General features: G+C 34.1%; 3 protein-coding genes across 4 annotated transcripts; 1 reads left to right on the forward strand and 2 right to left on the reverse strand.

Moving 5' to 3' along the window:
• The first annotated feature begins 46499 nt into the window (after nucleotides 1-46499).
• LOC131851499 (uridine-cytidine kinase-like 1) lies at nucleotides 46500-90573 on the forward strand. 2 transcript variants are annotated; one of them, XM_059202005.1, is made up of 12 exons: nucleotides 46500-46631; nucleotides 56390-56514; nucleotides 71788-71967; nucleotides 73036-73142; nucleotides 74256-74426; nucleotides 76265-76401; nucleotides 81642-81828; nucleotides 83165-83254; nucleotides 85141-85300; nucleotides 87172-87317; nucleotides 89158-89355; nucleotides 89872-90573. In XM_059202005.1, the coding sequence occupies exons 1-12, from the start codon at nucleotides 46579-46581 to the stop codon at nucleotides 89986-89988; spliced, it is 1671 nt and encodes a 556-aa protein (XP_059057988.1). In that variant the 5' UTR covers nucleotides 46500-46578; the 3' UTR covers nucleotides 89989-90573. The 2 variants fall into 2 exon arrangements, with proteins under 2 accessions (XP_059057988.1, XP_059057989.1); XM_059202006.1 differs by having other exon boundaries at nucleotides 46545-47027.
• Nucleotides 90574-99206: 8633 nt separating this feature from the next.
• On the reverse strand, nucleotides 99207-108755 carry LOC131851555 (xylose isomerase-like). The gene is made up of 8 exons (XM_059202065.1): nucleotides 108680-108755; nucleotides 107821-107967; nucleotides 107023-107296; nucleotides 105348-105788; nucleotides 104601-104694; nucleotides 103874-104032; nucleotides 103288-103373; nucleotides 99207-99300 (listed from the first exon to the last, which is right to left on the reverse strand). The coding sequence occupies exons 1-8, from the start codon at nucleotides 108753-108755 to the stop codon at nucleotides 99207-99209; spliced, it is 1371 nt and encodes a 456-aa protein (XP_059058048.1).
• A 1115-nt stretch (nucleotides 108756-109870) lies between these two features.
• LOC131851516 (threonylcarbamoyladenosine tRNA methylthiotransferase) lies at nucleotides 109871-118332 on the reverse strand. The gene is made up of 9 exons (XM_059202024.1): nucleotides 118321-118332; nucleotides 117989-118226; nucleotides 116804-116978; nucleotides 115751-115908; nucleotides 114904-115170; nucleotides 113028-113193; nucleotides 112247-112354; nucleotides 111219-111384; nucleotides 109871-110295 (listed from the first exon to the last, which is right to left on the reverse strand). Exons 1-9 carry the CDS (start codon nucleotides 118330-118332, stop codon nucleotides 109888-109890), a joined length of 1698 nt encoding a protein of 565 aa, XP_059058007.1. The 3' UTR covers nucleotides 109871-109887.
• Nucleotides 118333-127612: the final 9280 nt, after the last annotated feature.

The raw sequence follows: 127612 nt of genomic DNA on the forward strand, positions 1-127612 counted from the left end.
ATCAGATATAAAGCAAATAAATAATTATAGAGTTATTGATAATTTATAAATATTAAACCTGCATGTGTGTTGGAGCCTCAGCAGCTCCAATAATACAAATGATGATATGAAAAATGCTTTAATTGCTGATTCTTTACAAGAATATAAATAATGTCTAACTTTGCCGCCATTCTTGCACAATCGGCTCCGTTCGGGTACTGTCGGTGTCCTCCGGACGGTCCACGCTTGTTCGCGCTGAGTCTTCATTAGAGTACCCTGTAATAAACAATGTGGAACATAAAATGTATGGAATGAAAAACATACATTATCACTAAAAATAGTAAAATGTAATCAACATATGCAATTTCTCACTCTGGCTAATGTTTCTTGTAAAGGCAACTAATGAAGTCGAAACTCCATTGGCTTACAGTCGTATAGTGTAAACATCCTTATGTAAAATGGTGTCCCAAATCCCAAAAAGATTCAATTTGCAAAGGCGAGTTTCGGTGGAGAATAAAACGTTTTACTACTACTCAACATTTCAGGTCGAAGCAATAAAGAAAGTAGACGGCTGGAATCATCCACGCCTGGCTTACGTTACTGAAACGAGTCCATTCGAACAATAGCATTATTTTATAAGTTTATATATACTGTATGTTTGCTTTTTAAGCTGCTTTATAATACATCGCAGTCTGTTATTTGTAACAAAAGTAAGTTACGTTTCTTCAGAAACACAAATAACAGAGACGCTAAGAGAAAATCTTTTAATTGTAACAATGAATATTGTTAATACTCATAATATTAATATCGCGCACACTGCCATGACGCGCGAGTCATCGTACTGCATCTGGGCACCGTGCAACGTTTGTGCATCTGTGGCACATTGCGTTTGCGCGGGAAAACTAACTATAAAATGGCTTCTTCTGCAGACATTATTATTATATTATATTACCTTGCCGTAACACAGTTTTTAATAAAAACTAGCACGGGGGGTAGTTTTCTTTCTTTGGTACTGGTACTGCCGTATGCTTAGTTTATTATGTACCCACTATAATTCTGCAAAAAAAAGGATTCTGTCCAATTTAACATATAAATTATTATCTAACTACTTAGAATTGATAATTGTTTCATCAGCACGCATTTAATAAGGACTTAAATTTATTTTGTTACCGCACTATGTCGTTTTTATTTGTTTGTTGTTTAATATTATTTGAATTGTTTAACTATAAACTAAATGTGTACAAAACGCTGCTGTATTTACTAAGCAATTTTATTTTTGCAAGAATATTGTCAAGGCTGTACAATATTCATAAACATAAACATTAACAACTTTGTGCCCATCCGGTAGTCCTTCATTGGTGCCCCGCTAAAGTACCGATACCATTAAACACGTGTAATCTACTATTAACTATAAAAATATACTATATATACATTCTTATAAAATTCATACTTCTGATTGCTAATTATTTTATACTGTTCTACATAACTATATATGTCAATTTACATTCCTTGAATATACTACTTTTATACAACAAAATCTGCATATAAATACAGCCCTATAATCATACGCTAACAAATATTGAGACAACGGTTTTGGGTTTTTATGTTTTTGTAATTGCAAACAAACTGACGGTCGACATGTTAATACGTGGTAATAGAAAGAAAAGTTATATTTATTAAATTAAAAATAATCTTCTTATATATGGATATGTATGGATATTTAAGGGTTGTCCACACCCTGCATTTTATTTTGAATTTTTTGGACAATTATTTTTTTTAATTCTTATAATGTGTCATTAAATAATACATACAACCCTACATTTTCACACTTCTATCACCAACCACTATTTTTCTATTTTAATTTTGGCATATGTATAATATTGGTATATATATGGCAATATATGGCATAATTTTGGTATATATATATATGGCAATACATCGTTTGCGGGGTCAGTTGATACATAATACTAATATTACAAATGTGAATATTATGTATGTGTGTTACGTTTTCACGCAAAAACTACTGAACTGATCATCATGATGTATTCGAATGAACATAGGATACTGTTTATTAAAAAAAACAAAATATTAACATTTTATTACTTCAGCGCCATCTAGCAGCCTGTAATGAAGTTATGCGAGCGAAGCCGCGGTCAAAAGCTAGTATATGTACAAATAAATAAATGTGCTTACGTGTACAGTCAGCCAAACTAAAAACGTGTGAAGTGCACAAGTAAGTTGTAATTAAATTTCGTAGATATTTACTAGTTCGCCGTCGGCACAGATGCGCCCTCTCACGTCTCGTAACTGAAGCTGTGTGCGGTGTTGGTCCGCTAATTAAGTAAATAGAGATAACGAATCCGCCGCGCACGTGACCGCTACCCGCATCTAACCAAATCAAGACGGTAACCCGCTTCTAATCAAATCAAGACGGTAATGTCTTGTGACGTCACGTAATGTCGAGCTTACCGTTGATGTCAGCTGTTTCATTATGTAACGCATTTGCTGACTACAATATTTTTTTTTTTTAATAATAATAATAATAATCTAATAACAATTCACACAGCACCATCTAAACCTGAGTTAAGCTATCTAAAGCTTGTGTTACGGGTACTAGATAACTGATACAAGTACATAGATATTTTTTTGTTTCGTAAATACATACATAATATACATAGAAAATACCCAGACCGATACAAACAATCATACTCACGAATACAAATGTTTGTGCCGTGCGAGGAATCGAACCCGCAACCATCAGACGTAAAGCGGTGTGCTAGACCGCTAGACCACCGAGGTCGTCATATGATACAATTGCCAGCAAATGATATATACTCGTAGATAAAAATTTTATTTTCGTTAAACGCATACACATACACACAAGGCACAGTAATATGAACAGCAAAAATAAAAAATCATTACATAGTATAAAACAAAATCGATATCGCTGTCTGTCCGTCACTATGTATGTTTATTTTTTTAAAACTACGCAACGGATTTTCAAGCGGTTTTTTATAATACATAGAGTGATTCAAGAGGAAGGTTTATATGTATAATATACGGAGGAAGCCAGTTACCGATAAATAAGTAGATACACATATAATTATTGTAAAAGTTCCGGTTATGGATTGATTCAAAAATTGTAATATCTATCATATATATCTATCTCTATATCTATATTCATGTAGGTCTATTACAGACTCTTTAGATATATACGTATAATTAGTAAAAATCACGGGATCTTACCACGTTTTATATTTATTTGCTGAGTTCCCGATATTTCTTTAGATATAGATATATAATATCAGCTGCTTTCTTGCGTATATTCGTATTTATAATATAAGTAACAAACTTTACTAATATTATAGTATTATTTGTATTTATTGACGAGAATTTTTAAGATTTGAATTACTGCTAATTTGAATACAATGTTTCCTATAATGTATGTACTTTAAAATTGAATTATATAATTAATTATTTATAGTATAATAAACAAGAAACATTTTACAAAAGTGGTGATATAAGGTATGGAAGAGAGGTGCCTCCTGGCACAGGCATCTTTATGCCTAAAAGGAGTCTTCAACAACTGTAGAATGTAATTGTAAAATGGTGTTATCTAAATAAAGAATTGAATTTTGAATTTTGAATTTTGAATTTTGTATTTTGAATTTTGTATTTTGAATTTTGAATTTTGAATTTTGAATTTTGAATTCTGAATTTATTATTTTTCCACAGACTACGTCCCCCTTTAAAAACGAACTTGATTCCCCCTCTTAATTATATATCACGAGTCTACCTATTTTACCTTTAATTATTTTAATCAATTAATTATAGTGTAAATAGAATATTCGCTGTAAATTTTATAATGTGTTGTTACCTTTATATGTAGTGACTAACTTTTGCCTGCGGCTTCGCTCGCGTTAATTTATCCCCTTAGGGGTGGAATTTATCAAAATCCTTTCTTAGGGGATGCCTACGTAATTGTAGCTTTATGCATGCAAAGTCTCAGCCCGATTGGTTTGAAACTGACAAAGTTTCATATAAACTTTCATCCCCTATTTTATCCCTTTGGGGGTAGAATTAATAAAAATCCTTTCTTAGCGGATACCTACGCCATAACATCTACCTGCATGCCAAATTTCAGCCCGATCCGTCCAGTGGTTTGGGCTGTACGTTGATAGATTACTATGTCAGTCACCTTTGAGTTACATATATTTAGATGTCAAATTTTTCAAAATTAGTCTGTTTTTATTTGTGAAAGCCAGTCAGTGGTTTAGTATGTCGTTTAGATTTTATTTATGTATAGTCAGCCTTGGTTTTCCTTTAATAAATAAATAAATAAAGAATAGAATAGAATAGAAATAGCATAGAAAATCATTTATTCAAATAAACTTAATTTAAGCACTTTTGAATAGTCATAACAATTTGTTTTTTATCTACCACTCGTTCGGAAAGCTGTCTCATCACAAGAAGAACGAGCAAGAAACTTGTGTGTTGCTCTTTTAAATAATCCTTGTAAGTTTACATTTACAAGTCGAAACGTGTGAATACAAACTACCAACAAGCACTAATTTTTTGGGTCAAATATAATCATGCAATAAGATTAAATCAGTCGTAGTGATAAGAGCAGACCAGTCCCTACAAGCAGCACTTGTTCACGAGTATGACGGATGAGTCAGCCATCACTGCGCTCGACCATATTTTAGGGAGCCCATTGACCCGGCCCACCAAGAATACAATTATATTAAAATAGTTAGTTGGTGATCCAGTGGATGGATTCAATGATAATAAAACAGTACATTGGTGATTTAGTGTAGTAGTTTTTTTTTTTTATGGATGTTAATGGAATGGTGCTGCGCTATCGGTTTACGCTGGTGGGGCACCAGTGGAGGATGACAAGATGAGCATGAGGTCAGGTCCGTTAGCCCAACGTGGTAAATTTGTCATGAACTTATCACGATGGTTTCCAGGGGGAACCGCGTGGAGGTCAACCTGACATAGTACATTGCTAGTATTGGGTCATGAGTCCACATTACTAACAATCCCCTTCCCCCCTTCTAGTGTAGTAGTTATGTCGATACGTCTTTAGTGGTTAGATAATGATGTTTTTGCGAATTACTTTTCTTCCGGAACGTATAGGGTTGGCACATTAACTGATTTTAATAAAAAAAGTTCTTTTTTGTTAATTTTAGATTTTCTATTCTTAACTTCTTATGAAATAACTTTTCAAAACTAATATTATAAACAGAGATTTATTTTGGGTTATTTAAATCTAATATTGATATTTTTTTAAGAAAAACTAAATAGAACTTTCGTCTATTGAAATATTGATATAAGTATGCAATTAAAATGTGTACGTATGTGTACGGTGTACTGTATGGGTGTCTAAATGATGAAAACACGTGGTTTATAATATAATATATTAATATACAGTTGCGAAACTCTCAAAAGACAATGAGAGAATAATACAATAAAGTGAAGTATATTAAATAACATGACATAAAAAAGAACTCTTCAAAAATATTAATTTAAAAATAATAAAAATTACAAAAGATTTTGGCGGTCGGTCGCCAACGCTGTGATATAAGTAAAGTAGCACAGATAAGATATATTATATAATACTAGCTACCCACCCCGGCTTCGTACAGGTATAATTGTATTATACATATAACCTTCCTCTTGAATCACTCTATCTATTAAAAAAACCACTTCAAAATCCGTTGATTAGTTTTAAAGATTTAAGCATACATAGGAACAGACAGCGACAGCGACTTTGTTTTATACTATGTAATGATAATGAAACCAATTTTAATATTTATATATTTTTCTTTTTATAAAGGATGAGACTTTTAAATTATAATTTAAAAGATTGACTTCAAAATTACAGGATATATGATATATGTCATATGTTACAGTCCTCTTGAATGGAAACACATGAACGGTTTCACGGATATCATGATACCTATAGTTCTATTCATGTGTATAGGCAAGGGAAACTTTTTTTTTTCTTATTACTTAAAAAGAAATTTGCAAACGTTAGCCAAACCAACAATACAAATTCTAACATGGAATCCTAGAAATAATGAAAAAAAAATACAAGTAACCTATAGCTTATTTGTTATTGTTATTATTAAAAAAATCGCAAACCATAGTCAAAGCAACAGGACAAGTTCGAACATGGTATGTTCCTAGAAAATATGAAAAAAAAAATACAAGTAACAACCCTAACTAAAACCCGCAGGACATTATCGTCTCACTAAGTCAAGCCGTGATTTATATCTTCGCAGCTCGGCCCCGGCTGCCAGCGGATTAGTAGCCGTGGAATTACCGAACGACGATTGGGTTCGAGTTCGACGCCTCGCCCGGAATAATGTTGGATTAAACGGGGACCGCTATAGCGTATGGTATTTGGAGGATTCCTGATCGACTGCTTAAGATAAGGTTTGGAGTAATTGGGTCATTGGATTACTCGTTATTTTCGTATTAAATATTGACGGCCTCGGTGGTTTAGCGGTAAAGGACAGGCTTTTCTTCCGATGGTCGCGGGTTCGATTCCTCGCCCGGCACAAACATTTGTATTCATGAAGATGGTTGTTTGTACCAGTCTCGGTATTTTTAATGTATAATATGTATGTTTTTACGAAAATAAATCTATGTATTTGTATAAGTTATCTAGTGCCCATATTACAAGCTTTAGCTAGCTTAACTTGGGTCTATATGGCGCTGTGTGAATTGTCCTGAGTTATTTATTTATTCATTCATAATTTAAGAGTTCTTGTCGGTGGAGCTCCCGCCTCCTTCCACGATCTTCTATCAGTCGTTTTAGCTGTTGATACGGCTTGACTCCAACTTTTTCCTTAACTTGTTAGATGTAGCTGTGTGTTGGTCTTCCTCTTTCTTTCCATCTATTTTTCCATATTTTTCAATAATATGATTACTTAGTTCGTCGTGTCGTATTAAGTGCCCCAACATTCTCCCACGCCTATTCTCAACAATATCTATGATCTGTCTCCTTTCTTTAACCCTTTCAAGCACTTGCTCATTATTTTATAATTTATTTATTATTCTTTAAAAATATGGTACTCTTATAGTACAAAGAAGATGGCAAACGTAGTCGATTCCTCTATATATATTTGAATGCTCCTGAGAACGTAATTATTATTTGCTCAGTGGGTTAGAAAGCTCCTTTGCACAAATCAAATAGGATTCATTTCGTATAAGCCGCACATGAAATTACACTAATGCGTTGCGCGTTTAAATTCATTAGATTGTATAAAAAATATACGTGATTTGTCTAAAGCGGTTTTAGGTCTTCTTCATGCTAGTATGCCCACCAATGGAAAATTAGCGAACGAGCCACTGGTGTAGAAACGTTTGGAGTGATTGTAAAATTTTAATACTAGAATTTATCCTAGAGACAAAAATCGCTTAATTGCTTTATTTGAAAAAAAATGGCTGAATTTTACATATATGTATATAGGACATATAAAACTATAGAAATAGAACTTTATTAATTTATATTTATGGCATATAACTCTGTAACAGTGAGTGGTCCACGCAGGGACTGAAAATTTGTGTATTTAACATTTCTGTAGTACGTAAAACCTACACGAAAGTAAACGTATATCATGTAGAACATCAAAACTTATGGTGTCTACATATATTATCCTTTAGTACCTCTATCACTGAAGGAATTTAGATGAAGAATCTTCGTCATGGTCATTTTGGTCCTTTATTGTACATCGCTGATCATAGGCCTGTCATAAAAATGTCACAAGAAATAATCCTGACTTACTCGCAACCGTCGAATTCCCTGCAACACATTTGAGGTCACCGCACTATCTAATATGATAATAAATTCGATAAATATCCAACGGATTCTATAAGAGCAGATCCCGTTCAAGTATCTACTTGGATGTTAAAATTCAGTTAATATAATAGAAGTAATGTAATATAACAGAGTGCTTAGCTTGCTCACCGGCCGTACGTTCTATTGTTCGCTTTCGACACGGTGATATCTTTAGATGCGACAACATTGAATTACTGATATGGAAACGACTATATTTTAGTCGATGATTATAGTATAGATAACCCGCCACCATCATCTCAATGTACACTAGTACTAATAGAAGATGATAGAAGAAAGGATAAGAATAAAATCTGTCTAAATGTGGAAACTCATCATGACAAATTCATGTCTAAATAAATGGTTTGCAAGGGAAACCGTGTAGAAGTTCTGGTTTTGCTAGGAAGTGGATTACTAATCTACTTCCCCCAGGCCTAAAATTGCATTCATATCACAATATACATCGTTGACTGTAGCATCATTTCTTCCACATGTATATTAAACAAATTGTTATCGACATTTAAATTTCTAAAGATTTAATAATTGAGTCCTGCCAGTTCTTCTTAATTGAAACTATTTCTTGAACTGGTCAAGAAATAAAAAAGTAGATCGATATACGTTAGTAAATACACAGATAACATAATATTACATACAGATACCCCATCCCATACAAGAAAATGGTTCCTTCCTAACTCGGGCTATTCTTCGGGCTATTTTATTTCGCCACCGTAGCCGCTAGATGTCGCTAGATCTGAAGCAGTTCGGATTACTAGTGGGTGCTTAGTAACAAAGCATGAAAATAGATGGCAGTCAATTCAGTCTACATGACATCTGTTTTGCAAAGATATGTATATAATAGATATGTAGGTAACTGTATCGTGTACCTCATTAGGGACGATTCAAGATTCAATGTAAATGTGTAGGTATAATATCGTTAGCCGACACTCTGCAGATATGGCTTATGTGCCAATGTATATACCTATTATGTTATGGTTTATTTTACATTCCATGCCTGTTTTTTTGATATGTTGTATACGTATAGCCTGATTTTGATACGTTTATACTCGTACGTATCAAAATCGGGCTATACGATTTTTTATTTCAATCGTTATATGTATGAGTCTGATTTTAGCTACAATTAATTTACTGGTATATACCTCATGTATTCTACGATGTACCCCTCTTTTACCTAATGAGAATTCCGCTATATCTTATATATAAATTTTGTATCACAGTGTTAGTTGCCATATTTCTCCCACATTTTGATGAAATTTGATATGTATACTTGCCAGGTCTGAGGTAGGGTTGTTATCTATTTTTTATACCCCTAAGTCATAGGGGTGGCCTACCCCGAAAAAATATTTTTTTGTATTATGGACAATTTTTTATTTATTTATAATGTTACATTGAAAATACATACACGCCTAAATTTTCACCCGTCTTTCACCAACCCCTATTTTTAATAGCGATATTCTTACAAATATTATAAATGCTAAAGTAACTCAGTCTGTCTGTTTGTCTCGCTTTCACGCCAAAACTACTGAACTGATTTAATTGAAATTTGGTAGACAGATAATGTAGACCCTGAGAAAGGCTACTTTTTAATGCGAAAAAGTATTGAAAGGGGAAATGAAAGGCTATATGAGGATATCGTAATTTTTAAAGTCAGATTTTGTAAGATTAAGTGAACAGGGTCGGTCTAGGTTTTTCATTATTAGAAATGTGTAACGGGGTAACACGTTATTTAGTGCGAAATTGTGTATTTTACAATAAAATTTAACGAGAAAATATTATAATGATGTCACTGGGACACTCATTGCCTTACTACTATATCGTCCGTTAGTCGCGAACTTTCTGGAAACACGAGAGGCGCGCTCCTATTGGTCGGTCGGCGCGGTTACCGCGCGTAGATGAGGTAGACGAGTCTCACGGCGCCGCAGCGTAAGTACTTACTATACATACGTAGTATACATATGGGTGTTACAAATGTTTTTATTACGAGTAATATTACTCTGTTATCTAAGCAAGTAATGTGTGCTTATTTTTAACTTGATAACATTCTGAATTACTCGTATATCTTTCAATATCTTTAGCGGTATAAACCAGGTTATGTACTACTACTAGTATTGTTAGTGAGGGATAAAGTTGATGAACAAAAATAAAACAATATTCGTATTAAAAATATATTCATCTAATATTTTTGGCATTATTTTTAAGTTTCTTCCAAATACAAGGGGTCTGACATGGGGTGTTATGTACCTACATTAAAAGATACTTTTTGAAATGTATGAAATGTATGTACCTACATTAAAAGATAATTTTTGAAATGTATGAAAGAAATGTATGTACCTACATTAAAAGATAATTTTTGAAATGTATGAAAGAAACGTATTGTATGAAATTTTTGAAATGTGTGAAATGTATGTACCTACATAAAAAGTTCATTTTTGAAATGTATGAAATGTATGAAAGAAATGTATGTACCTACATTAAAATATAATTTTTGAAATGTATGAGATGTATGAAAAAAATGTATGTACCTACATAAAAAGTTCATTTTTGAAATGTATGAAATGTATGAAAGAAATGTATGTACCTACATTAAAATATAATTTTTGAAATGTATGAGATGTATGAAAGAAATGTATGTACCTACATAAAAAGTTCATTTTTGAAATGTATGAAAGAAATGTATGTATGTACCTACATTAAAATATATTTTTTTAAATGTATGAGATGTATGAAAGAAATGTATGTACCTACATAAAAAGTTCATTTTTGAAATGTATGAAATGTATGAAAGAAATGTATGTATCTACATACATTAAAAGATAATTTTTGACATGTATGAAATGTATGAAAGAAATGTGTGTACCTACATTAAAATATAATTTTTGAAATGTATGCACCGTACAATAACAATACACGTTAAACATCATACCACAGAGTCATACGCAAGTTAAAAACAAACTGCTATGATACTAATGAGAAAGGAAAATCAACTTTATGGTATTCGAGTTAGGGTCGATTTCTCTCTTTTTTTAAATACTATTTTAATCTTACCAGTTGCCAGTATTCGAAGACAGCTACGATTCGTACTCGATATTTTAAATTATTATGTAATCGATTTTTCAGTACAAATGTAAATAACCAACGACACTAATAATGTACTACTATATTGTATGTACTACTGTTCTTTGAAACGGAACACTGCTATAATACAAAATAATGAAAATTTACTGTTCACAACGACTCATTAAAAGCATCATCGAATAATGCGCTGTAATAAAATCCTGTTATCGATTATTCAAAAAAATCGATAATACATGTATTTATTTTTAATATGACAACACTTCATACATAAGTATTATTGGAAATAGTATTACTTGCTTGTTCGGCTATTTTTAATTTACTTAAAAAATTTTTATATGTTTAATTTACAATAATAATATATTAAGTGCTTATTATTGGAAAATATAAAAAAGACATTTAATTAGGCCGATACAAATGACGACAATGCCATCTATGAAAGCATTTTGAAAACATTGAGCCCCATATTAGCACTGATTAAAGTGTAATTAAGTACTGGAAAATAACAAAATGAGTAAATATATGAAAATTACTTTTCTAAACGCATTATTTCATTTTAACATGTATATATAACTTTTTAAAAATTGATTAAACATTTTTGAAAACACAGTTTTGTTTTTTAAAACGTTTGCAAAACTATGAAGAATTCCATCGATACCAATCACGCCATCTATATGCAACTTTTAGCAATAATAATGGCTACTTCCTCATTGAGTGCCACTGGTAAATATATCTTTTATTTTTATTTTTAACACTAATTTACTATGGATCCGTAACATGTGCAGTTTCTTTGGCCTCACAGCCTAGATAAAAAGAACTGTCTTTAGCGACTCTTGCTTCTATTAGTACTAGACTAGATAGTAGTTATCCCCTAGTATTATTTCTCGTTTCTTTGCATACAAATATAACGGTTATTGTTACCTTTTTTTAGGATGTTTTATTTAAAATTTTAGAACTATTGACTTTACTGGTCAGTTGTCGAATGTGTTACCATTTTCGTTGTTTCTTTCATATAACATATCGATAAATATTTAAGCTAATCCTAAATATCTATAATTAGCAATAGATATACAATTGATCATTTGATCCTAAAAATTCATTTCTAGGATCTAATGTATATCTTTGCTCCAAACATCAGAACGCGTCGGCGCAGCGCCGCGGCATCGTAAATCTGCGCGAGCGCGCCATTGTCCATTGAAAACGTTTGCGCACAACTATCTGCTGTAGGTTGGCCTTAGAAGATGATATCTGGCCAACGTATCTGTCCATTTTACATCATTGCAATTGAGATATATTGTCTGCCGGTTGACATTTATAATCATTGACTCCATGATAACGATTTCTAATGTTCTAATGGAGGAGAGAAGGTTGTTAGAGAAAGGCGCTTGGCTTTTTTGTGTAATTAGAATGACTAACGAGCTAAAAAAATACCACTTACCACCAGGGCCGCTGATGGTAAGTGGTATGATATGATATGGTGCTTGGATCTGTAGCACTGCGACCTACATAGATCTATTGTGCTCGCCCTTTTATTCGAATTCGCTACCTGGACAAGGGACAAGAATTGAAGGACATTCTTAGGAGCGATGGGTTTTATCCCCTCAGGATAGTGTAAACTTTCTAAAGGAGATATTTCATTTATGCATGAGTGGGCTACAACCGCATAGGATGTGTAGTGGCCTATCCTCTTCAGCTTGGCAAAATCTGCAGATTTTTGTTGTGCATGGTAAGTGGTAACCGACACCTACATACATACATGAATAGCTATGGATATAACGCTATAATGTGATACCTGTGATAACCCATGAGGGTTCCTATTCCGTAGGACTAAGATGTCATCTTTCATCCTATAATATTACTGTCAAAACATAGCTTACAAAGTAAGTTGATTAGCAGTTGAAATAGGTAAGTATCCCAGTACTTACGCAGACAATTTTGTACGATCTACATCTGATTGGTCTGATGTTTAAATCCTATCATCCTCCTCTGGTGCCTGAGATTGACAACTGTAAATTTTCCATAATCATTGATTAAAAAAATACAGCATACAAATTTTAAAGTAGCAGACAAAGTTACGTATAGAGGAGTTCCAAGGTGACATAACTACCAGCCCCATTACACTAAAGACCTAATATTTTATTTTATTTATAATTCTTTATTGCACCAATATCAAAAGCAGATACAAAATATATATAACAATATAGAAAAGAAAGAAGAAGGTACAGAAGGCGGTTTTATCGCTAACGCAATATCTTACAGACAACCTTAGGAAAGAGTTATGTATACTAAAAATAAAGTAGGCGGCACATAAGTGGAAATAAGATAATAAAATAAAATAAAAAAATAGAAATAGAAATAATCTTTATTCAAATAAACTAAATATAAGTACTTTCGAATAGTAAAATTTTTTGATTCTACCGCTCATTCGGAATACAGACTTATCACAAGAAGAATAAGCAAGAAACTTGTGTTGCTCTTAAATAAAATTGCATACAATTATTTACACTTACGTAAATAACTTAAAATTAAGTGTATATTTATCATTTAAGTAAATTCATGGACTGTTTTTAATTGATGAAAATCGAATGCTGCTATTTCCTGCGCTAACTGTATACGCTGGGCAACTGTGGATGAAAATGAAGTCAAGTCAGGCCATCCTGGCGAATACACCAGGAATTAACTGAGTTCTAAAGTAGACTGCGGCATTCTACCAATTTCGTAGAGGCTGTTTCTTGAAGAATGTATTCATCAACAACTTCTCTTTCTCCAGGAAGTTGACGAACATTTGCCCTCATGATTTCTGCTACTAAATCATATAGTGCCATAGCTATCGATTCGCTTCCGGTTTGTATAGTCCTTATTACTAAAAGTCCTCTCCCCATACATGGGTGGTTGCACAAAACTCCTTATGTAGACCTGAAAATTCTATATTATTAGACGATATTTAACTGTACCTACACCACATTTCTCGCAAGATAACATCGCTTTACGTCCGATGGTCGCGGGTTCAATTCCTCGCACGGCACAAACATTTGTATTCATGAGTGATTGTTTGCATCGGTCTGGGTGTATTCTATGTATATTATGTATGTATTTACAAAAAAAATTATCTATTATTTGTATCAGTACTCTAGTACCCATAACACAAGCTTTAACTAGCTTAACTTGGGTCTAGATGGCACTGTTTGAATTGTCCTGAGATTATTATTGTTTCATTTAATTTCATTACCTATATAAAATGGCGAGCACAGTGTACTCAAAATATTTATCTACTATTTACTTGACTGAACTAATCTTACATAAAGGCTGCGTACAATTTATATACGTAATTAGAGTTATTAATGCGACTGCGGGTAATCCCATGGGGTATTAATTACTCGTAGTGGATCCTAGCACGCCCGGGGCGGACTCCTGTGATTAATTGGTACAATCATACAGTCTTATTATTATTAAGAATTATCCTTGTAAGACTACGTGTTGCTCGGGACATCGTCTGCACTTTCCATTTCGATATTATGTTTTAGGATAAAAGATGTGATCGTTCTCGTGAGTAGGTCTATCTTTATAAGAATTTATATAAAGAACCATTCAATCGTAACTGCCGTGAAAGGGGAGTAAAGTAATAGTATGTATTGTTGGTCGAAATTCGATCATAATTCATTTAAATTTAAAAATATTAATGTTAGAGTAATGAAGTAATAGTAAGGTGGTCGAAATTCGATCATAATTCATTTAAATTTAAAAATATTAATGTTAGAGTAATGAAGTAGTAGTAAGGTGTTAGAAAATCGATTATAATTCATTTAAATTTAAAAATTATTAATGTTAGAGTAATGAAGTAGTAGTAAGGTGGTAGAAAATCGATTATAATTCATTTAAATTTAAAATTATTAATGTTAGGGTAATGAAGTAATAGTGAGGTGGTCGAAATTCGATTATAATTTATTTAAATTTAAAAATATTAAAGTGGTTGAAATTCATTTATATTTTAAGTTTAAAAATTATTAATGTCATAGTCAAAGACTTACTTGACGTTTTGTCATCAGTCGCGTAATATAATGATAGTAGGTATGTGCAAACTAAATATATATAACTCAAAGGTGACTGATATAGTGATCTATCAACGTACAGCCCAAACCACTGGACGGATCGGGCTGAAATTTGGCATGCAGGTAGATATTATAACGTAGGCATCCGCTAAGAAAGGATTTTGATAAATTCCACCTCTAAGGGGATAAGAGCGAAGCCGCGGGAAAAAGCTAGTAATATATATATATGTAATAATATTTATTGACTTAATGGATTTTTATGCATAATTAAAAAATATATATTAGTATTCTGCAGTCCTTCTCTATATAAAGTACAAGTGTGAGAAACATACTCTTCCGTTCGCGCAACCTTCATAAAAAGCGGAGCCAAGTTCTTGCCTTACATATTAGGACAGATCGTTTTACATTTTTAATAAATTATTTGTAAACAATAGATAATTTTATTAATGATGCAATAAATTATCAGTGCAAATATGGACAAGTTGAAGTGAAATTAAAAAACTAGAGGTTCCATACAATTATTATTAAAACTTATGTTCATTTTGCACTAATATTTTATAAGGCAAGACAGTTGTACTCACGCTGAAAATGATATCCCGATATGGTCGAAAAAACTGACCCCAGCTAAATAGAGCTAGTATTGTGGGTACTAGACAACGATATAATTTTTTTTTCTTAATACTATGGATATTACGTACTAACTGTGCCCGCGACTCCGTTCGCGTGGTTATGAAAAACTCTATCGCTATTATCTTTGGAAGCCCTCAAATATGAATAATTTTCCCCGTTTTTGTAACACTATTCACTGATGCTTCGCTTCTATTGGTCGTAGCTTAATGTTATATAGCATAAAGTCTTCCTCTACAAATATACTATCCAACAGTAAAATAATTGTTCAATTCGAAACAATAGTACCTGAGATTAGCGCGTTCAAACAAACAAACTCTTCAGCTTTATAATATCAGTATAGATATATATAGAAAACACACGAACCGATGGAAACAATCATACTCGTGAATACAAACTTTTGCCGCGCGAGGTATCGAACCCGCTACCATCGGAAGTAAAGCGGTGGAAAAAACCGCCACACCACCGAGCTCAAACATAGAAAGTTTATTAAATTCCCTTACTAAATAAACGAAGTACTAAATATATTTTTGTACGTTTTCACCCAGTAAAGTACAGAATTCTAATAATTATGGTATATCTGCAAAAATACAGCATGTTTATTAAATTCCCGTGCTAAATAAATAGAGAAGTAATAAATTTTTCCATTTATTACTTCTCCATCTATTTAGCGCGGGTAATAAAAGGAGAACTAAATATATTTTACGTACGTTTTCACCCAGTAAAGTACAGAACTCCAATAATTATGGTACATCTGGAAAAATACAGCATGTTTATTAAATTCCCGTGCTAAATAAATGGATATGTAATAAATTTCTCCATTTATTTGGCACGGGTAATAAATGGAGAACTAAATATATTTTACGTACATCATAAAAGGAGAACTAAATATATTTTACGTACGTTTTCACCCACTAAAGTAGAGAACTCCAATAATTATGGTACATCTGGAAAAATACAGCATGTTTATTAAATTCCCGTGCTAAATAAACGGAAAAGTAATAAATTTCTCCTTTTATTTGGCACGGGTAATAAATGGAGAACTAAATATATTTTACGTACATTTTAACCCACTAAAGTACAGAACTCTAATAATTATGGCATATCTGCAAAAATATGGTATGCTTATTCAATTCCCGTGCTAAATAAATAAATGGAGAAGTAATAAATTTCTCCATTTATTACTTCTCCATCTATTTAGCGCGGGTAATAAAAGCAGAACTAAATATATTTTACGTACGTTTTTACCCACTAAAGTAGAGAACTCCAATAATTATGGTACATCTGCAAAAATACAGCATGTTTATTAAATTCCCGTGCTAAATAAATGGATATGTAATAAATTTCTCCATTTATTTGGCACGGGTAATAAATGGAGAACTAAATATATTTTACGTACGTTTTAACCCACTAAAGTAGAGAACTCCAATAATTATGGTACATCTGTGCATATATCAGCAACAGCTGAGGCAGCTCCTATTGCCAACTTCCATTTTATTATTTATTTCTTGTTTTGTCTTATTGTAAATTGTATTGTTTGTGTTATGTTGGCAATAAATCAATTATCTATCTATCTATCTATCTGCAAAGAAAGCAACAGAAAAAGTTCCCACGTCGCATCATTACGACCGAAACCAGTTTCGCAACCGGCAGACGCTTGCCTGCGACTAATTACGAATTATTAAATGCAATTAGAGTCATAATTACAATTTGTACGCTTCATTATACGTGTAAGTATAGAAAACGTTTACTCTCGTATAATATCGCAATTTGTCTTGTAAATAGATATTGCAGTAACTGGACACTCGAGATAGTGGACAATTAATATTTTTAATTATATTTTAGCCACTTATGCATAAGCAGAAATCTTCTTTGGCAAATATATGTAAAAAATAAAGTTATAGTCTGTCTCGAGGACATAAAAACCATCGCTCCTAAGAATGTCTTTGATAAATTTTAAATTTTTAAATTAAGAATACATACATAAATATTTTTTTTTTATAAATACTTATAGAATATACATAGAAAACACCAAAAGCAATACAAACAATCATAATCATGAATACAAATGCTTGAACCCGCGACCATCGAAAGTAAACATCTGTGCTAAACTGCTAGGCCACCGAGGCCGTCAATAATAATAATTAATACTCTAACTAACATAAATAATTCTAACTAATAAGGATACGTAGTCGCGGGTTCAAATCTAGTAAACAACATTATTATAAAAAAAAATTAGGAGTATTGATTACTTTTATTTCAATGGGAAATTTTATAATATAGTATAATATATAATATATTATACTATACTATATATAATATAGTTATTAATATATAGTTAATTACTTCTTCCATAGTGTTACATGAAAGAACAACAACATTAAACGTTTTAACTTTTAGATTATACGTTTAAATTACAACGTTTAAATTATATGTATCTGTATGTAGTAAAAAACCCGCATCTTAGTTTTTTTTTTTATGAGTAATGGGGGCTGCCTGAAAACCAGCGCTGTATAGCTGCACCTCACTAAGTTTGTGCTCATATCAGCAACAGCTGAGGCAGCTCCTATTGCCAACTTTGTATGTTATTATTTATTTCTTGTTTTGTGTCTTATTGTAAATTATTTTATTTGTGTTATGTTGGCAATCTATTATCTATCTATCTATTATTATAAAAAAAATTGGGAGTATTCATTACTTTTATTTCAATGGGAAATTGTATGCGAATCAAGACGATAGAGGTGATATGTTAATTACTTCTTCCATAGTGTTACATTCCATTCCAATCACATAAAAGAATCATCTGCATCTGGTAGACATCAATTTATTTATTCCTAAGCTTGTTATCCAATACGAGATTTATATGACAACTTTCGTGCCTGAATAAATAGTACTTTTAATTTATGTATATGCATAAATATTAATAGGTAACATCTGTTATATATTATTAAAGTAAAAAGAGCCATATAATGTTCATTAAATAAATTATTTCATTAAACTAACACCATTTATATGTTCTCAAGTCGATAAATATTTAAATTGTCTAATTGTTTACTCATATTGTTGGTTTAACCCAAAATATTTTATTTACGGTATGTTTATGTATTATTTTCACTGCGTATTGCCTAAAATCAATATAATAATAATAATAATAATCTCAGGACAATTCACACAGTGCCATCTAGACCCAAATTAAGCTAGCTAGAGCTTGTGTTATGGGTACTAGATAACTGATACATATTCATAGATATTTTTTGTAAATACATACATATTATACATAGAAAACACCCAGACCGATAAAAACAATCATACTGATGAATACAAATGTTTGTGCCGTGCGAGGAATCGAACCCGCGACCATCGAGGTCGTCAAATATATAAAATAATAATGAAAGTAATAGCTGTCTGTCTGTCGGACTAATCTAATGCTGCTGGCAATCATCACGCTGGAAACCATCGTGATAAGTTCTTGGTGAATTTGTCACGATGGGCTAACTGATCTGACTTCATGCTCATTTTATCATCCTCCACTGGTGCCCCGCCAGCGTAAACCGTTAGAGCAAACGGTGCACCATTCCATTATCATCTATAAAAAAAACCTGGAATTGGATAATAAATAAAAGCTGCTAGCATTCTGTAAACATAGACATCGTTACATAGAGTGGTTTCTGAGTCCGTGCAAAGAGCAGTGGGACAAACAAACAAACAATTTGTTCAGGGGACCAATATCGCCGCAATATTGGATGTGGACGACGGCAAGTCTGTCTGTATTTGTATATCTATACTTATACAAAGTTTATTTATTTATTTCCACTCTTACAGCTATTTTCACGTCTTATTATACAGTAGTATTAATATTAGTAACATATATATATTTTTTTACTAGCTGCACCCGCGACTTCGTCTGCGTGGAATTTAACTTCATTTTTCTAACATAAAAGTAGCCTAAGTTACTCCTTACTACCTGCCAAAAAAGTCCATCAAAATCAGTCCAGCCATTTCAGAGATTAGCCGGAACAAACAGACATACAGACAGACAAAAATAGTAAAAAAAATATTTTGGTATATGTACCGTATTATTATTAGCATGGAAAAACGGTTATTACAATATTACAAACAGACACTCCAATTTTATTTATATGTATAGATTTCGACATTACTTTCTATATATCCCATAACATGTTTATAGAAAGAAAAAACCTTTTTGTTTCTAATAACAATAATATTGGAAATAATAAACTGGGGCGTAATTTTTCCACAATCACTGGCGCACGAGGGTGGACGGGGGAAAATAACAAGCTACACATTTTTCATTCCCTTCCGATTTACCTCCAGGGAGCTTAGGTCCTTAAGTGAAATATACGGACGGATATTGTGTTATAAATAGTTATAATTGTGTAAACAATCATCATTTTTTATTAAGATCATATAATCTTTATATATAAAAATTCCGTGTCACGTTGTTTGTCCACGATGGACTCCTAAACTACTGAACTGATTGCAAATTTGATTTGCACATTTTGTGCAATTTGATACAACTTGCAAGAAATAGAAATAGAAATAATCTTTATTCAAATAAACTCATTACAAGCACTTTTGAATAGTCATATTTTGATTCTACCACTCATTCGGAATGCAGATTCATCACAAGAAGAATGAGCAAGAAACTTGTGTGTTGCTCTTTTTAATAGATGTTTTTTTTATATAAATAATTACAGTATAACAAGTAAGAGGCATGCGATAATCAACATAGAAGTCGCTACGCACTCATTATTAATGTAATCAGATAATATTGTCAGTGCTATAGATTTAAAGTTTGTCTATAAAAACATTATTATCGTTAACGAAGTCTTCAATTTTATAGTAAGCTTTTTTGCAAAGGAACTGTTTTATTTGACATTTAAATCTTTTTTCTGGCAGATTTATACAAGATAGCATTGTAAATTTATATTTTTGATTAACTCCCCTGTAATTAATCACTGATAACAAAGCAAATTATTCGGGGAGACGAAAGACGACTGTAGGATCGCATCATCTCAATTTATAGTCGCAATATTATTTTATTGCAAATTATCTTACATATAAAGAAACTGTTAGCCACAGCAACGCGTGACCGGCTCTGCTAGTAATATATTAAATAAACTCTATTTTTAATAATAAAAAAAATATTTTTGTATTTTTTTATGAATGATAATTAACTACTCCCTATGTCCCAGCGTTACTTTTAGAAGAGATCTCTTGTCTCTACAAGAGATCTCATAAGTGCAACCCTGATCACACTTTTGATTTAAAAAAAAATGTATCCACATAGCAATAAAGATATATTCTATTCTATAATTATCTTTATATATTTATTTCAGGCTACTAGGCCGATATTATAAATACCTTATAGACTAACATATATATGAATTAATATTATAAAATTAATATATTGAAATTGATTATCTGGTCACGGCACTGATGACGGCAATCTGCCACGATAGCACCGAGTACACCGCCCCCTTTGCCCAGTAGTCCTCCTTCATGAAGGTGGTCAGCATGTTGGTGGGGACCCGGGCCACAGTCGCCTTGAAACTCGCGTCGTGGCTCAACTCCAGCTGTATCTCCCTCAATGTTATACTTGGTTCGGATACGGTCGACAATGTCTTGGTACTGGTAATGGAATTTTCCACCCGCCTGCACTAACGGTTTATACTGGCAGGGCACCAGTGGAGGATCCAGGTCAGTTAGCTCATCTTGGTAAATGGCAATGGTCTCCAGAGGTACATTGCTAGCAATGGAGTCAACAAACCCCTTACCCCGAAATTAAACCTTTTATCTTCATTTAGTATATTGTCTACTTCTTCATATAGTACTAAGTTCACACGCTCATGAGCCAAGTTCATCACACTGCCTTACGGATAGCCGGTTCGATTTTTCGCACGGTACAAATTCAAATTCAAATTCAAAAATCATTTATTCATGTAGGACATGTATTAGCCGCTTATGAACACCAATTTTTTTACATTATAATTAATTTTTTTTCCCTACCATCCAGTTTGGTATATAGATCCAATTGAGAAGAACTGGCAAGAAACTCAATTGAAATATTTGTATTCATGAGCGTTTTTCATTCATATTTACGTTTTTGTATCAGTTGTCTAGTACCCATAACACAAGTTCTACTTAGCTCGGAACTAGAGGACGTCGCCGCGTCGTGTGAATTGTTACTACTATCACAGATAACATAATATTACCTACTATTCATATTTACTAGTTGACCCGCGCAACTTCGTCTGCGTTTCATTTTCACACCTTGTGCAATATTTCTCATTGCAGCTCCGCTACTATTGGTCGTAGCATAATGTTATATAGCTTATAGCTGTATGTATGTATGTATGTATGTATATATATATATATATATATATATATAATATTAATATTGGTGTATACTGTTTATATATGTAATATGTTATGTTATTCATTATTATTTATTTGTCATTATTATTATTATGTTTTTTTTTTCTCTCCTATTCTAGTGCCACCTCCCACCTCTTGTTTTTTTCTCCTCTACCCAATGGTTGCCTGGAAGAGATTGCATAAGCGATAAGGCCGCCTTTTGTACCCTTTTATTTTAATTACTCTATTAATGTAATTTTTCCTGGTGCAATAAAGAGTATATAAATAAAATAAATAAATAAATAAATAGCCTTACTCAACAAATGGACTATCCAACACAAAAATATTTTTTCAATTCGAAACAGTAGTTCCTGAGATTGGCGCGTTCAAACAAACGAACTCTACAGCTCTATAATATTAGTATAGATTTCGTAATCTGCTGCGTTCGCGTACATGATACAGATCCGTGTGTATCATCGCGAACTCCCCCTCAATACCGCAAAATAATCGCGTTATATCCGCCGACCGCAGTCAAGAGATTTTATCAAACAAACGTTATAAAAGATGTCTTCTTTATTTAAAGTAGGTTTACCTTTGGGAGCGTTTTACTGTCGAATTAATGAAAAAATACTTTAATGGCCAATAACCTCATCTTAACAACTTTTTGTATGAAACAGTGCTTTTTATATGAAAAACTTGGTTTTAATCTCGAGCTTATTGTTCCGTTAGAACGATGTCTCTTTTTAACTTGTTTCGTTTAAGTTAACGTTTCTAGTGGTTTTTACATTAATTTAAGGCTCGCTATTAGAAAGGTCGTGGATTCGAATCTTTAATCTTCTGGCCGATAACAAAAAAGAATATATATACCTATCTATAATGTAACCATTTTGACTGACTCTCCGATTATGTAAAACACCGGCAACCAAATTAAATAAATTTACTCCAATAAATTAGAACCTACAAAACTATGTAGGTATGGGGGGCATGTCGAGTATCGACAATGCCACTTACTATCCCATCTGGTACAACACTGTGAAGTTATATTACAGGTTCGATTCCTCAGATGGCAATTGTAAGTAACTTTGACGTAGTCTAGTGTTTTGAGTAGTCATGCTCACTAAAATGTCCAGACTTGTGGCGGCGTGGTGGGCCGGGTCATTGGGCTCCCTAAAATATGGTCGAGCGCAGTGATGGCTGGCTCATCCGTCATACTCGTGAACGGGTGCTGCTTGTGGTCTGCTCTAATCACTATGACTGATTTCCTCTTATTAATTGTTTAACCAGTTGGTTATATATTCAATATTTTTTCTATTTGAGTATTTAATAGAATTAGTGCTAATTGGTGGTTTGTATTCACACACTTAAACTTAAAAATGTAAAGTAATAATAAAATTATTTAAAAGAGCAACACGCAAGTTTCTTGCTCGTTCTTCTTGTGATGAGACAGCTTTCCGAACGAGCGGTAGATTAAAAAATGTAATGACTATTCAAAAGTGCTTCAATGTAAGTTTATTTGAATAAATGATTTTCTATTCTATTCTATTCCCACGAAACAAACATTTGTATTCATTAGTATGATTGTATTTGGTCTGGCTGTTTTCCATCTACTGTATATTTACAAAAAAAATGTAATTAATTTTTTTGTGTCAGTTGTCTATTATACATAACACAAGCTCTGGGACTATAACAGTGTGTAACTGTATTTTTTTAAACACATATAATATACATAGTGTACACCAACATCCACACTTACATATAGGTACTTTATAGCATTTATATTCATTTTCATAAGCGTACGAGGAATCGATCCCGCGACCATCAGAAGTAAATCGGTGTGGTAAACCGCTAGAGCATCGAAATAGAGAAGAATATTCTTGATATCTCTCTCTAAACTGCTAGACGAGATATAGAGGTATAATATATATTCGTGATCAATAAATCTCTCACCTAATTTCCTATGTGATTGCACCAATTTTCCATTAATTGATTACGACAGATCCCGACAAATGTAATGAAGTCCAACTGTAATAGAAAAACACAACACGTGTTAATAAAAGGTTATTAGCAATATGCTATCTCTAGCTCCACATTTCGCCCAATACCCTGTATGAAGTAGGTGTGCAAATAGAGCGGACATGTATTTTATTAAATATTTAACGTAACAATAATGGAAAGACAATCCATATAGCGTTATCTAGACCTAACAAGATAATGTATTAAGGGTACTAGAGAACGGATAACACTCAAATAAATCTTTAGGTATTTACCAGCTTTGCCCGTATATTATAGTGACCTTGGGGAAATAAAGAAAATATACAATAATCTATCTCAAAAAAAAAACAAAGAATTCTTTTTTATTGTTCTTTATTTAAAACAGATAAATTGCCATACGAACTTCCGTTAACTATTTTATTATACCCCCTTAAGGGTAAGGTTTTTACAAACTTTGAATGTTGTATTTATTTAAATTTAATCAACAGCCTAAATGATAGGATTCAAACTACTAGCTTTAAAAAAGTCAATACTTCCATACAAACTTTCAACCCCTTTCAACCCCTTACAACCCTTCTCAGGGTCTAGTCAATTTTACCAATTTTACAACCGTCAAGTGTACCAAATTTTATTTAAATTATTAACCGGGTCTTAATACGAACAATTTTATAGCAAATAAAGGTATTTACCTCTCTCGACGTTTCGACTAGGTTGCACTAGCCGTGGTCACGAGCTGACTGGAGTAACAGCGATGTCAATGTAGATAGGTGACAGCAGTTTTTTCTTCATCTACCGTCACTAGATTGTTTAACGAAAGTTCGCGACACACAGCACTCACGGTATCCGTACACTTATTAACTATTGACCGGTAATAATTTAAATAATGTATATTAAACACGAAAGTTTAAAATTAACTGTACCAAATTTTATTTAAATCCGTTCAGTAGTTCTGGCGTGAAAGCGATACAGACAGACAGACTTACTTTGGCATTTATAATATTAGGGAGTAAGGATTAAGTAAATAGTATACATAGAAAACACCCAAGTCCATACAAACAATATTACTCATGAATACAAATGTTTGCATCGTGCGAGGAATCAAACCAGCGACCGTCGCAATTAAGGTGCTAAACCGGTGTGCGATAGAATGACATGAGTACATAGATGGATATTATTTTCTGGCTTTTAATATATAACAAAAATATGATAATAAAAATTTTAATTTCTATATGTTACAAATAGCCACTCTGTTTATTGAACCTCTGTACATATAAACTTTTTTTTATACTACTATGGTGGCAAACAAGCATACGGCCCATCTGAAAATTTTTAATGTGTAAATAAAAAAACACGAGTAAATATGAGTCAAAATTTCTATGGCCACTCTATTTTGTGAACCTCTACATACAAATGGCCACTCTATTTTGTGAACCTCTACATACAAATTGCCACTCTATTTTGTGAACCTCTACATACAAATTGCCACTCTATTTTGTGAACCTCTACATACAAATGGCCACTCTATTTTGTGAACCTCTACATACAAATTGCCACTCTATTTTGTGAACCTCTACATACAAATGGCCACTCTATTTTGTGAACCTCTACATACAAATTGCCACTCTATTTTGTGAACCTCTACATACAAATTGCCACTCTATTTTGTGAACCTCTACATACAAATGGTCACTCTATTTTGTGAACCTCTACATACAAATGGCCACTCTATTTTGTGAACCTCTGTACACATAAACTTTTAATGTATAAAACAACACGAGCCAAAACCTTTAATTTCTATGTTACAAATGGCCACTCTATTTGGTAGACCACTGTACACATTAATAAGTGCAGAGCGGTTGTATCGCCGCCTTTCAGCCACACGTGTCGGCTGATTGATCGCCGCTAATGCCAGGTGGTCTCTCGTACCCTCTACAGCATCGATATACTTACTCATATACCTAAATACTCATTACCTCAGAAGATGTCAAACCAAATTCACCTTAAAGAGGTCCTTGCGTGAACATTATTCCAAATTTCTTTAATAGCATTCAGCCAAACTTCTATCGAGATATGAGATTATATGAATATGAGATCATATATTTTTTTTATAACACAGGGGACAAACGAGCATGCGCCTCACCTGATGATAAGTGATTACCGCCGCCCATGAGCACCCGCAACACCTGGGGAATTGCAAGTGCCTTATCGGCATTATAAAAAGGAATAAGCTCTTTTCTTGAAGGTTTCAATATCGTATCGGTTCGGAAATAGCATTGCTGGAAGATGATTCCACAATGTGGTTGTGCGAGGCAAAAAGTTTCTAGAAAACCGCACTGTGGAGGACCGCCATTCATCCAGATGATCAGGATGGTATTTCAGTTTCTGACGGGTGGTATGGTGGTGAAACTCAGCAGCTGGTATTAATCCGAACAATTCCTCAGAACACTCCCCGTGATATATGCGGTAGATAGAAAGATATAATATATAAAATAGATAGATATAAACTCCATGAGATTTTATGAATATTTATTATATGTAGTTTAAATATATATTTTATTTATATGTAATCCATAAACTTATATATTTTATATTGGTATATTAGTATGTGCCTACACTTGTAATATTTCTGTCGACACTTGAGACCCTTCCATTAGTTTACGTTTCCACTAACATAGATTTACGTTAAGTGTAAAATCAGTCTATGTCCCGACTCCGCGTCGACTGTACGCGTTATTAATAAACCATGTAGCACACTATGTATAAACTTAATAATGTACTAACTAATCGTGCAATCATTTTACCGATATACTCACTACCTATATACTACAATAAATAATATATTATGTAGCGCCACCTCATCACAACATATATAACGCTATAGTGATGAGGATAACCACCGCGCTACAAGTGTTTTTATATATTTGCTTATGTATATATATATATGTATTATTTTTCTGTATCCATTTGTTATAATTTATGTTTTTTTTTCTTCCAATTTATTATTAAAGTGCACCGCCATACTATATCTGATCAGATATAGTATGGCGACTGTTGACTGGTAGAGAATGCCATCAGGCATTAAGTCCGCCATGTATACAATTTTGTGTGCAAAAGAATAAATAAATAAATAATATAGCCCAATCCATTTTAATACAAATCGGATTGCGAAAATCTTTAACTTACTACATTTCAACCATAACGCTACTCATCATCTGCTTCTTCCTTATCCCATTTATTTTCTGCAGATTCTGCCAAACTGAAGAGGAAACGCCACTACACATCCTATATGGTTGTTGCCCACTCTTGCATAAACGAAATCCGTTAGGGGGAAAGTGGATTGTCAGTAATGTGGAGTAATGATCCCATTGCCAGCAATGTACCATGTCAGATCGACCTCCACGCGGTTCCCCCTGGAAACCATCGTAATACAAATTAAAGCCATCAAAAAGCATGGAAGCCATCATGATAAATTACAGGTGAATTTGTCACGTTGGGCTAACTGATCTGACTTCATGTTCATCTTATCATCCTCCACTGGTGCCCCGCCAGCGTAAACCGTTAGCGCAGACGGGTGCACCATTCCATTATCATCCATATTAAAAAAAAACGAAATATCTCCTTTGGAAAGTTCACACTCTTTCCTGAGATAAAAACCATCGCTCCTAAGAACATCCTTCAATTCTTGTCCCTGACGGGTATAAGTAGCGAACTCTGAAAAGGGCGAGCACAATAGATCTCTGTAGGTCGTAGCTGCTACAAGCTGCATGCACCTGACAATAACCCAAACAACCCAATAAAAACAATATCCCATTTATTTGTGGTCGCCGAATATGTTTTTCTCTTCCATTGATCCCTGTTCGAAGTCATCTCGTTATTTACTCCCTTTCTTACTATATCATCTTTCACACAGTCCATCCATCTCTTTTTCGGCCATCCTCTGCCATTATAACCATAATAATACTCTAACAAGTATTTTACAGAAAAAAACAATCATAAATTTAAAAATATTAGGTTTAATTAATCTTTTAATAGATGGTAATAGAATGGTGCGCTAAAGGTTTACGCAGGCGGGGCACCAGTGGAGGATGACAAGATGAGGTCAGGTCAGTTAACCCATCGTGACAAATTCACCTGTAATTTATCATGATGGCTTCCAGGAACCACGTCGAGGTCAACCTGACATGGTACTTAATGGGGCTATTAATCTATATTACTGACAATCCTCTTCCCTCCAGTTAGGGTTATCGTCACTGAGCATATAATCACTACGTTTTATAAGAGATAGAACATTGTGCTTGTTGAAAGTAGAGGACTAAAAAATATATAAATATTTAAAAAAAGAACATATCATTAATACTCAAATTCAATAATTACATAAAATACAATACATTGTAAATCAACTGAATTAAAAAAAAAAGAAATTCAATTCTTGCCAGCTCAATTGAATTTGTACACGTGTTGTGGACGTTAAGGAAAAACTATGATATAAAATATTTGAAGTTCATAAGCGGCTAAAATGTACTACATGAATAAATTATTTTGAATTAGAATTTGAAAATACTTAACTTTTTAGATTACTTAAGCTCATTAATGAACCATTATTATTAAAATTAAAAAAAAATGTTTCATTATTAATTTCTGTGCAGTGAAAAACTATGCCCGTTTAAACGGTTTTAAAAAAATATAAATTTTCAAAAAGAGAACGTATACTAATACTCTTCATGACTTACAACGCGCCATTGTTTTGCCGCGTCTTTTGTCATTGTATTAGAACCAGGTTAACTTGACCGTAGACAGTCAACTCTTTTGCCTATAATTGTCTGGTTGTTTTAACTACATGGAGGGAGGGCGGGCTCTAGTTAGAGTGGTCTCTTGAGGCGCCCTCTGCATAGAGTAGGTATATACTTTGAAGAGCACGTTTGTGAGCTACAGAGAACTCGAGATATTTCCAATATATTGTGAGTCTTTGTTCAATTATTTTTTAATATATTATAGTTGCAGTGTTCCTGTTAATATTTTATGCTTTATTTTCATAATTTTTCAATATAAAGCTATTTTATTTTCAAAATGATTATTTTTTTAAAGTATTGTAATGTAGAAAAGAATTATGGTCACGTATATTAATTTATATTAGACCAATAATTTAAGAGAAATTGTTCGGATTAATACCAGCTGCTGAATTTCACCATCATACTACCCGCCAATGACTCACTATTACACATTACACTAGGGGTACTATTATGGTGAAATTTCTAGAAGCTTTTTTAGAAACTGTTTGTCACACAACCACATTGTGAAGTTGCATTACATCGGCAGGAAAGAGCTTGTTAGCAATGTGCCATGTCAGGTTGAGTTTCACGCGATTCCTCCTGTAAACAAAATATAAATTCCTAGTTAATTTTGTCACGACTGGCTTACTGACCTGACCTTATACTCATCATCCTCTACTATTGCCGCACCAGCATATACTAATTATCATTCCTTAAAAAATCACTTACCATCAGGTGAGTCGGAAGCGCGTTTGTCTCCTATACTATAAAAAAATGTACTCATTTACGATCGTGCTTGTATCATCATTGCATTGTAGCATCATCATTGTATCATCATGATGCTACGATGGTGGCGGCATCATTCCTGTAATATAAATTTAAATTGAAATATAAAATTCAAAAATCATTTATTTGATCATTCAAGGGCATTTTAGCCGCTTATGAATGTCATTTTTTTATAATATTTTTCCTGCCGTCCAGTTCAGTATATAGATCTAATTATCTATACGTCTATACATATAAATAAAATTGGAGTGTCTGTTTGTAATATTGAAATAACCGTTTTTTACTACATGCATATGAATATAAAAACGGTACATACACCAAAATAACATATTTTACAAATTTTGTCTGTCTGTCTGTTTGTTCCGGCTAGTCTCTGAAATGGCTGAACCGATTTTGACGGGACTTTTATTGGCAGGTAGCTGATGTCATAAGGAGTAACTTAGGCACTTTTATTTTATAAAAATCTTTTATTTTAGATTAAATTCCAAAAAATAATAACGAAAAGGACCCATTCCTACTGCGTCACCGGAAGAAATAAGTTTGTAAATTACTAAAGTACCAAAAGTTACAAATAGATTTCTTTTGTCTAATGCTGAGCATGCATCAAGGACGTCACTTATCATTATATATTTGATTATTATGATCACGCAATATCATAATCAAGTAGCCAGGTAGGTAACTTACAGTTACTGTTAAGGACCACACACACTATTAGGTTCAATCGGACGACTCGTGCCGACAAGTTATTACGACCCGCCCTTTTTGGAAATTGGTTGCCTTTTGGCAATTAAAATTCATATAAAAAAAAAAATACATTGTTTATTTTATGTATTATTCTTAATACCTCTGGACAATTCACATAATGTCATCTAGTCCCACTGTAAGCAGAGCTTGTGTTATGGGTACTAGACAACCGATATAAATACTTAGATATATTATTTTTGTAAATATATATTAATATATAGAAAATACCCAGACCGAATGAACAATCATACTCATGGATACCAAATATTTGTATCGAAGAAAACGAGGAATCGAATCCGCGACCATCGGAAGTAAGGCGCTAATCCAAGACTAAGGAGGACGTCATATTGGCCCATTTCAAATATTACTGATTCTATTAATGTGTAAGTACCTTTATACAACCGCATTAGTGTAATTAGCAATGAGTATTATGTCATTATATGCGGAACTTTTTGGGAGACCCCATATCGTTATAGGTAAGATGACCTTCCGTCTCTGTTCCGGTGGGAGAGTCCCGTTTTCAGGCAGTATATCCCGCTGCCCTTAGTAAAGACGTGCCGCTTTTGCAAACAGATTTAAATGTTTTTATTTTTAACTACCTTTTGCCCGGCTGGCTTCGCTCGCGTTAATTTATCCCCTTAGGGGTGGAATTGATCAAAATCCTTTCTTTCTGCCCACGTCATAACATCTACCTGCATGCCAAATTTCAGCCCGATCCCTCCAGTAGTTTGGGCTGTGCGTTGATAGATCACTACGTCAGTCACCTTTGAGTTATATATATTTAGATTTCAAGGTGCATAATTTGAGGCGTGCTCACTAATTATTAGTAGAAGTAATAATTACAAGAGATTTTGAGGAAAAAAAAAGAATAATGGAATGGTGCACCTTCCAGTGCTAACTGTATACGCTTTTTATATTATATTATATTTTTTCTATATCTGCCGTTGTTTAGCCACAAAAATTAAAAACTAATTTGGCTCGTTATCAACTGAAAATATGAGTAGAAAGTAAGTATAAGTCCTGTAGGTACAATGCAGCTCGCGTAACAAATAGATACACATTAATACTATGTACTACCTATACATATATCCCCTTTTACAGATCCTTCAGCTGTTACTTTATGTTAATTAGATTTTTAATTTTTGTGGCTGAACAACAGCAGATAGTGCAGAAATGAAGATGTCCTGTTTTGTGCAGATTTTTATTGTCTACAACTTTTATTTAAAACATATTTTCAGATTTCTTACCGTTATCGAAATATTTAGAAAAAAAAGACGTTTTTCAATCCTTTTCTTCATTTTTCATCTCTTTCCTGTCAACTTAAATCAAAATTGTTTTCTGAATATTATTATTCAAGTATTTGCAGACTTAATTTTATATATTGCACCAAAATTTGTCCCATTATGATTTAATTTCTAATTTTACTGGACTAAGATTTTTATTATTGCTTCCAGAGCCATGTTGGGCTTCCAGAGTAAATTGCTTAAAAAAATTAATTTAGGTAGGTTCTAATTTCTATTGACATAATATTACTCTGTGGTGTAGTAGGCATGAAAACAATAGTCGTAGAAATACATTTCAGATATTCCATCTGACCGTTTACCTTTTACTTTTTCAAGTAATTTACATGAAAGTGGAAACTAATTTCGAACTTGTTGCTCTCTCGGGGACAAAGTGAAATTGCATGTATTTCTAAGAGTTCGATATTATTGTCTATGGAATTATACATGTATGTTGTTATATAAAAGGATTCGAATTACAGAGCACTTTATTTTGTCTGATTTCATTGTTGAAATTCAATAAAAAATATTGGAATTCTGGTGGAGCGTTCTCTTTAATTTCTATTAAAAATATTGAGTAAACCCTTATAACTAACTTTGGATATGAAACTTAGATTTGTGTTTTAGTGAAGTATAGAACAGAGTTCTCTGTTATGTTTATTAAAGATAATAATAATAATAATATCAAGACAATTCACACAGCGCCATCTAGATCCAAGTTAAGCTAGCTAAAGCTTGTGTTTTGGGTACTAGATAACTGATACAAATATACAAATATATACTTTTTTCCTAAATACATACATATTATATAAATAGAAAACACCCAGACATATACAAACAATCATACTTATGTATACAAATGTTTTTGCCGTGCGAGGAATCGAACTCGCGACCATCGGATGTAAAGCGGTGTGCTAAACCGAATGACCACCAACGTCGTCGAAAATAATAAATAAATAATTAGCCCACACGATAAATAAAAAAAAATGTGACACCCAAATGTGATTAGACTAAGTTACCCTCGGGGCGGTCTTGATGAGGATTTTCTCCAAGTAAAAACAGGCAGACTTTTTAAAAGTCTACCTCGGTTTATAATGCTTTGTTTGCTTGCATTGTGGCAAGGGTTACAAAATGAATCTATTTATAACAACCTTGTAATGTTCTGCATCGGACAATGTCCCTGGGAATGTCCCGGGGGCCGGCAGCCGGGCCCGAGGGGACAAAGAGAACGAATGAAATGTGCTTTTGCTCAGTACTTCCGTGTCTAACGACGCATAAACTATTCAGTTTAGATGCTGCCTCTGTATATAATATTAAAACTTAGTGATTCGTGAAAAACTTTGTTGGAGAAATAAAGTAATTTGTTTACCAATGTTACCTCGGTGGTCTAGCACACCGCTTTACGTCCGATGGTCGCAGGTTCGATTTCTCGCACGGCACAAACATTTGAATTCATGAGTATGGTTGGTTATATCGATCTGGGTGTTTTCTATGTATAATATGTATGTATTTACGAAAACAAAAATATTTATGTATTTGTATCACTTGTCTAGTACCCATAACACAAGCTTTAGCTAGCTTACCTTGGGTCTAGATAGCGCTGTATGAATTGTCCTGAAATTATTATTATATTATTATTAATGTTATAGGAATAGAATATAAAATCATTTATTCAAACAAACTTAATTTAAGCACTTTTGAATAGTCATAGTTATAATTCTTTTAATCTACCGCTCATTCGGAAAGCTGTCTCATCACAAGAAGAACGAGCAAGTAAATTGCGTGTTGCTCTTTTAAATAATCGTAACATTATTTTTAATTCGAAACGTGTAAATACAGAATTATTCTTTATTCAAATAGACTTGAATACACATATTTTTTTATTCTACCACTCATTCGGAGCAGAGACATCATAAGAAGAAATAGCAAGAAACTTGTTTGTTACATAAATGTTATTTGGAAGAGTTACTGCCAAATAGCAAAATTGACATAAATAAAGATTGTTACTTAAGTAATATAATAAATAAGTCATGGTTATCAGACCAGTCCCTACAAGCAGCACCCGTTAATGAGTATAACTGATGAGCCAGCGGTCACTGCGCTTATTGAAGACGGGTCGTTGCAAACACTTTTTTTATATATTACTAGCTGTTACCCACTACTTCATCTGCAAAACTTCCTCCTAATTCACAGTCTCGTAGATTTCTTGAAATAAATGATAGACTATGTTCGTCACCATCATGACTTTAAATTCCGTAAGTCTATTTTTTAGTCATTAAAAGTTACCAAACCGATACGACATACATACACACTTTCGCATTTATAATGTTAGTACGGTAAAGGTGTTTACTCGCGATATCTATTTTTTAGACAACAGATAGCCTATGTCCATCTTCGTGATACAATCGATCTTTACATAAATCCTCCATACTCGTGAATGAGTCTTGTTTGTTAGAGACTGATCTGTTCAGGTTACAGCCACTAATTAGACTACTTCCATTTGACTAAAATCCAATAGCATATGCTGGTGGTCACATTATTCTCCCTAATTGATTTTAAAAACGAATCTGTATTATTACAAAGATGTACAAGCTTATTTGAAAATAATAATAGATGGGTTTCTCTTCAGTTATTCATAGCTGGAAAGCACTCGGAACTTGAAATACCGTAAGAGTCTGTAATAGACCAGCAAGAATAGAGATGTTTTAATTTTTTTGTTTGTTTATTTCTTTAAAAACAATTTGAATACAATAATACACAGATGAGGCAGCGTGGGAACGCCTCCAGCAAGGTGGACCGACGATCTGGTCAAGATCGCTGGAGGGCGATGGATGCGAGCAGCGCAGGACCGATTGTCGTGGAGATCTTTGGGAGAGGCCTTTGTTCACCAGTGGACGTCTTCCGGCCTGAAATGATGATGATGATGAGGAATACAGTGTTGGGATGACCTATTAAATGTAGTTATGCTCGTGTTAGGCACATTCCGCTCTTCCTATATATGTGAATTTGATATTAAGATTTGTTCAAACATCCGTAAACAAACAAACAGTAGTTTAAAGTTAACAAACAGAGAGTAAAATCTATCCCTACCATTATTAGGTATATATTATTAAGTTATAAAAATAGCATGGGATGATAATCAACACTAACTTTGTATATATTTGACGACCTCGGTGGTCTAGCGGTCTAGCACACCGCTTTACGACCGATGGTCGCGGGTTCGATTCCACGCACGGCACAAACATTTGTATTCATGCGTATGATTGTTTGTATCGGTCTGGCTGTTTTCTATGTATAATATGTATACAAAAAGAAAAAAATATCTATGTATATGTATCAGTTATCTAGTACCCATAACACAAGCTTTAGCTAGCTTAACTTGGGGGTAGATGGCGCTGTGTGAATTGTTCTGAGATTATTATTATTATTATTTGTAATAACAACAAAATCGTGAAAAAGAAACGTATTAATCTTTATTCGAATGAAATCAATAGAAGCGCTTTTGAATAGTCGTGTAGTGCTCAAATTAAATTTGCCGATATTTATAGCAGGTATTAAAAAATATATACTTATTCATATAGCTTACATAACTATCTATTTGTTTATCTAATGAAATAGTAACTTAACTATTATTATTTGTATTGATATATATGTATATATAAATTGTTAATTACATTAAGACTATTTTTAATCAACTAATTCATTAAAAATTACATTTATAAACATTACATTCCCGTTCAATTGTGTTTCAAGATTGGAATGTAATAAAAGGAAACTCATTTCTTTTAATGCTAAACATCTTTCCCGCCAATCCGCCATCTTGATAAACCAGTGCGTTCGGAAACTTCTGAATCGGCGCCAAATCAACGCCCGCGAGATTGGAAGGCGTGCCATGAATACGCACCGGCTGAATGCATCACTACCGAACGTTGCGAAATCGTTTTACATAAGAATGCGAATTCACGACCCACTGACTCGGATAATAGTGAGGCTGCCACTGAATTTCGTAGGATCAGTTGGCAGTATGTAGGTACTTGATTCCTTATCGCGTAAACTTTAAAAAGGGGAAACGACCGGAATATCGCATTAAAAGGGTTCGCAGAGCAGCATGTAAGGTAATATGTCACGAGGCATAAAAATTGTCAAAGGATATTAGGTATTTTTTATGGAATATTTTTTCCGGTGATATATCTTTATGTGAAGTAATTTTATGGTACGCTTAACTGATCATGTTTTTATACAAATCATTTTTTTTGGCTACCTTATATTCCGTTCTACGTTTTATTAGGTACAGACAGCTTTTCGGGTAGCATCTAGGATAAAATAATAGTAAATCGACAAGTTTTTTAGTTTATCATTAAAGAATTAGCACTATTTGGCAACACATATTTCAATTCCAATAGTTAAATAGGACATTATACTGTAATATATATATATACAATGAAAGGAAGATTTAAAAAAATATTCGAGAAGAACTTCTTAACATTCAGCGTGCGGGCGGAAGGGCATTGTTAGTAATGTGCATTGATAACCCCATTGCTAGCAATGTACCATCTCAGGTCGACCTCCACGTGGTTCCCCCTGGAAACCATCGCGTTAAATTCCTGGTGAATTTGTCACGCTGGGCTAACTGACCTGACCTCATGCTCATCTTATCATCCTCCACTGGTGCCCCGCCAGCGTAAACCGTTAGAGCAGGCGGGTGCACCATTGCATTATCATCCACAAAAAAGAAAAACATTCACCGTGCGGTTGCCGGGTCCATTGTGTAGTAGAGAAGGAAATTCCCAGCAGTTCCCGGGACTTGTGACCCAGTTGTAGGTTTAAGGGGCACTTTGCCGTCGTACGCCATTACTTACCTTTATGCTCATGTTTCTCTCCCAACCAAATAGCAGGTTCCTACTTGTGCTGTTTTAGATAGATATTACGGGGCGGCAGCAGCAACGAGAGATTATTCATTTCTTCTTTCACTTATATGTATTTTTCACTTCGAGCATCTAAACCGAACTGGTCTGTGCATGCAATATGGTGGTTCATTTTAAAGTCAGTAGGTAGGTGGGACTGTTATGCACAAATCAGAACTTATATCTTGTACTCAATAATAAACATGATTATATCAAACTTCTAGAACATACATTTTATGACATAATTATAATTAGATTTAATCTTTACTATTTATATATCTACTTTAAGTTTATAAGCATAAATGATATTAATTAAATAAAAATATATTGTGGTGGTTATGTCATTCAAACCAGATGGCGTTGTAGTTGCTGAAATCTGCTTTAGCGAGGCACGCTGGCGAAAGGTTGCCGTTGGGGGTAACCTACACTTAATATAGAACTTAGGGGGGAACGGGACTGTTAGTAATGGGGACTGATGATCAGGTTGACCTCCACGCGGTTCCCCCTGGAAACCATCGTGATAATTTCCCGGTGGACTTATCACGATGGGCTAACTGACCTGACTTCATGTTCATCATATCATCCTCCACTGGTGCCCCGCCAGCGTAAACCGTTAGCGCAGGCGGGTGCACCATTCCATTATCATCCACTAAAAACAAAATATAGAACTTACTGCAGTTTAAGACAGGCCAAAGTCTTTTAGAAGATTGTAGAGAGATTTCGCTGGTATACTTCTCTCTCCCACTGTGACTGCTTAAATTGACCATATATACATTTTTCGTTAATTTGTTATTAGTTCGTAATATTTTTTTTTTTGTTTTTATTGTAAGCTTTCCAGGTATATTTTTTTTCCCTTGGTATTATATAATTAAAAGCGTATTGGTTACTTAACAAATACGTTTAATTTTTAAGTGTCCAAATTATTATATTGTATATGATCAACCTATTGTATTGTTTTAAAAAGAATCATCAAATGGTCTACTGTGATAAACCACGTTGATCCCATACTATTTTAGAATAGAATAGAAAATAGAATAGAATAGAATGTTTGTGTTTTCGTTCTAATTTATTTACTTAAGTAATAGCTGTGCCCGCGGCTTCGCCTGCTAGATTTTTTTAACCTATATGTTAATCTGATGTATAAGCTATATTGTTATGTATGTGTTGTTATATATTACAGTAAAGTTTCATTGAAATCCGTTTAATACTTTTTGAGTGAAAGAATAACAAACATCCATCCATACAAACAAATTTTGCATCATTACATAGTATAAAATAAAGTCGATGTTGCCGTCTGTTCCTATGTATGCTTAAATCTTTAAAACTACGCAACGGATTTTGAAGCGTTTTTTTTAATAGATAGAGTAATTCAAGAGAAAGGTTTATATATATAATACATGTACACCCGGGCGAAGCCGGGCCGAATAGCTAGTTTATAATATTAATAAGATGGTACAACATCTAATTACATGAAATCTTATTAATGTTATGGTTTAAAGACGTTGGTTATTTATCACTTCTTCAAACCTTCGTTGCACCCCCCCATATAGTCCCCATAGGGGAATAAAACAACACAGTACACCAACAAACAGTTGACATTTTACATTTATTATATCACAACAAACCTTTTCATATTACCACAAGAATGCGTGGTATGGAACGCTGCGTATTGCAGAGGCAATAAAATGAAATTAAACGCGCCAACGTAACAACGATTCGACACTGAAAATAGAGCAGACAAAGGAACAAATAAGTAAGTACTTGGTTTTAGTGCTGAAATAATTGCTTGTTCTAAATTTTATACTTATATATACCGTGGCAGATTGACGTCATCAGTGCTTTGACCATACCGACATTTTATATTAAATAAATAACTCTGGACAATTAATATAGCGCCATCTAGTCTCAAGGTAAGCAGAGCTTGTGTTATGGGTACTAGACAACTGATATAAATACTTATTTTTTTTTATTTCGTCCTTAATAGGAGACACACTGACTAATAGAAACAATCATACTCATGAATACAAATGTTTGTTCCTACTGTGCGAGGAATCGAACCTGCTACCAAAAGTTAGGCGGTATGCTAAACCGCTAGACTACAGATTCTTTCGTACCTTTATAAATATAGTATGTACAACAAACAAACAAAAAATGTAATATGTTCTATGTATCATTACATAATATAAACACACAGTCGCTGTCTCTGTCTGTCCGTCCCTATGTATGCCTAAATCTTTACAACTACGCAACGGATTTTGAAGCGGATTTTTTTAATATATACCTAGAGTGATTCAAGAGGAAGGTTTATATAAATAATACATGTACACCCGTGCGACGCCGGGGCGTTTAGCTAGTATGCTATATATAACAAAGGGGCTTTAAACTGATAAAGCTACTCTTAATAGGATATATAAGTATCATAACTGAATTTTTTCTGTTATTTTTCAAAGACGAAATAACGAGTGGGCTGCGGAAAATTGTGTCTGGATGGGAAATTAAAATCGTTGAGTTTCATATCACGTCAGCGGCGCAGCCCGAGGGGCCGAGTGCCTTGCGCGACAGACAGACCGATATTTTATTATCCCTTCTATTTACATTCTGGTGCGGTGGACGGTTTATAAAATTGATAGAAATATTATATAAAGTCAGACGCTACGCTGTTTGAATTTATTTTATTTAAATGTATTTACATTTTTCTATGCTTCATATATCGCACACAGCCTCCTAAACATATAACAAGCTGTGTCTATATGTTATTCTGATGTATAAGCTATATTACTGTAAAGTTTCATCAAAATCCGTTCAGTAGTTTTTCCGTGAAAGAGTAACGAACATCCATCCATACTCACAAATTTCCGCGTTTATAATATTATATTAAGATTAATATATGTCTGATTATCCGCTCCATAGACATTGGACATCAATCAAGAATTGAAAGGATATAAATTATAATTCAATAACATAGATTATAAGTTGTTTAGTAACTGGATATCCGAATTAAATGAATAAATAAATAAATATATGTATATACATTTATGTATATACTAGCTGTCCCGGCAAACGTTGTTTTGCCAAATAAATTTAAGTTACCAATATCGCTATTAAAAAATAGGGGTTTATGGTAGAAGTTGTGAAAATTTAGGGTTGTTTGTATTTTTTAATGCCAATCTATACATATAAATAAAATTGGAGTATCTGTTTGTAACATTGAAATAACCGTTTTTTACTACATGCATATGAATATAAATACGATAATTACATCAAAAAAACACTTTTTATAATTTTAGTCTGTCTGTCTGTCGGTCTGTTTGTTCCGGGTAATCTCTGAAATAGCTGGACCGATTTTGACGGAACTTTTTTCGGCAGGTAGCTGATGAAATAAGGAGTAACTTGAAACTGAAATTAGGCTACTTTTATTTTATAAAAAATCTTTTATTTTAGAAAAATTAAGTAAATTCCACTCGGACGAAGTCGCGTGTACAGCTAGTACATAATAAAATAAAAAAAAATGTTAGTGGTAAAGAACCCTTATCCCTATATAACCTTAGAAGTATAAAAAATAAAATTTCATAAAATAATTCAATAAAATTTCATCGGTCAATGCGGAGGAGTATGGTAACTAACATTGAATTTTATATACATACTATCTTTTACCCGCGCTTCGCTCGCATAATTTCATTATGGGTTGCTAGATGACGCTGAAGTAACAAAATGTTGAAATATTATTTTTTTGTGTTTTATAAAAATGAAAATTGTTTTTTTAAATAAAAAGTATCCTATGTTCATTCTAATAACTTCAAATATATGTGCACAAAATTTCATGATGATCGGTTCAGTAGTTTTTGCGGAAAAGAGTAACAAATATCCCTACATTCACATTTATGATATTAGTAAGGACTAGTTGTACACGCGACTTCGTCCGCGTGGAATTTAACTATATTTTTCTAAAATAAAAGTAGCCTCTTACTTACATATTCATAAAAATACTAGATTTTAAAGTTAAAATTAGGATTAGGATTAATATAGAGTGACCACCAGCAATTTAATTCCTCGCACGGTACAACGATTTGTATTCATGAGTACGATTGTTTCTATTTGTCTGGGTGTTTTCTATGTACATTATGTATTTATGACGACCTCGGTGGTCTAGTGGTCTAGCACACCGCTTTACGACCGATGGTCGTGGGTTCGATTCCTCGCACGGCACAAACATTTGTATTCATGAGTATGATTGTTTGTATCGGTCTGTGTGTTTTCTATGTATAATATGTATGTATTTACAAAAAAAAAAAATCTATGTATTCGTATCAGTTACCTAGTACCCATAACACAAGCTTAAGCTTAACTTGGGTCTGGATGGCGCTGTGTGAATTGTCCTGAGATTATTATTATTATTATTATTATTATTTACAAAAAGTACAGTAGTGTTATAGAGAGAGCCAAGTTTGAATTAAAAGTGTAAGAAAGACTTTGAATGCATTAAGGTCGGGTTAAATATACTGCACGACTTTTCATGGGAAAGTCATTGGGTGGAGACAGTTTTAAACGACGCAGTGGTTCCACAGATTATCCTTCTGTATACAAAGCCATAAAATTTCAATTTTTATTTTTAATATTCTGTATCTGTGGTGAATCAATAATATTGATTTAGTATATTTTTTTTTAATATAATAATTTAATTAATTTACAAAAAAATGTATCCAACTAAATCTATCATTTGTCTAGTACCCATAACACGATATTTGCTTAGCTTCGTACTAGATGGAGTGTGTGAATTTGCGAAGAATATTAGTTTTATCATTAGTAGGTATTATTGGTGTCCAAATACTTCCATAAACGCATACCATGCGGCGTAAGATCCCGTAATCGACAATCATTTGAATGAAACCGTAATCGAGAAGCTTCGATTACACCAATAAATTAGTTAAATCGATCGATTAGCATATCTCGTTTCCGTATTATCGGAACTGAGCGATTTTATTGTATAGAGGACGATCATATATTCTGTTAATACTGCAATTAGGGCCGAAATCTCGTCGGCGACCGATGGAGGCTGGGCGACTCTTTCCTGTTGCTAACAAATTTATGCACATTAAATGCAATGATGGTTGGCTCATCCATCATACTCGTGAACAGGTGTTCCTTGTAGAGACTGGTCTGTTTGGGTTACGAACGCTGATTAGACTATTTGCCTTTGACAAAATTGCCATAGCATATGCTGATGGTCACTATATTCTTCCAAATTTGAATTTAAAAATAAATCTGTATTATTGCAAACGTGTACAACCATATTTAAAAAGAATACGAGCTGAGTATTCTTGTCAGTTCTTTGAATTTCGAAATCATTCCGAACTGACTGTAGATTTGACATATCATAAGAGACCTAGATGCATACCGTTATCGAGAATCTTCGATTATACCAATAAATTAGTTAAATCGATCGATTAGCATATCTCTATTTCGTTTTATCGGAACTGAGTAATTTTATTGTATAGAGGGTGACCATATATTCTGTTAATACGGCAATTAGAACCGACAGCTCGTCGGCGACCTGGAGGCTGGATGGAGGCGACTCTTTCCTGTTGCTAACAAACTCATGCGTCACGTTTAACTGTCGATTGCCTAGTTATAATGGACCACTCCATTAGGGTGTCATCTAGGGGTCTAGCACACCGTCATACTTCAAATGGTCGGAGGTTCGATTCCTCGACCATTTGATACAAATATTTGTGTTAATGAATAGAATGGAATAGAATAGAAAATCATTTATTCAAATAAACTTAATTTAAGCACTTTTGAATAGTCATAACAATTGTTTCTTATCTACCACTCGTTCGGAAAGCCGTCTCATCACAAGAAGAACGAGCAAGAAACTTATGTGTTGCTCTTGTGTATGTTTGATGTATCAATGTTTGTATCGGTCTTGGTGTTTTCTATGTATATTAAGTTATATTTATAATGGTAACAAATACACATTTTCCTTTCTAAATGCATACCTAAAAATCTATCTATCTATAATTCATTTATCTGTTATACAGCCATAAACATAACACAAGCTCTGGTTAACATTCACGCGGTTCCCCATACAAACTATCATGGTAAATTCATGGTGAATCTATTACGATGGGTTTATTGATCTTACCTAATCTTCTTATTATCCTACACTGGTGCCCAATTACAGTATTATCCATATGAAAATAAAATACAATAGTTACTACAAAGGTGAAACAATCGGCTCTGCCACCTTTCATCGATTTAAGTTTGTAAGTTCTCTCAAATAAATCTGTTCCACCCGCGATAAGTGATTACAGTCTGAGTGCGCAGTTTTCGCCGCGCCATTACTAATGACTAAATTCACTTGCTGTAATGAAATTAGCATCCACGTTCATTTGTTATTCGCTTAGTTTGTTTTGTCTTCGAAAGCAATCTCGTTAAAGAGCCAGATTGCAATATAGCAACACCTATATACATGTCAGATATAGAGTTGTACGTTGTTGTTGACGGTATCGGTGGTCTAGGGGTTTAGCACACCGCTTTACCGGTCGCGGGTTCGATTCCTTGCACGCAAACATTTGTATTTATGAGTATGATTATTTGTATTGGATTGGGTGTTTTCTATGTATTATATTATGTATGTATTTACAAAAAAAAATTATATTATCCATTCCAGTATTCTCAAAATTGTTTTAACAATGAACATTCTGTAAATATAACAATATAAAAGAATGGAACGCAATCTGTACCAGAAAAATAACAAAAAATATCTATGTATTTATATCAGTTATCTAGTACCCATAACACAAGCTCTGCTTACCGTGGGACTAGATGGGGCTGTGTTAATTGTCCAAAGGTTATTTATTATTATTTATTTATTGTTTTACTACATATACTAATGTTCGCTCGACGGTCAAAAATTTCAATTATGATTAATTTAAATTATAAGTTTGAACATTATTATTAATATTAATTTTTCAAGGCATAGTGAAAGAGATTAGCATTGTGCACTCGATTTCTGTATAAATTTCTATATAAATGCGCGAAATTGTATAACCCTCATCCGGGAACAAAGTTTTAGCTCCACGTTTAATAATTAATATATAAATTATATATTTCTAATACATATATTGATTTTTGGGAGCGTGAGATCAGATTTATTTATGTAAATTAGTAAAGACATGCAAACAAAAAAAAGAAACAGATGAAATTTTGCAACACTAGCAATGTTTATTAAGAGGAAGGTTTATATGTATAATACATGTACACCCGTGAGAAGCCGGGGTGGGTAGCTAGTATAGTATAAAACTTTGGCAATATTGCAAGAGTATACGAGTATAATGTAAACTGCGATAACTTTATAGAGGGATTTGTTTTCAATTTACTGTAAAACTCTTCACGACTCCATGTAATAAATACATAGATTTATGTGTGTCTTAACTTGCTGAGCTCTCGACTTCATACCCTGACGCAGTAGTTTTCGGAATACAATAATACTTAGGATATGACTCTTTACGATAAGGAAAACAAATATGAAAACTTAACGATCCAAACCGGCTAGAATTTCCTACATGAATAAATGATTATTGATTTAATTTTTTAAACAATCACAAAGACAAAAAATTTTAACACGCACTTACATACAGACAAAAAATTCAATTATCTTTTTTGGGTTCTGATATGAAGATACAATTAAATAAAAAAAAAATTATACACAATTGGCGAAATTATTAATATATATATATATATATATATAAACTAGCTACTCGCCCCGGCTTCGTACGGGTGTACATATATTATATATATAAACCTTCCTCTAAGACCACTCTATCTATTTAAAAAAACTGCTTCAAAATCCGTTGCGTAGTTTTAAAGATTTAAGCATACATAGGGACGGACAGACAGCGACCGCGATTTTGTTTTATACTATTAATGATAAGTGATGAAAATTGTGGAAATGATTTACTTGTACTTATGAATTTATTTTATTTAATCAAACTTATAACCAAAAGGAGGACATTTTCTAATAGACAAAAACCGTAAGAGGGAAGCTCTATACAAAAATCATAATTAATATAAAAACAGAGAACATCAAAAGTTGTACAGACTAGGTTACTATTTTTACTTCAAAATACAGATTAAAAATATTCTAACAATAATTAATAAACATGCATACATACAAAAATATATGTTGATTTTTTTATGTACATATATGGATGATGGATAGTCTATTTATTTTTTTCGAATGTAATCGAAATACAACATAGAATATCCTCCTTTTTTAAAATCGACTAAAAAGCAGTTACAGCAAAATATAAAACGTAGAATGATGCAAAGAAGAATGTAGAGGAATCCAAATATTAATCTGTGGCGAGAGTATGAAATTAAAAAAGAATCAAATTCAAATACCGAATTCTTGCAACAGAGTGCCCGCTCTCGGGAACTTTCCCCATAACATGCAAATGGGGAAAGTTTTGGCTAATTGCCTGCAAGACTGTCGCACGACTAACCCCGTCCAACGAAACGCAGTTAATTAAAACTCACAGTTACCAATGTCTAAATTTATATAGTGACTCTGCCTGAGGATTTCTGTAGTTAGCGTGCAATATGTATATATATATATTTAGATATAAACATAAACAAGGTTGACCGTCACGCGGTTCCCCCTGGAAACCACAGGGATAAATTCCTGGTGAATTTGCCACCATGGTCTAACCGGCCTGACCTTACTACGGATTTTAATTTATCATTTGACTTATCTGTTTGACTACTTTTATCTACATAATATTATACATATTAAAATATAATATTGAACACACATTGTATAATCCAACTATAATAAATAATTACTTCATAACACGTGTCGTAAAAGTCAATCACAAGTTATAGATCATATTAGATACTAATTTACATTGATGTTTAAAAATAACAGTTCATATTGAATTACTATAATCTTACACTACATTGAAATAACCGTTTTTTACTACATGCATATCAATATAAATACGGACAAAAATTGTAAAAAGTGTTTATTTGGTGTACACACCAAAAAACACTTTTTACAATTTTTGTCTGTCTGTCCGTCGGTCTGTTTGTTCCGGCTAATCTCTGAAATAGCTGAACCGATTTTGACGATACTTTTTTTGGAAGGTAACTGATGTAATAAAGACTAACTTAAACTAATTTTATTTAAAAAAAATAAAGTAAAATTCCACGCGGACGAAGTCGCGGGAACAGCTAGTTTAAAATATATATAGGTACTGGTATAGAAGTTAGCATACCACTTTGTGATTTTTTATACATAACAAACGTTATGTGGTGAATATAAATAGCAAAGGTAAATAGCGTCACAATTTTGCTATTTCAATATATCAGGAGATAAGTAATTTTCATTTCAAACTGTGAGGTCAATTAAGTTATGCTAAACAATACTTATTGAAAGTGTATATGCAATTTATATTAAACAGAAAATTGTATGCAAGAAGACACAAGTAATGAGCCAAAATTGTACAAACATATCCCGAGATATCTGTATAAACGTATCACTATATCATCATATTGACATTTTCATATACAAAATCGTAGTTTATATGAGTAAAATATTAATTATAATATAGGCAATTAGTTAGGAAAAAACCCAGTTTTACAAAGACATAATCACAGATATAAAATATTTTTTTACAACTTTAGAAATAACTTTTATTGCATCGCAACACATTTCTAAATAGCTAAATATCAAAACGTTCATAAAAAAAGTAAAAGAAATAAGCGCTTAGACACCTACATCTTTACTATTTCAAGCTTTCAATAAGGTCGGTGCTATTCCAGCAGCTTGAAAACCATTAAAAAGATTCTGGTTAACGTCGTGATTGACGATACGCCTAGATGGGCCTCCATTAATTTTTGTGACTAGTAACCCTGACAATTGTTCAGTCAAACGTCACTCAACAGATCGGTCTGTCAATCTATCAAAGTGACGTCAATTAAAATGTCAAAAAAGTCTGAAGTCAAATCGTCTACCTGTAGTCCTGCATTCAACTGTATTGTGTTTTGCTCTCGTTTACATTCGGTCACGTACAATAACTGAATAAAATAAACTATTACAATCTTTGAACAAGTGTTGTGTAGTGACGACCAGTGATGGCTGGAAAGCTGAATAAATTCGAAACCCCTAGTTCTGCTAGCTCGGATAGGTAAAACTTGTGTGTGTTAACCTTACCCATTGTTTGTTTGGCCAGCTGGCTCGTGTCATATAAAGTGTCTACACAGCAGAAATCTTATTACCATACGCTAGCTTAGTCATCATTGTGTCCATGGGGTGTAACCACGTGCGTCGCTTTATTATTGTATGAATTTGATTCATAGAACTGTTACAAAACGCAACTTGCAATATAACCTCTCCATGCACGCATTGCGATTTATTTTTAGACTTTTTTATAGTACATTGGCAGATTGCTTCACGCTGTATGTACGCGGTGTGAACAAAACACGTGCTTGATAGAAAAGTCTCGCGTTTTTGAACACGTCGTCACATAATAAAGTGATTGGGAACAGGAAATGGAGACTGGACCATTGGTCTTCACAAACCCGTAAGATATTATAAAATACATCGTCAATGTTCCTATTGTCGGCTTTTTAACAGCTTTACATGTTTATTATTTGCATATAATTTGTGTTTGTTTACATTCATGTTTGGTGTTAGTTATTAACATAAATATAAATAGGTATAATATTAAAATTAAGTAAGTGTATATGACAATTTATTTAATTATTATATTATATATCACAATATATACACTGCATCGAAAATATGTTAATATCCAGTATACATATAGAAAATCATATATCAATTACATATTAACTGAAATTAATATTATTCTGATATAAAGGTACCTTTAAAAGAACTTTTAAATGACCATTTTTTTTTCTTTATTCATGTAGGTCTGTACAGGTAAGTCTACCATCTGTTAACTTTATAATGCCTTTATACATAGTGATGTAAATTTTTTAAGAATTAGTCTATTGTTATTAGTGAAAGCCTGTCAGAGGCTTATTATGACATATATGTTGATTTTATTTAAGATGTACTTGAATAGCCTTGGTTTTCCTTTAATAAATAAATAAAATAATTAAATCAGTTCTGAAAGTAGTTCAGTTAAAAATAACTGACAACAAATCTGCCTTTCTAATGCCATTGTTAGTTATTGTACATATTTATTAAAACTAAGGTTTAGATTTAGTTTATTTATATTAAAAAAAAATCTATTTAAAAGAGCAACACACAAGTTTCTTGCTCATTCTTCTTGTGACGAATCTGCACTCCGAATGAGTGGTAGAATAAAAAATATGACTATTCAAATGTGCTTGTAATGAGTTTATTTGAATAAAGATTATTTCTATTTCTTACAATGAGTACAGTGACCACCAGCATATGCTATAACATCACATAAATTTTAATAAAACTGAGATAACTCAATCAGCATACTAAATAAACATACATCCCCACAAACAATTGTTATAAGAAATTTATTAATAACATTTATGATTTTATAAATATAAATTGCTATTATTAATTATTTATTTATTTACTATTTTCTGTGTTTACATTAACATTAATTCCTTCATTAGGCTGGTCCTATCCCGCAGGAACCAGAATATTAATTACCATGTACAATAGGTCTATATTTGCACAATATATAAATAATTTGCTAAACAAAAATAATACAAGCTAATCATGAGTAATAGAAGAGCGAGTGGGATAGTATGTATATGTGTGAGTATAGGGTGTCTGTATGTACATCTATCTAATAATACAGTGATTATTTTCTATACTGTTACTATTATGGTCAGATTATTACAATTCATTGAGTAATTATAGATAACAAATATAGTACATCAATATTATTGGATTACCACAATTATTATAATGCACAGTGTAATCAGATTGACCTACACAGATAACAATCAAAGATAAGTAATCTGTATAGAAACATCAGCTCTAAATACATGACTACAATTGTGTTTGTTACTGGCAGCTTGGCCAGTATTTGGTTTCTTTTTAAATATTTTTTTATAGATTGTATTTTCATAAATTCAATTCATTGTGAAACCTTTTAAAGTATTTACTATTACATATCAACTATCCTTGAACAACTATTACATATGTAATAGTTCATTCTTCTTGTGATTGTGATTAAAAAAAATGTGATGACAAGTGCTTCAATGTAAGTTTATTTGAATAAATGATTTTCTATTCTATTCTATTTCTATTATTGCAGCCATTATAAAAGTATTCAATAAATATAATTTAATTAATTGCCATCAAACAAAAAATATAGCACGAAATTTAATTTTAATTTAGTAATACAATGTTCTTTTTATTCTTATATAAGGAAAAGACAATTATCAACTAAAATCGACTCATCTCATACTGACCCAGAGGTTCCTATAATGTTGCCAGCATTTCTGCACTGAAATGCTAGAGAAATTATTTCAGCTTCAATTATTTTATTGGATAATTAGTATTAATTTGGGTGTTTTCAATGTATATTTGTATGTATTTAGAAAGAAAAATGTATATCAATTATCTGTACCCATAATACAAGCTCTGTTTGCCATAGGACAATAAGGTGTTATTTTAATTATCCAGGGTTATTTTTTTATATATTATTCATTATCATTTTAGTTCTATTTTTGACATGTTTTTTAAACAACTTTGGGGAAATTGTTACTAATGGGAACTAGTGGTCGCATTACCATCAATGTACCATTGTCATACCTGCACACCATTGATGGTCATCCATCAAACCATTGTGATTAATTCCTGGTGCATTTACTGAATTACCTCATTCAGTGGTAAAGGTAACTAACTTCACTTCAATGTCCACTTGTGGCCTGCCAGCATATACCATTAGTTCAGGCAGGTGCACCATTCAACTATACCTTAATTCCAATATACCTACCTTGCAACCATTCATAAAAAAAAAAACAAATATTAGGGTACCTGTCCTGTTAGAAGCAATTTAATAATTTGGAGGGTCTTTGGTTTGCTAGTTACAGATATATCACATGTATTGCTTAATTATATATGTACTATTAATAACGCTATAAAAAAATAGGAGTTGATGATAGAAGGGTGAAAATTTAGGATTGTATGTATTTTTGTATGTTGTATCATAAAAAAATAGAAACTAAAAATTTTGTATAAAAAATAAAAAAAAAATTTTGGTCTGGATTACCCCTAACATTTAGGGGGATGAAAAATAGATGTTGGCCGATTCTCAGACCTACTCAATACTCTCACAAAATTTCATGAGAATCGGTCAAGCCGTTTCGGAGGCGGGAACGAAAACTGTGACATGAGGATTTTATATATAAGATGTATACGATTATTTCACTATATTCGCACTGCCAATAAAGTTCACTGATCTCCTAATTATGTAATCACAAAAGTTTGCAAGAATGAATATATGTTTGTTTCTTTTTTAGATAACCCATTACTAGATTGATTAAAATTAAATTTTATACACAGATTAGCTGAAGTGGCAATACTGTTATTTTTTGTTTTTTTTATTTGTTTTGTTTTTTTGTTATTGTTTTTTTGTTGTAGTTTTGTTATTGTTTTTCCATATAAATTAGTATTTGTTTTGAAATATATAAATTAACTAGCTATGCACGCGATTTCACCTGCATGAAATTTATAGCCTATCTGATGTATATGCCATATTACTGTAAAGTTTCAACAAAATCAGTTGAGTAGTTTCTGTGTGAAAGAGTAACAAACATCCATCCATACTCACAAACTTTCGCATTTATAATATAGTAAGATATCGCTATTAAAAAATAAGATAGAAGGATGGGAATATAGGGTTGTCTGTGTGTTTTAATGCTAAATCATAAAATAAAAAATTTATAATATTAATCGAAAAATAAAATGGATTTTTTTTGAGATGGGCCAGCGTTATCACTCAGGGATTTAAAAATAGATAACATATTCTTGGTAGGTCTGAACCTACCAAGTATACATATAAAATTTTGACGACCTCGGTGGTCTAGCGGTCTAGCACACCGCTTTACGTCCGATGATCGCGGGTTCGATTCCTCGCACGGCACAAACATTTGTATTCATGAGTATGATTGTTTGTATCGGTCTGGGTGTTTTCTATGTATGATATGTATGTATTTACGAAAAAAAAATATCTATGTACTTGTATCAGTTAGCCATAACACAAGCTTTTGATAGCTTAACTTGGGACTAAGATGGCGCTGTGTGAATTGTCCTGAGATTATTATTATATAATTTCATGAAAATTGGTTAAGCTGTTTCGGAGAAGTATGGCTACTAATACGACAATAATGTGACACGAAAATTGTATATAGGTACTAGCAGATGGTAGATTAACCTACATATGTTCAAAGTTTCCAACCGATCTTGTTTGAAAAGCACTTGTAGAATTTTGTTTAGAAGCCTTAGAAGCCCCTGTGCAGATTAAAAAATGTCCTACATGAATAAATTATTTATGAATTTGAATTTGAAAAACAGATATTTAATTTATGCAATATGTTTTAGTTTTTTTGATATATATTTTTCAATATTTAATACATTTAAGATAGCAACTTATTATAGCAGCATATAATATTATGCATCATATTAAGTATGCTTACAAATTAGTTCCACAGACTTTTCGCCTAAATTATTTCAGTAGTTCAGTCTTAAAATTACATTAACTGGAAAATATTATATTTAGTGGAGTTCACTATCACTAGAATAGTACCCATGGGCTGTATACCTACTAACTTCATCATCATATGATGATATCGTAATAAAATAGAGGTTGTTAACGGCTCCACTTCTTTCTATGTATTCACAGAAGAATGTATCTGTGTTTATTACGTATAATTGTTTTTTTTCTCGCGCCACGTAAAATTACAGACATTTCAATGTAACCTTGTATGATTTACCTTGGACTTCTCGTTTTGGAACCTTAGACCAGCCAAAACTTATCAGATATTTTTTACTGTTACAGTTATATTAATTAGCAACAAATGCTAATTAATAATTACTATGTATTACTTAATTAATAAAATAAATACATGTTTATTGTTGATTTAAGTATTTATTATATTTAATTAAAAAATAAGTATTTGTTTTAGAATTGTTTTGTCGGTGTTTTTAATTGTAATTATTATTATGTAGTCCAATATATACAATTTAAGAGTTTGTTTGGTTTAACACACCAATCTCAGGATGTACTAGTTCAAATTTAAAAAATATTTTACTGTTAGAAATGTCATTATTTGAGGAAGGCTAGGCTTGCTTACTTATAACATCACGCTACGACCAATAGGGGCGGAACAGCAATGGAAAATATTGCAAAAATGTGAAAAACGTGACGCAAACAAAGTGCGCGCAGAGTAGTTACGTATTTATAATAAATTCTGATTTAAACCTTTTTGCTGTTGTTTACAAGTAGTAATTACGTTACATAAAGAAGTGATATTTTATGTTACCATGATACACTTACGGGGCACCAGTGGAAGCTGATATAATGAGAATGATGTAAGATCATTTAGCCATTCATTGCTAATTGATCACTACAATTTTCAATAGGACAGCGTGGCGGTCGACCGGATATGGTAACATTGCTACCAATGGGGCCAATAGTTTTAATTACTGATTAGGCATAAGGTCGCCACTCGTGTTTACCTGGGTGTCTTCTGATTTAACGGTATACGCTGGTGGGGCATCAGTGGAGGATGCTTAAATAAGCTTAAAGTCAGGTCAGTTAGCCTATCTCGTTGTTAGGGCGACCTATTTCGCACTACTTAATTGTGGAAGCATATTAGATAGTCATTCATCATTATATCATTATAGATTATTATTAATGTGAACTAGAGCATACCAGTCCTTAATTTATAAAATTAAACTACCTATGCACATAAGAGAATTACCCCCAAAACAATTCAAAACTAAAATAAAATCTTTTTTTGAAAAACATCCTTTTTATAATATTACCGAGTATTTAGACCTAAATATAATTATGTCGTAATAATGACTACGGAACATATTATGTTATTAGTTATTATTAATGTAATTTTATTAATTAATATAATTGTAATTGGATTGAATTTATATAAATATGTATGTTATGACTTGCCATATATGTAAAGAAGTTTTTTACATTGGTTAATAAACGAAATATGAATATGAATATGTCAACTATTAATGTTGTTATGAATACAATACTTAACATGTCCGCAGGGTATATTTGGATCTACCGTGGCTTGGGGAACGGATAGTCAGTAATGTGGACTAAGAGCTCCATTGTTAACAATGCACCATGTCTGGTTGGCCCCTGCGCGGTTCTCCCTGGAAACTACCGTGATAAATTCCTTGTGAATTAGTCTCGATGGACTAACTGACCTGAATTCAAGCTCATCTTATCATCCTCCACTGGTGCCTCACCAGCGTAAACCGTTAGCGCAGGCGGGTGCACCATTCCATTAAGAAATACACACGCAGGGTCCAGGGTCATTTATTTAGTGTTTGTTGTCTCAAATTTGGATTTTACAGTAATAACATAGCTTATACATCAGAATAACATATAGGCTATAGATTTCACGGAGAATCCGCGGGCACGACTAGTATGTATATAGCGCAGGCGGTTGTACAATTCCATTTATTTCACTCCATCTATTAAAAATAATAACGCGTGGAAGCTTCTCAAAAGTCATATGGTAAACCAGAAGAAATCCAGATATACACCGGCGACTTTACCTAACCAGTAATTAGAACTAATGGTCCCGATCGCTGGAGCACAAGAGAAAAAAAAAAACTATTGGCTCCATTGGTAGCAATGTTAGCATATCCGGTCGACCACGCTGTCCCATTGAAAATGGTAGTTATCAATTCGCAATGTTTGGCTAAATGATCTTACATCATTCTTATTATATTAGCTTCCACTGGTGTTAAGTGTATCATGGTAACATAAAATATCTTATCATCCTCCACTGGTGCCTCGCCAGCGTAAACCGTTAGCGCAGGCGGGTGCACCATTCCATTAAGAAATACACACGCACCATTTATTTGGCGCGCTGCCTCAAATTTGTGACAACCCTATGCAGTATAATATTGCAATAACATATTTGACGTATTTATTTACCTGAAATACAAACAAACACAAATAGAATTACTTACGAGGTGATGATAACAAGTTCTCGGGAAATTGATTATTTTGTATGTTTTGATGGAAACCGTATAAAAACATATATACACATGTCCCGCTCATTTTTAAGAACTCATTACGTTTTATTTATTAATGAAATTAAATTAAATAGTTAGAGATTTCGGGGCACCGAAGCGATGAAGCACTTTTGATGATTATGAAGTTGACTACCCCGACGTACATCCAAGTCGGTCGGGAGTTCAATTCTGGCCGACACTAAATGAACTTTGTGTATCAAATTATATATATTTATCTGATTTTACAGTGACGTTTTATATGTTTTACATATACGCTCAGATTTAAGAAGTCATTTTATTTATTAATGCAATTAAATTAAATACTTAAAGAGATCTTGAGGTTGCCGTTGCGTAGTGGTTTACTATCCCTATGGTAGGTAGTAGGTAGGTCGGGAGTTCAAATCTAGCTGATACAAAAAAGTAGTAAACGTACTGGGTGTACGTCGGAGTACTAGGGAGTTAACTAAGTCAAGGTGGGAGTTTATTTCTGGTTGATACAAAAAAAAAACTTTATATATCAAATCTGACTGACTCTCCGGTGACGGAAACATATCGAACTATATTTACCCTAAAAATATTAGTGTTAAAGTCCTGTTAATAGTATAAATAATGTATATTAAAGACAAAACAACTATTACATCTTCATATCGAATTCTATTAAGATCAGCTGTTTAATCGTGAACCGGTAACCTAAATAAATAAACGGTAACTAAAACCGATAACCGAAATAGGTAAATTAGTATGGACGTATAAATATAATGTAAGTAGTACATTAAATTTGCTATAAATAATGCAGTGCATGATAACGTATCAAGATGTTATGTTTACATGTTATCACTGATAAAATAATATTTCCTACTATTTTCGCTTTTTGAATACGTTACAAATATTGAGAAGAATAAAAATAATCTATATAACTAACATGTAAATAAATAAATACCTCTGGACAATTAACACAGCACCATCTAGTCCCACGGAAAGCAGAGCTTGTCTTATGGGTACTAGACAACTGATATAAAGACTTATACTTTTTTTTTTTTAAATATATACATAGAAAACACCCAGACCGACCGACCAGACCGCTAGAACATCGAGGCCGTCAAATCATATGACTTCAAAAATACATTAGTAAGCACTTTTGAATAGTCATATTTTTTTTTTATTCCATAACTCATTCGTAACGCAGACTCATCAAGATCGAGCAAGAAACTTGTGTGTTGCTATTTTAAATGAAAATTGTTCGGAAGTAATTATTATTTTAGGAATATTGTGTGAATACAGGTAACACCCATCTCTCTCATCCTGTGTAGATTTCACCTGTATTCACACAAAATTCCAAAAAAATCATTCTGTATATGTATATCTGATATATATAAGAAATTTATAAAGTCTAATGTGAGATATGACACAAATAAAGTTGGGAAACACTAGATCAGTGGTTTTCAATCTGTGGGTCGCGTAGGCTTACTGGGGGGTCGTCCGCTGAAAGAAAAAGTCGAGGTTCATATACAACAAAGACACGATTTTAAGGGAAGGTAGTGCTTGTTTATTTTCTAATATTCTTGTAATAATTCTGTACAAAAATTTTAATTTAAAAGATCAACACAAGTTTCTAGCTCGTTCTTAATGAGTCTGCGTTATGAATGAGGGGTAGAATCAAAAACAGCCTATGTGTATGAGAGAGATGTAAGTTAACTATATTCACACAATATTCATAAAAAAATAATCAGAATGGATTTAAAATACTAATATTATGAATGGGGAAGTGTGTGTCTGTCTGTTATCTTATCACGACTAAACAGACAAGACTTCAGAATCAATTTAGATTACACTTTTTACGAGGCTCGTCCTCAGCTATGTTGTATCTTAGAAAATAATCTAAAAGGGGTGAAGTAGGGGATGGAAGTTTGTGATTAGAACTCACAACCTCTCGGGAGTAATGCGGGGTAGTAAACGAGTTAGGTACGCACGGCGCTCTCAAGAAACAAGAGACAGAGTTATTTGAATAGAATAGAAATAATCTTTAATCAAATACGTAGGATATGAAAAAAATATGACTATTCAAAAGTGTTTTTAATTTTGAATAGATATTTTATTTTATTCTACCACTCATTCGGGATGTAGACTCATCACGCAGAGAAACGTTCATGACAGTAGTTCATGCACGGGATTTACGGGATTTTCACTTAATGTTAGACATAAACATCTACATATGTACACAATGTGAATAAACTAACAGATATATGATTTGATTTGATCACAAGAAGAACGAGCAAGAAACTTGCGCATTGCTCTTTTGAATAAATGTTATTTATACATGTCAATAAAAGTTTGTAATATTGAAATAACTGTTTTTTACTACATGCTCTTGCATATGAATATAAATACGGTACATACACCAAAAGAACATTTTTTTACAATTATTGTCTGTCTGTTCTGGCTAATCTCTTTAATGGCTGACGGGACTTTTATTGGCAGGTAGCTGATGTAATAAGGAGTAACTTAGGTTACTTTTATTTTAGAAAATGAAAGTTAAATTCCACGCGGACGAAATCGCGGGGGTACAGCTAGTTTTAAATAAATGCACAGTAACAAGTAAGAGGCATGCGATAATCTATATAGACTGCTATGCACTCTGTATGCAATCATATGATATTTTCAGCAGTTATATTATATTTGTATAGTATATGTTAATACTTGTCACAACAGTGATACTGAATTGGCGTTGGAGCTGAGCGAGCAAGTGTTCCTGGATGATGAGGACTTCGCCAGCAGGGCTCCGGCCTCGCCCACCACGGTCCCCAACGTGAGGCCCTACCGCCCGCCATCCACGGGTGAGTCCAATCGGCAGGAAGCTAACCATAATAATAACCCGCTTCGTACTGACTATGACCTAGCGTGAAATACGTATAGACCAGTGTTTCTCAACGTGAAGCTCGCGACCCACAGCAAATTTATAAATATTTTTTTTATCACTGAATTAAAATATTAAATAAATAAGAACCATCTTTATTAAAATTTTTATAATTTTAATTTCAGTTTTTCATTATATGTTTTTAAGATTTACTTACTGTGTGTCGTTAACGATTTACTACTGATTACTTAAATGATCTTTTTATGGATGACAATTGTTAGGTGTATATACGGCCTCCTCACCGATTACGATTTTATAATAGTTTAGTTGTCAAATACATCAGTTTCATCATACACATTGACACTATTGTAAAAGGAAATTAAAGAAAAGACAATACAAATCTTCTGCTGCAAACGTACATTTTATTTACACGTCATCTCACATATCATCTCATTACAAAAGAACCCCACCAATGGAGTGGTGCATCGCTGCGCTAATGGTTTACGCAAGCGGGGTACCAGTAGAGGATGATATGAACATGAAGTCAGGTCAACTAGCCCATCGTGACAAATTCACCAAGAATTTATTACGATGGTTTCCAGGGGGAAACGTGGAGGTCAACCTAACCTAGCCTAGCAATGTACCATACATTTCTAGCAATAAGATCATCAATCCACATTACTATGAAACCCTTTCCCCCAATATTAAATATTATGCATGTTATATTGAGGGGGGCGATAGGGCCCCCTCAATGTGATGTGACATACATAAGAAATTTATAAAGGCTAATGTGGGATATGACACAAAAAAGGTTGGGAAACACTAGATCAGTGTTTTTCAAAGCCTTACTGGGGGGGTCGTCGGCTGAAAGAAAAAGTCGAGGTTCATATACAACTAAGACACAATTTTAGAGAAGAGGTATTGCTTGTTTATTTTTCAAAAGTTTATCAATTTTTTGTGATATTTTTGAAACGTTAATAATCAAATAATTTTACGATGTGGCAACGTCGCCAGCGCCGACGCAGTGTGGCCCGCGTGAATAATAGATAAATGTACTAAAATAAAAACTATTTTTTACCTAACTAACGTATATAGGCTTTTAATTAAATTATTTCTTTGGTCATAGAAAACTATGACACAAGGGGGTCGCTAGAATATCTTAACCTGTACAGGTCGGGTCAGGGAGGTCGCGAAATCAAAAAGATTGAAAAACACTGCACTAGATGTATTGTTATTACATGCAAATCATTCCTGATCATACGGTGACCAACTATTTTTTGTTCAAAAAGAGTACACTTTGCAAGTATTTCATAGGTAAAAAAAAAATTATTTTCTTTTTAAAATATACATTTTTTCGGAGTGGTTTTTTTTGCTAAATACGGATGCTCGTCTAATAATGTAGCCACATCCAAACAACTTTCATTTTGCATATTAAGACGGCAGATAATGTTTTTACAGAAAGTTGCGACTTCTCAAATTCAAATTCATTAATCATTTATTTATGTAGGACATTTTAGCCGCTTATGAACGTCAAGTTTTACATTATAATTTTACTTTTTTTCCCTATGAATTATATTATTATTCCCTATATATATATATATATATATATATATATCACTGCTCCAATAATCATTCCCTAGTGAAAATACCCTTTCAACATCAGCATTTGTGCCTGGAATAGGGACATAATAATGAAATTTCTATTAAAAATTTAATTTTTCATGTGGGATATGTTCAACTCTAAAATGCCGTAAGATTTCTATCCATCTTTTGTCAAGTTCTATTGTCTCATCGTTCCATTTCGTCTCAAATTTTCTTTATCTATATGCCTACATCTATACGTATAAATAAAATTGGAGTGTCTGTTTGTAATATTGAAATAATAATTTTTTACAATGGGCTAACTGACCTGACCTCATGCTCATCTTATCACCCTCCACTGGTGCCCCGTCAGTGTAAACCGTTAGTGCAGGCGGGTAGATCATACCATTATCATCTAATAAAAAAAACAGGAAAGGTTGCTACGCTTCGCTGACAGATGACTTATCCATACTAGGTATCGTAAAGCGAATTTTGTCCGTCCGCCTATAAGTTTGTTACGACTAAATTATTCATAATGAAATCTATAAATATAAATAAAATTGGAGTGTCTGTTTGTAATATTGAAATAACCATTGTTACTACATGTATATGAATATAAATACGGTACATATACAAAATATTTTTTTTTACAATATCGGTCTGTCTGGGTGGACCGATTTTGACGGGACTTTTTTTGGCAGGTAGCTGATGTAATAACGAGTAATTTAGACTACTTTTATTTTAGAAAAAATCTTTTATTTTTAACTAGTACAGCTAGTTTAAATATAAATTTATTCTTACTACAAATGAGTATAAAATTATACAAATGAGTTTCAGAGTACAGTATTTGTAAAGAGTACGGTTTCTGAAAAAATTGTATAAAACTCTGTAAATGAGTATAGTTGGTCACTTTACTGATCACCATATTGCGAAGTGACCACGGCACGTTTTCCCGCCAATTGTCCCATATTGCAGAATAATTTATCACAATTTAACAGACATATCCACTTGATTTCAAGTACTGTAACGTCGCTATTACAACTACTTAAGGTCGAATATCATTTGATGATTGTTCATAGTGTACGACTATCATTATGTACAGTGTAACGTGACTCAGTTGTCATCATGGTGTATTTAGACCACCCATGCCGGAGTTCTGGAACAGGGTTGCCACTATATAAAATTTTATTTGTGACTAACTACTCTATAAATATATATAACTCAAAAGTGACTAACTGACATAGTGATCTATCAACGCACAGCCCAAGCCACTAGACGGAGGAGTGAAATTTACATTGCAGGTAGATGTTATGACGTAGGCATCAGCTAAGAAAGGATTTTGATTAATTCTACCCCCAAGGGGATAAAATTAGGGATGAAAGTGTATGAAACTTTGTCAATTTCAAACCGATCGGGCTGAGACTTTGCATGCATAAAGCTACTATGACATAGGCATCCCCTAAGAAAGGATTATTGATGAATTCCACCCCTAAGAGAATAAATTAACGCGAGCGAAGCCGCGGGCAAAAGCTAGTTATATATATAAACCTTCCTCTTGAATCACTCTATCTATTAAAAAAACCGCTTCAAAATCCGTTGCATAGCTTTAGAGATTTAAGCATACATAGGGACGGACAGACAGCGACATCGACTTTGTTTTATACTATGTAATGATGGTCTCGGTGGTCTAACGGTTTGATACACCGCTTTACTTCCGATAGTCGCAGGTTCGATTCCTCGCACGGTGCAAACATTTTAATTAATTACTATAATCGTTTGCATAGCTCTGTGTGTTTTTTATCCTATTTGTATTATGTTTTCTATTCTATTTCTATTTATTTCTCGCTCATAAACATGGATGGCAACATTACATGTAGTATTTTTTTTATTCCATTCCTTAAAATTATTATTATAATCAATATGCTGTGAGTAGCTGGTGTTTTTGCATTTGGAAGAAGTTAATATACAAAGCAGATAGTGTATAAATAACCCTGTGTTCAGGCGCGGTTGTACTATATTTGGCCCAATATATTATTTTACTATAGCAACCCTGGAACGACGGTATTTCAGCGGGCCATAGACAATATATCAACCGTTACATATTCATATTCGAAATTCGCCAACGATCATTATACGCATTATCACACGCAATCACTGTAACCTATTTTCAAGTAATAAAAAACTAGCCTGGAATCTCTGAGTTTGATTATACCAGCAAGATCCTCTTCTCACTAAAAGGCGTAAAAACCCTGGATAATTAACACAGCGCCATCTAGTCCCAATATATGTAGTTTTGCAGAACTTCTATTCTGGGTACTAGATAACTGATATAAATACTTAGATGTTTTTTTTTTTGTAAATACATACATAATATACATAGAAAACACTCAGACCCATACAAACAATCATACTCATGGATACAAATGTTTGCACCGAGCGAGGAATCGAACCCGCGATCATCGGAAGTAAAGTCATGTGCTAAACCGCTAAGCCACCGAGGCTGTCATGTCTAAAAACCTTAATATTAAAGTTCGAATTTTAATACTTGTATTAAAATTCGATCCTTCTTTGATCGCTTCCTTTTTAGATCGCTCTGAATTAATCTATAAATGAAGTGTTTGTTTGTAATTTCAAATTAACATTTTTTCACTAAATGCATATGAAAGTATATACGGTACTTACATAAAAAACAATTTTTTTTTTTACTTGTGTCTGAATCGAACTCGCGATCATCGGAAGTAGAGCGCTGTGCTAAACCGCTAGATTAGATCAGCGAGGACGTCATTAAGTGCATATAAGTCTATAAATATTGTTAATTAATGTTTGGCAACTTCCTTATATATTTCTCCAGCTGACAGTTGTCCAACCGGATGGTTGACTATAGCAAAACAAGATAATGTATTCACGTGACGCCCGTGCTACATCTCATGCGTTCGGTTTCCAGAGGATTAAGATATTATATGGTATTACAGTGAAATTACAGGGTACATACCCTGTAAATTCACTGTCTTACCTCACCGTTCAGTTGATAGAAAAAATTTAAAGTCAAAATCTTTATATAAATAATTATAAATAGATAACCCTGGACAATTAACACAGCGCCATCTAGTCCCATGGTAAGCAGAGCTTGTGTTATGGGTACTAGACAACTGATATAATCATAGATATATTTTAAATACATGCGTAATATATATAGAAGACACCCAGACCGATACAAACATCATGCTCATGAATACAAATGCTTGCACCATGCGAGGAATCGAACCCGCGACCTTTGGAAATAAAGTGTGTTAAACCGCTAGACCAGCGAGGCCGTCATTAATTGATTTAAGTGGATGTAAGTTTATAAAATCTAAAATCAGAATCTTTATTTATTTTCGAATTTTATATGGATAGTAAAACTTACAAAATTTTATATATTTAGAATCTTATATATATAACAAAGCTTATACAAAGATATATATATATATAGAACCTCACACTAGGCGAACATGTTTCACGGGAATCCACAAAACAAACGTCAGATGTTTTATCCATTATAGATCAGTAAGTTGAAGTAGATCTGACATATCATAATAGTCTGCAATAGACCTACAGACAAATATATATTTTATTGAACATATTACTAACAATACCCCCTGTTATCCATAGTTTTTTTTATGGATGATATATGGAATGGTGCACCCGCCTGCGCCAACGGTTTACGCGGGGCACCAGTGGAGGATAATAAGATGAGCATGAGGTCAGGTCAGCCCATCGTGACAAATTCACCAGGAATTTATAACGATGGTTTCCAGGGGGTACCGCGTGAAGGTCAGCCTGACATGGTACAGCAATGTACCATGTCAGTAATGGAGTCATGAGTATTACTAAGAATCGATTTCCCCCCGTAGTCCATAGTTAACCAGATTCTTTTAGACAGGTAAAGACTGGTTAACCTTTGTTAGTTAATTATTATTATAATAATAGTAAACTTGGTTACGAATGCTAACAACTAAAATTAACTTTCATTTCTCACTTAACTAACACATTGACAGCTGACCAGAGTTACGCTAACAAAACTGAGTGTCGTTTTAAATATATGGTAAACAAAACTCAGTGTCATTTTAGATACGTGAAGCAAAGGTAAATAAAACTGAGAGCTGTTTTCAGTATGTGAAGCAAAGTTAAACAAAACTAAGTGTCGTTTTAAATACGTGAAGCAAAGGGAAACAAAACTGAGTGTCATTTTAAATATGTGAAGAAAAGTTAAACAAAACTGAGTGTTGTTTTCAATATTTGAAGCAAAGGGAAACAAAACCGAGTGTCGTTTTAAATACGTGAAGCTAAGGTGCCCACGCAGATGACTTTGTAGTGTGTCTTGATACAAAATACTTTGTAAAAAGTCGAAGTATGACGGTAAAATGTACACAAGTTTAAAAATAGATATTGGCAGCCCTACATTAATTTGCATTAAGCGATTCGTTGTAACGTAACATATGAACGTTACTACATATATGATCCTACATGTCCTATGTAATGACTTATGTGTTTAGACTACTGGTCTAATGGTTTAACACATCGGGTTACCTTTCATGGTCATAGGTTCGATACGAACACAATATGAACATTTATACATATTTGATTTATTGGTTGCCGGGTCATTGTGCTCCCTAAAATATGGCTGGCTCCTTCATCATACTCGTAAACGGGTGCTGCTTCTAGGGATTGGTCTGCTTTAATCACCACGATTGATTTCCTCTTATTTGGTTGTTTAACCAGTTGGTTGTATATTTAATATTTTTTTCTAATTGAGTATTTAATTGAACTAGTGCTAATTGGTAGTTTATATTCATACACTTCAACTTAAAATGTAAAGTAACAACAACATTATTTAAAAGAGCAAAACGCAAGTTTCTTGCTCGTTCTTCTTGCTATGAAAAGCTTTCCGAATGAGAGGTAGATTAAAAAAATGTGATGACTATTCAAAAGTGCTTCAATGTAAGTTTATTTTTATTAAATTATTTTCTATTGTATTCTATTCTATAGATGGTTTCCAGGAGGAACCGGAGGTCAAGAGTCTACATTACTAAATCCCCTTTCCCTTTTATATGCGGTTGTGTGGGTCACATAAAACGCACAACCTATCTGGTCATGATCAGTATATTGTTTGGGTATTCCCCCGTACGACAATTTAGAAAAACCCAAGTTACATCATATGTATTAAAAAACGGCATAGAACCCATACAGTCGCGGACAAAAGTACGTTACATACGTACATTAACCTATATCCTTACTAATATTGTTAAATGTATAATCAGGGATGTTTGTTACTCTTTCAGGTGAAAACTACTGAACTGATCATTAGGAAATTTTGTACACATGTTCTTGGAGGTATTCGAATGAATTTAGGATACTTTTTATTAAAAAAATAGAATAATTTTTATAAAAAAAATTTTGCTATTTCAGCGCCATCTAGCAGTCAGTAATGAAGTTATTCAAGCGATGTCGCGGGTTAAATTGTCACTATGGGCTCACTGACCTGAACTCATACTCAAACTTATCAATGCCATTGGTGCCCCGCCACCGACTACCAGCAGACCAGTGAGGGCCCTAGTCATGATGCATATTGTTTTTACTCAATAACAATAACCTATTAGAGTACTGATGCAAGTAGCTCGTTATTAGAGCTTTTTAATGTCCTATTTGATTATTAAAGGTTCAGGTAACGAACACTGATTAGACTCTTTCCTTTTGCAATAGCATATGCTGGTGGTCACTCTATTCTCCCAAATTTCAATTTAAAATCAGATTCATTTTTATTGTAAACATGTACAACGTTTATTTGAAATGAATACGAGCTGACTTTCTTGTCAGTTCTTCTCATCTCGATATAATTCGGTAGATTTGACATATCATAAGAGTCTGTAATAGACCTACATGAATTCATATTTTGAATTGAAAAAGCAGGCGGTTGCATAAAAAAAATGTTAAAAAAAAATCTTAAAAAAAAAGACTTAAAAAAAACGGCAGCTCTATGGAAATTAACGACCGTGACGTATAAATTTTTTAATGTCGCCAGTCCATACCGTTTATGTGACATTGGCCCTCAACCTGCCAATTTGGCCTTGCTTGTGAATATAACGTGTTCAGATTGTTCACTTATTCAGTCGGTTAACAAACTCTGCGCGATAACATTGTTTACGTTCCATTCCAGCTCGTAAGTTGCTGAAAACGTATATTATTAGAACATTTTAGTGTTAATTACGAGTATCATATCAATTTGCAAGATACATATAGATATGTATATACATGTATTGTAATAGATTTTACGCATAGACAACTTTTGGTGAACGTTTAACAGTGTTGCTTTCAATTACTGTTATTTTGGTGTTACGATGTTGTATCTTTTCCTTATTGTGGATTGAAATATCAACAGACTTGTATGCTGTTTGTCGGTTGATATATATTCGTTGTAAAGGTAATTAGTAATAATAATAATAATATTTATTCATGATACACATTTACATTTTAATTATTCTTATAATAGCCTTACTCGCGACATCGTCCGCGTGCAAATAAACTATTTTTCTAAAATAAAAGTAGCCTAAGTTACTCCTTATTACATCGGCTATCTGCCAAAAAAAGTCCCGTCAAAATCGGTCCAGCCATTTCAGATGTTAGCCGGAACAAACAGACAGACAAAAATGGTAAAAAATGTTATTTTGGTATATGTACTGTATTTATATTCATATGCATGTAGTAAAAAACGGTTACTTCAATTTTACAAACAGACACTCCAATTTTATTTGTATGTACAGATTTAGATTATGACAGCTGTTTGCTATTGGGGTGGGCAGATTAAGTGGTATATGAGAGATTTTGGCGAAGTAAAAAAGGTAAATATAATCGAATGCAAAATAAATAAATAACCCTGGACAATTAACACAATTTAAAGGCACTTTTCTTATAATGCCTATTTTTTTTTTACTGTTATGTTATATCCTATATTTATTTTTTGTTTGTACTAATACAAACAAAAAACATATATAATAAGAGATTAAGAATTCCTTAAGTTAATAAAGAATCTAGTCGCACTGTAACCATAGCTTGTGTTGTGGGTACTAGACAACTGATATAAATACTTACATGTTATAAATAGAAAACACACAGACCGATACGAACGAGCATACTCATGAATACAAATGTTTGAATGAATGATGAATGAATGAATATTGCACCGTGGGAGGAATCGAAACCGCGACCATCGGAAGTCAAGCGGTGTATTAAGCCGCTAGACCACCGAGTCCGTCACTGCTCTTCATTTAAGAGTTATTTAACCCTATTGAATTTTTTTTTATGGATGATAATGGAATGGTGCATCGCCTGCGCTAACGGTCTACGCTGGCGGGGCACCAGTGGAGGATGATAAGATGAGCATGTCAGATCAGTTAGCCCATCGTGACAAATTCATCAGGAATTTAACACGATGGTTTCCAGGGGGAACCGCGTGGAGGTCGATCTGACATGGTACATTCTGCAATGGGGTTATCAATCCACATTACTAACAATCTACGTCGACCTATCTAATCTACGTATATCCGATGCTGTTAATTAGTTAATTGAAATTTATTAGCATATGACGGTCTTGGTTGTCTAGCGGTTTAGCACGCCTTACTTCCGATGGTTGCGGGTCGATTCCTCGCACGGCACGTCTGTGTGTGTGTGTGTGTGGTCTTGTCATGCATATGCATAATATTGTGTGTTACAATTCTTAGTAATATGCGAAAATAACTCTATCTGTCTCTCTCACGCCAAAACTACTTAATCGATTTAAATGAATTTTGGTACACAGATAGTCTAGACACTGATAAAGTACATAGGCTAAAATGAGTTGTAAGGTGTTGAAGGGGAGATGGAAGTATATGGAAGTATAGCCATTTTTCATGCTAGAAGATTGAAAGTTATTTTTTAGGCTGTTGATTAGATATTAATAAATATGACATTCAAATTTGTAAAATGTTACCCTTAAGGGAGTAAAAAAAATAGGGGATGAATGTTTGTATTGAAAATCGTCATTTATAAAGCTAGAACGATGAAACTTTTTTCTTTGACTTTTTTGGGTTAGATTATTAAATATTTTTTCATTATTTGGTAAAGGTCACTATAAAACGCGGACGAAGTCGCGGGCACAGCTAGTTGTATATATGTAGTACTATTTTTCCCGCTTTAATTTAATGACGTCACAATATATGTTCGTTCGTGAATCTTCAAATTATGTGTGAATTTGTGTTCAAATCAGTCATCTAAGTAAATAAACACATTATCAGACCGGCGTCCAAACAAGACTCGCCCATTTATATGCAACTAGTGTCAGCCTGCGACTTCATATAACCATAACAGACTGAGACAAAAAACAGTCTATCCCTCTCCATCCCAAAATCATATAAGTACCTGTTATATACGTTTGTGAGACAAAAGATAGTGTATCCTTCTCCATTCTAAAGTTTCAAGGTTTTTTTGTATATTTTATCTAATTGGGTGTTATTTGGCGGAAGTTTGTTTCATTACTATTAAGTATGCTAAATCCATTAGGATTTATATTATCTAACATATTGTGACATGTGTTTCGCGTTTAAATGAGGCATCATCGGACTATGAATAGAGTTTGGATATACTCGTAGTGCGGTCGCGGAATAGTCAACACTAGGCTCCAACGCGGTATAGTCAAAACTAGACTCCGGATAGTCGACGTGTTTAATGAGGCATCGGACAATGAATATAGTTTGGATATACTCGTAGTGTGGTCGCGGAATAGTCAACACTAGGCTCCAACGCGGTATAGTCAAAACTAGACTCCGAATAGGCAACGTGTTTAACGAAACATCATCGGACAATGAATAGAGTTTGGATATACTCGTAGTGCGATCGCGGAATAGTCAACACTAGGCTCCAACGCGGTATAGTCTAAACTAGACTCCGAATAGTCGACGCGTTTAAGGAGGCATCATCGGACAATGAATAGAGTTTGGATATACTCGTAGTGCGGTCGCGGAATAGTCAACACTGGGCTCCAACGCGGTATAGTCAAAACTAGACTCCGGATAGTCGACGTCTTTAACGAGGCATCATCGGACAATGAATAGAGTTTGGATATACTCGTAGTGCGGTCGCGGAATACTCAACACTAGGCTCCAACGCGGTATAGTCAAAACTAGACTCCGGATAGTCGACGTGTTTAATGAGGCATCATCGGACAATGAATAGAGTTTGGATATACTCGTAGTGTGGTCGCGGAATAGTCAACACTAGGCTCCAACGCGGTATAGTCAAAACTAGACTCCGAATAGTCTACGTGTTTAAAGAGGCATCATGTGACAATGAATAGAGTTTGGATATACTCGTAGTGCGATCGCGGAATAGTCAACACTAGGCTCCAATGCGGTATAGTCAAAACTAGACTCCGGATAGTCGACGTGTTTAATGAGGCATCATCGGACAATGAATACAGTTTGGAGCTTAGTGTTGACTATTTCGCGTTGGAGCCTAGTGTAGACTATTCCGCGACCGCACTACGAGTATACCAAATTCTACACATTGTCTGATGATGCCTCGTTTAGAGGCGAAACACGTGCCGCAATATGGGTGTAGATCCAATAACGGTCGGAATTTGACCACTAACAAGAAAGGTCCCCCCGGATTGTTAGTAATGAGGGCTGATGACCCCATTACTGGAAATGTACCATGTCAGATTGACCTCCACGCACCCTGGAAACAATATTGATAAATTTCTGATATATTTGCCACAATGGGCTAACTGACCTGACCTCATGCTCATCTTATCACCCTCCACTGGTGCCCCGTCCGTTAGTGCAGGCGGGTACATCATACCATTATCATCTAATAAAAAAACAGGAAAGGTTGGTGAGCTTCGCTGACAGATGACTTATCCATACTAGGTATCGTAAAGCGAATTTTGTCCGTCCGTCTATAAGTTTGTTACAACTAAATAATGAAATCTATACATCTATACATATAAATAAAATTGGAGTGTCTGTTTGTAATATTGAAATAACCGTTTTTTACTACATGCATATTAGTATAAACACGGTACATACACCAAAATAACATTTTTAACAATTTTTGTCTGTCTGTCTGTTCCGGCTAATCTCTGAAATGGCTGGACCGATTTTGACGGAATTTTTTGGCAGTGTAATAAGGAGTAACTTTGGCTACTTTTATTTTAGAAAAATAAAGTTTTATTCCACGCGGACGAAGTCGTATGTACAGCTAGTTTGAAATAAAATTCTCTAGCGCCGACTTAGCTCCTACCATATAGTTATACCGTCTATATAGCATATATATACCATACAGTCTGCTAAAAATATTTTACTTTAATAATTTATAATAAACTCTTTCATAATTTCATCCCTACTTACGTCGCAGTGTAATTAATTATGAGCAGAATATTTTACTTTAATAATTTATAATAAACTCTTTCATAATTTCATCTCTACTTACGTCACAATGTAATTAATTATGAGCAGAATATTTTACTTTAATAATTTATAATAAACTCTTTCATAATTTCATCTCTACTTACGTCACAATGTAATTAATTATGAGCAGAATATTTTACTTTAATAATTTATAATAAACTCTTTCATAATTTCATCTCTACTTACGTCACAATGTAATTAATTATGAGCAGAATATTTTACTTTAATAATTTATAATAAACTCTTTAATAATTTCATCTCTACTTACGTCACAATGTAATTAATTATGAGCAGAATACTTTACTTTAATAATTTATAATAAACTCTTTCATAATTTCATCTCTGCTTACGTCGCAATGTAATTAATTATGAGCAGAATATTTTACTTTAATAATTTATAATAAACTCTTTCATAATTTCATCTCTACTTACGTCACAATATAATTAATTATGAGCAGAATATTTTACTTTAATAATTTATAATAAACTCTTTCATAATTTCATCTCTACTTAAGTCACAATGTAATTAATTATGAGCAGAATATTTTACTTTAATAATTTATAATAAACTCTTTCATAATTTCATCTCTACTTACGTCGCATTGTAATTAATTATGAGCAGAAATTTTACTTTAATAATTTATAATAAACTCTAATAATTTCATCTCTACTTACGTCGCAATGTAATTAATTATGAGCAGAAATTTTACTTTAATAATTTATAATAAACTCTTTAATAATTTCATCTCTACTTACGTCGCATTGTAATTAATTATGATCAGAAATTTTACTTTAATAATTTATAATAAACTCTAATAATTTCATCTCTACTTACGACGCAATGTAATTAATTATGCGAGCAGAAGAATAACAAATTTAAGATAAGTAAACGTAATGGCGTAGTTATCTATATTTAGCACATTTTTACTTTATCTTGTATTTATTTTTGCTAGCAAACCGTGTTTATAAAGTTCGGATCCCACGACCTTATTGTGATTATACACGTGTATTTTTATTTACTATTTGAATATGTTATCTCAGGACAATACACACAGCGCCATCTAGTCACTAGCTAAGCAGAGCTTGTGTTATGGGTCCTAGACAACTGATAGAGATATTTAAATACATACATAATATACAAAGAAAACACCCACCCTGTTCAAAAAAAATTACTCGTAAATACAAATATTGTAGAAATGAAGTGGAAGGAATTGTACCCGCACTATGATTAATAAAGCGATGTAATTCATAATAACAAAAGATTATACAAACAAAATATTTTTTTTTAATTAATAAGAAAAAAAATTAAGTCTATAGTTAAAAATGTTCATAAACTATAGTTACATAGTTAAATATGTTCAGCCCGGTCAGGTCGCTAGTACCCGATCTATTTATAATCTTCACATTGCAAAGATAATAAATTTTAAATTATCTGTGGAAATATCACGGACCAAAGGCGAGTTCAACGTTATAAATAAATTACGGCATGTAGTATTATTTATTGGTAAGATTAAGTGAAAATTATTATAATGTAATAGCGAGTTATTATATATATAACGAAATATATATTATAATCCTTACTAATATTATAAATGCCAAAGTAACTCTGTCTGTTTTGCTGTCTCGCTATCACGCAGAAACCACTGAACCGATTTAAATGAAATTTGGTACACAGATAGTTTAAGGATATAGGACTACTTTTTAATGCAAAATAAGGGTTGCAAGGGGTTCAAAGGTTATATGGAAGTATCGTCATTTTACGCGGACGCAGATAGTATAATATATAATACAAAACCGGTCATGACAATTAAAAAAAAATAGTTTACTCAATGTTGCTATAACCTTTTTTATGTAATCAGAATGATAATGATAAACAAAGCGGCTCACCTAATGGTAAGTATTACCACTTACTTGGGCGGACGGCCAAGCCTTGCTTGTTGGCAAACAACGATATATGGAAACTAGACCGTACCCGCTTCGTTGGGCGGTAAACATTTTTTTTTACACACATATGGAATACTGTTCTCATTTCTGGGCGGGAGCACCACAATACCAGCTACTGGGGGGAAAGGGATCGTTAGGAATGTGGACTCTCGACCCCATTGCTAGCAATGTACCATGTCAGGTCGACCTCCACGCGGTTCCCCCTGGAAACCATCGTGATAAATTCCAGATGAATTTATCACGATGGTCTAGTTAGCCCATCAGGTCAGTTGACCTGACCTCATCATCATCTTATCATCTTTCACTGGTGTCCCGCCAGCGTAAACCGTTAGCGCAAGCGGGTGCACCATTTCATTATCATATACAAAAAAAATACCAGCTACTGGGGGGAAATGGGATTGTTAGTAATGTGGACTAATAACCCTATTGCTAGCAATGTACCATGTCAGGTTGACCTCCACGCGGTTCCCTCTGGAAACCATCGTGATAAATTCCTGGTGAATTTGTCACGATGGGCTAACTGATCTGACTTCATGTTCATCTTATCATCCTGCACTGGTGCCCCGCCAGCGTAAACCTTTAGCGCAGGCGGGAGCACCATACCATTATCATCCACAATAAAAAAAAATACCAGCTACTTTGCGCAGACGGGTGCACCATTCCATTATCATTTATAAAAAAAAAATACCAGCTACTTCCATTTGACCACATTCAGAACCGAGCAGCCAGAATCATTGGTAATCAACGTCTATGTGACAGACTCGACCCATTGGCTTTGCGGCGTGATATTGCATCTCTGTGCATTTTCTACCGCATATATCACGGGGAGTGTTCTGAGGAATTGTTCGGATTAATACCAGCTGCTGAGTTTCACCACCGTACCACCCTCCAGAAACTAAAATACCATCCTGATCACCTGGATGAATGGCGGTCCTCCACAGTGCGGTTTTCTAGAAACTTTTTGCCACGCACAACCGCATTGTGGAATCACCTTCCAGCAATGGTATTTCCGAACCGATACAGAAAAGAGCTTATTCCTTTTTAAAAGGCCGACAACGTACTTGCTATTCCCCTGGTGTTGCGGGTGCTCATGGGCGGCGGTAACCACTTACCATCAGGTGAGCCGCATGCTCGTTTGTCCCGTGTTATAAAAAAAAACACAATTACATAAAAACGGTAATACCGTTTCGAAGAAGCATTGTTAGAAACACAATTTTATATATTAGATCGCTATTGTTTTAATGTTTCAGGCTCGAATATCCTCAAGTCGCCGCGTGCACGGCGCGTCAGAACCACTTCCATGTCACAGTCCAACAAGAGAACCACCGCGGAGAGTATACTGCACGCAGATCGGCGCACCATCTATACGGCTGGCCGCCCACCCTGGTACAACTGTACCGGCGGACAGGAGGTCGAGCCGTTCCTCATTGGTCAGTAAGACTTGATAATCACTATCAAAATTTCTAGATATTACGTGGCAAAATATAGAGAGATGATCTTCCTGTTGATCGTTAAAGACTGTTTATTACGCTCTACTGGAATCAAAACTTAGATATAATATAAAATTCTTAGGCAATAGTTATAAATACAATGAAAATAAGGCATTCATATTACAAAAAAGAGCTATTAGGTCCATTGCCCGTATACAACAAGTGCAATATTGTAAGCAATATGTTAAAGAATACAGAATTCTGACTGTACCATGCCTGTACATATTGGTGCTGCTATTAACAGATTTTGAAATAGTATTGTTGGTAGCGAGACTAGTGAGAGCCAAAACATAAGAGAATGGATTAAATCGTAGAATAGATTAACATTATAAAACATACCCCTAATATTGTGAAGCATAGTGAGGATTTCCAAGCAGTAAGGCTTTATAACTCTTTGGCCAATAGATTAAAGATAATATATAATTGGAAGATTTTTAGGGAGAGGTTGCGTTTTCTGTTGAAGCAATCTTTTTACAATGTTAATGAGCAAAATTTGTATAAATTCAAACATAATATACATTGCTAATGAATAAAGAAATATCAATTAGACCATTGGGAGAATTACAGGGACGGTCACTTTTGGAATCCCTAACTTTTATAATTTTTTCTTCTGACTACTCTAATGCTGTTGGCCACAGCTGGCCTTTATAGCTTCACCGGACGATAGGGAGCGAGTGCAGATGGCACTCCTAACCCGCGGAAGGACTTATGGAGTGGCTGAAGGCCAACTTCCGCTTGACGGATACGACTATAGTCTGAGGGCATCGCTAGGGTTTCTAACCTTGGTTCAGGCCGTCGTAAGTTCGATCCCCGTTTGAATTGGACGGGGGATCGATCGGAGAAGACTACCTTTCAGCATGAGTTCATACTAGGAGTTTACAGTAGTAGGTACTTTCAATTATAGAAACATTTAAAATCTTTCCTTGTTATAATGTTATCGTAGTAAATTAAACTTTCCATACATATATTTAAAACCGAAATTCATTTGCAGCCTCTTTTTGTTTGAAGGTATATGTGGTGGGAGCGCATCCGGTAAGACCACAGTTGCCACTAAAATCATAGAATCTCTCAACATACCATGGGTCACTATAGTCAGCATGGACTCATTCTACAAGGTACGTTATACAGCTTCTTTATTATATATCTCTATATGAATATAATACTTGTTTTTACTGCAATTATCTTAATCTTAATTATATTATAAACGCGAAAGTTTGTGAGTATGGATTACTATGGATGTATGTTAATCTTTCACGCAAAAACTACTAAACGGATTTTGATGATACTCGACAGTAATATAGCTTATGCTACAGAATAAAACATAGGCTATATTTTTTATTTAATTTAACGCGAGTGAAACCGCGAGCTCAGCTAGTAAATAAATAAATAAACGTAGCCTAAGTCCACTTATAACATAATATATATATAATATAATATGCAGAAATATACTATATATAACATACAGACGTACAGAAAAATTTCTACTAAAATCATCCGCTATATAAAATTGCAGTATTATCCTAAGAAATTATAAATCTCAATATATACATATACATACAGTGGACCCGCGGTAATCCGGCCCCTGTCTAATCCGGCCCCCCTTGTAATCCGACATTGTCTATTATTTGTTATTGAATATTACTTTGACAATATACTTCAGAGTGCATATACATACATACATATATAACATAGAATCTTATCACTGGATCTGTAATTTGTCGGATTACAAGATACTCTTTTGTAAAAAATTCCGGACTATAAGCAGAGGACCCTTAAGCAGCACTCTATAATCCGACAAATACGATGGTCCGACACTGCCCTGCAAAACGTTTGTCGGATAACCGGGGGTCCACTGTATATGTATATAATATAAAGAATCATCATTGGATCTATAATTTGTCGGAATACAAGGTACTCTTTTGTAAAAAAATTCGGACTATAAGGGGTCTTAGGCAGTACTCTATAATCCGACAAATTCGATAGTCCGACACTGCCCTGCAAAATGATTGTCGGACTACCGGGGGTCCACTGTATAAAAAAACTGCGAACAAATAAAAAAAATATGGATGGATCTATAAATATTTGTTATTCTTTCACGCAAAAACTAATGATCAGATTTCAATGAAACCTTATAGTAACAGCATAGCTTATACATCAGAATAATAAATAGACTATAAATTTATCGGGTGAAGCCGGGCACAGCTAGTAATACTAAAAAACATGTGCAGGTGTTAAACGAGAAGCAGCATCAGGCTGCGACTCGCAACGAATACAACTTCGACCACCCGGACGCGTTCGACATGGAGCTCCTAATTACAGTACTGCAGAGGCTCAAGGAAGGCAAGAAGGTCGAAGTGCCCATATACAACTACGTCACACACTCCAGGGAAAACCGGACAGTGAGTAATAGATATATAAATATTAATAATTCAAATAATTTGAGCACTTTTGAAAAGTCATATTTTTTTATTCTACCGATCATTCGAAACGCAGCCTCATCGCAAGAAGCATCGTCAAGGTACTTTTTATTGCACTCCGTATTCTAAATCAAAAATTATTTATTCTTGTAGGACATTTTAGCCGCTTATAAATGTCAAATTTTTTATGTTATATTTTGTTGCCTACTGTCCAGTTCAGTATATAGATCCATATCAAAAATCATTCATTCATGTAGGATATTTTAGCCGCTTATGAACGTCAAATTTTTACATTCTAATTTTATATTTTTCCCTACCGTCCAATTCGGTATATAGATCCAATTAAGAAGAACTGGCAAGAAACTCAATTGAATTTTTTTTTAAAGCCAGCTAATTTACAATGTATATTTATATATGTGTCTATGTCTTAACATTAAATGAAAATTCAGTGCATGAACAACTATTGCCATGCACGCCCGTCATTCAAGTAATCGTTTAGTGAGTAATAGGCTTTGCTCAGTAAATATGATTTAACAGATGTTTTGAATTTATTTAAGGGTAATTCCAACATATCCTTTGGTATCTTATTGTAAATTTTTATACCTAACTAGCTATCCCTAAAACGTTGTTTTGCCTTAAAAAAAATTTGGGGTGGACTACACCTAACATTTAGGGGAATGAAAAATAGATGTTGCCCGATACTCAGACCTACTCAATACGCTCACAAAATTTCATGAGAATCGGTGAAGCCGTTTTGGTGGAGTATGGGAGTATGGGGACACGAGAATTTTATATATAAGATTAATTGAGGAGAACTGACAAGAAATTCAATTGAATATTTTTTTGAAGCGAGTTTATTTACAATGTATAAAAGTTAGGACTTAAACTCCTTGCAAACACATACATGTATAAATATACTCAAATTACAGGCAGTCCTTGTACTTATGGCTTGCTCGAGGACTGCCTGTAAAATGTTAAATAACTTATCTTCGTTTTTATCGTGCTATCGTTCTTACTAAATTGAATAAATTATAAAAATTAACATAATTTCAATACGTGAAGCAAATCTTTGACAAGAAAAACTTAATAATGTTCTAACTTATCATTTAAATGAATTATCTGATCTGAAATATCTTAACGGATGGTAGATTTGACATATCATAAGAGTCTGTAATAGAGCTACATGAATATTTTGATTAGATTTGATTATTGGTTTTCAGAAAATAAACATACACTAATTTTGGCGGACGGTAGCATAAGAGTCTGTAACAGAGCTACATGAATAAAGATATTTTGGTTAGATTTGATTATTGGTTTTCAGAAAATAAACATACACTAATTTTGGCGGGCGGTAGATTTGACATATCATAAGAGTCTGTAATAGACCTACATGAATAAAGATATTTTGATTAGATTTGATTATTGGTTTTCAGAAAACAAACACTGATTTTGGCGGACGATAGATTTGACATATCAAAAGAGTCTGTAATAGAGCTACATGAAGAAAGATATTTTGATTAGATTTGATTATTGGTTTTCAGAAAACAAACACACTGATTTTGGCGGACGGTAGATTTGACATATCAAAAGAGTCTGTAATAGAGCTACATGAATAAAGATATTTTGATTAGATTTGATTATTGGTTTTCAGAAAACAAATATACACTGATTTTTTCAGACGGTAAATTTGACATAATAATATCATAAGAATCTGTAATAGACTTACATGAATATAGATATTTTGATTTGATTATTGGTTTATTTGACATATCATAAGAATCTGTATTTTATTTTGATTTGATTTGAATTTTGGTTTCCAGAAAACAATGTACGGTGCAAACGTGATAATATTCGAGGGTATTCTGGCCTTCTACAACTTGGATGTTGTGAGACTGTTGGACATGAAGGTGTTTGTGGATACAGACGCGGACATACGACTCGGCAGGCGGTTGAGGAGGTCAGACTTTTTATTTTATTTTTATTTTATTTTATTTGGGATACAAACAGTTTCACAATGTAGTATGTATATAAGTACATAGATATGAATTAATAATAGTAAAACCAATACAGATATCCACGGGTTAATACTTATGTTATGTTACTCTTATTATTATATACATTATTTATTTACTGGTTTCTACTTAATATGTCTAATAGGGTTTTCTTAAATTTAAAGTATGACAAATCAAATATATCTAAATCAGGAAATTTGGTGTTAAATACATCAACAATATGGTGAAGAGGCGCTCGTGCACCGGCGTACGTCCGATAGGTTGGGGTGAAGAATACACGGCGTACCCTTACCGAACGACGGTGCACACTGGTTGGTACCACGTAGCACAGCTTATTAGTTAACTCAGTACAATCAAATGTATTTGCACAAATTTTATACAGGGTCATAGTATTAAGCAAAATTCGTCTACGTTCCAAACACAGCATCCTGTATTTGTCTAATAGTTGTGTGTACGATAGCCTGAGGCGACAACATCTAAAATCAATTGTTCGTAAAAATTTACTTTGTACTTTCTCCAACATCTCTATATATTTGTTAAATACCGGACTCCAAACAGGGGTCGCATATTCCAGTTGGGATCTTATAAGAGATTTATAGAGAAATAGAAGTGTAGAGGGTCGCTTAAAGTCACAAGAAGATCGCATAACAAAGCCAAACATTCTCATTGCACGATCTTTAATTGAGTTTATATGTTCATCGAGGTGCAACTTTGAGTCCAATAAAATACCTAAATCTTTGACTAATGTAACGGTTTTCAAATCAGTATCTAATAATTTATAGTTATAATTAAATTTATATTTCTTTTTTGTAAAACTTATGTTGCAGCATTTAGTAAGACTAAGTTGCAGCTTATTATTGATGCAGTAGTGAGAAAATCTATCTAAATCTTGTTGAAGTTGGATATGATCATCAAAATTTCTAATAACTTTGTAAATCTTTAAATCGTCCGCATACATCAGAAAACTTGAATTTAGAAAGCAATTTTTTACATCATTGATGAATAGAACAAATAATAAAGGTCCAAGGATAGAACCTTGTGGAACCCCAGATGATACATTGACTATATCTGACTTAAAACCATTGACGACTACTGTCTGTGTTCTGCCTGATATATAAGATGAGAACCATCTCAGCAGGTCACCTCGAATGCCGTTATAAGCTATTTTATTGAGAAGTAGTTCATGATCTACCTTATCAAAACATTTTCTAAAATCAGTGTAAATAACGTCAGTTTGCAATCGACTATCCATATTTTCAAATAGATCATTAGTAAAAATCATAAGGTTAGTTATAGTCGATCGACGCTTAACAAAACCATGCTGTTCACACATAATACCACGATGGAGACTAGGATAAATAACATTATGTATTAAGCTCTCAAATAGTTTTGCCAATATAGAAAGAATAGATATTGGTCGGTAATTTTCAATATTGTGTTTATCTCCGCTTTTATGCACTGGTGTTATATGAGCATGTTTCCATAATGTAGGAAAAATACCCTGTCTTAGGCATCTATTATATAAAATGTGTAGAGGCCTAGATAAAGCGTTAGCTGTAGACTTAAGAAAAATTACAGGTATTCCATCTGGACCTGGTCCTTTGGAGATATCTAGGTCACTTAATCCTTTCGATATCATTTTAAGGTTTAATTCGATATCATTTATAATATCACAATTATTGGCAAAAGAAGTTTTCGGATGCCATTCCTTAAGATTCAATGTTGACGGCTCAAAAGATGAATTGAAAAAGGAAGAGAATGCATTACATATTTCTGTAGGTTCTGATACAGATGAATTCTCGTAATGCATTGTGGCCGGTATTGTGGAAGTATTTTTGCAGTTTGACATATAAGTCCAAAAATATTTAACATTAGTTTTAATCCCATCTTCCACTCGATTAATATAACCAAAGTAACATTTTTTACTCTCAGATTTAAATCTAGAGCGATATTTAGAGAATAACTCATAATCAATTATATTACTATATTGTTTCCATTTTCTCCACGCCTTCTCTTTATTTTTAAATATATGAATTAATGCAGGAGAAAACCAAACAGGGTAACGTGTAGACATACGGCGTGTAGTGGGAATGTGCATTCTTATGATTGTGTAAATAATATTATAAAATTGGTCTACCGATTCATTGACACTAAGACCACGTAAAATTAGTTCCCAGTCTATTTTAAAAAGCTCTTCATTTATAGTGTCATAATTGGCTGAATTATATTTATATTTAATAGCCAGGTTATGTTTCATAGGAGTAAAATGTGTATTCAATGACATGAACACCGCAAAAGGCGGGTGATATTTGTCAGGCGGTAACAAAGGTATACATGGCATCAAATTATCAGTGGACATGTTCGATATACACAGGTCAAGTACTCTTTCAGTTTGATTTAATATGTTGTTGTATTGAAATGAATCAGTATATGCCATAAAATCACATATATATGAACACACATCACCACTCCCCATACTCACCATACCAGTATTGCGGTCATTGCATATCCAATTGATATGTGACAGATTGTAATCGCCCAACACATGAAATGAATCAACTCCGTCTCGCATCACGATATCACGCAGTGTATTAAAATGTGTTAAATAAGCATGGTCCACCGTTCGGGGCGGTATGTAGGCAGCACTGATAATATGCTGTTTACTATTGTGTGGGTCGGTCGGGAGCGCAACGATGACGTGCTCGATGCCAACAGCGCAGTCAGTAGTGACACTGACTGGGCGCAGATCACGCCTCACTGCAATCAAGACTCCGCCGCCGTCTTGTTTACTAGTTAAGGAACGGTTGCGATCACAACGGAACGTTACGTACCGATCGTCAATAAACTCATTATTTGCAATGTGTGGAGTGAGCCATGTCTCAGTCAGTATAATTACATCATATGAATGCGACAGAATATTCATGTATAGTATTTGAAGTTTGGTACGAATCCCTCTACAGTTCTGATAGAATAATGAAGTCACAGTGTCGTGCGCCACTTTAAAAACAGGCAGATTATTTTAAATGTAATATTTATGCGTACAGGCCACAATACACACAACCAAAGGTATATCACCTTACTTAATTTCTTACATAAAAGTGATTGGGACAAGAGTTGAATGCTAGGACATAATGTTCTTTGCCTACCCCGTAAGTAGACTGACGTGATGAAAAATAGACAGACGGCGATTATTATATTAGAAGTCCGGTTAAGCATGTTGTGATGGAACGCAAGATATGATAATGAGTCGCATATAGATTGCAGCCATTTTGCTTTTATTTTTACATATAAATTAAAATTATGAGCAATTGGTATCGTAACTAATAAGTAAAGTATATATTTAGTACTAATACGAGGAGGGCTATCCAATACGACGCAAATACCCATGCCATTATAAAGTAAACATAGAGTGCAATGACCCTGGTGAATACAGGTGTAATTAATATTAATATTGCAGGTGTTATTGTCACATAGTTTTCGGTAGAAAAATAAATAAATACCTATACATGAATACATAGTTATTGTTAGCGAAAATTTAATTAGAACTAGTTGTTTGTCCTTTAAGTTTATTAATTTTTCCAATTTCACTCTGAGACCTGATCGCGAATATTGGCGACGTCTCCGATTTACGAACCAGTATAGTGGCATTTTTGATCCACACAAACTTATATCCATGCAACTTAGCAGCTTCACGACAATCTCGAAACAACTTTTTGTTTTGTAATGTAAGATGTTCGTTTATGTATATTTTCCGTGAGTTACCCACAATATTCAGATCGTCAGTCTTAAGTCCCTTGGATAAGCGGAACGCACTCAGTATATTATCCCGAAGGTAACGCGATGACACTTTCACTATAATATTTTTTGGGCGATTATTTTCATCAGAACGGGCATGTGGTACCCGATGAATAGCTAGTATGTCCTTGCGTTCTATTGGGTATTTAATCACTGTCGTAATTGATTCAAATAAGATAATTAGATTCTCACCGCGTTTTTCGGGTACAAAACATATTTCTAAGTTATTTTGACGTGATTGTTGTTCCATGATGTCGATTTTATTTTGCAGGTTACATAATTTATCTGCATAATCAGCCATAGACGATAGTTTCGAGTTTTCAATGCATACCTTCATATCAGAGTACTCCTTGTATTGAAACTCAAGCGAATCCTTCAATGCAGATAATTCGTCACTAAGAACATTATATTTGCTGTTCTAATTCGAAATATTTGTTTGCATACTGGTGTATTCAGTACGCAACTCATTAACTTCACTCTTTATCTGTAACACTGCGGTACTAAGATTAATTAATTCATTTTTTATGTTTGTGTTAATGTTCTCATTTAATAAAGTAATGTTATTTACAAACTCTGTTCGTAACTCGGCAATCATACTATCCATCTTGTTGGAAAGTGTGTTTCCCAATTTTTCCAAAGTAAAAGATAAGTCATTTTCTGATCTTTTCCTTTTTCTAAACGGCGTCTCGGTGATTTTAGCAGCGACAAGGTCGGGATTTGAATGATACTGCTTGCTTGGTGACCTCAACATCGTTCTTTTTCACGCATATGACACAGGTTCAACTATGAGTGGGATGGATATATAATCACTGCACTTACTAATAAATGCAATCTTCAACATAAAACACTGGACTCTGAACTTTATTTACTTTTTATAATGGAGTATCTGAGTAACATAACCATTAACTAGCACGGCTTGAATGCGACTGAACTTAACATAATATACTGGCTACATTCTGCGTTTTAGCTTTTTAAATTGCCGTCTTACTTCCAATGATCATGGGTTCTATATTTATATCTCCCTGAAACATATATATGGTTTCAGGGAGAGGTTTTTTAAGACAATTTATACAGCGCCATCTAAACCCAAGTTAAGCTAGCTAAAGCTTGTATTGTGGGTACTAGAGAACTGATACAAATACATAGTTTTTTTTTTAATACGTACATATTATAGAAAACAACCAGACTGATACAAACAGTCATACTCATGAATACAAATTATTGTGCAGTGCGAGGAATCGAACCCGCGACTATCGATAGTAAGGCGGTGTGCTAAAACCGCTGACCACCAAGGCCATCAAGTTGTACAACAAATGTTTGTTACGCACATCGTAACGAACTTTCATATCCTTGCGGGTTGGTATACCCTGTCTATGTATAATGTTATCAGGGATATAGTGCAGCGCGGCCGTGACCTGGAGGGAGTACTGAAGCAGTATATGACACACGTGAAGCCTGCCTACCAGAGTTACATAGCGCCGTGCATGGCCCACGCAGACATCATAGTACCTCGCGGGGGAGACAACAAGGTCGCCATACACCTCATAGTGCAGCACGTACATAAACAGCTGCAGCTGGTGAGTATATATAAGCAGACTTATTATACACCTAACATTTCAATTATGTGTAATGATATCCTCTGAACCACACGATACAGACTTGCATGTCTAGTGTGTGGTTCGCCGTAATGTGTATTAAATGTATAAGTGTTTTATTGACCAATAAAGTTTATTATTATTATATTATAAACGTAGAATGATTTTGGAAAACATAACTTAATTAATATTTTATCTATGACCTCACACTAGGCTAAGTATGTATCGTCAAAGTAATATTGGTACGATGATCAGAAATGATAATAATTTTGCATTTATATAATAGTAATGTAAGAAGCACTAATTATGAAGGACGACTGTGGCTTTGAAGCCGGCTACCGCAAGGGAAACTCCAAGTAGCGCCCGTGACTTGTGACACGGGTGTAGGTTTAAAAGGCCCTTTTAGAATGCATTAACACTCACCTTCACTACTTGCAGCTTCCCCCCAGGCCCTACTAAGACCGGGATAAACCCGTTGCTAATACAATTCACTTTAATATCTAAAACACAACTGGCACACTCTGCGCTCGTCGACTGAATGCCGCGGCTCACGCAACGAAAGAGGATTATTCAACTACCGACCTCCGTATTTATAGACCAAAGTCAGTGTAGTAGGTTGGTATATAAATACTAGATGGCGCTATTTACAATATTCGTAATAATCCTTACATTGGGTACTTCATTAGTACTAAAAACAAACTACCTTCTTTTAGTATATTTTTAAAATATCGGATTTTTTCTACAATAATGATGTGAATTCTAATAGTAATAAGTAATCCTGGCACGGTCGCACTATTGGAGGGGATTGTTAGTAATGTGTACTAATGATCCCATTGCTAGCAAATTACCATGTCAGGTCGACTTCCACGAGGTTCCCCCTGGAAACCATCGTGATAAATTCCCGGTGAATTTGTCACGTTGGGCTAACTGATCTGACTTCATGTTCATCTTATCATCCTCCACTGGTGTTCCGCCAGCGTAAACCGTTAGCGCAGGCGGGTGCAACATTTCATTATCATCCACTAAAAAAAAAATAGTAATAAGTACATGACAAAATATGATAGGAATAACATGTACCTACATGTATTTGTTAGTGCCCGTGTGTGTGTGTGTCCATATTATGGTGTACTTATGAGTTAATTGATCAGGATATTTTTACAATTTGAACAGGTAGCATTGTCGCAGGAAGATATTTGTGTGTGAGTGAGTGAGAGAAAGATAAAACGCCTGGATAGGTGTATATATTTGTATTTAATATAATAGTAAGGTTAATTCTTACTATGTATCAATTAACTATAAATATAATAATTGATTTCAGCGCGGTTTTAAAGTCAGAGAGAAGCTAGCCGTCGCTCACGTGGGACAGCCCGTACCGGACTCACTCTACGTTCTAGAAGATACTCCACAGGTAATATAAACGAAATTATTAAATATTATATTAAAGTTTTCCGCCCGCCATTTGTCTTATCAGACAACTCCATCCTGGTGGAGATAATGAGGAACAATATGGTCTTATGTAACGGCTGATAAGCATAAGACTTTCCACGGAATTATCTGTACATCATACATGTTAAAATCACTAGTTATCATGACGACTTAGGTTCGATACCAATTGACCAGGGAGAGATACCCCAAGTAGTGCCCGTGACTTGTGACACGGGTGTAGGTTTAAAGGGTCCTTTTAAAATGCATTAACACTCACCTTCACTACTTGTGGTATCCTCCCAGTCCCAACTAATACCTCCCAATGGCTACTATATTCACAATGATATTTCTCTTATTTGTTTTATAATAACAAACGCTCCAGCATTCGTCGTTACGTCAGTTCAGTCATCAATCTACTTGTCAATGTTACAAAGATTATTTAGGCTTTGTCCTCTGCCGTTCCGTTTCGGGTTACTCTGAATGCCTTAGATCAGGGTTTCCCAAACTTATTCGTATTATAACGCCCAAAATAGGATATATAAAAAAAAATAGGAAACTCCCAATTCCTATTTTTTTTGACGCCCCTCAACTTAGCCCCCAATAATACTTACCAATTGTAGCCCTAGCCTAGTAATAGGTTAACAGAAAAATATTATTAGAACATTTATAATGTTTATTAGAAAATTAGAACGAAATCAAAACATAAGCAGAAAAATAAGAAGAGATATTTATGTGACTGGTTGGTTAATGTAAAGGGTGTGCTACTTTCATTTCTTTTTCTAAGTTATCATATTATATATATATATTAATCTATGTTTGACCTGTCATCATCATCATCGCCGCCCGGAAGACGTCCACTGCTGGACATAGGCCTGTTTGACCTGTACTTGTTCTTAATTTTAGGAAGCCCTGCCTTAGATAAAGAAACATGATCAATAATCATGTATTTATCATTTTAATCATCATTTTACCATTTTAATTAATTGTACCTCACACGATAATTAACATACATGATAGCGCAAACTCAATACAATGACTGTTTTCATTGTTAATTGATTAATTTAATTATATTCGGCCTATTTTGATCAAATCACTGTTATTTAATGTTTAACATAATGAAGTATTAAAGTTAAGGATTATTATAAATATTGTAAATAGCGCCATCTAGTACTTATAGACCGAACTAAGTTGTTTGTCATAAGATATTCGTTACGCCTGCTTCTCTCCCTACTACACTGACTTCAGTCTATAAATACGGAGGTCGGTAATTGAATAACTCCCACCCCGACGACACTTTTACACACACACGACACCGTCCTCGCCGGCGAAGACGACGACCTCAAACACACAATATCGCGCATTCAACCGGGCGCCTGCGCGCGCCCGGGCGCTCCACACCGGTGCCCCTCCGATCGATCCCCCGTCCAATTCAAACGGGAATCGAAATTACGACGGCCTGAGCCGAGGTCCGAACCCCTAATGGTGCCCTCAGACTAAAGTCGTATCCGTCAGACAGGAGTTTGCCTTCAGCCGCTCTATAAGTCCTTCCGCGGGTTTGGAGTGTCATCTGCACTCGCCCCTAACGTCCGGTGAAGCTGCAAAGGCCAGCTTCGGCCAACAGTATCAGAGTAGTCCGAAAAAAAAATTTAATAACTCTCTTTCTGTGTGTAACCCTTGCACTGAATACATCTCTAGAATTTGATAAAAGTGTTTATTATTTAATTATCGTAACGATGAGTTATCTGGTAACAATATCCGCTCTTACATACATATGGGATTTAGTAGGAGCAAATGTACTTTAATTCTGTCAGCAGAACTTCCATTTATATCCCCATCTTAATTCATCCTCTCCCCTGGTCCTCATTGCAGGTGCAAGGTCTCCACACGTTCATCAGAAACAAGGACACGCCCCGCGACGAGTTCATCTTCTACTCGAAGAGGCTGATGCGTCTTGTCATAGAGTTCGCTCTATCACTGCTACCATACTCCCCTCACGGTGTCGACACACCGCAAGGATTTACATATACAGGTATGCCTTCTCCCATTACAGTGACGCAAATTGGTTTTGATTTTGACTGGTTGGTATGTATGTATCGCTCATAACTTCTGAAAAAGTTTTTATAATACTTTTTTTTTTACAAACAACGTCATCTAGACCAAGCTAAGCTTGTATTATGGATAGAATAGCATAGAATAGAAAATTATTTATTCAAATAAACTTAATTTAAGCACTTTTGAATAGTCATAACAATTTGTTCCGCCTATCTACCACTCGTTCGGAAAGCTGTCTCATCACAAGAAGAACGAGCAAGAAACTTGTGTGTTGTTCTTTTAAATAATCCATGTAAGTTTACATTTTCAAGTCGAAACGTGTGAATACAAACTACAAACTATCTCTAGGAAAGCAGACGAAGTCGTGGCTAACCGCTAGTTAGTACATTAGGAAATTCACAACTAAACAGCTGATTGGCTCTTATTGAAGTTCGTGAAGATACATTGAATAATATGCACGGATATAGGCAATACTTTATCTCTAAGTAACAAAACGAAGTGACGGCTAACAGCTAGTTTCAATTATTGGTCAGGTCGTAATTATCTCTAAGAAAGCAGACGAAGTCGCGGCTAATAGCTAGTTTGAATCATTGGTCAGATTGTAATTATCTCTAAGAAAGCAGACGAACTCGCGGCTAACAGCTAGTTTGAATCATTGGTCAGATCGTAATTATCTCTAAGAAAGCAGACGAAGTCGCGGCTAATAGCTAGTTTGAATCATTGGTCAGATCGTAATTATCTCTAAGAAAGCAGACGAAGTCGCGGCTAATAGCTAGTTTGAATCATTGGTCAGATCGTAATTATCTCTAAGAAAGCAGACGAAGTCGCGGCTAACAGCTAGTTTGTATCATTGGTCAGATCGTAATTATCTCTAAGAAAGCAGACGAAGTCGCGGCTAATAGCTAGTTTGAATCATTGGTCAGATCGTAATTATCTCTAAGAAAGCAGACGAAGTCGCGGCTAACAGCTAGTTTGTATCATTGGTCAGATCGTAATTATCTCTAAGAAAGCAGACGAAGTCGCGGCTAACAGCTAGTTTGAATCATTGGTCAGATCGTAATTATCTGTAACAAAGCAGACGAAGTCGCGGCTAACAGCTAGTTTGAATCATTGGTCAGATCGTAATTATCTCTAAGAAAGCAGACGAACTCGCGGCTAACAGTTAGTTTGTATCATTGGTCAGATCGTAATTATCTCTAAGAAAGCAGACGAAGTCGCGGCTAACAGCTAGTTTGAATCATTGGTCAGATCGTAATTATCTCTAAGAAAGCAGACGAACTCGCGGCTAACAGTTAGTTTGTATCATTGGTCAGATCGTAATTATCTCTAAGAAAGCAGACGAAGTCGCGGCTAACAGCTAGTTTGAATCATTGGTCAGATCGTAATTACCTGTAAGAAAGCAGACGAAGTCGCGGCTAACAGTTAGTTTGTATCATTGGTCAGATCGTAATTATCTCTAAGAAAGCAGACGAAGTCGCGGCTAACAGCTAGTTTGAATCATTGGTCAGATCGTAATTATCTCTAAGAAAGCAGACGAAGTCGCGGCTAACAGCTAGTTTGAATCATTGGTCAGATCGTAATTATCTCTAAGAAAGCAGAGGAAGTCGCGGCTAACAGCTAGTTTGAATCATTGGTCAGATCGTAATTATCTCTAAGAAAGCAGACGAAGTCGCGGCTAACAGCTAGTTTGAATCATTGGTCAGATCGTAATTATCTCTAAGAAAGCAGACGAAGTCGCGGCTAACAGCTAGTTTGAATCATTGGTCACATCGTAATTACTAATTATCTCTAAGAAAACAGACGAAGTCACGACTAACAGCTAGTTTCATTCTCCTAATCTTTGGTCAGGTCGTAAGTGCGACGTGGAGAAGATCTGCGGCGTGTCCATCCTCCGAGCCGGGGAGACCATGGAGCAGGCCGTGTGCGACGTCTGCAAGGATATACGCATAGGGAAGATCCTCATACAGACCAACCAACAAACTGACGAGCCAGAGGTAAGTGTATACACATTAGTATATCTATATACGTACTAATATCTGTAACTGCCACTACTGTGGCAGATTTTTGTGACCAGAGACAATTTATATTTGATACTAGCTGTGCTCGCGACTTTGGAAGCCCTCAAATGTGAATTTAATTTTCCCCGTTTTTGCAACAATTTTCTCTGATGCTTGGCTTCTGTTTGTTGTAGCATAATGTTATACTGCTTAAAGCCTTCCTCGACAAATGGATTATCCAACACAAAAGAAGAATTTTCAACTCCAACCAGGAGATCCTGAGCGCGTTCAAACAAACAAACTCTTCAGCTTTATAATATTAGTATATGTTTGGGAAACTACTCTGCTACCAAAATGTTAGGGAAGCGTCAGTCATTTACCTTTATGGTTCTGCGGATTTCTCGGGCTTCAGGGTCTCGAAGGTATCTTCGCTAGCTTTCCAGCTTCACAGTAGGTTAACACAGTTCTAATTTATTTTAATTCACAACACAATGCGCGCGCGCGTCAAGGCCGCTGTACAGTCCGTTTGTTACTAGTTAGGGAGGGGAAAGGAACGCGCGGGAACAGAAAACTAACGGACTCTAATATAATATAATATCTGTGCTTACGATGATACAGGGTAGATTTTGAACAGTATAGATGTATGTTAAGTCTATACCTCGGTTCAGTTATTCAGAACAATGCCGACATAGACCGTGATGTAAGGCACAGAATTAGTGCCAGACGGATTAAATGGCGACAGCCTTCAGAAACAATATGCTACCCCCGAATGTCCTTAAAGCTAAAGGGTAATAAATCTGATATAAAATCTATCATTTTGTATGGATCTCAATGTTGAGCCGTAAAGGGGACGGACGAAAGGCGTGTGCATGTGACAGAAATGCGAATGTTGAGACAGGTGTATGCAAGTAAAGTGTATATATGAGGAAGTTTGAAAGTTGTGCCAGTTATAAACAAATGAGAGGTAACAGATTGACTTGGTATGGGCATGTTATGTGGAGGAGCGAGGATCATGTCTTAAAGAAAGTATATAATATGAACGTGGATGGATGGAAAGGGAAAGGACAATCAAAAAATGATGTGATTGTGCGAAAGATGATATGAATAAAAGGAGAGGATAATCCGATATGGATCAGTGGAAGATGGTGATATATTGCGCCGACCACAAATAATAGAATACAAGCAAGGCAATGATGTTTGTTTAGTTTGTAAGAAATTTATAATGTGGGCTATCAGTAGCCTGAACTACCTGCTGAAGCGACTAACTGAGATCAAGACCTGGTTAGGTTCTCAAACGGATTCAAAATAGATGATGTGGGATGCAGAATACGCGGAGTAAAACCCAAAATCTACAACTATATAGGCTAGGAAAACACACGGCAGATGGCGCTAATGGAGCTTTGACTGATATTGGTCATCCACATTATCCATCCGGTCGTTTTGTGTCTGATAGTAGCTAGAGCATCGAGACGGAGCGTTAATTGACACAGGTTTTTTGCATCCCCTTAGGGGGGTGAAGTTTGGGATCTCGAGGTTAAACCTTTTGCCCCGGAATCAACTGCTGGGACAATAACCCCGAGTAATTAGATTAACAGCCTCTTGTGACGGGTTACCAATATTAACTTAAATACGAGCAAGCGTCTGCAGTTGTATTACCTGCTTCTGCCAAAGGATATCAGGGACTACCCCATGGTATATGGTACACTTCGTACATATATATTGTCGCGGGTAGATAACACTAGGGCACCGAGACGGAACGTTGTGTAGCACGATAGTGTGTGATGGTGGTAGCTCGTGCCACTAGAGCACCGAGACCGAACGTTTGTTTGTTCGGCAGCTGTACTACCTGCGGCTGCCGAAGGACATCAAGGACTACCGCGTGGTGCTGATGGACGCGACGGTGGCGACGGGCGCGGCCGCGCTGATGGCGGTGCGCGTGCTGCTCGACCACGACGTGCCCGAGCACCACATCTCGCTCGTGTCGCTGCTCATGGCCGAGATCGGCGTGCACACCATCGCCTACGCCTTCCCCAAGGTGCCAACCCCCCACTCTCTGGATCCCACTGGTTATGGACCCTTCACACGGCAGCCAGATGGGCGCAGTAAAAGCGTACTAGGCCCGTAAATAATAATAATAAATGTTAAGAAAAGAAATGCTCATAGATAGGATGAGTATGAGGTCAGGTTAGGTTAGCCCATTGTGACAAATTCACCAGCAATTTATTAAGGTGCTTACCAGGGGAAACCGCGTGGACTTTAATCTTACTTACTTAGTACATGATGTAATTAGTCCACATTTCTTACTCCAACATCCAACAAACTTTCTATATATTTCATAATATATATTGTACATATAATATTAGTTATATATGCATAGTATTTTCTCAAAATATAAATATGCGTTGCATGCCTAATGGATTCTCCTATTACCGGATTGAAAAGTTACATTTGAGCTGTTGTGTATGCTGGTAAACTGTAACACAGATCAGTATTACAACTCGTAGTTGAACTCGTTGTATTTAACGAAAATAACCATCACCAAATTCAACAGGTCAAAATCATAACCTCAGCGCTAGACCCGGAGATAAACGAGAAATTCTACGTATTACCCGGCATCGGCAACTTCGGCGACCGGTACTTCGGCACGGAACCATCCGACGACGAGTGAAAAAGACGGATTCAGCGAGAACGGTACGTGCGACAGAGATAGATGTAATCATATTGGCGATGCGAGAATCTGAGTTATTCGTATCGTTAAGGTTAATGCGATTCGATAGGTAAAGTTATTGCGATTGCTGATAATCGAATTACTAATGAGTAATTCGTTACATAGGTTAAGTCTACGTCCAATGAATCAATGCCATTCATAATCGTATCAACTCGAGCATGGAGGAACACTAATTACATTAGGTTGGTAGTTTCTAGTCGGATAACGTTCCGATAGAATCGAATGATTCGAATGATTGTCGGAATCGAGTGATTAGTATTAATCGCGTATCGCTAATTGTCAACTAGTCCATCTACGACTTGTGTATACGCAATTGTTAGTGTAAGTCTAATTCACATCTGATGAAGTGCATTATGCACAAGATAGGCTGTGTTTACACTGTGACAATTTTTCTAAAATCTCTTATTTGTAAAAAATGTCGACTTAAACTATTTTTACTGTAATAATGTTTTGTCATTAGCTACCTTTACACGTACGCTCATTCACGCGTGTATCTGCCTTCACGCAGGAAAGAATGTGCATGTAAACGTAGACAAAGGGAACGAGAAAAATCGAGGGCGCAAATTGTGTTCTGCAATCGTGCGTGCTTTAGCGCCTTTTTGTAATGTCTAATTATCATTACAAAATGGCGGACTCTGACCATGGAGTAGAAGCAGTCGTAGAGTTATTGATAGAAAATAAATCGTAAACGTTTTTCTAGAATATTTTTTTTAATAAAAAATATAATTTTAAAAGATAGTCAAATGCAAGCTCCATGATTGCGCGCGTTGGATTCTCGCGCAAAATGACGCGTGAAAGAATGTATCGTATAATATATATAAATGCTGCTAATGTTAGTTACATAAAAAACCTATGATCGTCTATAGCGCCTGGGCCAATTTATCAATAAGACAAAAAATAATTTCAAACTAAATGACAAACAGACTTAATAGTCAATTTAGTAGGTAAAATTAGTATATTAGCTTTTGATCAATAAGAGGTTTAGTTCTCGCGCTACTTACTAGTCCCAGTATCGTTTTTATACGGTATTTTATTACAATATTAATAAAATTATAAATATATTCAGACATGTAATAAATAATTTTAGCATGCTTTTGATTGAAAATATATTTATATGGTGCTTTTTTCGTGCTGACGTCGAAGTTTTTACCGAAATTGTCACTTTATAAACCGGCTAAATATATAAATATATGTATTTATATACATATTTATGTACTTATAAATACATACACAATTATTGTAATGTTTATACCAAAAATTTATTATGTTAAAATATGTATATTAATGAACTTACTATATGATATTGGCACATCGATACTTATTAGATGAATCGAATTTTTTACTGTTATTTATTTATTTATTTAATTTTTTAATGAAGTAAATAACAACATTGTGAAAGAGGCTATATGGATGGACATTCGAAAGTTATTTGCTTATGGTAATACCACATTTAGGCACTGAATGAATCCCAAAAATATGTAATATAGGTAAGGGGCTCAAAATAGGATTTTATTTCTAGACTAGCAACTCCTTCGTTGGAATTATTTTTTCCTATGTTAAAATGGAGCCTATAACTAAAACTTCACGTCAGTATATTGGCAAAAATCACATTCATTTCCATGGAGTAGCTTTTGCAAGATATAGTTTACATATATCTTTTTCTATACATTGGAGAAATTAGGCATTTAATTTCATGCCTTAGTTTTTATAAGGTACATCTACATACATACTGACAGATGGACAATTGTTTCATATTATTTTAATATATTCACAAAAAAATATATAATTCAGTGTATTTTATTACATTTGTATTAGACCATTGCAGAAAATATGTTCTACTATCATAGACGTGGTGTATTTTTGTTTTAAAAGTTTGGTTTTTAACAGATTTTTTTATTTATATACCTTCAATGCATATAAAATCAAAACATATAATTTTACATATGGTGAACTTATCACCATGCCGCATTATCAATCAGTCAACCAGGGGTGACAGACAATAATTATTTACGGAGCAAATATAAATAAATTATATAATGGAGAATACACATACAAATATGTATAAATAAATAGCTAATAATATACATTTATTTACCATATATAAATACATATCTAAACATCTGTATATCTTATATTATGTGTATATATTTTTTTTTTGGACAATTCACAAAGCGCCTTCTAGACCCAAGTTAAGCTAGCTAAAGCTTGTGTTATGGGTACTAGATAACTGATACAAATACATAGATATTTTTTTTTTTGTAAATACATACATATTATATATAGAAAACACCCAGACCGATACAAACAATCATACTCATGTATACAAATGTTTGTGCCGTGCGAGGAATCGAACCCGCGACCATCGGTCGTAAAGCGGTGTACTAGACCGCTGGACCACCGAGGTCGTCAATAACTACTAACGTTTACATGCAAGAGTCCGAATATATCCATAGACAACTATTCATACTTCCACAAATCGAATTTAATTGACGGCTTGTGAAAACGGTTATTTAGCCAATATATTTCATAATAGTTTGTTGGCTTTAAATATATTTTATTCAATGTATTCATTCCCTAATTGTGCTGCCGTTAACTAATTGAATATTAATTATTACATAATATATAATAAGAACTCTTTGAAAATTAATATAAAAAATATATATATTCATTTTAAATTTTTATACAAATCTATTGTAATGAATTTAAAGTATTTTCACGGTTACACACTTGTAATGTAGTATGACTTTTTTGTTATATTTTTTTTCGGACTACTCTAATGCTGTAGGCCTGTACAGCTGGACGATAGGGAGCGAGTGCAGATGGAAGGAAGGACTTATGGAGCGGCTGAAGGCCAACTCCCGCCTGACGGATACGACTTTACTCTGAGGGCACCGTTAGGGTTTCGAACCTTCGCTCAGGCCGTCGTAATTTCGATCCCCGTTTGAATTAAACAGGGGATCGATGGACTCTATTCTCTGCATTTAGCCTCTCCTCTAGGCCATTGTGTAGAGTTACGCTTAAACACTCACAAAATTATTTTAAATTTATTTTATGATGTATGACCATATATACTTTCATATGCAGTTCGTAAAAACCTGTTAATTTGAAATTACAAACAGATTCTTCAATTTTATTTATCTGTATAGATAATGCAATTATATCTGTAGTAATATGAATTTATTTGCGTGATTCCTAATAATTTAAGACTTGAAAGTGAATTAGTAGGTACACTAGGTTCCTAGTACCCAATATTTTAGGTAGATGTGATAGGGAATTCTAGATTCTTCTAGAATTGAAATTTTCCTTTTTATATCGCATACTGAATTGATATAAAAAAAACATTTTTTTTTAATTTACTTACAGTTGAAACTGTCATTGAGTGTATTATAGAAATAATAATAAATAGCTGAATTATATTTAAAACAAGTTTATTCAGGAAACAATAATTACAATTACAATATGTTACAATATGTTACCCCCATATTCAATTAAACACAAACAAATTCAATATAAATTATTGCCAAAGTTATAAAAGTCAAAATATATTTATGATATATTTAAATAGCTAAAATTAGGTTACAACTATTTTATTTACGATAATAAAATATTATACAAATTTATTTTATTATCAATTAAAAAAATAAATAGTATTTTTTGTTATATGAATTATTTAACTATTATCTATTTTTTTAACACTTTCTTCCAATTTTTCCAGTTAAAAATAAATAGTTTTAAACATATTTACAATTAAAAGAATTACTAATTGTTTGTTATGTTAATTACTTAACTATTACCCATTTTTGGACACTTTCTTCCAAATATTGCTGTTCTAACATCTTAGTTTGAAAAAAAAAATAGTTTTAAACATAATATTTATATAATTTCATTAGACCGTTTATTAATAAGTTGATTTATGATTGCAGGGGTCAATTCTATTTATGAAGTACATGTATCTACAAAATATATTTATATAGAGCTTATAAGAACGCATTTTATTATATTAACTGTCGCTTTTTAATTAACTAAGTTGTTTTATATATATTTATGAATTTTATACAACATCAGTATGTTCGTTATCTTATCCAAGATAAGTTATTGTTTCATCTTATCCAATGCTCTAATTTTCTCCTAATGGCAATGAAATGCCATCCAGTATATTCTGTCAGTATTAGTTTAATGTCTGAAACAGTGGCCTTTAACTTCATCCTATATTTAAACAATAGTTACAATGATTGAGAAAGTACATCGCTATACGAAAACAAAAAAAAATAAATGGATATTATTTTAGAATAATTTTACACTATTTATTTGACAGCATTCGTGTGCTGTCGGTTAGTTTTAGTTACTAGTTCGTTATATCTCAATCGTTTCTTTTTATCTCGACTGAACGAAGCGCATACTTTTAAATATAAGATTGTTTTTTCTATAGTCTTTCTTTTGCTTTAATAGCGAATTAGTATAAGGATATATTTTAAGAATAATTAATAAATACTTTCCTACGTTTGATATTGTGTGTTATAGTCAAAACTCTTAACGCATCAGAATTGTATGCTTATTGAACAAAAACTAAAAAAAGGTAAGAAAAAAGTCAAAAAATTATAGTACTATGACTACACTTGTAATATTTCTGTCAACACTCGGCACCCTTCCATTAGTTTATGTCGCCACATAACTTAGATTTAAGTTCAGTGTAGTCAGTCCACTTTACAACTCCGCGTTGAGTGTACACGTTACTTATAATCCATATAGCTCACTATAGTTACTAATGTAGTTCAATTGTTAGACCTGTCTACTAACCACCTAAATACTACAGGAAACAAATATATTAAGTAGCGACACCTCATACGCTACAGTGATGAAGTGATAACTATCGCGCTACACAACAAACGGTAAAATGAGGTTAGCAAAGCATACTTATACCAATACAGTCGTCCATGTTGTATATATCATAATTATTTTGGCATTCAAATGCAAAAAAACATTGTTAAAAGCAAATAATAATTTTATTTCTAAAAGATTTTGGATTTTTTTTTTTTACTTAAAAGATGTTATATTAAACATTTGTAAATTTTTACTACAAATGGTTTACGAGAAAACTAAGTAACATTAATAAATAATAATAAACCCTGGACAATTTACACAGCGCCATCTGCGTCGATGTTAAAATTGACCTAAAATGAAAAGCTAAGTATCATGGGTACTAGACAATCGATAAAAATACTTAAATACATACATAACATACATAGTCAGAAAGTCATAGTCAGAATAAACCAATATTATATATTTAAAAATTTACTCAAAACAATATACATTACGTAAAAGTTTAAGTTATTGTTGACTTTTTTCTTGTCCTTTATTTTTCTCAAACTTTTTTTCGAAATGTTAAGAGTTTTTATATACTTAATATTTATACACATAATTGATGTTCCTTGGTGAATGGTCAGTTTTATTAATGTTGTAACTACGTATAACTTAACTGTGGGTTACGGCTTGTGTACATGTACGGTATACATTATTTATATTGTTAACCGGGTCGAAACACGAATAATTTTATGGTAAATAAAATTACTTACCTCTCACGACGTTTGACTAAGAGTCGGCTTGGTTGCGGTAGCGGTAACCCACCGCTACCGCAACCTAATCCAAACGTCAAGATAGGTAAGTACCTTTATTTACCATAAAATTATACGTGTTAAAACCCGGTTAAAAATATAAAAAAATCTGTATTATACACGTATGTTTAAAAATAACTATAAACCCATTATGTCTAATATAAGTACTTATTAATGTAAACAAGTCAGTGTAAATGTAATTGATAGTATAAAAATATTATTCAGATGTATATAAAAGTATTATAGTTCCATAAATAATTTGTAGAGAAATAAGAAATGCATTTTCCACATAAAAAATCCTTCGCTTGTCTATTTACTAAATAATTTATAAAACACTCTTATAAATGCATTATAACTGACATTTATATACATATGGGATTGGATAAGTTAATGCTTGCGTGAAAGAGAAACATAGATGTGTGCAATAGAGAGAGAGATAGAGAACAAAAGAAGGAATTAGAACGAATAACAGTAGAATGGAGACGAAGAAATAAATGGAAGATTGCAGACATAAGTAAAAGCTATTATTATTCTTACTAAAGTATATACAAGGGGGATTGAATAGGCTGATGCATGAAGTGGAACCTTGCGTGAAAGAGAAATATAGATGTGTCCGTGAGAGAGAGAAAGTTAACAGGAAAAACAAAAGAAGGAATGGTGAAATAAATGGATAATTGCAGACATAAGTAAATCCAACTAAATCCCATATACAAGTGGTTTATTTAACTTACACATGTATAAATAGGTTATGTAATTAAAAAAACGTAAAACATAAAATGTTATACCCGTTGACATGTATTTATATGATGCAAAAACCATTTTGTAAATTGTAGACATTGATATATATATATGTATACTTAAAAAAAATACGTATTCATTAAGCAATATACAATTTGATAGTACAGTAACTGAGTTGTACAAGTGTATTTAGTCGTGACTTTGTTTATCATATAATGGAAAATGTGGCAGTTATAGTAGGGTTGCCGCCATTTATAAATTTTTATTTTTTAAGTTATTTAAATATAGAACTTTGGATAAATAACAAATATAATAAATTGTACACATTTTCTTTTTCATTATTTCATTAATAGTACGGTTGGGAGCCCTACATATTATGTACATACAGGCGATTTGATTAGTATTAAAATCTTAATTTTCTTTTCTATTTTGATTACGTACTGGCACTTTATATGGAGTATATGCCCTTTCTCTAGATGGTAAAAAGTCATTGTTAAATAATGCACGTATTACACATTATGTACAAGATATCCATGCATCTAATATGCATTTTGCATTTTTGTATAGTAATATAACAAGACACAAAGAATTAAGAATTATTATTGGACCTTTTAGTTATCTAAATGCAAATTACATCATCGACACAAAATAGAAGCCAATAAATTTCAATTAATTTGACATTTTGCGTTGTCTTCTATCTCGCTCTCACTTATTCAAAAGCAGATAGAAGCTCATGCAAAACTATGTTATATCGTCTTTACAATTAGCTATGGTGTCGATATAGAAATTTTTACTGGCATTGAAGGTTGAAATTTACATACGCCTTACCTCGTAATATTAAAAAATTATGCACAATTTTTATGTATAAGTACTATAATTTATTAAATAGTATTTAATGTTAAAAGTTATAGTCCTTAAGTTGCTGTGAATATGAAAACTACAAAAAAAGAAATGAAAATAAATTATCAAATATTTGATTACAGTATTTTATTTATTAAATTTAATTATTATAATACCTATATTTATTATTAAAGTGGTAAACAATGTTTGCAATGACGTAACGTAACGTAGCGTTTTACGGCTCTGGATACAAGTCCTTTTGACCCTTCATGTTTTTATTGCAGTGTTGCCAACTTATTTAGGTTTGGGCCCAAAATAAATAAACCGTTTTAAGTCAATTAATGATTGGCTCTACTAATAAATCTTGGGTGTACTCACTAGAATATAAGTAAAGAGATCTTGATACGCATTTAGTTATAATGTAATTAATATAATTATGTATTTTTCTATTATTTTGTATGTGTAACGATTTTGTGGGGCCCTATATGAATTAGTTCAATTACAAAATAGAGTGTAGTTCATAAATTACCCATATTAATGCTACATTACCTACCGACAGTTTCTTTAGCATGTACTGTGACGTGATGAAGTAAGTATATTTAGTTTTACAGATACGATATATATTCATTGGGCATTTATTTTGATCGAGTAAAATCAATAATTAAATAATTTATTATACAAATATTCTATTACTTAAATGCATAGGTACGTCCGTATATGTATTATTATATTTATCGCTCACACAATTGCATGATATGAAGAAAGTGTATATTAATCTAGACATAGTGCTGAGTTGTTATAACACTCAACTACTTATAAACCGTTATAAGTAATTGAGTGTTTAGTTCTATTATGAAAATAACTAATATCTAATACTTTTTTTGACTTGCATAAAAAACTAAATATTTAAACATTAAATAAAGCATACAATTTGCAATGGCTACGATTACAAATACATTTAATGGCACGTGAGAAATATAACACTAAGAAATAACGTAGAGTATTCAAAGTTAATTAATTAACAGGGTTATAAGTTAAAGAACATTGGTCATTTAACTTACTAAGACAGATTTATTAAGTCAGAACAATAAACGCATTTAAGAATAGTCAAAATAATTAACGAAACATTATAATAAAATTTATATTATATATTAAAAAAACCTACGAAATGTTCTGAAAATTACGGGTAATTTATAAGAACAACTATGTAATTTTGTCACTAATGTAATGAATATATCCATTAAGTAACTTAATTGCAATCGTTTTTATTTGAAACAAATTAAATTTAAAAATTTGTTCACCATCATAATTATTGTCATTGTCCTTATCCCATTATTTGGGTTCGGCACATTTCAAATTGTTACTATTAGGTACAAATCAGCTAGAATCCAAACTTTTTTTTTAGTATAGCATTTAATTTTTTTTACTAGTCTTTACATAACGATAAAAACATACAATATAATGGATAAATGGGTTTAGGATCTTGTTGGGATCCGGGTTTCATGTCATAATTCGAAAGAGAACTGCATCACTGATGTTGAGAATCGGGGGAGCGGAACCTCTTAACCAGTATAGTAAATATGTTAGATTGTCTAGAGATATTGGATATCATTGCACTGCTTCGGAACCAGTGTATATATGAATTGTTGAAAACATATTTACTTTACAACGCAATTTGTATCTAAAACTGGTTAATATGAACTTTATTGCACTATTAAATAGGTACATTATTGAGGTACATATATTAAATACATTATTGCAGTATGTTAAACACAATATTAACAAAGGACTTATCTCTAAAAGAGAGCCTATCCAGTCAACATTACGCAAGTTTTTACAAAGTTTATAAATCCGATTAAAATACTAAACATATCATAAGAGTCTGTAATAAACCTACATGAAAAAATATACTTGGCTTAAAAAAAGTTTTTAACCACATTATTACTTGTTATACTTACAGCTAAAGTTTCAGATGCGGTCACAAGTATCCAGAAATCTTTGGAACATCACATCCAGCTGTTCCGATTTTGTTGAATCATTTTGCTGGTTTTGATGGTTCCTCCTGCAACAATATGAGAGTAAACATCAGAGGAATGGATGATAATGGAGTGGTGCATCCATCTGTGCTAAGGGTATACTCTGGCAGGACACCAGTGGAATATGATTAATATTGGGATGAAGTCAGGTCAGGTAGCCCAGCGTGACAAATTCACCAGGAGGGGGAAGGGAATTGTTAGTAATGTGGACTGATGACACCACTATGCTATATATATATATGATGCTAGCAATGTAACATGTCAGACCATGTACCATGTCCCCCTTGGAAATCATCGTGATACATTCCCGGTGAATTTGTCACGATGGGCTAACTGACCTGACCTCATATTCATCTTATAATCCGCCACTGGTATGAATTTACCACGATGAGCTACCTGACCTGACCTCATATTCATCTTATCATCCTCCACTGGTATGAATTTACCACGATGGGCTAACTGACCTGACCTCATATTCATCTTATCATCCTCCACTGGTATGAATTTACCACGATGAGCTAACTGACCTGACCTCATATTCATCTTATCATCCTCCACTAGTATGAATTTACCACGATGAACTAACTAACCTGACCTCATATTCATCTTATCATCCTCCACTGGTATGAATTTACCACGATGGGCTAACTGCCCTGACCTCATATTCATCTTATCATCCTCCACTGGTATGAATTTACCACGATGAACTAACTGACCTGACCTCAATTCATCTTATCATCCTCCACTGGTATGAATTTACCACGATGAACTAACTGACCTGACCTCATATTCGTCTTATCATCCTCCACTGGTATGAATTTACCACGATGAGCTAACTGACCTGACCTCATATTCATCTTATCATCCTCCACTGGTATGAATTTACCACGATGGGCTAACTGCCCTGACCTCATATTCATCTTATCATCCTCCACTGGTATGAATTTACCACGATGAACTAACTGACCTGACCTCATATTCGTCTTATCATCCTCCACTGGTATGAATTTACCACGATGAGCTAACTGACCTGACCTCATATTCATCTTATCATCCTCCACTGGTATGAATTTACCACGATGGGCTAACTGCCCTGACCTCATATTCATCTTATCATCCTCCACTGGTATGAATTTACCACGATGAACTAACTGACCTGACCTCATATTCATCTTATCATCCTCCACTGGTATGAATTTACCACGATGGGCTAACTGACCTGACTTCATGGTAGTCCTATCATCCTCCACTGATGCCCCGACAGCGTAAACTGCTAGCGCAGGCGGGTTTACCATACGATTATCATTCATTAAAAATAACCAGGAATTGATTTATCTATATATTTTATGACATCCTTGTTTATTAGCCAGGTGCTAGCATTACATTTACATGCCAAATAGCTCAGTTACTGTAAACCAATCAATGTTTTGTGGAGAAAATATTATTATTTTTATAACATTTTTTCCATTTCACTTACACAGAAGAAAATCTAAATTACTTAAATTAAATGTACATCTAATAACATACTTACATAAATCAAATTTACATTGCATCACATACGTATTATGTAAAAACTATCACAACACTGAACTTTATTGTTATATAAATAGAGTTCGTTTCCAATAACCAGTACACATATATACGATGTATCATAAAAAATTTAATAAAACTCACTATTTGACACGAAAAGAAGGAAAGAAAAAGATAAGTAAGAATGAATGAATCAAAAGATGCACCGGTCTGCGCTAACGCAAACTCTGGTGAGGCACCAATAGAGGATGATAGAATGAAGTGAATGAAGGATGTCACTTGGAACTAAACAAGGTAGTACAAAATATTAAACTTGATTACGATGATACCATCTCTACAATATAATGTCACTTGGAACTAAACATCATTCTCAAGTTTCATATTTTGTACACACTAGTACAAAATATTAAACTTGAGAATGAAGGTGATACAATCTACACCAATATTCAGTGTGAACTGAAAAATGGGTTTAACAGTGCGTTGTTAGTGGTCATAAAGCACGCATTGTTTCACGGGGAACTCCCTTTCATATGTCTCTATTACACAGAAATCATTACATAATATAAAACAACGTCGCTGTCGCTGTCTGTCCGTCCCTATGTATGCTTAAATCTTTAAAACTACGGAACGGATTTTAAAGAGATTTTTTTTTAATGCTACGTTTACATTCAGCCGCTTCCCCTGCCACTCGCGCTACCGGAAATATGCCAGGCGATAACTGAGCGAGAGGGCTGAATGTAAAAAAACGCTGCCACTCGCGCTGCCAGTCCTTCAGAAAAAAGATTTAAATGTCAAATAAAACAGTTCCTTTGAAAAAAGCTTACTATAAAATTGAAGAATTCGTTAACGATAATAATGTTTTTATAGAAAAACTTTAAATCCATAGCACTGAGAATATTATCTGATTACATTAATAATGAGTGCGTAGCGACTTCTATGTTGATTATCGCATGCCTCTTACTTGTTATACTGTAATTATTTATATAAAAAAAAACATCTATTAAAAAGAGCAACACACAAGTTTCTTGCTCATTTTTCTTGTGATGAATCTGCATTCCGAATTAGTGGTAGAATCAAAATATGACTATTCAAAAGTGCTTGTAATGAGTTTATTTGAATAAAGATTATTTCTATTTCTATTTGACTCGCACACGAAAAACCCACAATAGAGGGAGCGCCGGGCAGCAGGAGTGGCAGCGCCAATGGCATTGGAAGTGTTTACACTCTCGCGCTGCTCACTTCCCTGCCCACTCGGGCTGAGTGTAAATTGGGCATAATATATAGAGTGATTCTAGAGGAAGGTTTATGTATATAACACATGTACATCCATGCGAAGCCGGGGCGAGTAGCTAGTAACATATATGTCAAGATATAGATACGAGTATCTTATCCTACTAATCTTACTAATATCACAGATAAGATAATTGCTAATATTATTAAAGCGAAGATTTGTAACTGTAGATGGTTATTGTACTCTTTCACGCAAAAACAACTTAACGGATTTTAATGAAACTTAACAGTAATATAGCTTATACACCAGATACAAACACATAGCCGAAATATTTATAATGATACACATCAAGTGTGATGAAGAGGAAGTTGCGCAGGTCAGCTAGTCGTAAATATGTATACTCGTATTACACAATTTTTTTTTGTGCTACTCTAATACTGTTGGCCGCAGCTGGCCTTTACAGCTTCACCGGACGTTATGGGGCGAGTGCAGATGACACTCCAAACCCGCGGAAGGACTTATGGAGCGGCTGAAAGCCAACTCCTGCCTGACGGATACGAGTTTAGTCTGAGGGCACCACAAGGGGAACCCCTTGTGGTGCCTTGTGGACCTCAGCTCAACCCGTCGTAATGTTGTCCCCGTTTGAATTGGACGGGGGATCGATCGGAGGGGTAGTTACTAAAATTATAAATGCGAAAGTTTGTATGAATGGATGTTTATTATTCTTTCACGAAAACTCTACTGAATAGTTTTGAATGCAACTTTACAATAATATAGCTCATACATCAGAAGAACACATAGGCTATAGTTTATAAAGATATTGTGTGAATTGTTCAAAATATAACTATAAGTCAAACATAGATAAGATAATATTACATAATCTCAAGTAGGAAAGAAATTTGCAAGCTATTTTATAGAAGGAACATCTAAATCAGTGATTCCCAAAGTGGTCTATATCGACCCCCAGAGGTCTATGACAAACTACAAGAGTCTACGATAGCGGTCATCTTGTTTTTACTTTATGTTTTTAACACTAAACTTTACTACAGTTAGAAATTTACAAAAATCAATACCAGGTAAGAATGCCCCCCCCCCCCCATTCTACCCAAAACCGAAAAATATGGAAAAGGGTCTACAACACAAAAAACCTCTGATCTAAATAATGCGACCGAACGCGCTAAAAACATAGCTTGTTGAATTAACAACTTACTTTAAGTCAAGGACACAAGAAGATAAAGCATACAATACTAACTTGTAATAGTCCTCGCACTCCTCCATTGTGACGTCGCTGGTGACCAGCCGGGAACCGAACCCGCTGCCAAACGACGAGTAACGTTGCTGTGAAGCAAATATTAATGTAATAAGTATCTAACACTGTTATGCCCGATACTTATAACGTATCCACAATCCAAGATCGCTGCCAATCTTTTCTATTCTATTTGTCACTCGATAAGCATCGATTTCTAGATCGACCGTTCCCTCCCGCCGTTCTGTTTTACGCAAAACGTTAATACAATTTGCGTAACACAGAACAGCGGCCGCTACTCACATTTCTCTATTTTATTATTAATCTGCAAGCAAGCAAGGCATAAAGCCTTAGCTAAAGCATCCAAATATTTTGCATTAAATCAAACTACGCAGATAACATTCTGTATAGTGTTCTGTTAATTTCATGGTAGTAAGTTACCTGCAAATGTTTAGAGAAGGTCTGCTCCGAGACCAGAACGGAGGTAAGGCGTAAAACCTTAGCTAACGCATCCACGTGTTTTGCATTCAATAAAAACTATGCCAATACGCTTTCTGTGTAGAATACAGTCAATTTCATGGAAATAAATTACCTGCAAGTGTTTAGAGAACGTCTGCTCCGAGGCCAGAGCGGAGGCAAGGCGTAACGCCTTAGCTAACGCATCTACGTATTTTGCATGCGAGGCGAGCATTTCTCGCGGCGAGCATTCCCGCGCTCGTAACTGCAAATTCACACCTCCCGGTGGAATGCCCTGATAATCAAAATTTTAGTAAGGATGGGTCCAACCGTTTAGCACACCGCTTTATTTCCGATACTCACGAATTCATTTGTAAAACATTGTTATTCATGAGTATGATTGTTTGTATCAGTCTGGGTATTTTTTATGTAGGTATATTATGCATATACTATACTAGCTACTTGCCCTGGCTTCGCACGGATGTACATGTATTACATATATAAACCTTCCTCTAGAATCACTCTATCTATTTAAAAAAAAACCGCTTCAAAATCCATTGCGTAGTTTTAAAGATTTAAGCATTGTCCCTATGGGACAGACAGCGACAGCGACTTTGTTTTATACTATGTGATTTACAAAAAAAATGTATTTGTAACAATTGTCTACTACTTGGGACATGATTGCGCTGTGTGAATTGTTCCTGTGTTCTTATTATTTTTTTTATTTTAACTTTGAACGAGGTTTGATCAATCTTTACTTTTTGTACAATATGATTTGATTTTTTATACCGCGTGCTAGGCAAAAAGTTTTTATCGCCATAGGCAGTCGTTTCTCGGAAATTTCTTTTTATTTCTGGATTTACCTGATCGATCACACATTTCATCATGAGCGTAAAGGTTTTGCTGTCGTACTGGTCTATATCATTTGTTATTACCACGCCGCCCAGCATGTTGTATCTAAAAGCATATTTATTATTTATTAAAGATGTAAACATTATATAGTATAAAATTTTAAGCTTTTTGCCTAGAAATTAGGAAAGATATGAGTATGGCAACATTACAGTCAAAATTATATATTCTGTTTCCACTCATGAACTTCTTGTACCCCATTTTATTAAGAGTACAAATAGCCAATTATTTTCTGCAATTACCTTCTGTATTACTTTCATATTTCTAGTCATAGATAAAAAACTAGTGTCCCTAAACTTTTAATATTTCTGTCAACCCTCGGCACCCTTCCATTAGTTTACGTCACCACATAACTTACATTTAAGTTCAGTGTCAAGTCAGTCCACCTTACGACTCCGCGTTGAGTGTACGCGTTACTATTAGGCCATGTACACCATGTACACCATGTAGACCATGTACACTATCAAATAAAATTACTATTGTACAATAAATAGTTCAATTATTACACCTGTAACATATACTCACAACCTTCATACTACAATAAATAAATATATTATGTAGCGACACCTCATCACATCATATATAACGTTACAGTGATGAGGTGGTAATAAAATTGTATTAATCGAATAAACCGATTATCTTGTGCAATCTATCGAAATAGTAATTTAGTAACAAACTACAAAAATTTATATGTAACTTACACATTTGCCATACACATATGATGTCCAGGCATTGTGCAGACTTTGTAAAAGCGATCCAAATTGTAACTCTTGAGTAAGTACAAACAACTTGTCACGTCCCACATGTACATATTTACCAGTTCATTTTCCCGCCGATTTCGGTGTTGCCATAACCAACCGTTATTTCTACCTAAATGGCAGTTATAATACGGCATTAGTAACAATTGACATCTGTAGTTCAATCTATCCTTATATTCGGCTGTAATTTTCAATAGTTTGGCAAACAATTTAATTTCTCTGGCGACATCGGATTGAAATATGACATCGTAGCCTTCTCTATAGGGCCACAGAAGGAAACATTCAGCGTTTAAACGTTGTGATACTTCAAGGCATTTTTTAATCTGTGTCGCAGCTTGGGTGAAGGTAGTGGCATCGTTACTCGTGAAGGCGCCAGAAATATATCTAGAGAAACAAAAACCAAAATAATCTGAAATGTATACATACTCGTAGTGATATTATTTCCGAGAAAGATGATAATAAAACACGTATGAAGTCAGGTCAATTAGAAGTGGACATAGAGGACATATTATTTCACGCGCGTTCAGAAACGTGATTTTGCGCGGGAAAGCCAGTACGCTATTTTTTTTTGTTCACTCATTCGCGCGTATATTTCATGTCATAACATTTTCTTTTAAATTTTATTTCATAGATTTTATTTTCTAGAGACACGTTAATATTTCTTAATTATTAATAGCTTTAGAATTATGTTTTTGCTCCATGGTCATTTGCGCCATTTTGAAATATTTATTTTTAAAAAAATTTAATTCACGCTCGATAGAAATACGTGATAATGTGTAATCTAACGGCGCGCGCAGTCTTTCTAATTTTCTTTGTCTACATTTACATACGCATTCTTTCCTACTTGATAGCCTATTCAGGCATGAAAGAACATACTTGTAAAGGCAGGCATTGACCTGACTGTGCAAATTCTTAGTAAGAGGCCAAGTGCAAACAGTAGGAACCTCTTATGAACAATCGGATGGTGATTGTTCATAACGGGTTCATACTGTATGCATTGTTCTCCTATGACTAATACTGCGACAGGCCTTATTTCCTTGTTTATATAAGATATAAATTATATATAAATTTATTTATTTACTTAATACAGAAAACATATGTACTAATTTACTGAAGAAACGATGATATTCACAGAAGTATAAAACTGTGTTACGAATATCGACGCCCTCCACCTAGTATATATAATTCCAAAAACTAAATATAAATAGAGATATGATTACAAATTTTATTATGTGTTGACTGTTCATCTAACTAACTAAGTCTGACTAGGGGAAGGGGATTGTTAGTAATGTGGATTGATAACCCCATTGCTAGCAATGTACCATGTCAGGTCGACCTCCACGCGGTTCCTCCTGGAAACCATCGTGTTAAATTCTTGGTGAATTTGCACGATGGGCTAACTGACCTGACCTCATGCTCATCTTATCATCCTCCACTGGTGCCCCGCCAGCGTAGACCGTTAGCGCAGGCGGGTGCACCATTCCATTAACAACCCTCAAAAAAAAAAACTAAGTCTGACTAAGTTCATCCGATAACGCATTTAGTCGTAAAACGCAAGAAAGAGATAGATAGACAGTCAGACTTTCGAATCAGTACAGAGCAAAAACAGTCACTTCACCTTGTATGCGAATGTAAATCTGGCGCTAACCACAGCAATTTAACGTGATATCGTTGGATCAAATCCTGCACGTACTCCAAAATATCGTCCCATAACACTCGGTTCTCCTCCCAGCTGTCTGTCATTGGGATTAGATCGGTATCGAAAGCTGTCCAGTATTTTACACCGAGTTTATTGCAAAAATCGAAGAACGCTTTAATACAACGCTTGTAGTTGTCGATGGAGTGCGAACCGTCATCCCAAGCATGGTGTGGCTTACCGTAATTGTTATGACCTAAAACAATTATACTATTAATCCATATAAATAGCGTAAAATCGAAAGTATTCACAGAGCAAGAAAGATTGTTTTTTTTAATTGAGGATTTTGGGCTATTGTCAGATGCTATGACATGTAGCACTGCGACTTGCATAATCTATTGTGCTTGCCCTTTTCCAAAGTTCGCTACCTAGACCCGACAGGGACCAGAATTGAAGGATATTCTTAGGAGCGATGGTTTATATCTCCTCGGGATAGAGTGTAAAGTTTCCAAAGAAATATTTCGTTTATTCATGAGTGGGCTAGAACCATGTAGGATGACTGTTTGTTACATGATTGTGATTTCATGGAAAATCGCGGCTAAGCGGCTAAAATTCGCGGCTAAGCGGCTAAAATAAAGAAAAAAAAAATTGTCGCTCCCGTAAATTTTTTTTCTTTATCTATATCTCGCGATGGGTTCACTAAACCTTTCGCAGATGTGTTGTAGAAACCTGTTGACGACAGAGAGAAAATAGTGACCATTTCTATTATATATACGTCACCATTACTCCGGAACTCGGTGAGGGAGACACTGTATTTCACCCAGTCCTCCATTGGCCTGGAGTGCACCCGCTCAGAGCTGTTGTAGTAGCGGTAGGCACTTGTGTCCGATAACGATGCCATATTGTTGTACTCCATTTTGTCTATGCCTAAGAATAAAATAAATAATATTAGAAATACTAGCTACTCGCCCCGGCTTCGCACGGGTGTATACGTATTATATATATATATATATATATATATATATAAAGCTTCCCGTAGAATCACTCCATCTACAAAAAAAGTGCTTCAAAATCCGTTGCGTACATACATAGGGACAGACAGCGACAGCGACTTTATTCTATACTATGTAATGCGACGACCTTGGTGGTCTAGCGGTCCAGCACACCGCTTTACGTCCGATGGTCGCGGCTTCGATTCCTCGCACGGCACAAACATTTCTATTAATTAATAAGTATGATTGTTTGTATCGATCTGGGTATTTTCTATGTATAATATGTATGTAGGTATTTACGAAAAAAAAATATCTACGTATTTGTATCTAGTGCCCATGAAATTTTATTATTATTATTATTAATGATTATGATACCCGAAGTGTTTTGTAACTACTGAATTCCGAAGATAGTTCTAAAGAAATGTACCGCAACAGTTCAATATTTAAAATTGTGACTTAAGTTGCATATATTAAAATATCAAAATGGTTCAATACAAAGGTTAGAAAAGAAAATTCTTTATTTAAATAAACTTACATTTAAGTACTTTTGTATAGTCATAACTTATTTAATCTACCGCTCATTCGGAAAGCTGTCTCATCGTAAGAAAAACGACTTGACTTTCGGTGGTGTGTTAAGTTATATTTACCTTGAAAATAATCATTGTCAGCCCTCCCTTCTCGCTTCTGCCTCTTCGCCCCAGGTTGGTTGTACCCCGTAGACATACCACCACACCTATCAACTGTAGTGACCGTTAATGTAATGGCAGACAGATACCACCACACCTCTCAACTGTAGTGACCGTTAATGTAATGGTAGACAGATATAACAGCGGCCGCAGTCCGACCTCTATTATATAAAATCACATGAAAAGAATAACCGGACCGTAACATGATGTTTTTGTTTATAACCTGTTAAATACGAGTGTTGGGTAACACTGGTATATCATTCAGATTCAGTTTGACCTCGGTGGTCTAGCGGTTTAGTACGCTGCTTTACCGATGGTAGCGGGTTCGATTCCTCGCACGGTACAAACACTTGTATTCATGAATTTGTTTGTTTTTATCGGTTTGTGTATTTTTTAGTTATGGATGATAATGGAATGATGCACCCGCCTGCGCAACGGTTTACGCTAGCGGGGCACCAGTGGAGGAGGACAAGATGAGCATGATGTCAGGTCAGCCCAAGGTTATATATGTATATATAAAAAAAATGTCCATACATGTGCATGTATATACATGCATATGGATGGACATTTTTTTTTATTGGTGATAATGGAATGTTGCAGCCGTCTGCGCTAACGGTTTACGATGGCGGGGCACCAGTGGAGGATGACAAGAGCATGAGGTCAGGTCAGCTAGCTCATCGTGACAAATTCACGAAGAATTTATCACGATGGTTTCCAGGGGGAACCGCGTGGTATATTGCTGGCACTGAGATCATCAGTGTAACAATCCTAGCAATCAATAATAACAATCCTTTCCCCCCAGCCCATGGTGGTAAATTCACCATAAATTTATCACGATGGTTTCCAGGGGGACCACGTGGAGGTCAACCTGATATGGTACATTGATAGCAACGGGGTAATTAGTCCACATTACTAACAATCTCCTTCCCTACGATCTGGGTGTTAGCTATGTATATTATGTATTTACAAAAAAATCCAAGTATTTATATCAGTTGTCTAGTACCACAAGCTCTGCTTATCGTGGAACTAGGTGGCGCTGTGTAATTTGTCCATTATTGTTTATTTATTTATTTATATAGGCTACGGTTACCCCGAACCATCAAGTACGTCAGCCAGGGCTTCCAGTTACATAAAAAAAACAAATTTTCTTACAAATATATTTACTATCGCTACATAAATATCCAAATAACTCTTAACAATAATGCAAACAGTAACACAAATATTGGTATAGGCACTGACACTTTATCTGTCCTCGTAGCATAGACACCGGACACTTCTCCTTTCTTTAACGGCGCCGTCAACCCCGCCATCTTGGGTTTGTCTATTGGCTCTCCGACCATAGAGAATTTCGTGGCGTTCGTTATTTGAACTGTGACCATTTTGCCCATATATTTATCGTCTTTGGGCACTAATACTTGTTCGTAAAACTCGTTGTGCGCGACGTAATAATTTTTGTCGTGGGATATATCTGTTACAAGTACATCTTGTGTTTGGCCCAGTTTATGTCCGTACGGTTCGTATGAGCGGAACAGCTCTGATAGTATTTTGGTCCGCCTCTTCACTTCTTGGCCTGGTACCTTAAACAACAAACAGAAATAATCTTTATTCAAATAAACTTAATATAAGAACTTTTGAATAGTCATATTTTGTTTTATTCTACCACATATTCAGAACGCAGACTCGTTACAAAAAGCATGTGCATGAAACATGCGTATTGGTCTTTTAAATAAATGTTGTTTTAAGTAAAATCGCATTAACAAGGATTACGCATGCGATAGAATTTATAATTTTTATTTGAAGGAAAATAAAAATAACAATACATTTATATTTATGCCGTTCTACCAATAGTACCAAAGGTTTTAAACAGTAAACAGTTAAAAAAATATTGAAAATATAAGAGAACAGAACAGAATCTGGGTTATATATTAATATTTAATTTTAATAAATATTGTTCTTATTTCATTATTCATATAATAAATGTTATTCTATTCTATTTCCAGCTATAGGTTATTTTTTTTTTTAATTTCTTTGTATATCTGTTTGTTGCCTTTTCACGACTAAACACACAGACGACAGGTGAGTTTAGTCTGAAGCCATGATAGCATACGCTAGGGATTCGAACCTCGGCTCAGGCTGTCGTAATTTCGATCCCCGATTGAATTATACGTATATAAACTATTATATCTTAACATTATTTCAATTTCGGGTCTCGATTAGACGGGTTTTTTTTTTATGGATGTTAATGGAATCGCTAACGGTTTACGCTGGCGGGGTACAAGTGGAGGATAAGATGATCATGAGGTCAAGTCAGTTGGCTCATCGTGACAAATTCATCAGGAATTTATCATGATGGTTTGCAGGGGAACCACGTGGAAGTCAACCTGACATGGTGCGTTACTGTAATGAGGTTATTAGTCCATATTACAAACAATCCCCATTACAGGGGATTACCCTGTGACAATGGTGATGGTAACAGTAAAAATAAAGGTATATCTCTCACCCTGGTCATCTTGGCTGCAGGGGTGCCGGGCCTGGGGAAGAACTGGTTGATGAACAGCGACGGGAAACGGTACTTGTCGCATAAAGACATTGTCTGCTCGAAATCCTGTTCCGTCTCGGTCGGGAATCCGCAGATTATGTCGGTCGCGATGGTCATGCTGGGTACCCTGAATAATACATATCTTTACTAGCTGTGCCCGCGGTTTCGCGTGAAACTTTCATATATAAATTTCAATAAAATATATAGCCTATATGACGACCTCGGTGGTCTAGCGGTCAAGCACACCGCTTTGCGACCGATGATCGCGGGTTCGATTCCTCGCACGGCACAAACATTTGTATTCATGAGTATGATTGTTTGTATCGGTCTGGGTGTTTTCTATGTATAATATGTATGTATTTACAAAAAGAAATATCTATGTATATGTATCAGTTATCCAGTACCCATAACACAAGCTCTAGATAGCTTAACTTGGGTCTAGATGGCTCTGAATTGTCCTGAGATTATTATTATTATTATTATATGTTGTTCTGACGTATTATTACATAGCATAAAACAAAGTAAAAGGGACAGACAGACAGCGACAGCGCTGTCTGTCTGTCCCTATGTATGCTTAAGTTTTTAAAACTACGCAACGGATTTTGAAGCGGTTTTTTTTAAATAGGTAGAGTGATTCAAGAGGAAGGTCTATATATATAATACACTAGCTACTCGCCCCGGCTTCGCACGGGTGTACTTGTATTATATATATAAACCTTCGTCTTCGACACTATATCTATTTAAAAAAAACCGCTTCAAAATCCGTTGCGTAGTTTTAAAGATTTAAGCATCCATACGGACGAACAGACAGCGACTGCGACTTTGTTTTATACTATATAAAATGATGTACAACAATAAGGAAGTAAAAAATAAAGAAACAACAATTTACAAATGATCATAACTCAACTGTAATGCTGGAAATATAGTTTCCAGCGCTGATATTGAGTTGTAATCAATAATATCATATAATAATAGACTTTTATATATACTTCTCTCTGAGGAAGTCTACAACTCTCTCGAAATCTGCCCTGGTGTACTCCCGCTTCATGTCTGCCAGCACCTGGTCACTGCCAGACTGCACCGGAACGTGTAGGAACCTGTATGAAGGGTAGAAGTTATTCGTAATGGGTACTAATATAATATTTAAGGACAAATCACACAGCGCCATCTAGTCCCAAGCTAAGTAGAGCTTGTATTTTTTGGCTACTAGACAAATGATATAAATACATATATATTTTTTTATTGTAAATACATACTTAATATATAATAGAAAATACCCAGACCGATACAAAAGATCATACTCATCAATAGCCTTGCCAGACGTCCCGTATTTCCCGGGACGTCCCATATTTTAGGTTTAGTTTAAAATGTCCCGGCGGGACTTGGTCCTGTATTCGAATCATGCCCCGTTTTGTATTATTAAATCGATCAATTTACGCTAGACAATTTATCTTTTAATAATTTGTCCGGGATAAAAAACTAAATTCTCGTATTTTTTTACCTATTAAAGAGTTTGCCCCTTATAGGCTGAAAAAATCTGACAACTTTACTCATGACTACAAATGTTTGTACTGTGCGAGAAATCGAACCCGCGATCATCGGAAAAAAACGGTGTCCTTAACCAACCGATAGACCACCGAGGCAATCAATATTATATTTAATACGAAAATAACTTGTAACTCAATGAACCAAGTACTCCAAACAAAACCTTATCGTAAGCAGTCGATCAGGAATCATTAACTTTTTTAGTCAGTTACAGTATAGACTTACTTGTAAACCCTTGGATGATGCATGATCTTTGCAACTTGTTCGAGGTGCTCTAGAATGTATGGTGGATTCGTCATGCCCAGCCGCAGCCTGCAACCCTCAGGGATCACTTCCACCAGCCTCCACAGCAGCTCAGGGAGAGATGAACCAATGTCTCTACCGTATGTTCCTAAAAATAATGATAACCAACATTTTAACAGAGTGAAACAGTAAACAATAGAATGTAACAATTTTCTTATCACATAAAAATGCATATTATTTGGACGACTTGAATAGGAGGATATATGAATTTCTATTGCATCATATTCTACATGAGCACTTGCCCTTTAACCTACACCCGGGTCATAAGTCCCGGGAACTGATCGGAGTTTCCCTCTCAGCCACACGATGAATAGAATAGAATAGAATAGAATAGAAAATCATTTATTCAAATAAACTTAATTTAAGCACTTTTGAATAGTCAACATTTTTTTTAATCTACCGCTTATTCGGAAAGCTGTCTCATCACAAGAAGAATAAGCAAGAAACTTGTGTGTTGCTCTTTTAAACAATCCTTGTAAGTTCACATTTAATAAGTCGAAACGTGTGAATACAAACTACCAACCAGCACTAATTTATTTAGGCTCAAATATAAAAACACAATAAGATTAAATCAGTCGTAGTGATAAGAGCAAACCAGTCCCTACAAGCAGCACTCGTTCACGAGTATGACGGATGAGCCAGCCATCACTGCGCTCGACCATATTTTAGGGAGCCCAACGACCCGGCCCACCACGCCACCACATGTCTGGACATTTTAGTGAGCATGACTATATTCACTCGACCACGTCACAGCTACAAAAATTACTATATGCTATGGATAGACTCGATATCCACACGGTGAATCCACGGAATGCTAAGTTCGTGTTAATTCCTTCGTCCAGTGTTAATACGCGTATAAAAAAATTGTTTCACCGTTTCTTATTATGCTTTTTTTTATTTGTTTACATAACACTAGCTACCCACCCTGGCTTCGCACGGGTGTACATGTATTATACATATAAACCTTCCTCTTGAATCACTCTATCAATTAAATAAACCGCTTCAAAATCTATTGCATAGTTTTAAAGATTTAAGCATATATAGGGACGGACAGACAGCAACAACGACATTATTTTATACTATGTAAGGACATTTAAAAAGGAGCAATATTGAAGTACAAAAAAGAAAAAATATGAACAGTTGAAGTTACTTCAGGGAAATTAAATGGCAGAAAAATATCTAATACAATATGAGGCCCTGATAACCTAATTTTTTTTATTGGTTTGTTTGGGCTATTGACAGATGTTTGTAGCACCTGTAGCACTGCGACCTACATAGATCTATTGTGCTCGCCCTATTTCAAATTCGCTATATTAAATATTTCGTTTATACATGAGTGGGCTACAACCATATAGGATGTGTAGTGGCGTTTCCTCTCCTGTTTGGAACTGGCGTTCCTCTTCAGGGCAGATTCTGCCACTAAAGATTTTTGTCGTGATAACCTAAACTATGTATTCTTTTACTAAATCTATGACACATATCAAAACAAAACAGGAATTGTACATATTTAACAGCCTCGGTGGTCTATTGGTCTAGCACACCGCTTTACGACCGGTCGCGGGTACGATTCCTCGCACGGTGCAAACATTTGTATTTATGCATGATTCTTTGTATAGATCTGGGTGTTTTCTTTTATATAATGTATGTATTTACAAAAAAAAATATCTAAGTATTTATATCAGTTGTCTAGTACCCATAACATAAGCTCTACTTACCCTGGGACTAGACCATCCAGACTGAGTGAATAGTCCAGGGTTTAAAAAAAATGCAATATAGTTTCCAACACTAAGGAACTAACCTGTATCCTCACTAGTAAGCCATATCTCGCAGACACCTTCTTTGAATGACTGTCGGGCTCTCTCCACAATCTCCTCTGGGGGATAGCTGCCCAGTTCTCCCCTGGCATGCTTCGTCTTACAGTAGGTGCACTGGTTGAGGCACCCTGTGTTGATGGGGATGATCTCTATGAGAGGGTTCTTCCGTACTTTGGGGAGGAGTAAGGACGCCCCACCTGCTTTCCGACCTTCCTCAGTTTTCCTCTGACCAAATAATCTGACTGTGTGTCCTGTAAAAAGTTATAAAGTAAGTATTAGCTATGAGTATTGATTAAGGAACTCACTGTATATTATCCTATGTATATTGTGAAACAACAGTGACAATATGTATATATTATGTAATATATTGTCACCTTTGTTTCACAATATACATACGACGACCTCAGTGGTCTAGTGATCTAGCACACCGCTTTACGACCGGTCACGGGTTCTTATTTAAGCGATTAAGCTTGTTGGAACTTCGTTTACTAAATTTATGTCTGTCCATACAACAGGCATGAATATTTTATATTTAGAAATGTCTATGTTTATGAAATTACATGTTGTGAGCCTTTTACTTTTAACAATTATATATGTATTTTACTTTTGTATTTCACTATATTCATTACTAGCTACTCGCCCCGGCTTCGCATGGGTGTACATGTATTATATATATAAACCTTCCTCTTGAATCATTGTATCTATTAAAAAACGCTTCAAAATCCGTGGCGTGACGGACGTGACGCGTGACGGACAGACAGCGACAGCGACTTTGTTTTATACTATGTAGTGACTATTGCCCATTTAATTTTGTAGGAGTACAAAGCTTACCTTTGAGTGTTTCCTCTACAATCTCCACAATCCTATCGATTTGTTGAACGCCAACCACGCTGAGCCCCTGCAGGTAACCGGCGCGGGGAGCGCCCTGCGGCACGCACCCTGCCACCACCACATGTATGCCTCTACTGCGGCCCAGCTCCACTTCATTTCTATAAAATGTATTTAAATGTATTTAATTATTAATTAACAACGGACTCAAAATGCAATACTCAGCTTAGTCTCCACCCTAATGAGCTAGCTCAGAGATTATTACAGGAATAATTTTATGGCAAATAATAGTATTTACCTCTCTTGACGTTTCAATTAGGTTGCACTAGCCGTGGTCACGAGCTAACTGGAGTTACAGGGATGTTAATATAGATAGGTGACAGCAGTTTTTTCATCTACCATCACTAGATTGTTCAACGATAGTTCGCGCACTCACGGTATCGGTACACTTATTCACTGTTGATGCTACTGAACTTTGCTTGAATTTATGTAGCTCTCTCTTATCTATACATATAAATAAACTTGGAGTGTCTGTTTGTAATATTGACATAAACGTTTTTTACTGCATGCATATGAATATAAAAAAGGTACATACACCAAAATAACATTTTTTACAATTTTTGTCTGTATGTCTGTCGGTCTGTTTGTTCCGGCTAATCTCTGAAATGGCTGGACCGATTTTGACGGGACTGTTTTTGGCAAGTAATTAATGTTATAAGGAGTAACTTAAGCTACTTTTATTTTAGAAAAAATCGTTAATTTTAGAAATATAAAGTTAAATTCCACGCATACGAAGTCGCGGGAACAGCTAGTATATATATATATATATATATAATATAATATAATATTAGCATTCCACACTCCTTCTCTATATAAATTATAAGTGTGTGAAGCTTCATACAGAAGTATGAAACCCTTTTCTACCGTCTCCCATACGCAAATAAAAAGGGGTACAATACCCCTTTTTCATAAAAAGGGGTACAAAATTTCTGCTTCACATATTAATATTAGAATTAGACAGAAAGAAAAGAATTTTTTTTTTATATTTGAACATACTTGAAGTGGTCTTCCGAAGGACTTTTCACAGTACAAGAGTTGAGCAGCCACAGCTGTGCCTGCCACTTGTCTTCTGTGAGCGGGTACCCGTGCGCCGCCAGCAGGCCCGCCATGTACTCCGAGTCGGAGTTGTTGTGAGCACAGCCCCATGTCTTCACATATATTGTTTGAGTGCCTGTAATTTTATTATTATAATAATTATACTTGTACATATATATTTTTTGTGGACGATAATGAAATGGTGCAACTGCTTGTGCTAACGGTTTATGCTGGTGGCATGAAGGCATGAAGGTCCACCAGTGGAGGACGATATGATGAATATGAAGTCAGGTCAGTTAGCCCATTGTGACAAATTCACTAAGAATTTATCACGATGGTTTCTAGGAAGAACCGCATGGTAGACAACCTACATGGTACATTGTTAGTAATGGCATTATTAGTTCCCATTACAAACAATCCCCTTACCCCACACTTGTGCATATTAAGATTTTAAACAAAGTGGATTTTAAGCATCACATATGTCTTTATCAAAAAGGAGGGTGACAGAATAAAAAGTGTCAGTAATATATGGAATTGTCTGTTGTTGAGGTTTTTTTTATGGATGTTAATGGAATAGTCCACCCGCCTGCGCTATCAGTTTACGCTGGCGGGGCACCAGTGGAGGATGACAAGATGAGCATGAGGTCAGGTCAGTTAGCCCAACATGATAAATTCACCATGAATTTATCACGATGGTTTCCAGGGGGAACCGCGTGGAGGTCAACCTGACATAGTACATTGCTAGTAATGGGGTCATGAGTCCACATTACTAACAATCCCCTTTCCCCCTGTTGTTGAGGTTTGGCAGAAGTTGGAGGAGCCTTTTACCCGAGGGGCGACATAATAAGAAAAAAAAATAACCAAAAGAAATAATTATAGGTTTGAAAAATATGTGTTATGTGGATGTTAAGGCTATAATAATAATAAAATGGAATTGTCTAACAATTAATCATTATATAAAACAGAAAGCGGTTCGTGGGCACTGATGGATAATGAATAACCTAGTGTTTATATAGTATATAAAGATTATTAATATAAAATATATAATACTATTAATTCGTTTAACTATAAGTAAGCTGTTATGTCTTGTAGTTGTTAAGTAGAACAAGTAAAAACAGATTTCATCTATTTTTAGGTTACAAATACCTGGAACAACACTTTCCAGTATAACCTTTTCGACGGGTTCGGTAGTTTTCACTTCCCGTTTTTTCGTCCTAGCATTCACATTCTTTCTGCTCGAATATCTTTCTTTCGGTGTTATGTCCTGAGACGATATTAAATCTTCAATATCGTCAATAATTTCAGTACTGGCATTTTTATTCAAAGCACAATTTGTGATAATATTTACCACAGACAAGACAAACTTCACTTGATTGACAGCACACTGACAGCACAATACTTCAAATTCAGACAGCCATACTGACAAATCAATTTTTTTTTCTGTTTATCTTCTAAAGGAAAGGCAAAGGAAACTATACCCATACAACCATGACGATCCGATAATTCGATAATTACTAGATTGACATATATATTATATTAACGTACTTACAGGTAAGGAAAACAAGCTCTTCTGCCTATTCTTCTTCTGTTCTCTTCTATTCTTCTGTTAATAAAATTATACAGGGAGTTATGCTATGACTACGAATAAGACTTATTGTCATTGTATTGGTTCAACATAACTATTACTAAAATAATATGGGAAAAAGTAAAATTAACACCTTTAAGTTGGAGGCTCTGATATTAAAACCTGTCTAGTTGTCTACAGCCATCAAATATCTAATAAAGAATATTCAAAATTAAATATATCAGTTTGATGTACTTAGAATAATATCTGTCTCCATAAATTTCTTACAGTTCTCTTCTGTATAGTTCTAAGTATAAAATAGTTTTAGCTAGGATTAGAAGGAGTTGATAGTCTTATAAATACTCCTGCACAGCACAATTCGTATCCAGCAAAGTAAGTAAATGATAAAATAGAATAAACCAGAGCTGTCCAAATAGCCCACAGATTTTATTCGAGGTGTCATTATTTGATGAATTAATTAATTTCTCATCTGCTCTTATAAGCATGCACTCGTCTAGCTACTATATTAATATTGACGTAACAAATTTATTTGAAGTACATATAATAAAAAAAAAACTCTCTTGTTTCGACATATTGCATAGACTTAATTTTTTGGTATTTAAACATTATTTACGTCTGAACCCAAACCTATAAATACAGTTTTATATTGTAATATTATCTTATCTGATGTATTAACGATTATGGACCACTATACTAAATAAACTGCTAGAGAAATATTTAATACATTTTGAATATCGTCGATTAAATAGAAAAATGTTATTTTCCAAAATTAGAAGCTAGAATTGCCTCCTTTTATATAAGTCAATTAAATTAACCACGCCGTCTTAATCATTATCTAAATACTTTTAAAATAATATATAATACTTCTGTGTAAATTTAAAACTAAAAGGAAAAACAAATTAAATAAATTTTAAAACATTCAATCATTTTTAATGCTTGTCTTGTAAAAAAATTACATTTTGAATATTGCCTTTTTCTATTTAACTGAAAATATATAAAACGAAATACTCAGACCAATTAATATAAACAAACATATGTACAAAATTTATTGTGCGGAAATCGAACCCGCGACCATCCGACTTACATCACTGAGGTTGGCATTTGTTTTTATAAATTATTTAACACAGAAATTAATCACCAGGTGTAGGTAACCACAAAATTGATGACAATAGAAATGGACCCCAAACGAAATCGACCTATTCGAATCGCATCGCAGTACGCAATGCGCGGCCGTGTCAATCAGAATAATTGCAGTTTAAAACTTATTACTTTGGAAGAAGGTTCATAGTTCTTTGTTATAATAATGTGGGGTGGTATTTAGTCAACAAAAGATGTTCTATAATACAGCTGCCGTGCTTTAAATGTTGTCACCTTTTAGTATTATTATTATTGTAATTGAAAGAAGAGACGTTGTAATACATAAAAACTGTGGAGCACTATGTCTTGGCTTTTAAATTTTCGCAATTCCAAAATTCAGTTTTGTTCCATTTTGAAGAAAATGAACCTATGTGTATATTCCCCATAATCCTACATTTATACTAATATGTATAAAAATTGCGTGTGACGTTGTTTGTCCGCGATGGACTCCTAAACTACTGAACCGATTGCAAATTTGATTTGCACATTGTGTGCAATTTGATCCAACTTGAAAGTTTGGATAGCTACATCTCAATTTATAGTCGCAATATTATTTTATTCAAGAAACTTAGCCACAGGAAAGCGTGGCCGGGTCTACTAGTACAAATAAAGTGGGAGGGATGCACTATTTGTGAGCAATGTTGAGAGGCATTGTTTGTAACTGCAAATAGTGGCAAGCAGCAATTGTATTAGTTTTTATTTGAAACAAATAAAGATGTTAATTAATATTATTAATAATAATAATCTACTTAAGTAGAGGTTGCATTGTAGCAATCTCCCATCTTTGGTGGGATCGGGATAGTTAGTGATGAGGACTGATGACCCAATAGCAATGTACCATGTCAGCTTAACTTCCACGCGGCTACCCTGTAAACCATCGTCATGAATTCTTTGTGAATTTGCAACGATGAGCTAAATTACCTTACCTGATTCTCATCTTATCATCTTATCCGCCTGCGTTAACGGTTTACGTTGCAATGCTTAGCCGGCTGGTGCACTATTCCGTTATCATCCATTAAAAAATGTCCGAGGTCAGGCTGACCTTCACGCGGTGCCCCCTGAAAATGACCGTAGCGAATTCACTAAATAAACGTGACATAAATATTATGATATTCGGAATGGTTACCACTTCCTATGAGGTGAACCGACACCGGCTTGTTTGCTATTACAATTATTTAAAAAATGTGAACGGTGTTTCCATCATCGAAGAGTTAGTCAGAAATATTTATTTTATGAATTGTACAATGTTTTTTTTATGCCAGTCAAGTTTCTGAAGAGTTAGAAATATAATTTGATAAATTTAACAATGTTGTTTTTGTCAATCAGATTTGAACTCCTAATCTAATGGGAGTAAGTCGAGGAAGTACTACAGGCCATGGCGCGGTCTAAAATATAATATAACTAGCTTTTGCCCGCGGCTTCGTTCACGTTAATATATCCCCTTAGGGGTGGAATTTATCAAAATCGTTTCTTAGGGGATGCATACGTCATAGTAGCTTTATGTATGCAAAGTCTCAACCCGATCGGTTTAAAATTGACAAAGTTTAATACAAACTTTCATACCCTTTTTATCCCCTTGGGGGTAGAATTAATCAAGATCGTTTCTTAGCGGATGCCTACGTCATAACATCTACCTGCATGTCAAATTTCAGCCCGATCCGTCCAATGGTTTGGGCTGTGCGTTGATAGATCATAAAAGATTACAATGTCAATCCATAGATAGATTATTGGCACGCGTTTTACAAAAATAGATTGAAATTTCAATCTTAGATTGCTAAAAATGGATTAGTATTGAATATTAGTTTCGGGCGTATGTCAGTCACCTTTGAGTGATATATATTTAGATAGCAGACTGGGAAAACGTTGTTTTGTCATATAAATTAATGTAGTTATTAAAAAATAGGAGTTCATGGTAGAAGTCGAACATTAAGGGTTGTATATATTTCTAATACCGAATCAATAATTAATAAATTGTCCATAAAATAAAAATAAGTTTGACAAGGGCCACAGCTGGTTATTCTCAGACCTCAGTAGATATAGTCAAAGATTCATAAGAATCGGTCAAGATATTTCGGAGAAGATTTATTACAAACACTGTGATACGAGAATCTTGCATATTTTTTTTAATACTTGAAGCTAAAACTTAGTACTTGTCTTTACGAAAATTGCGGAAACGAAGGAGTATGAAATTTCGCACACTTATAATTATTTTAGAGGAGTGCAAAATGCTGTATTTTTTTTAATCATGCATGAAAAATAACACAAAAGTCAAATTGAGAATAGATTAATATTGTTTGTATTTAAAATTATTTGTGTATATTATTACTGATGAATATAATAATTTAAATTAATTTTAGTTCGTATTTAGATCTATTAAACTATTAGTTTATATAGAGACGTAATGTATGGGACACAGTAACCTAGATACATCAAAATTATAATTGCATTTAATAATGCCTAGTAAGACAAATTCAATATTATCTACTAAGCACTGCTGTGTCCAAACTGTGTGTTAGTATATGAGGTCAATATTTCTATGTACATATAGTCAGTCTATTATCATCTATAATATACATCGTCTCGACCAACAACATCGTATCATTTACCCGCAATATAATGCAGAATGTTTTTTTTTTAAATCATACATAATAAATAAATTAAACCTATTAAAAAACATTACACGCATCACCATATATTTGACAAACACGCATATGTCAAATTGATAATTCAATAGATTAATATTGTTAGTCTTGTCTTACTGAATGTGAAACAACCATAAATTAAATTAATTATGGTTCGAATTTAAATTTCGAATTGCGACCATTGGGTGACAACTAATGTTACAATATTTTTTAATGCATACTATATTAGCCAAGCGCGGCAAAGGAATAGGCGATTCTCGTCTCAATAATCGAGTTCCGGCCGGCCGGGCCGATCGTTCGTTTTGTTGTAGGTACACTTCTCGGTTTCGTTTCGTATCGTACGTGCATAGTAATGTGAGAGACCCCATAATATACGGACGTTAGTGTTGTTACATTTTGTGTGGAACTATTTCGTGATTGTGAACTATTATTTGTGATTATACGGATTTATTTTTCGGTAAGCATTTAATTTGTTTATGGTTTTCTTTAATTAGAATTCGGGTTATCTGTAATTTAAGTGATTTCTGTATTACCTTCGATTTTTTTGTATTCAAAATAATAGATTTAATGCCATAGAAAATATAAATCGGATAATAAAAATGTTGTAGCTAATGCAGACTATATAAACGGATTACTGTCTACCTACCAGTTTCTTAAATGTCAAAGTTACAAAATAGTTCACGTTATTTTTATAAAAAAAATTAAATATTTAAGTAATCTACAAAACCTATTGGTATCCGGTAAATTACAGATTACCTAAGTATGTTAGTAACTTATAATAAATACATTAGAAGTAGATAATTTTTTTTCATAAATTACCTATTCAATTTAAAACTTCACTCGTTCATAAAACTCTAGAACAATTTACAAGTTTATTTTTTATTACAGATCATTTACCTACATGCCTATAAAAAAAAGTGTGTAGGTATTTGTTTCTACGATGTCTATATATGTCTTACCGAGGTCGTCACGGCTCTATACACATTTGGTAATTTGAACTTTGTTCCCGTACGCCTCTTGGCCCTTTTAAAAAATAAAAACTTTGGAAGGCATCGTCCGCACGCGCCTTTGGCCACGCCACCTGTCGTTACCTTTGTTTTTTTTCGTATTGGGGCCAAATGGCGGTATTGTTAGTAGGTATACTTGAAAAGTATGTAGAACATTTGACACCTACTACTGTTATCCTTACTGTACTAGATTATGAATGTTGCAATAGCTTTGTTTTTTGTTAGCTTTTGGCGCCTTAAATTCATTTTGTTTATAATTATACCTGAATTTAAGGCGGTATCATGATATGATCTTTATTATGATTTTAATTTAAGTATTCTATTTACATTAAGTATTTGGAACTGGTAATCATTACTTACTAATATTATAAATGCGAAAGTAACTATGCCTGTCTCGCTTTCGCACCAAACTACTCAACCGGTTTTTTTTAGTTTAATTTTATTTGTCTCTCTATTGTTTTTATTATCATATATTTTTTTATTATAAATATATTATCTAGTACTTCAGCCGCGATTTGATACGGCCAAAATGAAATTTAGTACACAAGTAAACCCTGAGAAAGGACATTATTGGAAGAGGAAAAGGCCACTTTTTAATGCGCAATCAGGGTTGTAAGGGGTTGAAAATGGAGATGAAAGTTTGTATTGAAGTATTGTCATTTTTAAAGCTAGGAGCTTGAAAGATACTTTTTAGACTGTTTTAGTTTGTTGTAAATGTAAATATAAATAAATATAACATTCATATTTTGTAAAAATGTTACCCTTAAGGGGTAAAATAAAATAGGGGATGAAAGTTCGTATGGAAAATCGTCATTTTTGAAGCTAGAACGATGAAAGATTTTTCTTTGGGTTACGTTATTGAATATTTTTAATTTTTTTTGGTCACGGTTATAGTATAACACGCGGACGAAAACGCGGGCACAGCTAGTAAATGTGTAAACTAAAGAACATTGTCAATCATCGTAGGTACTTAGACCGAACGTGGAACCAAAAAAATGTCTCATCAATAATGGAAATATGGATAAATATCAAATTAATCAAAGAGACGATTTTACAATGTTAAGTTTGTTGAATTTCAAAGTGTGAATATGTGTATGTAAGTACACACGTGACCGCGTCCAATGTATGATCATTCAGAGATTTTTTTTATATTTTGTTATCAAATTCCAAATTCAAATTAATAATATCTTTATTCATGTGGGTCTATTACAGACTCTTATGTCCAATCTACCGTCAGTTCAGGTTCGGAATGATTTCGAGATGAATGATGATGAATTCAAGATGAACTGACTAGAAACATCGTCATCGTTGATTTTTTATTACAATAACTTATTGATAAACGCTATAACAGAGTAGCCGAGAGGGTGGACTCACTGCCCCTTCTGAGTTATAACCGTTTTGACTCAATTATTTAATATCATATTTAATATTAATTTTATTATAAGAAGAAATTGTAACAGTTCATTATTTGAGACAAATAAAAATTATTAATATTATAAACTGGATGTTTATAGTAAATAATTGTAGACCGTTTTGTTTAGTTTAATACTTTTTAATTTTATAATAAGGAATTTTTGTAACAGTTCATTTTTTGGGACAAATAAAAATTATTATTTTTATTATAAAATAGACGACGGTTACCACTTACCATCAGGCGGGCCGTCAGCTGTTTGCCATTCCAATTTCAAATACAGATAGTCACATTATAGAAAAATAGGATACCATACGGAATCTTGGTATATAGAAACAAATAAATAAGACCTATTTAATAGCGTGACTTGACACTGGTTTGGCAGATTTTCCATTTAACTTTTAATATCTATTTAACGGTCAAATGTTATCACATCATATTTTATAACAACATAATCACGCGACGCGATCGGCCTGGTCAATTATTGTAAAATAAACATACATTTTATTACTAATAGGTTATCTAGATGCAAATTAACAGAGAAAAAAAACTACGCAGAAATTTAAACTACTTTTGTTTTCATGGATGATAATGGAATGGTGCACCGCCTGAGTGTTCGCTGATGAGCAGGATAACAGGATACAACTTGACGACCACGGTGGTCTGGTGGTTTAGCACACCACCTCACTTCCGATGGTCGCGGGTTCGATTCCTCGCACGGTGGAAATATTTGTATTCATGAGATGATTGTATCGGTCTGGGGGTTTTCTATTTACAATATGTATGTGTTTATGAAAAAAATTATCTATATATTTCATTTCATTTCATATTTATTGTGTATCTTATGTACTTATATTGTATTCTAGCTAGCTTAGTTGAGCCTAGATGGTCCAGTGTGAAAATTCAAACGGGGATCGAAATTACGAGGGACTGAGCCGAATTGTGCTCGCCCTTAGGATAGATGAATTTATAGATGATAGCAATATACAGCAAGTATAAGTTTATTTGCGGACAACGTTATAATTTATTTTTCATACTGCTTTCTTGATATATGATAGCGTAGCGGCTTTTGTATTGATTGCCGCATGCATCCTTATGTAAAGTGCGAATACTGTAACTACCATATAGTAATTTTTGTAGCTGTGACGTGGTCGAGTGGAATGAGTAGTCATGCTCACTAAAATGTCCACACATGTGGCGGCGTGGTGGGCCGGGTCATTGGGCTCCCTAAAATATGGTCGAGCGCAGTGATGGCTGGCTCATCCGTCATACTCGTGAACGAGTGCTGCTTGTAGGGACTGATCTGCTCTTATCACTACGACTGATTTAATCTTATTGTGTTTTTATATTTGAGCCTAAATAAATTAGTGCTGGTTGGTAGTTTGTATTCACACGTTTCGATTTGTAAAATGTGAACTTACAAGGATTGTTTAAAAGAGCAACACACAAGTTTCTTGCTTATTCTTCTTGTGATGAGACAGCTTTCCGAATAAGCAGTAATTTAAAAAAATGTTGACTATTCAAAAGTGCTTAAATTAAGTTTATTTGAATAAATGATTTTCTATTCTATTCTATTCCTTCTTCAGAGTTCGCTACTTAGATCCGTCAGGGACAGGAATTGAAGGATACTCTTAGGAGTGATGGTTTTTATATCCTCAGGATAGAGTGTAAACTTTCCAAAGGAGATATTACGTTTATGCATGAGTGGGCTACAACCAAATAGGATGTGTAGTAGCGTTTCCTCTTCAGTTTGGCAAAAAACTGCAGATTTTTGTTGTGCTCTAACCACCGTCGTCCCAAACTAGGCTGGGGCCCTTGGGCACACAAGAATACGGGGCCCTTTTGGAAAGTAAAAAAAAGCTCATTAGGTATAAGAACTATAACACTACTGATTTGTGAAAAAAGTGTAGTCCGACAAAAATATTTTGAGAATAAATGTGTGAGAAAAATTGTCAGTCCTTCGGGGGGCCTGAGAATGGGAGCCCTGGGGAAGAGTGCCCCCCGCACACGGGGTCCTGGGCCCCGTGTGCCCATTTTGTAAAGACGGTATTGTCTCTAACGGTTTGGTAACCCTAGCCGCAACCGTCTTGTTTACGCAAACGCCAATAATATTCAATTATTCCCTCGTAAATCTGTGTGATAAACTTGTCATGAATATATATTATTGTACAAATAGGTCAGAAATACAGTTATAGTCACAATTGCGTAGGCTTTTAGGTATATTCTTCTGTGTGAACTCTGAATAGCTAGAGAGTTTCTTTTGTTTCTCTGTATATACATAGATACTGACCTCTACAACCTCTTAGCGTTGCACTTTTTGCAGAAAACAGTTATAGTCTCAATGCTTTTAGGTATATTTTTCTATGTGAACTCTGAATTGTAAATAACTGGCTTTTAAAAAAAAGTAATACAATTGAGTTTCTTGCCAGTTCTTCTCAATTGGATCTATATACTGAACTGGACGATCTATATACTGAACATATAATATAAAACAATGACGTTCATAAGCGGCTACAAACAATGTCCTACATAAATAAAATTTTTGAGTTTTGATTTTTTTTTAATTTGAATAGTTAGAGAGTTCCTTCTGTGTCTCTGTATATACATAGATACTGGTCCCAACAACCTCTTAGCTTTGCACTTTAGCATGGAAAATTGTATTTATAATATATAATCTACCCGCAGATTTGATAGAATTGAGAGGCCATTATCATTATTTTAAAAACAAATTGATCAGACGGCTGTTAAGGCACTGCGTTTAGTCTCTGGTCGACTATTTCAATTATGAATAAGAATAAATTAATTAATATGTAAATATGTATGTAATTAAATTTAATAATATCTTTATTCATGTGAATGAAATGAAATGACATGACATTTCCGTCATTATTATTAAATAAATGAATAATAATGACGGTCTCGGTGGTCTAGCGGTTTAGTTCCGATGGTCGTTGATTCGATTCCTCGCGCGGTGCAAACATTTGTATT

Source organism: Achroia grisella, unplaced genomic scaffold (assembly GCF_030625045.1).
Source record: "Achroia grisella isolate CSIRO2021 unplaced genomic scaffold, CSIRO_AGI_Agris_v1 utg784, whole genome shotgun sequence".
In the NCBI taxonomy this organism is placed as follows: Eukaryota; Metazoa; Arthropoda; class Insecta; order Lepidoptera; family Pyralidae; genus Achroia; species Achroia grisella.

Excerpts from the sequence above, each read along its gene's own strand:
- LOC131851499 (XM_059202005.1), top strand. The coding sequence starts at position 46,579 with ATGGCTGGAAAGCTGAATAAATTCGAAACCCCTAGTTCTGCTAGCTCG. Across the intron at positions 71,968-73,035 it reads GGTCGAGCCGTTCCTCATTG|GTATATGTGGTGGGAGCGCA; the intron begins GTCAGTAAGACT and ends TTTTGTTTGAAG. Across the intron at positions 89,356-89,871 it reads TCGCCTACGCCTTCCCCAAG|GTCAAAATCATAACCTCAGC; the intron begins GTGCCAACCCCC and ends CAAATTCAACAG.
- LOC131851555 (XM_059202065.1), bottom strand. The coding sequence starts at position 108,755 with ATGTCTACGGGGTACAACCAACCTGGGGCGAAGAGGCAGAAGCGAGAA. Across the intron at positions 107,968-108,679 it reads TGACAATGATTATTTTCAAG|GCATAGACAAAATGGAGTAC; the intron begins GTAAATATAACT and ends TTTTATTCTTAG. Across the intron at positions 103,374-103,873 it reads CGTTCTCTAAACACTTGCAG|CAACGTTACTCGTCGTTTGG; the intron begins GTAATTTATTTC and ends TTTGCTTCACAG.
- LOC131851516 (XM_059202024.1), bottom strand. Across the intron at positions 115,171-115,750 it reads TGTAGAGGAAACACTCAAAG|GACACACAGTCAGATTATTT; the intron begins GTAAGCTTTGTA and ends AACTTTTTACAG. Across the intron at positions 113,194-114,903 it reads GCTTACTAGTGAGGATACAG|GAACATACGGTAGAGACATT; the intron begins GTTAGTTCCTTA and ends CATTATTTTTAG.